At 44.9% G+C, this 144,179-nt stretch overlaps 1 protein-coding gene across 5 annotated transcripts; it reads right to left on the bottom strand.

The window, feature by feature from the left end:
• Positions 1–68,714: 68,714 nt before the first annotated feature.
• CLCN4 (Cl-/H+ antiporter 4) lies at positions 68,715–142,724 on the bottom strand. 5 transcript variants are annotated; one of them, XM_055437994.2, is made up of 14 exons: positions 142,520–142,723; positions 142,284–142,372; positions 140,895–141,147; positions 108,772–108,926; positions 105,364–105,463; positions 99,387–99,574; positions 96,490–96,612; positions 90,066–90,272; positions 89,885–89,965; positions 87,947–88,492; positions 86,333–86,519; positions 84,829–85,227; positions 78,044–78,260; positions 68,715–69,292 (listed from the first exon to the last, which is right to left on the bottom strand). In XM_055437994.2, exons 4-14 carry the CDS (start codon positions 108,913–108,915, stop codon positions 69,202–69,204), a joined length of 2,283 nt encoding a protein of 760 aa, XP_055293969.1. In that variant the 5' UTR covers positions 108,916–108,926; positions 140,895–141,147; positions 142,284–142,372; positions 142,520–142,723; the 3' UTR covers positions 68,715–69,201. The 5 variants fall into 5 exon arrangements, with proteins under 5 accessions (XP_055293969.1, XP_055293970.1, XP_055293972.1 ...); XM_055437995.2 differs by having other exon boundaries at positions 140,895–141,022; XM_055437997.2 differs by lacking the exon at positions 140,895–141,147 and having other exon boundaries at positions 142,520–142,724.
• Positions 142,725–144,179: the final 1,455 nt, after the last annotated feature.

Below are 144,179 nucleotides of genomic sequence, written 5' to 3'. Positions count from 1 at the left end.
CCAAACAAAAGAGGAAGAGATAGGGAACCTACCTGTTAAAGAATTCCAAATATTGATAGTGAAAATGATCAAAAATCTTGAAAACAAACTGGAGTTACAGATAAATAACCTGGAGACAAGGACTGAGAAGATGCAAGAAAGGTTTCACAAGGATCTAGAAGAAATAAAAAAGAGTCAATATACAATGAATAATGCAATAGATGAGATCAAAAACACTCTGGAGGGAACCAACAGTAGAATAACCGAGGCAGAAGATAGAACAAGTGAGTGAGAAGATAGAATGGTAGAAATAAATGAGACAGAGAGGAAAAAAGAAAAACAAACTAAAAGAAATGAAGACAATCTCAGAGACCTCTGGGACAATGTTAAACGCCCCAACATCCGAATCATAGGAGTCCCAGAAGAAGAAGACAAAAAGAAAGACCATAAGAAAATACTTGAGGAGATAAGAGTTGAAAACTTCCCTAAAATGGGGAAGGAAATAATCACCCAAGTCCAAGAATCCCAGAGAGTCCCAAACAGGATAAACCCAAGGCGAAATACCCCAAGACACATATTAATCAAATCAACAAAGATCAAACACAGAGAACAAATATTAAAAGCAGCAAGGGAAAAGCAACAAATAACACACAAGGGGTTCACCATAAGGATAACAGCTGATCTTTCAATAGAAACTCTTCAGGCTAGGAGGGAATGGCAGGGCATACTTAAAGTGATGAAAGAATATAACCTACAGCCCAGATTACTGTACCCAGCAAGGATCTCATTCAAATATGAAGGAGAAATCAAAAGCTTTACAGACAAGCAAAAGCTGAGAGAATTCAGCATCACCAAACCAGCTCTCCAACAAATGCTAAAGGACATTCTCTAGACAGGAAACACAGAAAAAGGGTATAAACTCAAACCCAAAACAATAAAGTAAATGGCAACGGGATGATCAGTTCAGTTCAGTTCAGTTCAGTCGCTCAGTCGTGTCCGACTCTCCGCGACCCCATGAATCACAGCACGCCAGGCCTCCCTGTCCATCACCAACTCCCGGAGTACACTCAAACTCATGTCCAGAGAGTCGGTGATGCCATCCAGCCATCTCATTCTCTGTCGTCCCCTTCTCCTCCCGCCCCCAACCTTTCCCAGCATCAGAGTCTTTTCCAGTGAGTCAACTCATCGCATGAGGTGGCCAAAGTATTGCAGTTTCAGCTTTAGCATCAGTCCCTCCAATGAAGATCCAGGATTGATCTCCTTTAGAATGGACTGGTTGGATCTCCTTGCAGTATAAGGGACTCTCAAGAGTCTTCTCCAACACCACAGTTCAAAAGCACCGATTCTTCGGCGATCAGCTTTCTTCACAGTCCAACTCTCACATCCATACATGACCACGGGAAAAACCATTGCCTTGACTAGACGGACCTTGGTTGGCAAAGTAATGTCTCTGCTTTTTAATATACTATCAAGGTTGGTCATAACTTTCCTTCCAAGGAGCAAGCGTCTTTTAATTTCATGGCTGCAATCAGCATCTGCAGTGATTTTGGAGCCCAAAAAAACAAAGTCTGACAATGTAAATGGGTTGAATGCCCCAACCAAAAGACAAAGGCTGGCTGGATGGATACAAAAACAATACCCCTATATATGTTGTCTACAAGAGACCCACCTCAAAATGAGGGACACATACAGACTAAAAGTGAAGGGCTGGAAAAAGATATTCCACACAAATAGAGACCAAAAGAAAGCAGGAGTAGCAATACTCATATCAGATAAAACAGATTTTAAGACAAAGGCTGTGAAAAGAGACAAAGAAGGACAGTACATAATGATCAAAGGATCAATCCAAGAAGATATAACAATTATAAATATATATGCACCCAACATAGGAGCACCACAATATGTAAGACAAATGCTAACAAGTATGAAAGGGGAAATTAACAATAACACAATAATAGTGGGAGACTTTAATACCCCACTCACACCTATGGATAGATCACCTAAACAGAAAATTAACAAGGAAACACAAACGTTAAATGATACAATAGACCAGTTAGACCTAATGGATTATTTATAGGACATTTCTCCCCAAAACAATGAATTTTCACCTTCTTCTCAAGTGCAAATGGAACTTTCTCCAGGATAGATCATAAATATAGCCTTGGTAAATTCAAAAAAATTGAAATCATTCCAAGCATCTTTTCTGACCACAATGCAGTAAGACTAGATCTCAATTACAGGAGAAAAACTATTAAAATTTCCAACATATGGAGGCTGAACAACATGCTGATGAATAACCAACAAATCATAGAAGAAATCAAAATATGCATAGAAAGGAATGAAAATGAAAACACAACAACCCAAAACCTGTGGGACACTGTAAAAGCAGTGCTAAGGGGAAGGTTCGCAGCAATACAGGCATACCTCAAGAAACAAGAAAAATGTCAACTAAATAACCTAACTCTAAGTCAAGTGGGCCTTAGAGAGCACCACTACAAACAAAGCTAGTGGTGGTGATGGAATTCCAATTGAGCTATTTCAAATCCTGAAAGATGATGCTGTGAAAGTGCTGCACTCAATATGCCAGCAAATTTGGAAAACTCACCAGTGGCCACAGGACTGGAAAAGATCAGTCTTCATTCCAATCCCAAAGAAAGGCAATGCCAAAGAATGCTCAAACTACCACACAATTGCACTCATCTCACACGCTAGTAAAGTCATGCTCAAAATTCTCCAAGCTAGGCTTCAGCAATATGTGAATCGTGAAATTCCAGATGTTCAAGCAGGTTTTAGAAAAGGCAGAGGCACCACAGATCAAATTGCCAACATCCGCTGGATTATGGAGAAAGCAAGAGAGTTCCAGAAAAACATCTATTTCTGCTTCATTGACTATGCCAAGGCCTTTGACTGTGTGGATCACAATAAACTGTGGAACATTCTGAAAGAGATGGGAATACCAGACCACCTGACCTGCCTCTTGAGAAACCTGTATGCAGGTCAGGAAGCAACAGTCAGAACTGGACATGGAACAACAGACTGGTCCCAAATAGGAAAAGGAGTACGTCAAGGTTGTATATTGTCACCCTGCTTATTTAACTTATATGCAGAGTACATCATGAGGAACGCTGGGCTGGAAGAAGCACAAGCTGGAATCAAGATTGCTGGGAGAAATATCAATAACCTCAGATATGCAGATGACACCACCCTTATGGCAGAAAGTGAAGAGGAACTCAAAGGCCTGTTGATGAAAGTGAAAGAGGAGAGTGAAAAGGTTGGCTTGAAGCTTAACATTCAGAAAACGAAGATCATGGCATCTGGTCCCTTCACTTCTTGGGAAATGGATGGGGAAACAGTCGAAACAGTGTCAGACTTTATTTATTTGGGCTCCAAAATCACTGCGGATGCTGATTGCAGCCATGAAATTAAAAGACGCTTACTCCTTGGAAGGAAAGTTATGACCAGCCTAGATAGCATATTAAAAAGCAGAAACATTACTTTGCCAACCAAGGTCTGTCTAGTCAAGGCTATGGTTTTTCCCGTGATCATGTATGGATGTGAGAGTTGGACTGTGAAGAAAGCTGATCGCCGAAGAATTGATGCTTTTGAACTGTGGTGCTGGAGAAGACTCTTGAGAGTCCCTTGGACTGCAAGGAGATCCAACCAGTACCTTCTAGAGGAGATCAATCCTGGGTGTTCATTGGAAGGACTTATGCTAAGGCTGAAACTCCAATACTTTGGCCACCTCATGCGACGAGTTGACTCACTGGAAAAGACTCTGATGCTGGGAGGGATTGGGGGTAGTAGGAGACGGGGACGACAGAGAATGAGGTGGCTGGATGGCATCACCGACTCGATGGACATGAGTTTGAGTGAACTCCGGGAGTTGGTGATGGACAGGGAGGCCTGGCGTGCTGTGGTTCATGGGGTCGCTAAGAGTTGGACACGACTGAGCGACTGAACTTAACTTACCTTAACTTACACCTAAAGAAACTAGAAAAGGAAGAAATGAAGAACCCCAGGGTCAGTAGAAGGAAAGAAATCTTAAAAATTAGGGCAGAAATAAATGCAAAAGAAACAAAAGAGACCATAGCAAAAATCAACAAAGCCAAAAGCTTGTTCTTTGAGAGGGTAAATAAAATTGACAAACCACTAGCCAGACTCATCAGGAAACAAAGGGAGAAAAAACAAATCAATAAAATTAGAAATGAAAAGGGATAGATCACAACAGACAACACAGAAATACAAAGGATCATGAGACTGCTATCAGCAATTATATGCCAATAAAATGGACAACTTGGAAGAAATAGACAAATTCTTAGAAAAGTACAACTTTCCAAAACTGAACCAGGAAGAAAATAGAAAATCTGAAAAGACCCATCACAATCACGGAACTAGAGGAAGTGATCAGAAATCTTCCACCAAACAAAAGCCCAGGTCCAGACGGCTTCACAGCTGAATTCTACCAAAAATTTAGAGAAGAGCTAATACCTATCCTACTCAAACTCTCCCAGAAAATTGCAGAGGAAGGTAAACTTCCAAACTCATTCTATGAGGCCACCATCACCCTAATACCAAAACCTGACAAAGATGCCACCAAAAAAGAGAACTACAGGCCAATATCACTGATGAACATAGATGCAAAAATCCTTAACAAAATTCTAGCCATCAGAATCCAACAACACATTAAAAAGATCATACATCATGACCAAGTGGGCTTTATTCCAGGGATGCAAGGATTCTTCGATATCCACAAATCAATCAATGTAATACACCACATTAACAAAATGAAAAATAAAAACCACATGATTATCTCAGTAGATGCAGAGAAAGTCTTTGACAAAATTCAACATCCATGTATGATAAAAACCCTCCAGAAGGCGGGAATAGAAGGAACATTCCTCAACATAATAAAAGCTATCTATGACAAACCCACAGCAAACATTATCCTCAATGGTGAAAAATTGAAAGCGTTTCCCCTAAAGTCGGGAACAAGACAAGGGTGCCCACTCTCACCCTACTATTCAACATAGTTTTGGAAGTTTTGGCCAGAGCAATCAGAGCAGAAAAAGACATAAAAGGAATCCAAATTAGAAAAGAAGAAGTAAAACTCTCACTGTTTGCAGATGACATGATCCTCTACACAGAAAACCCTAAAGACTCTATCAGAAAATTACTAGAACTAATCAATGAATATAGTAAAGTTGCAGGATATAAAATCAACACACAGAAATCCCTTGCATTCCTATACACTAATAATGAGAAAATATAGAAATTAAGGAAACAGTTCCATTCACTGTTGCAACGAAAAGAATAAAACACTTAGGAATATATCTACCTAAAGAAACAAAAGACCTATATATAGAAAACTATAAAACACTGGTGAAAGAAATCAGAGAGGACACTAACAGATGGAGAAATATACCATGTTCATGGATTGGAAGAATAAATATTGTGAAAATGAATATATAACCCAAAGTAATTTATAAGTTCAATGCAATCCCTATCAAGTTACCAACGGTATTTTTCACAGGGCTAGAACAAATAATTTCACAATTTGTATGGAAATACAAAAAACCTCGAATAGCCAAAGCAATCTTGAGAAAGAAGAATGGAATTGGGGGAATCAACCTGCCGGACTTCAGGCTCTACCACAAAGCTACAGTCATCAAGACAGTATGGTACTGGCATAAAGACAGAAATATAGATCAATGGAATGAAGTAGAAAGCCCAGAGATAAATCCATGCACCTATGGACACCTTATCTTTGACAAGGGAGGCAAGAATATTCAATGGAGAAAAGATAATCTCTTTAACAATTGGTGCTGGGAAAACTGGTCAACCACTTGTAAAAGAATGAAACTAGAACAATCCCTAATACCATACACAAAAATAAACTCAAAATGGATTAAAGATCTAAATGTAAGACTAGAAACTATAAAACTCCTAGAAGAGAACATAGGCAAAACACTCTCTGACATAAATCACAGCAGGATCCTCCATGACCCACCTCCCAGAATATTGGAAATAAAAGCAAAAATAAACAAATGGTACCAAATTAAAATTAAAAGCTTCTGCACAGCAAAGGAAACTATAAGCAAGGTGAAAAGACAGCCTTCAGAATGGGATAAAATAATAGCAAATGAAGCAACTGATAAAGGATTAATCTCCAAAATATATAAGCAACTCCTGTAGCTCAATTCCAGAAAAATAAATGACCCAATCAAAAAATGGGCCAAAGAACTAAACAGACATTTCTCCAAAGAAGACGTACAGATGGCTAACAAGGACATGAAAAGATGCTCAACATCACTGATTATCAGAGAAATGCAAATCAAAACCACAATGAGATACCATCTCACGCCAGTCAGAATGGCTGCTGTCCAAAAGTCTACAAGCAATAAATGCTGGAGAGGGTGTGGAGAAAAGGGAAACCTCTTTGGTGGGAATGCAAACTAGTACAACCACTATGGAGAACAGTGTGGAGATTCCTTAAAATACTGGAAATAGAACTGCCATACAACGCAGCAATCGCACTCCTGGGCATACACACTGAGGAAACTAGAATTGAAAGAGACATATGTACTCCAATGTTCATCGCAGTGCTGTTTATAGTAGCCAGGACATGGAAGCAAGCTAGATGTCCATCTGCAGACGAATGGACAAGAAAGCTGTAGTACATATACACAATGGAGTATTACTCAGCCATTAAAAAGAATACATCTGAATCAGTTCTAATGAAGTGGATGAAACTGGAGCCTATTATACAGAGTGAAGTAAGCCAGAAAGAAAAACTCCAATACAGTATACTAATACATATATATGGAATTTAGAAAGATGATAACGATAACCCTGTATACGAGACAGCAAAAGAGACACAGATGTATAGAACAGTCTTTTGGACTCTGTGGGAGAGGGCAAGGGTGGGATGATTTGGGAGAATGGCATTGAAACATGTATATTATCATATGTGAAACGAATCGCCAGTCCAGCTTCAATGCATGATACAGGATGCTCGGGGCTGGTATACTAGGATGAACCAGAGGGATGGGATGGGGAGGGAGGTGGGAGGGGGGTTCAAGATGGGGAACACATGTACACCCGGGGCAGATTCATGTCAATGTATGGCAAAACCACTACAATAATGTAAAGTAATAAGCCTCCAATTAAAATAAATAAATTAAAAAAAAACTAAAACCAAGAAGTAATTTAAGCAATGTTGCAAAACAGACAGTTGATACATAAAGTTCAATTAAATGCTTTTCTCTATGGTAACATAGACAATTGAAAATCCAAATGAAAAAATAATAGCAATAACATTGAAGTTTGAAAAACTTAAGAATCTGACAAAATATATAAAATGCTACAATGCAAAAGAATTGGACAAAATATTTAAACAGGAAATTCACTATATAGGGATATACAGATGGCAACTAAGCACCCACAGCACAAGAAGATGATGGCTGTAATGAGAGAACAGACATGAACATGTGTGATGAGGATGTGAAAAAATTTGAACTTTCATTCACTGCTTATGGGAATACTAAATGGTACACCCTGGTGGAAAACACTTTGGAAGTTCCTTTAAAAAATTAAAGATTGGGTTACCATGTCACCCAGCGATCCCACTTATAGGTTTATACCAACAAGAATGAACAAAATAAATAATGTTTACCCAAAGACATGCACGTGAAAGTTCATAGCAGTCTTATTTCTAATAGTCAAAAAGTTGAGATCAACAACATGGCGGAGGAGTAGGTAGACATGGAATACATCTCTCTCCACGGGTACAGGAGGAATACACATTCAGACACAGAAGTGCTTGCAGAACACCAGCTGAGAGCAGACAGGAGTACCTGACCAGAGAAAAAGAATATATGGAAACACTCAAAACTCAGTAGGATGAAGGAACTAGGGGGGAAAACAGGAGTGTTAGTAGGACTGGACCTGCCCTTGGTTGGTGGGAGAACTGAAGTAGGTGTCCGATCCCCACATGGGGGCAACTGTCTGGATCAGAGGAGAAACATTTAGGCTGAGAGTAACAGTTGATCTGTGGCAGCCTAAATGCAATGAGAATCAGACAGTCCTTGCCACACCATACACACCCCAGAGAGGGATGCAGGTCCCCTAGAAGGTGCAGCAGCTGTGAGCTGGGAACATAGGGATTGTGGAGCAATCCCAGGCTGAGGGCTGCTGTTGACTGTAGAGAGATGGACCGAGGGGATGTGAAGGAAGAGCTTGTCATGGGATATGCCTGTGGAGGTAAGCCAGGCAGCCATGCAAGCAAGGCAATACTGCTGAGTCACATGTAAGTGGTGCAGCCATCACCATAGCCTCTCTCACCCAACACGCCAGCATCAGCAGCCGAACAATAGAGAGGCTGGCCCATCAAGTGCCTGACTCACTGAACTACAGAGCAGCACTCCACCCATTGTGCTCCTTTAAGTGACTGATGAACCAATCTACAGAGTAGGAGTCCATCCAGGGGGACCCCTCTGTGTGCCTGATGTGCCAAACAAGAGAGAAGGACTCCAGGCAAGGGAGTCCTCAAAGTTACTGAAAGGGAAGAGCTATGGAGAAAGACTAGCCAAAGAGGCCTCCTGATCACCAGCTACAAGAGGCTGGAAAACAGACTCTGATTGGGCCATAACTCCTGCAGCAGAGGCAATCCGTGTCCCTGCACACTTGGCGCCACCAGGGTCCCCACAAGCCAAGCAACTTTGCCACCTTCATGCTCAACTCTCACTGGGGCAGAGCTGCCACAGGCAAAAATAGTCTTGCCTCTATGCGCGCAGGGTCACCTTGATAGTGTCTGACTGTTTGTGACCCTCTAGACTGTGGCCTGCCAGACTTCTCTGTCAGGGAAGGGGGTTCTCCAGGCAAGAATACTGGAGCATATTGGTCAATACTGGTTGCCATACCCTTCTAGAGCACTATATTTCCTGCTGCCCTAGCCACCAACTTCCCTGAGCACCTGGTACACCCAGAACCTCTGTGACCCAAGCAGCTGCACCACCTCCACACCTGGCCCTCACAGGGGCAAACCCAAGTCCTCCACGGCAGCCTCAGGAGCAAACCCCACTGGATGACCCATATGCAAAGATGGAAATAAAACCACAATTGAAACCCAGGGACAGTGTGGCTAAGGAAGAGGACCCAAAACCTTCCTACCAGCTGTACAAGCTGCAGATTAAATCCAGACAAACAACTAGGCAGACTCTCTGTCTGTGGAATATGTAAAAGGTCATTGAGAGCTCCCACAAAAGAAAACGCACTAGTTCTGACAGCTATGGACATTGGAGGCAAGAACACACAGTGTTGGAGGGCATCCTAGGAAGTTGAGATGGACTATGACTCCCAGTAAGGGAAAGGACACTGACAGCAGTGACTCAAGAAAAATATATAGTATTCTTATATTTTGACTTGTTCTGTAGTTTCCTTTGGATTTTTTTTTCTCTTCTTCTTTTTCTTTTTTTCCCCCTCTGTTGTATTTGTCGATTTTATTAGCACTATGAAATCTAATTTCACCCATGAAATGAGAAAAACAACTCGAGTCTTTCTCCTAAACTTGGGCATCAAAAAAGAGCAGTCAGGACCATGCAAGTCTTGCTTCCCAATATTCTTGGGCTTCCCTGGTGGCTCAGCTGGTAAATTATCTGTCTTCAATGCAGGAGACCTGGGTTAGATCCCTAGGTTGGGAAGATCCCCTTAGGAAGTGAAAGGCTCCCCACACCAGTATTAAGGCCAGGAGAATTCCATGGAATGTATAGTCCATGGGGACGCAAAAAGTCAGACATTGCTGACCGAATTTCACTTCACTTTTATGAAATCTACTTAAGCTTTTGAGGTTTTTTTTTTTTTTAAATCATACCTCTAATTGTTTTTATAAACCTCTGCCTCTATGTTGGACTTTTGCAGTTCTGTGGAGTTTTTTTCTTTTTCTCTTTTTTAATTTAAAATTTTCAAACTTAAAAAAAAAATAATTAATTAAAATTTTCAAACTTTTTATTTTTCTACATTATTCCTTCATTTGCTTTTCCTACTGTTCTTCCCCACTTGCAGTTAATCTTTAATGTATATAAATCTTCTTTATCTACCTCTATTTAACTTTGCATATCTATTCTTTTTTTCTTTTCTTTCTTTCCTTTCCTCTCACCATATTTGTTAGTTTTCATTGCTTTATTCCCCACTTGGCACCTTCTTTAGTTTTCTTTTCCAGTTTGTGCTTTAGTTAGTTTTGTTCTTAACTGGTAGATATCATTTTTGTTTTCCTTTGTTCACCAGGTCAATCTATTGTACTTTATTTTTGTTGGACTGTTTTGATTTTGCTTATGGGTGTATATGTGTATATTCCATTATTTTAATTATTATTTGCCTGACATTGTAACTGGCATTTGTCTGGGGTTCATCTTTGGTAGCTTTTGGATATTTGTTTTAATCTAACTTACTGCCATAACAAACCACCTGTGGAAGCTCTGTTGCTGGCCAGAGATCCAGCTCTGACCCTTTGGAGTGGGACCACTGACTCCAAGACCCTTGACAACCAGAGAACTCCTAACCCTAGGGAGTATCAAACAGTGAGAACACACACAAAGGAAACCACTTGAATACAAGACTCAGCATCACTCAACCACCAGTAGCACCCACTGCAGGACACCTCATCCAAACAACTAAAAGACAAAAGTACAAATCCAATAATCACCAGATAGGATTACCACCTCACTCAGCCCTGTACAGCAGAAGGAAAAAAAAAAAAAACTCAGCACAAATTTCACCCAATTCAAAGCTTACACAAACCACTGGACCAACCTTAGGAGGGAAGAAACCAAATGGAAGAAAGAACTGAACTTTGAAGCCTGGGCAAAGGAAACCTCAAACACAATAAGTTTTTAGAAAAATAATGAAAAGGCAGAGAAATGCTGCACAAATGAAATAACAAACTAGAAACACGGAGGTCCAAATAAATGAAGAGGAAAGAGGCAAACTGCCTGAAAAAGAATTCAGAATAATGATAGTAAAGATGATAAAAAAAAAACCTTGAAAACAGAATGTAGAAAATGCAAGACTCAATTAACAAAGACCTAGAAGAATTAAACAATAAACATAGAGAGACAAACAACACAATTACTGAAATTAAAAATACTTTAGAAGGAATCAACAGCAGAATATCTGAAGCAGAAGAACAGATCCGTGAATTGGAAGATAAAATGGTGGAAACAACTGCTGAAGGGCAGAATAAAGTAAAAAGAATGAAAACAACTGAGGATAGTCCCAGAGACCTCTGGGACAATATTAAATGCACCAATATTCAAATTATAGGGGTCCCAGAAGAAGAGAGAAAAAGAAAGGGTATGAGAAAATTATTGAAGAGATTATAGTTGAAAATTTCACCAACATGGAAAAGGAAATAGTTAATCAAGTCCAACAGGTGCAAAGAGCCCCATACGGGATAAACCAAGGAGAAACACATGAAGACATGTACTAATCAAACTAATAAAGATTTTTTAAAAACTACTAAACTTAACTTCTAAGTCCAGGAAAATTATCCTTCACAAATAAAGGAGAAGTTATATTCTCATATGAACAAAAAATTAGAGAATTCATTCTCAGCAGATATCTGGTCTGTAAGAAATGTTAAAAGTAGTTATTTACACAGAGTAAAATGATATTAAAGAGAAGCTATGAGTTAAGAAAGAAAGAATGTCATAAAAAAAGAAATAAATGAAGGCAAAATGAAGATTTTTGCTTATTATCAATTAGCAAAAGATAAATGCTTGTTTGGGCTTCTCCATCTTTACTTTGCACTGATTACGAATATTCATAATTAAAGTGGGTTTCTTGTACACAACATATATTTTGGCACAGTGGTAAAGAATCCACCTCAAATGAAGGAGCCGTAGCAGACATGAGTTCTATCTCTGGGTCAGGAAGATCCCCTGCAGGAGAGCATAGCAATCCACTCCAGTATTTTTGCCTGGAGAATCCCCATGGAAAGAGGAGCCATGTCAGCTTACAGTTCATGGGGTGGCAAACTGCTGGACATGACTGAGCAACTAAACATCAACAGACACACATTCCTAACAGAAACTCTTAAGATACTAGAAATAGATAAGAAAATTCTCAGCCTAAACAAAGCAAAACAAGAAGCCTAGACAGTAGAGCTGAATTATAAAAACCTAGACACTAGAGCTAAATTATAAAAAGTTTTAGGCAACAAAATGTCTCCCAACAGTAGTGTAAACAGTGTGTTCCACACAGAGAGGAGTAGTTTTTAATACCCACTCAATAGAAACTTTCCAGTTACTAGTTTAGTTTCTAGTAAACTAGTTTCTAGTTCATAAATTAAAGGAAATAATAAATGTCCAGAAAATAAACATAGTATAAAAACTCTTGATCATTTCATATCTAATTATGAATGTAAATGTGTAAGGGAATTTTTAAGAAAAAATTCTTAAATTTCTGTTCTGTTAAAGTTCTGAAAGTCCTAGCTACATCAATTAGAGAAGAAAAAGAAATAAAAGGAATCCAGATCAGAAAAGAAGAAGTAAAGCTCTCAGAGTTTTAACAGATGACATGATACTGTATAGAAAACCCTAAAGATACTATCAGAGAATTACTAGAGCTAATCAGTGAATTTAGCAAAGTCACAAGATACAAAACCAATATACAGAAATCATTTGCATTCCTATATACTAACAATGAAAAATCAGAAAGAGAAATGAAGGAATCAATCCCATTCACCATTGCAACAAAAAGAATTAAATATCTAGGAATAAACTTACTTAAGGAGACAAAAGAACTGTACACAGAAAACTATAAAACACTGATGAAAGAAATAAAAGATGATATAAACAGAGGGAGAGATAGTCCATGTTCCTAGGTAGGAAGAATCAATATTGTGAAAATGACTATACTACCAAATGTGATCTACAGATTCAACGCGATCCCTATCAAATTACCAATGGCATTTTTCACAGAACTAGAACAACAAAAAATCACAATTCATATGGAAACACAGAAGACCCTGAATAGCCAAAGCAGTCCTGAGAAAAAAGAATGGAGCTGGAGGCATCAATTTTCCTGACTTCAGATTATACTACAAAGCTACAGTCATCAAGACAGTATGGTACTGGCACAAAAACAGAAATACAGACCAATGGAACAAGATAGAAAGCCCAGAAATAAACCCATGTACCTATGGGTACCTTCTTTTTGACAAACGAGGCAAGAATATAAATTGGGACAGAGACAGCCTGTTCAATAAATGGTTCTGGGAAAACTGGACAGCTACATGTAAAAGAATGAAATTAGAACACTTCCTAACACCACACACAAAGATCAACTCAAAATGGATTAAAGACCTAAGTAAGACCAGAAACTATAATACTCTTAGAGGAAAACATAGGCAGAAACTCGATGACATGAATCAAGGCAAGATCCTCTATGACCCACCTCCTAGAGTAATGGAAATAAAAACAAAACTAAACAAGTGGGACCTGAATAAACTTAAAAGCTTTTGCACAGCAAAGGAAACTATAAGCAAGGTGAAAAGACAACCCTCAGAATGAGGAAAATAATAGCAAATGAAACAACTCACAAAGGATTAATTTCCAAACTATACAAGCAGCTCATACACCCCAATGTCAGAAAAAGAAACAACCCAATCAAAAAGTGGGGAAAAAACTTAAACAGACATTTCTCCAAAGAAGAAATACAGGTGGATAATAAACACATGAAAAGATGCTCAACATCACTCATTATTCCGTTCAGTTCAGTTCATGTTGCTCAGTCATGTCCGATTCTTTGCGACCCCATGAACCACAGCACGCCAGGCCTCCCTGTCCATCACCAACTCCCGGAGTTCACTCAAACTCACATCCATCGAGTCGGTGATGCCATCCAGCCATCTCATTCTCTGTAGTTCCCTTCTCCTCCCGCCCCCAATCCATCCCAGCGTCAGAGTCTTTTCCAGTGAGTCAACTTGTCGCATGAAGTGGCCAAAGTATTGGAGTTTCAGCTTTAGCATCAGTCCCTCCAATGAACACCCAGGACTGATCTCCTTTAGAATGGACTGGTTGGATCTCCTTGCAGTCCAAGGGACTCTCAAGAGTCTTCTGCAACACCACAGTTCAAAAGCATCAATTCTTCGGTGATCAGCTTTCTTCACAGTCCAACTCTCACATCCATACATGACCACGGGAAAAACCATAGCCTTGACTAGACGGACCTTGGTTGGCAAAGTAATGTCTCTGCTTTTTAATATACTATCTAGGTTGGTCATAACTTTCCTTCCAAGGAGTAAGCGTCTTTTAATTTCATGGCTGCAATCAGCATCTGCAGTGATTTTGGAGCTCAAAAAAATGAAGTCTGACACGGTTTCCACTGTTTCCCCATCTATTTCCCAAGAAGTGAAGGGACCAGATGCCATGATCTTAGTTTTCTGAATGTTGAGCTTCAAGCCAACCTTTTCCCTCTCCTCTTTCACTTTCATCAAGAGGCTTTTGAGTTCCTCTTCACTTTCTGCCATAAGGGTGGTGTCATCTGCATATCTGAGGTTATTGATTCCAGCTTGTGCTTCTTCCAGCCCAGAATTCCTCATGATATACTCTGCATATAAGTTAAATAAGCAGGGTGACAATATACAACCTTGACGTACTCCTTTTCCTATTTGGAACCAGTCTGTTGTTCCATGTCCAGTTCTAACTGTTGCTTCCTGACCTGCATACAGGTTTCTCAAGAGGCATGTCAGGTGGTCTGGAATCCCCATCTCTTTCAGAATTTTCCAGTTTATTGTGATCCACACAGTCAAAGGCTTTGGCATAGTCAATGAAGCAGAAATAGATGTTTTTCTGGAACTCTTTTGCTTTCTCCATGATCCAGCGGATGTTGGCAATTTGATCTCTGGTGCCTCTGCCTTTTCTAAAACCTGTTTGAACATCTGGGAGTTCACAGTTCACATATTGCTGAAGCCTAGCTTGGAGAACTTTTGAGCATGACTTTACTAGCGTGTGAGATGAGTGCAATTGTGTGGTAGTTTGAGCATTCTTTGGCATTGCCTTTCTTTGGGATTGGAATGAAAACTGACCTTTTCCAGTCCTGTGGCCACTGCTGAGTTTTCCAAATTTGCTGGCATATTGAGTGCAGCACTTTCACAGCATCATCTTTCAGGATTTGAAATAGCTCAATTGGAATTCCATCACCTCCACTAGCTTTGTTCATAGTGATGCTCTCTAAGGCCCACTTGACTTCACATTCCAAGATGTCTGGCTCCAGGTGAGTGATCATGCCATCGTGATTGTATACCCTTAGGAAATCAAAATTGAAAAAGACACAGTACCCCATGTTCATTGCAGCACTATTTACAATAGCTAGAACATGGAAGCAACCTAGATATCCATCGACAGATCAATGGATAAAGAAGTTGTGGTACATATATACAATGGAATATTACTCAGCCATAAAACAGAACACATTTCAGTCAGTTCTGATGAGGTGGATGAACCTAGAGCCTATTGTACAGAGTGAAGTAAGTCTGAAAAAGAAAGATAAATATCGTATTCTAATGCACATATACGGAATCTAGAAAAATGGTACTGAAGAATTTACTTACAAGGCAGCAATGGAGAAACACACATAGAGAATAGACTTATGGATATGGGGAGAAGGGAGGAGATAGTGAGATGTATGGAAAGAGTTAACATGGAAACTTACAATACCATATGTAAAATAGATAGCCAACGGGAGTTTGCTGTATGGCTCAGGAAACTCAAACAGGGGCTCTGTATCAACCTAGAGGGGTGGGATGGGGTGGGAGATGGGAGAGAGGTTCAAAAGGGAGGGGATATATGTATACCAAGATAGTCACGATAACGTGATCACTGACCTAGAGCCAGACATCTTGGAATGTGAAGTCAACTGGGCCTTAGAAAGCATCACTACTAACAAAGCTAGTGGAGGTGATGGAATTCCAGTTGAGCTATTTCAAGACACTACCCTTATGGCAGAAAGTGAAGAGGAACTCAAAAGCCTCTTGATGAAAGTGAAAGAGGAGAGTGAAAAGGTTGGCTTGAAGCTCAACATTCAGAAAACAAAGATCACGGCATCTGGTCCCATCACTTCATGGGAAATAGATGGAAAAACAGTGGAAACAGTGTCAGACTTTATTTTTTTGGGCTCCAAAATCACTGCAGATGCTGATTGCAGCCATGAAATTAAAAGACGCTTGCTCTTTGGAAGGAAAGTTATGACCAACCTTGATAGTATATTAAAAAGCAGAGACATTACTTTGCCAACCAAGGTCCGTCTAGTCAAGGCAATGGTTTTTCCCATGGTCATGTATGGATGTGAGAGTTGGACTGTGAAGAAAGCTGGTCGCCGAAGAATTGATGCTTTTGAACTGTGGTGTTGGAGAAGACTCTTGAGAGTCCCTTGGACTGCAAGGAGATCCAACCAGTCCATTCTAAAGGAGATCAATCCTGGATGTTCATTGGAGGGACTGATGCTAAGGCTGAAACTCCAATACTTTGGCCACCTCATGCGACGAGTTGACTCACTGGAAAAGACTCTGATGCTGGGAAAGGTTGGGGGCGGGAGGAGAAGGGGACGACAGAGAATGAGATGGCTGGATGGCATCACCGACTCTGTGGACATGAGTTTGAGTGTACTCCAGGAGTTGGTGATGGACAGGGAGGCCTGGCGTGCTGTAATTCATGGGGTCGAGGAGAGTCGGACACGACTGAGCGACTGAACTGAACTGAACTGAATTGATGGCTGATTCATGCTGAGGTTTGATAGAAAACAACAAAATTCTGTAAAGCAATTATCTTTCAATAAAAAAATATATATTTTAAATAAAGGTAGAAAAAGACACTCAGGTCAGAGGCAGTATCATGGGCCAAAGAATGCACTGGCTTGAGCAAGCAGCAACAAGTTGAGGTAAAAGGATGCTGGGAGATGGGGCTGAACAGCTAATTAAAAGCCATGCCATGAAGGCATCCAAATTCCTTGAACTTTTCATTAAATGTTGTGTGGGTGATGAGGACCCATAGGCAAGTTTTCAATATGTGAGTGTCATCAAATGCGCATTTGAGGCTGGTGGCTCTGGTGTCAGTTTGGGTATCGATTAATGTGGAGTTGGCTGTCACCAGGAGAGCCGTGAGAGGCAGTTCAGACAAGACATGATGAGAGTCTGAAGAAATAGCAGACAGAGAGAAGGCCACATGTTTGGGAGAGATTTAGGTGATAGAATCTGTGGGTCTTGGCAGCCAACTGGCAGAGGGAAAAAAATCAGTGTGGACTCCTGAATCTCTAGCTAGGGTCATGGAGTTTCTATGACCAGGAAAGACAGAAGGAAGAGCAGGTTTAAAGGAGAAGGGGGTGAGCGCAGTGAGGAAGGTGCACAGCTTGTAATCCCTGGGAGTGGAGAGATCCAGGAGAGAGCATTCTAGAATGAAAAGCCCAGCCCTCAGGAGAAAGATCTGGCATTGGCATTCCCCTAAAACCATGGGGAATGCCAATATTTCCAGGGTGCTGAGGAAGACAGGGCAGACAAGGTACCAAGAAGGGTTTATTAGAGAAAAAGAAGCAAAATGCCAGAGAGTTGAAAAACACTCTCAAGAGGAAGTGAAAGTCACTGTCATGTCCAATTCTTTGGGACCCCATGGACTATACAGTCCTGGAATTCTCCAGGCCAGAATACTGGAGTGGGTAGCCTTTCCCTTCTCCAGCAAATCTTCCCAATCCAGGGATCGAGCCCAGGTCTCCCACATTGCAGGCAGATTCTTTACCAGCTGAGCTACAAGCAGAGTCCAGTAAAGAAGATGAAAAGAGTAATGCTGAATCCAGAACCTTCTGGAATCTTCTGTGGACTGAAGGTATCATACGGAAAACAGGAAGATCAAGAAGAAAAATGCCCCATTTATCAAAAGTAATAATCATTAAAATGCTTGTAAAATTCATATGTTGCAGCATCCTACTCTGTACACAGTTGAGAGGTTTAACATAACTCTCTGCTGCTGCTAAGTCACTTCAGTCGTGTCCGACTCTATGTGACCCCATAGACGGAAGCCCACCAGGCTCCCCCGTCCCTGGGATTCCTAGGTGGGTGTAAAATTTACATAAAGACCTTTTTATGCAGATGGGAAAGACTTTAAAAGCAGGGTCAGTAAATCTTTTCACCAATGGACAAGATAATAAATATATTCAGATTTACAGGCCTGTCTGTCACAACTACTCTGCCACAGTAGCAGGACAATAGCCATGAAGGACATGAATACAAATGAGCACAGCTCTGCTCCAATAAAACTTTATTTAAAAAAAAAAACAGGCAGTGGGCCAGAATTGCCCTGAGGATCATAATCTGAGGACTTCTCATCCATAGTAATATTTTTACAGACCTTCCCCCTCTTCACAACCAGGTGCCAAAAAGGAGGGAAGTGAACAAACCAAAGCCAGAAGAGCGCAACTTTTCACAGCAACTATAGACTGATGCCCAGAACATTCCAGGGCATTCTGTCAACCCTGTAACCATCAAAGACTCTAGTCAATGTTCCTGGGAACTGAGAGGTGTTTGCTTCTGGCAGAGACAAGTTCTGCCTTATCAGCATACTTATGACATGCTGTGCCTACAAATTAAAACACTTAGAATTTTTCCCCCAAGTTCCAACCATATGCAGATATCATTGTTTTGTTTCTTTCCACTACTTCTGTTTTAAGTCACTTTCAATAGTTTGTGTAAAACTGCAACTATTCTAATTTGATTGTAGACATGTATGTTTTCTTTTTTTTCCCCAGACACAGTGATTTGTATATATAATATTGAAAAACAAGGCATTTGAAGTTTTAAGAGGAAAAGTAAAAGTGTTAGTCACTCAGTCATGTCTGACTCTTTGTGACCCTATGGACTGTAGCCGGCCAGGTTCATCTGTCCATGGGATTCTCCAGGCAAGAATACTGGAGTGGGTTGCCATTTCCTCCTCCAGGGGATCTTTCTGATCCAGGCATTGAACCTGGGTCTCCTACATTGCAGGCAGATTCTTTACTGTCTGAGCCACTGGGGAAGCTCTTAAGATGGAAACTCCTCAGTTCAGTTCAGTTCAGTCACTCAGTCGTGTCCAACTCTTTGAGACCCCATGGACTGCAGCACGCCAGCCTTCCCTGTCCATCACCAACTCCCAGAGCTTGCTCAAACTCATGTCCATCAAGTCAGTGATGCCATCCAACCATCTCATCCTCTGTCATCCCCTTCCTCAGCAAATTCTTAAGTGAACAATGAAAGTTTGAAACTCAGTTAAATTACTAGAAACATTTTTAGACATTTTAGAAATATTAGAAGAATTTTGGTATTTTCTAAGTGTGTGTGTCAGCCTCTGGCAGTGATTCATTGAGGTTTTGGCTAGTCATCCAATGCATGCAGTGAATTTCATCAGTGTTCTGCTTACAGTACAATTGCTCTCTGTATCTCCTTGAAAGGTACAGTCAGCTGACTTGCCTAGGCCAATAAAATGTGAGCAAATGTGATATGTCACTTTCAGGCAGAAGATTTCAGAACCATAGATAGCTCTGTTCCTCGGCCACAGTAACCAGCAAATTTCACATGGCCAGTGTTCTTTCAGCCTGGGTATTAAACACTTATCTGGGGGACACTCATTTTTTCTGAGTATACCTTAATTTAAAACCCTCATCTGAACAGCAGTTCCTGCAACCCAGGGGTTTGGCCATTTTCTCTGGAAATGCCCAGAAAGTACCTATTTTCAGCTTTGTAGTCCATTACAACCCTACCACCCTGTAGCAGGGAAGTATGGCTGTTGTTTAGTCACTCAGTCGTGTCTAACTCTTTTGACCCCCATGGAGTATAGCCCAGCAGGCTCCTCTGCACATGGAATTCTCCAGGCAAGAATACTGGAATGGGTTGCCATTTCCTCCTTCAGGAGGTCTTCCCAGCTCAGGGATCAAACCCCCAGTCCCCTGTATTGGCAGGCGGATTCTTTACCACTGAGCCACCAGGGAAGCCCTAGCAAGGAAGTACCCATAGTCAGTAAAAACATAAATGAATGGGTCAATAAAACCCTATTTATAAAAACAAGTAGCAGACAGATTCGACCTGCAGTAGTAGTTTGCCAAAGATCTAAGCTAATGATCTAAGTAACTCGGTCTTAGAGTCTAGATGTATTTCTTCCCAATAGGGGAAGGGCAGCTAGACACTCCAAGGAAGGAGGTAATCATAACTGAGAGGAAAAATCTACTTAATCTTATGTTTCTCAACTGCTGCAGGAAAAGCCAGAAATAAAGGACCAGAGAATCCACTGGACTCAAAGCTGAGCACAAATGGAAGGGCAGAAATTGCTACAGAATTAAGTACTTGGGGTATAAGGAATTTGCTATACAATCATGTACACTCCTGTGTTAATTCAAAATTCCCCATAATAAAAAGTGAATGGGGGAAGGGATAGTTAGGGAGTTTGGGGATACATGTACACATGGCTGTATTTAAAATGGATACCCAACAAGGTCATACTATACAGCACAGGGAACTCTGCTCAATGTTACGTGGCAGCCTGGATGGGAGGGCAGTTTGAGGGAGAATGGACACATGTACATGTATGGCTGAGTCCCTTCCCTGTTCATCTGAAACTATCACAATGTTGTTTGCTAATTGGCTATACCCCAACACAGAAAGTTTTTTAAAATAGTGAAGGGGTGTGAGGAGCAAAGAGAAAGAGGAGGAGGAAGAAGAAATCTCTAGTATTTCATGTAAGTGTTTCGGAAGATGATTTCTGGGAATTAGTATAATTCATGGCTTTGTATTTGGCAAAATTCACACAAAAAGAACATTATGGCTGTAATCACAGTCAGTATTTTATCTTTGAAATAGCATGCCTATTTTTTTTTAATGATTTCTCTAGTCCCTGAGAAACTGTAAGGGCTCAGCTGGCCCCTTACTCTATATGACATTTTTATGACAATTAAAATATCACCCCAAGGAGAGTCTTTCATTCCATTGTCAGATTTTATTGGACTAACATAAGCTAACAAAGCAGGATAAAATTATACAGCTAATATTATATTTAAAACATCAAATTATTACATTTAATGTTATTCCAAGGAAAAACACTGGCCTCTGGTGTTAACCAAACAAAATTAATCACACAGATGTTTAATATCTGTGTGATATTATAATTCTTCCTTAAGTTTCTTTGTTTGGACCACACTTAACAAAATTCATCCTCTCAAACATAATGAGACTTTTAACATCAACTAAAAATTATCTGATGTTATTTTGTCAGTTCCTTGCAGTAGTTGTATGGAAATTCACTCAAATCTTTCCAAAGAAAAACTGTCTTTTCTGGGGGTGGGGTGGGGGAGAATACAACTTTCTCTCTTTTCCTTCCCTTCTTGGGCTTTGAACTGCAGACTCATACAGACTTGAGTTCAAACCACCACCCCAGCACTTGTATGTCTTGGGCCAAATTGCCTAAGCTTTTTAAGTGTCAGTTTCCTCATTTGCTAAAAATGAATACATATATAAATGCCAAAGATTAATCTCTATAAAGCTTTTAGCATGGTGGTTGATCCAAAGAAAATATTCAAGAATTGCTAGCTCTTTTCCCCTCTCTGGGATTCCCAGGTGGGCGCTAGTGGTAAAGAACGCACCTGCCAGTGCAGGAGATGCAAGAGACATGGGTTCAATCCCTGGGTCAGGAAGATCCCCTGGAGGAGGGCATGACAACCCACTCTAGTATTCTTGCCTGGAGAATCCCCATGGACAGAGGAGCCTGCAAGGTTATAGTCCCTGGGGTCACAAAGATCTGGACGTGACTGAAGCAACTTTGCACAATGCAATCTGGAACCACATTTTCCTAAAAAGTCCCTGCCCCCTTGATCTAGTTCAATTACTTATCAGTCCTATTTGGCTGAAGAGCCCGAGCTTAGCCCCAAATGATCCCATGTCCCATGCAGCCTAAAGTGCATACAATCTAGCTGAGCTGTACAACCAACAGGAGAGCTTTTAAATTACAATTTCCCTGATCCACCTGGGTTGTCAGCCTCAAGGACAGCACCCTGGAATCTACATTTTTAACCAAGACTCCAGGCAGCTCTTCGCCCAGTGGCCTGGAATCATCCATACATCTTGCTTGGTTGTCACCCATACGGCAGGGCTTAGGGTCAATGTCAAGATCCATTTCCTCACCCACAATCCCTGGGTACTCCTCACAGCTCTTCAATATCCAAACTTCAACTTTTCATAACCCAAACTCAAGAAATGCAAGAAAAATATGAGAACCACACCCAACAATGTTTTTGTAAACAACTGCTTTCAATGTTATCCTAGGCTAATGTCATGCTCTCTTGCCAGTGGTATTTTCAGATGTAGGGCAGACTATAAAGACAACGTAAACTGGAAAAAACAAAACAATCCACCAGCACAGCTCTCCAATAGGCATTGATATTGAGCATGGTGGCCACTGACATTACAGGCTTCAGTGTTCTGATGCTGCTGCTGCTAAGTTGCTTCAGTCGTGTCCAATTCTGTGCGACCCCATAGACGGCAGCCCACCAGGCTCCCCCGCCCCTGGGATTCTCCAAGAAAGAACACTGAAGTGGGTTGCCATTTCCTTCTCCAATGCATGAAAGTGAAAAGTGAAAGTGAAGTCGCTCAGTTGTGTCCGACTCTTCGCAACCCCATGGACCACAGCCTACCAGGCTCCTCTGTCCATGGGATTTTCCAGGCAAGAGTACTGGAGTGGGTCACCAGTGCCTTCTCTGTCAGTGTTCTAGTCATATTTTATTAATTCTCTTTAATTATCAACTTTTCTCTAGCCATTCCTCCTGAATAAATGCCATCTCTAGGTGATGATTCTTCAAGCCATGTGAGTTTTAATTTTTGCTTTTCATAAAGTCACATTGTCCCAAGCAGACACACCAGCAAGAGAAATAATTTTACTGCTTCTTCTAACCAGTGGGGTTAGGGAAGGTCTAAGTAGCTTTTCCAAGGGCAAAGAGCTATGGGGGAAGGTGGGGAGAGGAGGCACCCCAGATGTAAGGCTCTTAGCCCACCTCCTTCCTTCCACTCAGCCACGGTGCAAAACTGTAAAGTTGGCAACCTTGACTTTGCTTTCCTTTTCATTGATCCAGCTTCAAGAGCTAAACATTCTAAAACATTTGTACTAGATTGGGGTAGCGAGATTCTCAGAGACCAAAGAGTTTTCAGGGTACCCATTTTAAGGGCTTCCCTGGTGACTCAGACAGTAAAAAGTCTACCTGCAACATGGGAGACCTAGATTCAATCCCTGGGTTGGGAAGATCCCCTGGAGGAGGGCATGGCAGCCCACTCCAGTAATCTTGCCTGGAGAATTCCCATGGACAGAGGAGCCTGGTGGGCTACAGTCCATAAGGTCAAAAAGAGTTGGACACAACTGAGCAACTAAGCACAGCACAGCACACTGAATGTTTATGAAAGAAAGGGAGATAGGGAGGAAAGAGGGAGAAGGGGAAACAAGGAAAATGAAAGGAAGGAAAGAAAATCCTCTGTTGCTGGTGATAACAGAGCAACCAGAGATATCCCCCAGCAGGACAGCACCCCATGGTCCATCTGAGCACTCTCAGACAGTTTGAAATAGCCATCTCCAACTTTGGTCCCACTCCTTCAACTGGACTCATGTGCAAGGTTCACTACTAACAAGCTAATAGTCTTCAGGGTTTCTTCTCATTAAAATCATGTTTCATCCAGAATTGAAAAAGACACGTGGACCCCAATGTTCATTGCAGCACTGTTTACAATAGCCAGGACATAGAAGCAACCTAGATGCCCATCAGTAGATGAATGGATGAGAAAGCTGTGGTACATATACACAATGGAATATTACTCAGCCATTAAAAAGAATGCATTTTAATCAGTTCTAATGAGGTGGATGAAACTGGAGCCTATTATACAGAGTGAAGTAAGTTGGAAAGAAAAACACCAATACAGTATACTAATGCATAGATATGGAATTTAGAAAGATGGTAACGATGACCCTATATGCCAGACAGCAAAAGAGACACAGATGTAAAGAACAGACTTTTGGACTCTGTGGGAGAAGAAGAGTGTGGGACAATTTGAGAAAGTAGCATTGAAACATGTATATTATATGTGAAACGAATCGCCAATCCAGGTTCGATGCATAAGACAGAGTGCTCAGGGCTGGTGCACTGGGATGACCCTGAGGGATGGGATGGGGAGGGAGGAGGGAGGGGGGTTCAGGATGGGGAACACATGTACACCTGGGGCGGATTCATGTCAATGTATGCAAAACCACTACAATATTGTAAAGTAATTAGCCTCCAATTAAAATAAATAAATTAATTTTTAAATAGTGTTTCATGAAGGAAAAAGAAATGACATGAAACCTGAATAGATGTATGTATACTTTGGTGCCTTTAGCAAATAAACCACACACGCCCATTTTGCTTATAAGGAATTCATATGAGCAATTCACACTATCTTAAGTTTTCTCTTTTCATGTTGCTAAACATTGGTAATTTTGGTATCATCAGTCAAGGCCCTATTTTCACAGATGACTAACACAGTGGAATCCTTTTCTTACCTAAGAGAGGCCTGTCACATAGGACGGTCACTGGACTGGAAAGAAGGTGATTCAACCTGGTTCCAACTTGGCCACAAACCTGCAGAAATGCAACAGCACGCCCAAAGCCACTGGTGTCCTTCCTGTGAAATGAGTAAAGAACTGCTCATGCTGAGCCTGGTCCTTGGACCAGCAAAATCAGCATCACCTGGAAGCTGGTTAGAAACTCATGCAAAACCTCAGGCTCCTCAGCCTGGACCCGCTGGGTCAGTATCAGATTTTAACAAGACTCGCGAGATTTGAATACACGCAGAAGGTGGTGAGGCCCAGGTGTGGGCAGCTTCTGTGGGTGCAAGGCCTCTTCCCGTGGGGCCCTCCTCCCTGGTTCTTAGCACTCAACATTGGCATCATCTGGGGACCTTTTACAATTCTGATGCCCAAACCAGTTAGATGCGAATCTTCGACAGTGCAGGCCAAGCAAAGGCGCTGTGGAAGTCTCTCCCGGTGATTCCTGTCTGCAGACCAGGTTGACAGTCTGGGTCTAAATAGTCCACCTGGGCTTGGGCACCCTTGTAGCTCATTCTCTCCTGTAATTTACTGTGCCTGCTTTTTCAGTCCTGGAGAGGAACAGCAGAACTCCATCGCTTTGGTTCTGACCGTTCTCTCTGGCACAACTGGCTAGAGGGAGATGACAATGGCAGCTGCCCTAGGGTTCTGGCATTCACTTTAGGCATCTGGGTTCTGGTTTAGGGGCAGCCAACCGATATCTATCACAAAAGTGCCGAGAATGGAACCCTCCCCCACACCCAGTAACAATGCCTATTTATTAAGCACTCTGGGTTCAGAGCACTAGAGACTATAAAGAGGTGAAATGATCACACATTCTTGCTTATTTCTATGCACCCACTCCCTTTCTGGAACTCAAAAGAGACCAGCAGGAGCTGGAAAGGGGAGAGAGAGACGTCCCAACCAGACCAAAATGCAGGCCATCCTTGGAGGTGCCCGGGGAACATCACTGATGACTAGGACCTGGAGTTGGGTGACAAGACCTCTTCAAGTAGTTTTTACAGTGCCTTTTGGTTCAGCACCACATCCCCCTTTCACAATCTCAAGGTCCTGAATTAATGAGCTCCATTATGGATTGTTATGTGCAGACCACAGTGTGGCAGGCAGAGTCATAGCCCCCAAAGATGTCTACACCCTAACCCCTGAAACCCGAGAGGGTGTTACCTTAAATGGCAAAGGGGATTTTGCAGATGTGATATACTTAAGGGTCTTGAGATGGGGAGATTAGACAGGATTATCCAGATGGGCCCATGGAATCACTAGAGTCCTTTCAACAGGAAAGCAGAAGAGGCAGAGGAGGGGACATGCTGAGAGGAGCAGATCTTGGAGTCCTGCCATGGCTGGCGGGAAAGGAGCCAATGAACCAAAATAGCCAAAAAGGCAATGACGGGATTCTCCTTCAGACCTTCCAGCAGAGACCAGCCCTGCCCACACCTTGATTTTAGCCCCTTTTGAACCCACATAACAATGAGATAAAGAATTTGGGTTGCTTCACATAGCTCAGTTTGTACTGATTTGTTACAGCAGCCATAGGGAACTAATAATACCTACCAGGAATAAAAGCAGCCTTCTTACTGAGGTCAAGATGCCCCAGCCCACAGCAGGCAACACTAGGTTCCTGGCCATGACAGACTCCCATGTTAGGAACATGTCCCTTGGGATGGGCTTCCCAGGTGGCTCAGGAGTAAAGAATCCGCCTGCAAAGTAGGAGATGAGGGTTCAATCCCTGGGTCAGGAATATCCCCTGGGGAAGGAAATTGCAACCCACTCAAGTTTTCTTACCTGGAGAATTCCATGGACAGAGGAGCCTAGTTGGCTACAGTCTACAGGGTCGCAAAGAGTTGGACACAACTGAGAGACTAAGCAACAACAAAAACACGTGTTAGGATGGGCTGCCGGTGACACACAGACCAGGGTCCCAGGGCCTGGAGAGGCTCTCCCCAAGAGAACACCCTCTATCCTGACCCTTTCTCCCCACCCCACCACCAACCATTACCCCCGATCTCTATAACTAATAACTGCCCCTGGCAAAAGAGGTCAGGTTTCCCAAGCTGAACATTCAAAATAGTTTAAGAAAAACAGGGGCTTCCCTGGTACCTCAGTGGTAAAGAATATGCCTGCCAATGCAGGAGACACAGGTTTGATCCCTGATCCTGAAAGATCTCAAATGCTACAGGGCAACTAAGCCTGTGCACCACACCTACTAAGCCTGTGCTCTAAAGCCCAAGAATCACGACTAATACAGCCTATATGCCTAGAGTCTGTGCTTCACAAGAGAAGCGACTGCAATGAGAAGCTTGCACACCACAACTAGAGAAAGCCCATGCAACAACAAAGACTCTGCACAGCCAAAAATAAAGAAAGAAAATAATTTTTAAAAAAAAGAAAGAAAAACACTATTACTTTACCATGAAACCCTTTGTGGTAGAACAAGGAAAATACTCATCAAGGACGTAAGGAGAACACAACACCAGGGAAAGCAGATGTTGGGGTTCTGGTTCCCCTTGGTGGCCCGTGTTCAAATCCCTTCAGGTCCGTGAAAGTGAAGTCACTCAGTCATGTCCAACTCTTTGCAACCCCATGGACTGTAGCCTACCAGCATCCTCCATGCATAGGATTTTCCAGGCAAGAATACTGGAGCAGGTTGCCATTTTCTTCTCCAAGAGATCTTCCCAATCCAGGGATTGAACCCAGGTCTCCCGCATTGTAGGCAGATGCTTTACCATCTGACCTATCAGGGAAGCTCAGGTCCTTGAGCCAATGGTAAAATCTAGAGAACCAGAATATTTCTGTTGCCCATTAGTCAGAGTTGGAGCTTAATGGGGAACAGAAGTTAAACAGAATCTGAGCCAAGTTGACCAAGTGATAGGGCTTCCCATGTGGCACTAGCGGTAAAGAACCCACCTGCCAATGCAGGAGACATAAGAGACAGGGATTCGATCCCCGGGTGGGAAAGATCCCCTGGAGAAGGAAATGGCAACCCACTCCAGTATTCTTGCCTGGGGAATTCCATGGACAGAGGAGCCTGGCAGGCTACAGTCGGTGGGGTCACAAAGACATGACTAAAGCAACTTAGCACACATGCATGCAGAAGCAACTTAGCATGCATGCACACTCGACTAGTGGGAAGCCCAGTGGAACCTCAGCTGCACCTGTGTTTAGTTCTTCCAAATCCTGCGTGTACGCTCAGCCATGAGCTAAATACTAACTGTACTCCCAGCCCATGGTAAGAGGGGCATGGAAGGCTCCAGTCTTCCTTCCAGAGCAACAAAGGCAATTATGAGCAACACCACGAGCCCAGGCAAATTTGATTGGAAGCACTGATGAAGATATGAAAGATGGCAATTTCTACTCATCTCCACGAACCTCTTGCACTGTGAAGGGGAAAAAGAGAAACGGGTCACGGCAAGTTGGATGGTGACTCCAATTGAGGCTGCTGTTCTAGATGCAGTTTCTTTACTGAGAAAACTCAAATTCCTACAGCAGCACCTTCATGTAGCTGCTGACTACATCTTAGACTATCAGGGAACCCTAGACATGGCTCCCTGTGGCATGTTCCAGCCTGTTGTCTGTCTAAGGGACACAGCTGCAATACCAGCGAGCACACCAGGAACTGCTCTTCATACTTTCTTAAAGATCCAAGTTATGATCTAGGGTCATTTCCTTCCAGCCTGAAGAATTACTGTTAGTATTTCTCATAGTGCAGGGCTGCTAGCAATGAATTTGATCAGTTCTGAAAACCTTTCCAGTTCTCCTTCATTTGTGAACCTGAGACCCCTGAATAATTTTTTTTTTGTCATTGTAGTTATTTCCACTACAATCAGTACCAACTTGTGTTGCCTTAAATAAATTTCAGTCCTTAAAAGAGAGTAAACAGACTTAAAGGACAGACTTGTGGCTGCCAGGGGCAAGGGACTGGGGGAGGGATGGATTGGGAGTTTGGGGTTCAGTTCAGTTCAGTCGCTCAGTTGTGTCCGACTCTTTGTGACCCCATCGTCTGCAGCACGCCAGGTCTCCCTGTCCATCATCAACTCCCAGAGTTTACCCAAACTCATGTCCATCAAGTCAGTGATGCCATCCCACCATCTCATCATCTGTCGTCCCCTTCTCCTCCTGCCCTCAATCCCTCCCAGCATCAGGGTCTTTTCCAATGAGTCAGCTCTTCGCATCAGGTGGCCAAAGGATTGGCGTTTCAGCTTCAACATCAGTCCTTCCAATGAACACCCAGGACTGATCTCCTTTAAGATGGACTGGTTGGATCTCCTTGCAGTCCAAGGGACTCTCAAGAGTCTTCTCCAACACCACAGTTCAAAAGCATCAATTCTTCAGCACTCAACTTTCTTTATAGTAAAACTCTCACATCCATACATGACCACTGGAAAAACCACAGCCTTGACTAGATGGATCTTTGTTGGCAAAGTAATGTCTCTGCTTTTTAATATGCTCTCTAGGTTGGTCATAACTTTCCTTCCAAGGAACAAGCATCTTTTAATTTCATAGCTGCAATCACCATCTGCAGTGATTTTGGAGCCCTCCCCCCAAAAAATAAAGTTAGCCACTGTTTCCCCATCTATTTCCCATGAAGTGATGGGACCAGATGCCATGATCTTAGTTTTCTGAATGTTGAGCTTTAAGCCAACATTTTCACTCTCTTCTTTCACCAAGAGGCTCTTTAGTTCTTCTTCACTTTCTGCCATAAGGGTGGTCTCATCTGCATATCTGAGGTTATTGATATTTCTCCCGGCAATCTTGATTCCAGCCTGCGCTTCTTTCAGCCCACCGTTTCTCATGATGTATTCTGCATATAAGTTAAATAAGTAGGGTGACAATATACAGCCTTGACGTATTCCTTTCCCTATTTGGAACCAGTCTGTTGTTCCACGTCCAGTTCTAACTGTTGCTTCCTGACCTGCACACGGATTTCTCAGGACGCAGGCCAGGTGGTCTGGTATTCCCATCTCTTTCAGAATTTTCCACAGTTTATTGTGATCCACACAGTCAAAGTCTTTGGCATAATCAATAAAGCAGAAATAGATGTTTTTCTGGAACTCTCTTGCTTTTTCAATGATCCAGTGGATGTTGGCAATTTGATCTCTGGTTCCTCTGCCTTTTCTAAAACCAGCTGGAACATCTGGAAGGTCATGGTTCACGTACTGCTGAAGCCTGGCTTGGAGAATCTTGATCATTACTTCACTAGCTTTGCTGGAGCAGGCGTGAAGAGAAACCCCACATCCAAGGTAAGAGAAACCCCAGTAAGACGGTAGGTACTGAGAGAGGGCAGCAGAGGGCAGACAGACTGAAACCACAATCACAGAAAACTAGCCAATCTGATCACACGGACCACAGCCTTGTCTAACTCAAGGAAACTAAGCCATGCCGTGTAGGGCCACCCAAGATGGACGGGTCATGGTGGAGAGGTCTGACAAAATGTGGTCCACTGGGGAAGAGAATGGCAAACCACTTCAGTAGTCTTGCTTTGAGAACCCCTTGAACAGTTTGGGACTAGCAGAGGCAAACTATTATATATAGGATGGATAAACAACAAGGTGCTACTATATAGCATGGGGAACTATGCTCAATATCCTGTGACAAACCATAATGGAAAAGAATATGAAAAAGAATGTATAGGGATTTCCCTGGTGGTCCAGTGGCTAAGACTCTGTGCTCTCAATGCCGGGGCCCTGGGTTTGATTCCTGGTTGGGGAACTAGATACCGCATGACACAACTAAAGATCCCGGGTGGCACAACTAAGACCCGGTGAAGCCAAATAAATAAAAATAAATCTTTTTCTTTTAAAAAGAATATGATATGTATAACTGAGTCACTTTGCTGAATAGCAGAAATTAATACTATGAACACTTCAAGGTTTTAAAAGTGAGTCGAAGAAATATTTAATAAATACAAATTCAGGTAGGACAGGGACATAGCACAAATCTGACCCTTGTAGAAAATGACTGGTGTTTGGGAAACACATTCTCATCAGTCAAGTGTTCCGAATGAAGGAATCGTGGTATCCGGGGGCAGAAACTGTGAGCAATGCCTGCAAAGTTCCAGACAAGTTGACTGTCTAGTCTAGGTGATCCCACAAAGGTACAGGTCTAGAAACCAGAACCATAGAAGTGATGAGCTCTCAAAAGACACAGCCAATCCTTTTGCTTTATGGAGGAAAAATTGTTTTAAGTGACTTATCCAAAGTCACCAAGTTAGCAATTACTGGTGTTAAAACCGGGGCCTCCTGCCAGTTCGCCCCTGGCCATCTCCTCTCAAGAGCCCATCCTTTCAGCTCCTGTTTAGCCTTCTAGACAAAGACTTGCTACATCTCCATTTGTCTGAGAGACACAGCTAGCAAACCAACTCCCCCACTAGGTGAGTGAGGGAGCCAGCATGTCCAATGTTTGTACAGGGTTATAACATTAAGGAAGCAGGAAGTGAAAAGATATGTGCATGGTTTGTGAGTTCATAAGATTCATCAGCCCAAGAACAATGACTAGCTTTGAAACAATGAGCTTATAGATTACATTCGTCCAGAGAAAATCACTTTTAACAAGGATGACCTAAGAATCGTGTACATAGATTTCTTTCATTTTTTTAACGTGTCTGAGTTTTTTAATGTCACATTTGTCAGTTTTTGATGATTCATTTCTTATGGCAACTATAGGCCAAAAAAAAAAAGAAGAGGAAATCCATTTACAGGATAGATTTTCATGTACTCTAAGGGTCAAAACAAACTCCATTGATGAGAGACCTGTGAACTCAACATCATTAAATATTTTCATCTCTGAAGCTGAGACCCAAACAGTGACCTGGGACACAGCCTACAGAGAAAGAAAGACCTTTTCAGTGGTGAATGGCTGTGCCCAGCTCAGTTCAGGGAGAGCCAGGCTGGAATGACCTTTTCTATATTGAGAAGGTCAGGCAGTCTCAGTCAGGCAACCTGCAGCTTATCATGAATAAATTGTGTCAAACAGATAATGCATTCCAAGCTCGTGCCTGCCTGAGGAATACATCAGCCTCCACAGCTGCTGGTAGAAGATGTTAATATTTCTTCCATTTTAGAGGCGGCATCGTGATGAGCAGAACACACTCATTAGACATGGTCAGAAACCAACAGATGCTAACATGTATCACTTGGCAGCTGTCCATACCAGGAACTCGATGGTGCTATTTCCCATAAGTAAAAGAATGGGGCATTTAGTCCCTGGCAAGTGAGAACCTATTACACGGAATTTATGAAATGATAATTCTGTACATCACAAGGATATGATGACTCATTATTTTCCTACTGAGGAAGAAAGCAAGTTCTTCCTTCTTTGTGGTTTCCACTGAGCATATTTTTGATTGCGAGATCAACCAAGGAGGCTGTTGTCCTTTTTATCACCTACAGACATATCTCACTTTACGCAACATGTAGAGTCCAGAAAAACTGTGGATGTCTTACATTGCTGAATATAGAGGCATGTTTTTCTTAACTGTAGTTGATTTACAATATTGTGTTAGTTTCAGGTGTACAGCAAAGTGATTCAGTTATACAAATATATATACTCTTTTTTCAGTCTTTTTCCTTGTAAGTTATTATAAAATATTGAGTATAATTCCCTGTGCTATACAGTAGGTCTTTATGGGTTACCTATTCTATTTTTTTTTATTTTCTGGCTGTGCTGCACAGCATCCAGGACCTTAACTCCCTAACCAGGGATTGAACTGATGCCCCCTGCAATGGGAGCATGGAGCCTTAGCCACTGGACCACCAGGGAAGTCCCAGTTATCTATTTTATAATACAGTAGTGTGTTTATGTTAATCCCAAACTCCTAATTTATCCCTCCCTGCTCCCTTTCCTCTCTGGTAACCATAAGTTTTTTCTATGCCAGCGAGTCTATTTCTGTTTTGTAAATAAATTCATTTGCATCATTTTTTTAAGATTTCACATATAAGTGATATCATCAGATATTTGTCTTTCTCTGTCTGACTTACTTCACTTAGTATGATAATCTCTAGGTTTATCCATGTTGCTGCAAATGGCATTATTTCATTCTTTTCATAGCTGAATAGTATTCCATTATATATATATATATATATATATATCATATACACATATATATATACCATACATACTATATATATATGTATGTACATATATATACATCTTCTTTATTCATCTGTGGATGGACATTTAGGTTGCTTCCATGTCTTTGCTACTGTAAATGGTGCTGCAATGAACATACACGCATCTTTTCAAATTAGTTTTCTCCAGATATATGGAGGCATATATTAAACCCTCAATGAGAGTGAACATCTTGAATGACACTGGTGCTGAGTGATTGTCTACTTCATTGCCAAGTCCTTGTTCTTTCACATGGCTCACAGTAATGTTTCAGAGATGGCTCCTATTTTTCACAGGCAGCTTCAAACTTTTTAGAAGGCAGAATGAAAAACTGAATAAAGGCATTCATTCATTCATTTTTGATCCCATAGAGAAATGAAGATTCTTCACAAAAACATGACAAGTCACAACCAATTTTTTTAGTTATACAATTTTTAAAACTTTTCTATAGTAAACATTGTGCTATCTGAGCATGTAGAAGGGTAGAGGTTGGTAAAAAAAAAAAACCTTCCAATTAACTGGGCATTAAAATTCCCTGTGTGTGTTTGCAAAGAACTAGGATGATCTCCAGAGGGTTTGGGGTCTGGGGCAAGTCACAGGAGATAATTGAGTCCTCTAGTACTGAAATATATTTCCTCAGGCAAAATTGGGTTAAAATGAACTTCAAAGCTTCCTCAGATCAAGAGAAACCAGAGCTTAAGAGTCAGGATCAGAAGGAGATAAAATTGTGATTAAAATAAAAGAAGTCATCACAAGGTAGGAAAAATCACAAAGGGCAGGATACAGTTATTTGTTTGCAAATGATTATTATGCTTCTCATTATTGTGCCAGAGGACAGGGACTTCACAAGGAAATGGAAGCTACTGCACATTTCAAAAATATCACAAAATAACCATGGCTATGGACATGCATGTGCGAGATGAATGATCTGTAATTAAGCGCAAAAAAGCCTGGGGGCTCCCAGAGGGCTTCACGGGTCTAAGCATGCAAATCTTATTTTTAAAATAGTCGTATCCTTAAAAAAGATAAAAATGTACCTATGAATGTATGTAGATTAATATATACACTTCTGATGCTGTGAGTTACAAAATCCTTGGGCAAATCTGAGTTCAGATTCGTTATTCTGAAGTCCCACTTGGTTCTCCTCAGAGTCCTTGAATCATATATGAGCAGCTCCTCTTAAAAAATATCATGTATCCACTTTTCTGTCCTGTGTTTACAACCATTTCAGGTTCTTAGTTATGGGAGAGAAAACCAAGGTAAAGGGCATTGTGAATCTCATGACCACATCATTACATGATGATAATCAGGTTACTCACCTTTGTACCTGGGACTGGAGATAGGACATTAGGCAGGTGGCTTCTTCCAGCTGCATCAGGAGACAGTTTTTTTTTTTTCCTGAAGCAGAATTCTGTAGGTATGAAAACAGTCCACTGGTGGATTTCAAAGGTGGCAAGTATATTTCCTAACAAGAAATGCAACTATAAATTCCCCTGAACTGATTGAGGTTTGAATAACTAAATTCTAAAAAACACATACAGGTCATAAACACCAAGATAACAGAGATATTTTACTTGAAAATGTACCACCAGTCCCCTGAACAGTGCCTGATACACTGGGGAAGTGCAGCACATGGGTGGGTAGGCAGATGGACAGATAGGTAGATGGATTGATGGATGGATGGAAGGAAGCAAGGAAATTCTGAGTATAGCACCCTGGGTCCTTGTAGAAGTTCCAATCAGCTCTCTAAGAAATAGTGGGCTTTCCAGGTGGCGCAGTAGTAAAGAATCCACCTGCCAATGCAGGAGACATAAGAGATGTGAGTTTGATCCCTGGGGCAACCCACTCCAGTATTTTTGCCGGAAAATTTCCATGGACAGAGGGAGGCTGGCAGGCTACAGTCCATGGGGTCACAAAGAGTTGGACATGACTGACCACACAGCACATACAAACAAAATAGTAGCTGGAAGTTATCACACAACTCTATAGTATATTCTTTGGAGCTTGTGGAAAATATCTATTTAACAGTATTAAAATGGATACAGCTCTCTTTCCATAGCATGGCTCATCTCATCTCGGGTAAACCTTTTATTATCTTCATAAAGTCCAGGTTAAAGAATCCCTCTTCCTTTGTTGTAAATCCATATATAAATTGAACAAGCTCTCCCTGGCTATTAAAGTCAAGATAACTATACCCAAGCATGGGGAAAAACAGGTGAGCAACAGCCCTTGCGTATTTTATCTCCATCAGGTTTATTTCTTCCCAGATGTGCTCCATTTCACATCTGCTTTTCCTAGTTCAGGGCGATCTCTGCTGTTATTTGTCCCTAGAGGTCAATGCCCTGTCTACAGTGAGTGCTAAATCATGACTCTAGAAAAGGACCCTGAGAGCAGTAAAGAGTGTTTCAAATGCAACTTGATTGATCTTTACCCTCATATAGTGCTTTCTGGTCTAATGATAAGGAATTTTTCTTCTCCTATTGAGTGGCAACTGAATTCTTTTTTTGCAACAGTGGAATATTTATTGATTTACTGCAAACATCTAGATGCACTGAAGCTTTCTACACTTAGACACTTCCTTTGACCTTTGGGTGAGACATGAGGGGTAAGGCAAATGCTCATCCTCATCACATTCTTATCCTCTGAAAGGATGAGGCCCCCTCCAAGCCCAGCATTAACTCAGTCAATAAACATTTGAAGCCTGCAACCTTGCAGAAGCACTATTCTTTGCCCAGACGATGATCACCCCTGAAAAAGCTCATGGCCTAAGATAGGGAACAGAGAGGTACATGAGAATTACTTTCATTTAAAAACCTTCCATTGAAGAAATATTTGTCAAGGCTCAAGTATGAGTATGGAAAAGTGGCTACTGTATGCCTCTGACCATGACAGCCTTTCTCAGACCTCTTTGAAAGCCATGTTCCCACCTTCATGGCTTAAAAATGAAAATCCAATGGGAGACTTCACAAGTTTTTCCTTAACCAGTCAGAACCTTACATGTAGAGTCCCTCCTGTTCCAGTTATCTGCCGCTGTGTAACAAGCCACTTCAAACTTCGTGGCTTAAACTAGCAATTTTTGCACAAATCTGAGCTGACTTGATATCTCTAATTACCTCAATAACCTCAGATATGCAGATGACACCACCCTTATGGCAGAAAGTGAAGAGGAACTACAAAGCCTCTTGATGAAAGTGAAAGAGGAGAGTGAAAAGGTTGGTTTGAAGTTCAACATTCAGAAAACAAAGATCATGGCATCTGGTCCCATCACTTCATGGGAAATAGATGGAGAAACAGTGGAAGCAGTGTCAGACTTTATTTTGGGGGGCTCCAAAATCACTGCAGATGCTGATTGCAGCCAGGAAATTAAAAGACGCTTACTCCTTGGAAGGAAAGTTATGACCAACCTAGACAGTATATTAAAAAGCAGAGACATTACTTTGCCAACTAAGGTCCGTCTAGTCAAGGCTATGTTTTTTCCCGTGGTCATGTATGGATGTGAGAGTTGGACTGTGAAGAAAGCTGATCGCTGAAGAATTGATGCTTTTGAACTGTGGTGCTGGAGAAGACTCTTGAGAGTCCCTTGGACTGCAAGGAGATCCAACCAGTCCATTCTAGAGGAGATCAATCCTGGGTGTTCATTGGAAGGACTGTTGCTAAAGCTGAAACTACAATACTTTGGCCACCTCATGCGACGAGTTGACTCACTGGAAAAGACTCTGATGCTGGGAAGGATTGGGGGTGGAAGGAGACGGGGACGACAGAGAATGAGATGGATGGATGACATCACCGACTCGAAGGACATGAGTTTGAGTGAACTCCGGGAGCTGGTGATGAACAGGGAGGCCTGGCGTGCTGTGATTCATGGGGTCGCAAAGAGTCGGACATGACTGAGCGACTGAACTGAACTGAACTGAGCTGACTGGGCTCAGCTGGTGGTTCTTCTGGCCTTGGCTGGAGTCTCTTACTCAGCTGTATTCAGCAAGATCTGAGTTAGCTGGGTCACAAAGCCTTTACTCACATTTGGTGCTTTAACTGGCTCTCCACATGGTTGCCTTGGGCTTGCTCACAGTATGGTGGGGGGGGGGGCGGTTCTCAGGATAGTCAAATTTCTCAAATGGCAGCTGGTTTCCCAAAGGGTGGATATTAAAGCTGCCATTCCTTTTAAGGCTGGGACTCAGAACTCCTAGAATGTCATATCCTTGACATTCCATTGGGCAAAGCAAGTCACAATGTCACAGTTCAGATACCAGGGAAGGGAAATAGACTCCATCCTTGGTGGGTGGAACAGCACGTGTGTATAGGGAGGATGGGAATTGATGGTGCCCATCTTTGGAGAGCTTCTTCCCCACTTATTCAGAGGAAATAAATCCACCCTTTTACCTAAGGCTGGGAAGTTACACCACTGACAGTAAATTTCAGTACTACGTGACAGGTGATATCAGAGAGGTAAAATGTTTTCAGGACAGAGGAAGTAATCAACAGTGATTTGGAAGGACGCACCTGGAAATTCTTCATAAAGGTAGAAACCCTCCGTGGTACTCCTCCAACCCTTGCACTTTAGCAGAGGAGTTTAGGGAAACTAAAGGGCTGCATACAGTGAACATTTCTTAGGGAAGAATAAACTGTGACTGGTCTGTATTGTATTAATACAAGAGGTTTGCATTAGTCAGGTAGGCTAATTACCACAGTGAACAACTCCCAGATCTTGGTGGTCTCACATTAATTTAAAGGTTTCTTTCTCAGGCACATCATAGCTCAGTACAGCCCAACAGGCAGGCTTTGCTCCACACAGTTATTCTAGGACCCAAGTTCCTTCCATCTAATGGTGCTAACATCCCTGGGGATCTTAAAGCCTCCCATTAGAAGCTCTGTGTTAGATCATCCCTCAGGGAAAGAGAAAGCATAGGAAATAACAAGGAAACTAGATGGGCCAGGCCCAGAGATGGCTTACAACACTGCATCTAACTCCAAGGAAATCTGGGAAATGCTGTCAAGTTTATGCCTTAGAAAGAAAGTAAAACAGTTTGGAGATCAACTAGTCAAACTCTGCCACAATCTCTTACTCACCCATCCCTCCCTTTATAAATTGTACATAACTCCCATTATTGGGGAAAAAATGCTGAATTTGTATTTAATGCCTATTAGCCATTTGAAAAGACTGATATGTGATATAATTATAACCCTAACCTAAGCAGTGTTCTTCTAAAGATCTTTAACACTCTAAACTCTGGAAGATATGAGAGAAACTCCATTTCCTTTCCCAATGTCAACTGAGATAAAGGTCAAAAGAATAAATGTAAGGAGGTCCAACAAGTTTCTGATTTTCTATGATTATTAGTTTGCTCTATTTTTGAAACATCTAATTTCTGGCCACTCTTGATGGTGGGTGTGTGGGTGTTACCAGTATCCTAACCCATGCAGTGTCTGCCTATCAGACAGTCAATTCTAGCCCAGTACCTAAAGAATGAAAGACTGAAGATAAGGGACATGAATACAGAAAGCTAAGGCAAAAGCATGATTTTCCACAGTCCCCTCCATCCCTGCCCCAACAGAGACACTCCTCAACACTACTTTCATACCAACTCTGATCCTTCTTATAAATACTTAATATCCCTGAAGAAGCAATGTTCTGCACAGACAAGCTACATAGGGCTCCTGGGTAGTTTGAAAGAAGACATTATTTGAGTAGAAAACTTGCGTTTGTATTTGCCAGTTCATTTTTGTTTACTTGTTTACTTTGAGTCCTAAAGGAGTTTAACTAGAAGGTTTTTCCACCTAACCTCTTGTGATTCTTCAGATACCTGAGGTTGAGATCACCATACTTCAAATATATTTATGATCAATTCACAGACAATACCATGTGTATTTTTATAAGAAGGTGGAAATGAAGTTTAGTCAGTATAGGATTGGCTGTGCTGCAGTAATAAATATTTCAAAGACTTAGCACAACGTAACCTTACTTCTCACTTATGTGAAGTCCAGAGCAAGTTGGCCAGAGCTCACTTCCATGTGGTGACACAGGTATCCAAGTTTCCTCCATGCTTCCCATCATAATCTGTGAATTCCATGGTTGCCATGCTTGGGAAAGAGAGGGATGTGGCACTTACGGGCCAACTCTTCATTCCCTTGGCCCATAAGTGACACATGGCTTTTTCATACCCAGTTCACTCACTAGAAGTTGTCAGATGGCCCCCTTTTCACAAAAGCCTGAGAAATATTGGGGAGCACATTGTAACTTTGATGACTAACCATCTTTGCCATATAAGAGGAATAAAGTTAGTTCTGAAAAGTTAAACATATTTTGGATGCAATTAAGAATCAGGAACATGTGTATAAATGGGTGACTGAAGAGTCTGGGAGATATCCAGAGCTCCATGAAGATCCTGAGGCCCTGGAAAAGCACTGGCTAATCTGGAGATTAAAAGGCATTGGTGCTTCCAGTCACTGGCAGTATGTCAATTTTTCCTTCACCTGGGAAAAGAAGAGATACCTAAAATTGATGCTTTTGTCAATAAGGCAAGGTGCTACCAGACTCTTGTTTCAACCCCAAATATAATTTAGACATGCTGCAAAAAGAGAAGAGAACTGCAGATACAAGTATAAATTCCTGAGCTAGAACTTCCTCTTCCAAAGTTGGGACTTGCTATCTTAATGATCCTATGAGAGAAAATCTTCCAACAAGAAGAGTAAATCGTAAGCATAAAACATCAGTTCTCATCATTTCTGCCCCAAGATGAAATCAAGTCACTAGGAATGGCTCCATTTGTCCCATCCACAATCTTGGGACGAGCACACCCAGCTCCGACATTTGAAAGATAAAGAAACTTGCACTGATATGAGGCTAAAACACCACATGTGGTTAATATATGATTATTACTTGATACTGTCATAGAAAAAAGAGAAAAACACTTCTTTTTCTTTGCTTACCTCTTTCTGTTTTGAAATGTCCATCCAAACACTTTCAAAAACCATTGAGCTAATTAGGACTAGTAAGAGTTTGCCCCTGATCCCAGTAAGATCAGAATTATACCAGCCTCAACTTGGAGAGGCAAGTCGAGAAAGTGATTGTAAACTATTCCACTGTGTTATATTCTTTTTACATGGGTTGGATCACAGAAAAAGCAAGAAAATTCTAGAAAAACATCTACTTCTGCTTTATTGACTACACCAAAGCCTTTGACTGTGTAGATCACAACAAACTGTGGAAAATTCTGAAAGAGATGGGAATACCAGACCACCTGACCTGCCTCCTGAGAAATCTGTATGCAAGTCAAGAAGCAACAGTTAGAACTGGATATGGAACAACAGACTGGTTCTAAATTGGGAAACGAGTACATCAAGGCTATATATTGTCACCTAGCTTATTTAACTTATATGCAGAGTACATCATGTGGAATGCCAGGCTGGATGAAGCACAAGCTGGAATCAAGATTGCCAGGAGAAATATCAATAACCTCAGATACGCAGATGACACCACCCTTACTGGCAGAAAGCAAAAAGGAACTGAAGAGCCTCTTGATGAAAGCGAAAGAGGAGAATGAAAAAACTGGCTTAAAACTCAACATTCAAAAAGCTAAAATCATGGCATCCGATCCCATCATTTCATGGCAAATAGAAACAATGGAAACAGTGAAAGACTTTATTTTCTTGGGCTCCAAAATCACTGCAGATGGTGACTGTAGCCATGAAATTAAAAGACACTTGCTCCTTGGAAGAAAAGCTATGATCAAACTAGACAGCATATTAAAAATCAGAGACATTACTTTGCCAACAAAAGTCTGTATAGTCAAAGCTATGCTTTTTCCAGTAGTCACGTATGGATGTGAAAGATGGACTATTAAGAAAGCTGAGGGCCAAAGAATTCATGCTTTTGAACTGCTGTGTTGGAGAAGACTCTTGAGAGTCCCTTGGACTGCAAGGAGATCCAACCAGTCCTTCCTGAAGGAAATCAGTCCTGAATATTCATTGGAAGGACTGATGCTGAAGCGGAAACTCCAATACTTAGGCCATCTGATGCATAAGAGCTGACTCACTGGAAAAGACCCTGATGCTGGGAAAGATTGAAAAGAATATTGCAGGATAAGAAAGGGACCACAGAGGATGAGATGGTTGGATGGCATCACCAACTCAACAGGCGTGAGTTTGAGCAAGTTTCAGAACTTGGACAGGGAAGCCTGGCGTGCTGCAGTCCATGGGGTTGCAAAGAATCAGACAGGACTAAGCAACTGAACTGAATCGTACTGATATTCTTTTTAAAGAAAGGCTATTTTTTTTAAGGTTAGATGGTACTAGTCTAACTGTAGACTAGAAAAATGTGTATGTTTGCATGTGTGCTAAGTTGCTTCAGTCGTGTCCAAATCTTTGAGACCCTATGGACTGTCAGGATCCTCTTCTCCAGGCAAGAATACTGGAGTCGGTTGCTATGCCCTCCTCCAGGGAATCTTCCCAACCCAGGGATCAAATCCACACCTATTACATCTCCTGCACAGGCAGGTGGGTTCTTTACCACTAGCACCACCTAACAGAAGCAAAATATAGTAATGTTTATCCACGAGAGAAGAGGGCACTGAATATGACAAATGCAAATGCTCTCATTCTTAGAAATAAATACTAGGGAGAGAGTTGAGTGGTTTAACAGAATCACCACGACCTGGATAGAGTAGCCTTGACAATCCACTAGCCTTGATCCTAACTCCTTGTCATCCACCCAGTCTTCTGATTTCTAAGCCAACTCCCCACATGTCTGGATACCAGGACAGAAGGCATCAGGAAGGCTGGCACAGATGCCCCAGCCCAGCACCCATTAGAGCAGACATTCGTGTTCTATGTTATCTCAGTCTCTCAGGTGATTGGCTCAGTTCAGTTCAGTTCAGTCACTCAGTCATGTCCAACTCTCTGTGACCCCATGAATCACAGCACACCAGGCCTCCCTGTCCATCACCAACTCCCGGAGTTCACCCAAACTCATGTCCATAGAGTCGGTGATGCCATCCACCCATCTCATTCTATGTTGTCCCCTTCTCCTCCTGCCCCCAACCTTTCCCAGCATCAGAGTCTTTTCCAGTGAGTCAACTCATCGCATGAGGTGGCCAAAGTATTGGAGTTTCAGCTTGAGCATCAGTCCCTCTAATGAATACCCAGGATTGATCTCCTCTAGAAGGTACTGGTTGGATCTCCTTGCAGTCCAAGGGACTCTCAAGAGTCTTCTCCAACACCACAGTTCAAAAGCATCAATTCTTCGGTGATCAGCCTTCTTCATAGTCCAACTCTCACATCCATACATGACCACGGGAAAAACCATAGCCTTGACTAGACAGACCTTGGTTGGCAAAGTAATGTCTCTGCTTTTTAATATGCTCTCTAGGTTGGTCATAACTTTCCTTCCAAGGAGTAAGCGTCTTTTAATTTCCTGGCTGCAATCAGCATCTGGAGTGATTGGAGCCCCCAAAAATAAAATCTGACACTGCTTCCACTGTTTCCCCATCTATTTCCCACGAAGTGATGGGACCAGATGCCATGATCTTTGTTTTCTGAATGTTGAGCTTCAAGCCAACCTTTTCACTCTCCTCTTTCACTTTCATCAAGAGGCTTTGTAGTTCCTCTTCCCTTTCTGCCATAAGGGTGGTGTCATCTGCATATCTGAGGTTATTGATATTTCTCCCAGCAATCTTGATTCTAGCTTGTGCTTCTTCCAGCCCAGCGTTCCTCATGATGTACTCTGCATAGAAGTTAAATAAGCAAGGTGACAATATACAGCCTTGACGTACTCCTTTTCCTATTTGGAACCAGTCTGTTGTTCCATGTACAGTTCTGACTGTTACTTCCTGACCTGCATACAGGTTTCTCAAGAGGCAGGTCAGGTGGTCTGGGATTCCCATCTCTTTCAGAATTTTCCACAGTTTATTGTGATCCACACAGTCAAAGGCTTTGGCATAGTCAATGAAGCAGAAATAGATGGTTTTCTGGAACTCTCTTGCTTTCTCCATGATCCAGCAGATGTTGGCAATTTGATCTCTGGTGCCTCTGCCTTTTCTAAAACCTGCTTGAACATCTGGTAGTTCACAGTTCACATATTGCTGAAGCCTGGCTTGGAGAATTTTGAGCACGACTTTAAATTGACTTTTGAGTGCAATTGTGCGGTAGTTTGAGCATTCTTTAGCATTGTGATTGGCTAGCTTGAATCAATTCCCAAGAGCTCAATATCACTGATGACATTGATAAGATAGACTTTCTGTCCTTGAAAACCCAGAACATGGTGAGCCCCTGCGCTGCCTAAGCTGTCAGTCCATCAGCTCATGCCATCTCTCTCCTGGCCTTGGCCACACCAGTCATAACACCTTCCTGGATGTATTCACAGACACTTGGTACAATGAAGTCACTCACCTCAGTTATAGTTTATGATTTGACAGGAATAGACACAAAAAGACCCCGATTCTCAACTACAAAGTAGCAGTTATATAACCCTTTGCTTGTTAAATTTACCCAGCTACAGACACACCTGTAATAGCATTTGCCTTCAATTTGCCCGTTGAGGCCATGGGAAGTTTCAGGACACTGCCACTGACTCGCACTGGGTTTCCACGCTGAAGGTTCCACAGAAAACCACTATTATTTGTATTCACATCAAATCTCAGTAATTACAAGTCAGATGGGTGAAGCACAGCTTCTATTTTGTTCCCTCGAATGCAGGTCATGAGAAGTCACTATGGGAATGTATTATGATTCTCAGCCATTCAGAAAAAAAAAAGGATTTTGATCATTTTTGTTTACCTGCCAGTGAAAATAGCAGCGACTGCAGCTGCATTTTTTCAGACCATATGACTTGGAATTCATGCCTTTTAGTTGGCTGGCTTCCAATGGCCATTTATAGACCCATAATATTACGTGCCACCTTTCCATAAAATTCACTCCTGCTTTTTAATCCCAAGGCCATTGATGTGCAAACTAGGTATCTGAAGACACATTAGACAGAGTGGTCTCAGAGAACTGATGACACTCAAGTCCAGGGTAATACCCTGTTTCCTGACTCTTCCCTTGACCTTGGATTTCCAGTTTAGCAAGACTAAAGCCAACCCCAAACAAAAGAACCCCAACCCTTTCCATACTGTGCCTCCTGGCAGAAGGCAACTCACATGGAAGATTCTCAATGGAATTTGTGTGGTCTCACCTCAGGTTCTACCCAGGGTCAGTGCCTCCATGAGAAGTGGCTGTGGCTTCACAGGCTGCCCCAAAGAATGTGGGTGGGCAGGCCATCTCCTTGCTCTCCGTGTTCATCACCCCGCCCTGATGGAGGCCATGGCCTCATCGAAGTAAAGTCTACACCCTGCCGTTGGTGGACCACCCAAAGCTATAGGCATAGCTTTCAAATCCAGGTCTGCCTTGTATTTCCAGGGCAAGTGTCAGAGAGGGACATAGGTCACCTTGGAAGTGGTTTTGCTTGTATATTTTTTAACAGTATTATTTTTATTTGCCTTGGTGGTGGAGGGTGGTATCTTTTTTTTTTTTTTGGTGGTGCTGAGTCTTCACTGCTTTGTGCGTGCTTTCTCTAGTTGTGGCAAGCAGGAACTACTTTATAACTACAGTGCGTATGCTTCTAGTGGTGGCTTCTCTTGTTACACAGCATGGGCTCAGTAGATATGGTGCACGGGCTTAGCTGCCCCTTGGTATGCAGGATCTTTCCAGACGAGGGATTGAACCCATGTCCCCTGCATTGGTAGGCCGACTCCTAACCATTGGACCACCAGGGAAGTCCTTGGAAGTGGTTTTGAAAAGAAGCACAAATGAGGTGGTGATCGGAAGCCTTTTGTTGTACCCACTCAAAGTTTAAGGTTCTCGCCTCTCTCCCCTCCTCCTCCTTCAAGGTCTTTCATCCCTTTAAAGAACATTGATTGCTTCTTCATCTGCCCATGTGCCAGCTGAGTTCTCTAGGAAGTAGGCACCAAGACGGATTTAGACATGCAAAAGATGTATTGGAGAGGAATGTCTGAAGGAAAAATGGGAGGAGCAGGGATGGGGCAGAAGAAGATGCCAGACTATGATGCTGACCTGACAATGTCTCCATCAATCTGACAGTGAGCTCCAGAGCAAAAACCACCCTTAGAGGAGCCAGTATTGGGAAGAAATGGCTAGGGTCTTTGTAGCACCGCCTTGTTCAGGCCTTGGCCAGGGACTGTCCTTGGAAGAGCATGACCCTGGCTCCAAAGTGGAGGCAGTCGGCCAAACAGACTCTGCAACTCATCACCAGCTTTTTCCTGAAGCTGGAAGAAAGATCTGGGCAGCACAACTCCATGTCTACCAGAGCCAGCTACCCCTCCCCTGGGACCCAGCCCCACGCCCAACTCCACGTCATTCCAGCAAGGCAACGAGTTGAGACCCTTTGCTTTCTTGATCACAGGGATGAGCACATGCCCCACGGAAGGACGATCAGAATCAGTTTTTGAACATTAGGCAGAAGGCAGCAAGGGTCTCTTTTTCTCTGCAGGGATGAACTCTTAAGGACCATGGCAGCTTACTGCTTCTGGGGGGCATCTTGTCACCATGAGGATAAGCCTATTGGAGGATCTGGCAGAAGCAAACACCATCAAGAGATGGCACAAGGAACAGGGAGGTGGAGACACACTGATGTGAGGGAGACACCTGTCTGAGCCACTTCCAATCCTCTTGGCCTCTGCCCTTACTCCAGCCACTGCTACCGAGATCAGTTTTATGCAGGCTGTGCCCAGCATCATGAAGACAGAATCTGTTATATGTGCCACCCTCAGACTTCCCTGTGGCTGCACTGAGTTCACTTTCTCCCCAGAGGCTTCTTTCTGGTGGGACACCTGTGAGTGTGGGAGCTGCTCAGCACTCCCATGTACCACCCATCAATGTGAGAGGAGTCAACACCCATGGGCCATGCTTGATGAATTCAGGAGAGAGCCAATGAATCCATGCCTCCCTCTTCTGTCTCCGGGAAGGACAGTCCTGAGATGCCCTGGAAGGCTCTCCTGAAGATCCCACAACTTAAGCGCCAGTTTCCCATCCTGCCAGGCATCTTTTGCATCTTTTGCTGCCTTCCCTTTCCAATGCTGCTCCCAAATAGACCACTTGGACACAAGCCTTTGTCTTAGGTTCTTTAATGGAGGAACCTAGATAACAGTATGGGAGCACCAGGATCCAGCTATTCCTGAAACCACTCCCTTGGACTTCTCAATTCCTTGAGTTAATAAAATTATAGTTTCTTTTTTCTTTTTCTTTCTTTGTTGTGTGTGGGGGTTTAAGCTAGTTCGAGTTGAGTCTTTGTGATTTGCAATAAAAAAGAATTCAGTCCCACAACCCTATTTTCTTCTAAGTCGCTTATCACCCCCATTATAGCACCACCACGTCCATCTTCCCAGTACTCTCCATATTCCCAGTCAGTTCCAGGAAGACAAAGCATCATCACTGACTCCTTCTCATTCATCTCCTCCCACTTACGAGCAGATGTCAAACCTTGCAAGCTTTTGTGTTCTGCATCTAAAGTGTCTCTTATAGACAGCACCTTAAGCCTGAAGTGCCTGGGAGACCTCAGCTGCACCCGATCGGGAAGGTAGAGAAGTCAATCTGTAGTACCTGAGAAGGTCAAGGCCAGACATTAGTGTTCAGTTCAGTTCAGTCGCTCAGTCGTGTCCAACTCTCTGCGACCCCATGAACCGCAGCATGCCAGGCCTCCCTGTCCATCACCAACTCCCAGAGTCCACCCAAACCCATGTCCATTGAGTTGGTGATGCCATCCAACTATCTCATCCTCTATCGTCCCCTTCTCCTCCTGCCCTCAATCTTTCCCAGCATCAGGGTCTTTTCCAATGAGTCAGCTCTTCGCATCAGGTGGCCAAAGGATTGGCATTTCAGCTTCAACATCAGTCCTTCCAATGAACACTCAGGACTGATCTCCTTTAGGATGGACTGGTTGGATCTCCTTGCAGTTCAAGGGACTCACAAGAGTCTTCTCCAACACCACAGTTCAAAAGCATCAATTCCTCGGTGCTCAGCTTTCTTCACAGTCCAACTCTCACATCCATGCATGACCACTGGAAAAACCATAGCCTTGACTAGATGGACCTTTGTTGGCAAAGTAATGTCTCTGCTTTTTAATATGCTCTCTACGTTGGTCATAACTTTCCTTCCAAGGAACAAGCATCTTTTAATTTCATGGCTGCAATCACCATCTGCAGTGATTTTGGAGCCCAGAAAAATAAAGTCAGCCACTGTTTCCACTAGTGAGGGATGATCAAAACCAAAAGCCTGGATGAGGTTGTTGAAACATCTTGACCAAGGGGAGGATCGAGGTGGGAGCCTACAAGCCCATATTTACAGACTGGAAGAGAACACTGTTCACTGTTGTTCTCCCCAACATTACAGGTATGTTACACAGGCCCAGAGCAAAGCTCAGCAGCAGAATTTCAGGCGCTGCAGTAGATAAAGAAGGACCTAGGAGGCAGCAGAGCCCTCACTGAGGGCCCCCTTCCTCTCAGATGGGCTCCATTCATCTGGGGCATCACAAGGATGAGGAGGTGAAAACGAGTCTCCATCTTCAGCCACATCTCTGAGTATCGAGGCTCCCTCCAAGATAGCTCCCTTGTCAGCACTGATCAGATCACAGAAGATGATTGACTAGGGCAGAGGTGTAGTTTGGAGGGCAGAGAACCAATTTATGCCCTCTTTTCCAGGCTCAAATCTTTCACTTGTTATCTTTGATTTCTCAATTTTCTATTAAAAAAAAATAGAAAATTTTTTTTTGGTTGCTGATCATGGCCAAGCAGCAGGCCTGAAATTTACTTAGTTCTGAATTTGTGCACAATTGAGGACCCAGTAAAGGTCCCCAGGCTTTGCAATCATGCTCAAACTGCATCAAAGGGGAATTGAAGAGGGGCTGGGGAGACAGCTGACATTCCAGAAACCTGACTGAACTCGGCTTAGAGAGGCTTGGGAAGTGTGTGTTAGAATGACGATACAGTATGAGGTTAGCTGAGTAAAATGGGAGGTGACAACTGATTGTTGAGACAGCATCTTAATGAAGTTTCTAAGGGAGGAAAGGACACTTGCTGACAGACTAGTTGCTACTATGATAGCAGACAATTTTCTGGGGCCTTGAATAGGAAGGCGTTTTGTCTTAACCAATGCACCCATATTGCAAATGACAGATGGCTGGTGCATGCAGCACACGCTTCATAATGACATTTACAACCTCAGATGGCAGAATTCTCTGCTCTTTCTTTCCAAACATACTGCTTCTAACATGTGCCTTTGAGGACTATCCAGTAAAAGACAAGATAAATTAATCAGTCACCATTCCTAAAACATTAGTTGCCCAAACTAAACTATTGGGTTGCCCCAAAAGTTCATTTGGGTTTTCCCATAACAGCTTATGGAAAAACCTAAATGAACTTTTTGGCCAACCCAATACCTATCACAAGATGAAATAGAACCTGACCCCTAGCGCCTGCATTTTTTCCAGAAATATTTACTCCAACAAGATAACTGGGGGATTAGAAAGAGAAGAGAGGTTAAATGTCAAAAGGCAAAAACATTCCATTCACCGCCCTGATACTGGGGGTCTCCCGGGTCGCACACTTGTTTGCAAAGGGAGGCTTTGCATCTCCTGTCTTCCTGAGCCTCCTAGCGTTATCTTTAAAAACCCGAGGACTGGCTTAGCGCAGGGGTGTCAGATGGGCCTCACTGCTCTCAACATCATGAACTTGCGAATGAGGTAAGCAGTTGGTCAAGCCAAAGAAGAGTCCTGCCATCTGACAGAAAAGTATCTGCCATAAGGTCAAACCAGGGACTGGCCAAGTATGGCCCTCGGACCCAATCCATCCCCCGCCCCCCCCACACACACTCATTCACTCTGCCTGTGCTGTGTGGGCTGCGGATGTGGCTGGAGCAGGCTGACAGCTGAGAACCTGGAGACCGGCCAGGGCATCGCCTGCTACCCCTACCCCCTCCTCTACACCCAGCACCTGACTCTGGGTCCATGCTGGTCACCACTTACACACTGGGGCCACAGCTACGGGTAACTACTGGGCAGTGAGCAGCCCGGGCCTCCAGGCAGGAGTCTGGGTTAAGATGACTCAGATGTCCAGGAGAGAGGAGTGTGTTGGGACCTGGGGGTCCCCGAGGCAGAGAATGAAACTGATTAGGGGGCATGCCCCTCTCCCCACAACCAGGTCCTGCTCCAGCCAGCATTGGACCCCAAGGCAACGGCAGACCACTCAGCCACTGGAGGGCTCCAGCAGAAGGCAACTGGACATGAACTCGCCCAGCAGCCAAGACCAGCCAGCTGGGCTGATGGAGGGGGTATGGCAGAACTCTCTCTCTCTTGCTTTATGAGAACTTCCAGAAGAGGCTCCGCTTTGCCCCCTGACCTGCAAATCAGGAAGATTTATTATTCCCTTACAGAGAAAGGTTGAGACCACTGACACAGATTTCCATAAAATGTCTTCTCCGAAAGCTAAATCATGACAGTGAGGAGGGGGCTGGAGAGGGGGAAGCCTTGGGTGCCTACACTGGGAAATGAGAGGTTCTTCATAGGTGTTCAGCAGAGAGGCACAAACCAGATTATGTCTACACCAGAATACACACACTTCTGAGCAATGCATTACTTTCTTACCTTTCCTGTCATTTGCATACCAAAATGGCAAGCCACTCTAGTATTCTTGCCTGCAAAATCCCATGGACAGAGTAGCCTGGCAGGCTACAGTCCATGGGGCCACAAAGAGTCAGACACGACTGAGCAAGTAACACTTGGTTCTCATGGGTATTTGACAGCCATCTGCTGGGCATGAGTGGCCTCCACCCATTGGAAATGAACTGGGCGGTGACAGCTGGCATCTGATCACATAGCCTGGTTGAGTCACACCACACATGACAGCTGTCGAAGGATGGGGTACACGCTGAAAGGTATTCTCTGCCACAAGTAAACTTCTCACTCATGACAGAGTGAGGCTTCTCAGCCTCTCTGTGGTGGGGGCTGTCCTGTGCACTGTAGCCTGGTTCTCAGTTTCCCCAGCCTCTACTCCTGTCGTGGGTTGAACCATGCCCCCTTAAAACCTATGTCCAAGTCCACACCCCCAGCACCTGGGACTGGGACTGTGTTGGGCAATAGGGCCTTTGCAGATGTTAAGTTAAGGCTCTTGAGATAAGATCATCCTGGATTTAGGGTGGGCCTGAAATCCAATGACGAGTGTCCTTATGAGAGAAAGGAAAGGGGGATTTGAGGCACAGAGATATAGAGGGGAAGGCCCTAGGAAGCTGGAGTAGGGACTGCAGTGATGTGGCCACCTGAGCCTGGGACAGAGGCCTGAACGGAAGTCTCTCTCAGTCTCCAGAAAGGACCAATGCTGTAGACATCTTTTGGACTCCTGGCATCCAGAAATGTGAGACAGGACATTTCTATTCTTTTAAGCCACCTGGTTTGTGGGAGTTTGATACAGCAGCATCAGGAAATGAATATAACTTATTAGAGGCCAGTAGCAGCGTCCTTCAGTTGTGACAATCAAAACTACCTCCCGGAACTTCCCTTGGTGGTCTGGCAGTTAAGACTTCACCTTCCAATGCCAGGGGTGCAAGTTCAATCCCTGGTCAGGGAGCTAAGATCCCCCACACCTCATGACCAAAAAAAATAAAAAAAAAACAGAAGCAATATTGTACCAAATTCAATAAAGACTAAAAAATGAAATGGAAAAAAAAATACTTCCCAGTTGTCTCCTGAGGAACAAAACTGCCCCTGGTTGAGACCCACTGTGTTAGCATGACACATTCTAGAATCGAAAGGGATGGGATCATGCCATCTAAAAGGAAGGGATTCCTGAGTCCATAAACGCTACTCAGGCATCGTACACACAGTGACCAGGTAGAGACCACCAACATGCCAGGCAAATGCAGACAGCTGGATGGAAAGACTGGAGATGCAGAATGAGCAGCACAGTGCTTCTTCTGTGGCTCAGACATTCTCTGTGAATCACCACTGGACTCAAGCAAGAATATTTTTTAACCCATTTTTGATCACAAAACATTAAGAGACCTGGAACCTTCACTTTTTGGCGAGGTGGAAGGTGAAATTCAGCATCCATCAAACCCCAGGAGCCCCCTCCCTTCACAAAAACACATCTCCTGGAGCCAGTGAAACAGTTCCCAAAGGGCTGCCCTGACTGACTCGTGGCCTGTTCCACCACTAGCTAAGGTGAGATGCTGACTTCTCTATTGCCAAGAACAAACTCAAGCCATTTCCAAAAAAGAGGGTGACATACAGTATCAGTGCTGGTTAGAAGTGTGGGCTTTGGGTTCTGCCACACGCTAGTCAAATGAGTTACCCAGAGCCCCGCATCCTCGTCTGTACAGTCTGTGCAAGTGGGGGCGGCCATAGGGGACTCAACTCAGATTGAGTTGTCAAAAACATAATGATCTTAAAAAGTGCTCAACCTGAAGCTTGATGGGTCAAGTGTTAAGGAAATACTTGTGATTATTAATTAGAAAGACGCCCATTCCTGAATCAGCCAACCAGTTTGGTGAGAACATAAAAGTTACTGTTGCTTGGAAGACCATACAAGAGGCTCAGAGCTGCAAAAAAAAAAAAAAAAAAAAACTGGATTCCAAGCAGCCACAGTGTTTGGGCAGAGAATTTTCAATTATCTGGATGAGGAATTATCCACAAATAGTTCAGGTAATCAAAAGCAGCAGTTAATCCAGAAACACCTGGACGACAATCAGCAGCCACCATCCCCAGGCAATTCCCCTCCCGGCAATGGCTAACTTACCTGCGTGCAAGGTCCGGGGCTCTGCTCTGAGAAGCCCCAGCCCGATGAGTGATAGCAGATCTAAGACACACCAAACCTGACCTTGATTTCATCACAGTTAACCCACAAAGCAGATTCTGAAAAATAACTGAAAATAGATGGCTCAACATCACAATTATGTTGGATTCCCAAAGGCGATTTAAGAATACATAATTTTTTTAAAACTTGACTATATGGGTATATTGGCCTTGCAGGTGGCTCAGTGGTAAAGAGTCTGCCTGCCAATGCAGGAGGCACAGGTTTGATCTCCGGATCAAGAAGATCCCTGGAATAAGGAAATGGCAACTCACTCCAGTATTCTTGCCAGGGAAATCCCACGGACAGAGGAGACTCGTGGGCTACAGTCCACGGGGTCGCAAAGGGTGAGACATGACTGAGCAACTGAGTGCATGTGGGTATATTAGTTTCCTCCTGGTGTCATAACAAATTATCACAAACAGAGCAACATGAGCATATTATCTTATAGTTCTATACAGCAGAAGTCCACATGGGTCTTATGGTATTCCTTATATTTTCAACCTTATAAGGGCTGCCCACATTCCTTGGCTCCTGGTCATGCATAACTCTAATCTGCTTCCATCATGTATCACCCTCTCTGACTGTGACATTCCTGTCTCCCTCTTATAAGAGCCTTTACGAGCCCACTCAGAAAATCCAGGATCATCTCTGCATCTCAAGGTCCTTAAATGAATCACACCTGTAAAGTCCTTTTTCCCATAGAGGGTAAAAAATAATGATAGGTTCTAGGGACTACAACGGAGAAGGCAATGGCACCCCACTCCAATACTCGTGCCTGGAAAATCCCATGGATGGAGGAGCCTGGTGTGCTGCAGTCCATAGGGTCGCAACTGAGCAACTTCACTTTCACTTTTCACTTTCATGCATTGGAGAAGGAAACAGCAACCCACTCCAGTGTTCTTGCCTGGAGAATCCCAGGGACAGTGGAGCCTGGTGGGCTGCCGTCTATGGGGTCACACAGAGTCGGACAGGACTGAAGCAACTTAGCAGCAGCAGCAGGGACTACAATGTGGACGTATTTGGGGGACAATTGTTGTATCTACCAGAGTGCAGAAATTCTAATAACATACACATCTAATCTGAGATGACTACAATTATGGTAGATCGTAAGAGAACTCTCTAGTTCTGTCATTTTTAAGAGTGTGATTCAAATCATTCTTTTGATCATTCTTGTTATACATGAAAGCACTGAAGGGACTGAATGCATACAGAGGTCAGGGTGCATATATGATCAAAGTCATGGTCAAGGGCAGCCAAAAGAAAACACACGAAGTCTAGGCAGAGAGATCAAAATAAGGGAGTTGGCTCACCACTGATAAAGCAAAAAGTAAAGAGATTCTCAGGGGCCAGCTGGGGAAAGAACAGAGGCAAGCCGGCTATCCGGAGAGGTTACAGGCATCCTGGACATGTCGATGACCAGAGAGAGCTGACAGATACCCCAGTCCTTGTCCCTTTGCAGTGAGAGTTCTGGGGTGTGTGGTCTGCACTGTCACTCACGTCTCCAGCTGCCCACAGAGGCAACTTGCTGGATAACACACCCTTCGCTGGCCGCCTGTCCCTCACCTCTTCCTGCTCTTTTATGCTGGTTCCCAGCATCACCTTCCAAATAAATGACTTGTCCTTGAATCCTTATCCTGGGATCTGCTGGTGAGAGAATCCAGACTGAGCCCCCTCTGTCCTGGCATCAGCCTCCCTCACAGGAGCGCAAGGCAAACGACACTTTCCTGGGTGCCTGTCATTATCCAGTGCTTGAGTGACAGCGGAATTGTGCTTCAGAAGACAGCCCTGGGCCAGGTGGACCAGTGACAACCAGATAAAGTGGGGAGGGAGGGTGCAACAAAAGACCTGAAAGTTCTACAGAGACCCAAGACATCAAAATATAGCTCTTATCTCAAATATCTCAAATACCCCTATTTCAAAAGGTTTCCCTGGTGGCTCAGGAGGTAAAGAATCTGCCTGCAATGCAGGAGGCCTGGGTTCAATCCCTGGGTCACCAAGATCCTCTGGAGGAGGAATGGCAACCCACTCCAGTATTCTTGCCTGGAGAATCCCATAGACAGAGGAGCCTGGTGGGCTACAGTCCATGGGGTCACAAAGAATTGGACACAACTGAGCAACTAAACAACTGGGCTCAGCTTCCACACTTTCAGGATGTCTCCTCTGTTGAGTTATTCAAAGCTGACCTTGATTCACAACCACACACACTTTCTAAGTCATACACATACACAACGCGCTATGTTATGAGGTTCTGAATGAGATAAAGAAGAAAAAGATATATCCCCAGTCAGTTGTGTTCTGATAAATGTTCTCCAAAGGAGCCCCACTGCCAAAAAATGGCTAGCTTGTGGTACCAGCCAATCTCTGGTGTGTAATTTTCCCACCATGGTGGATTTCAAGCTAGGAATGTGACATCAACCTGCTGGCAAAACTCCCACAAATTAAACCATGGTTCTTGTGAGTGGTACAAGCTGACTTTATCACATCACTGCCCTCTCTTCTAGGAATTTATAACTGTAATAACTGCATAGTTCAGGTGGACTATTTGCCTTATCAGAGTGACCCCAAAATGGAAAATGATTGAATACAACAGAGCTTTGTTTCTTAGTCATGTGCCAGTGCTGGGCCAGTAAACAGGGAGCTGGGAGTTCTCTTCCATGGTCATTCAATAGCTTCCAAGGTCATCCCAGGTCATTTCTATTCCACCCCAGCAGAGTAGAAACCTGCAGAGGATTGCACATGGGACATTTTTCTGGACGTCACTTCTGCCCACATCCCATTGGCTAGAACTAGTACATGGCCACATCTAACTGCAAAGGATGCTGGGAAATGTGGTCTAAGCTGTGTGCCCAGAAGATAATATGGATTTAATGGGCATCAGCTGTCTCTGCCACAATCATATTTTTAGCATTCATGTGTCAGATACTATGCTCAACAAGTTTATATGGATAGAAATGGACTAACATCTTTTACAGTTGAGAACTGAAACTTTCAGGCACTGGCTTTTGTCTTTGGGTAAGCCTTAAGTAGGAATGGATTCTTCCAGGAACAAGATGGGGCCCTATGAACAACCTTTGTGGTCACGCCAGGAGGGACATGCAGATATCTGCCAACACAGCTGTGCACCGAGAGCTACGACATGGGGTCCAAGCAATTTGTTAATAATATGCACAGTATCATCTATGCACAGTATCTCTTCTTAAAAACTATAAATTGGTATACTTATTCCTTCAGTATCATTCCCCAACATTTTGTCTCAGCCTCCTTGAATCCCCAAAAAAGCAACCAGGGTGCAAACAGTGTCAGGATTTGCCCACAAACTCAACAGTCTCCCTGTGGGAGCATGTGTGCTGGTGAATTTAAGCCATGCTGAATGTCACGGCTGAAAACCACTTCAGGAACCATTTATCTAAAGATGACAATGCTCTATTTACAGGTCTATTTTTATTACCCTTCAGACACGGTTATGAGACATGTCTTTTGGATAATTTTTCTACTGCTGTTTAGTTGTTCGGTCGTGTCCGACTCTTTGTGACCCCACGGACTGTAGCCTGCCAGGCTCCTCTATCCATGGAATTCTCAAAGTAAGAATACTGGAGTGGGTAGCCATCCCCTTCTCCAGGGGATCTTCCCGATCCAGCAATCGAACCCAGGTCCCCTGCATTGCAGGCAGATTCTTCACTGTCTGAGCTACCAGGGAAACCCAATTTTTCTACTAAGTAAAGAGAATTACTTCAAGTTCTTAAATGTAAAAGAGAGAAGATCTATTAACCAAATCCAGAAATACTGAAATTTAATCTCTTTTTTATTCTCTCTTAACACTGAACACCAAAAGAACTTTCCAGTCACTAGGGCATTTTTCCCTTTGATGTGACATGTTCAGTAAAGCCATGGGCATGGATTTCCTGAGCTGTTGGTCTCTGCAGAATTTAGAACTTGCCACGCTTCTTTGTAGGTTGAGTTTGATCAAAGATACACCAGGGCACAGAGTCTTCAGACTGCACTTTCAGAATCATTCTTTTCAAGTTCACGATCTCTCAACCCAGCAGCCCTTCTCAGGCCATGAAACACCAAGCCAATTACCATTTTCTTTTGACATGGAGTGTTTTATGTGACATTTTACACAATGACAGATGGGTCTCTTCTGGGGAAATGCTCTGTGTCTTTAGAAAACTCTGCCAGGATCATTTTCTTGATTTATTCTAAAAGGTCACAAGTAAGGAATAGGTTTTCAGCACTTATCTGTTCTTCAAAAACACATAATGGTTATCATCAATATACAAAATACTAGAAGTGACACTGAAGAAAGATCTTGGAGACATCACTCCTTGACCTTGAGAAACTCACAGATTTGACCAAGAAAGCTAATCTCAGTTTTTCACCTTCAGAACTCCCACTTTCAGAATCAATACTATATGTGTATTAGTTCTGGGCTGAAAAATCAAACAAAATCACAAGTGATTGCATCTGCTTCTAGATACTGTACTTTGGAACTTAAAACTAAGGTACCCCATAAAGCGAGGCCTGCTCTTATTAACTTTTAGGGTCCAACTTGAATGTCAAAGTGCAGACTTGAAACCATCATGAGCTCACACGGTCCCACCCATCCTGGAAACAGCATATGCACTGCAGTTTCATTCTCTAGGTCCAGTAATTGCAAAAGCAAAACCCAAATCAGATGATGTGATTTCACCCAACAACAGCCCTCTCTCGGAGTCTGTAATCACTGTTTATACTTTCCCATGTCAGTCTGCGGGAATCCCCCTCTCTCTGCTTTTCTTCTCCCGTTGGCAGCTGGTTCTGTGAACGTTTGGTTGAAACAAACATTCTTTCCCGGGCATGAACGTCTGTCTCCTTGATCTGGGGCATCAGCGCATAGCCCTGAATTCCGTATGTCTTGGTGAGGTTTTTCAGATCAGGAATGGTGATGCTTTGGAGAGGGGGAGGCTCCGAGAGGGACAGGGTGATGCTGGACTCTTCACCCCACCCCCACCCCGTGCCACACCAAGGTGTCCCTTCCCCTTCATAAGCCTTGACTGACGATGCCTCTCCATTTTGGAGCTCGCGTAACAATATGACTTCTGGGGCCTTTGAAGTCCCAGCTGCAGGAGCCAAAGAACTGGAGTGATTAGGGGACAGCCCTCTCCAGGAAGGGTGTGGCTGCACAATGCAAAACGCAATTCAAAAGGACCACCTGGCCTGAAATGGAAGCAAGGAATGCGACTCTGGCTCCGAGGAGAGGTGGGCTCATTGCAATCACGCAAGAATGCTCATCTCCACAAAGTGCTTGATTCAGAAAAACCCCAAAACTTAAAAAAAAAAAGGAAACAAGCAAAACACCCTCTGACTTGCCAGCACGTTCAAGGAATGCAAGGATTCTTGCAGACACCTTCAGGGTCGCTCACAGTAACATTAACTTAGCAGAGGCTCCACCCAGAACAACAGTGAGACCTTTTTTTGCTTTTCACCGTCCTGGTGTTTTCCTAGTTCCCCAAACACCCATAGATTCTTACTTTTTACATCCCTTCTCATACTCATTTTGCCTGGCCACACCCTCGGGTAATTTCCCAGAGGCAGTGCCTGTTCCCAGGTGGCACAAGTGGTAAAGAACCCGTCTGCCAATGCAGGAGACATAAGAGACACTGGTTTAATCCCTGGATTAGGAAGATCCCCTGGAGGAGAATGTGGCAACCCACTTCAGTATTCTTGCCTGGAGAATCCCACAGACACAGTAGCTGGGCATTCTACGGTCCATAGCATCGTGAAGAGTCAGACACGACTGAAGCAACTTAGCATGCACACACGCAGTGCCTGTTCGGGGGATGGGGGAGTGGGTGTGTGGGAGTGGGGGATGAGGGGGCGTGTGTGCGTTCTGGTTTTACCATCTTACCTCCATCATAACTCGCCCAGCACTTTGACCAGAGGATCTAAAGTTTGACCTGCATCTGAATCAGCTGTTAAAACTCAGATGGCTGGGTTCTGTCCGCAGACTTTCCAATTCTCTAGGTCCAGTCTTGGGCATAAAATTTGCATTTCTAACAAACTGCTGGAGGATCATGATGTTGTTGGTCCAGGGACTACACTCTGAGAATCACTGGGTTAGACTAACCAGTTCAACTCAAAGACTGAGTTAAAGTGAGTCATCATATTGAGGGAAAAGTTCCTGGGCTGAAAGTCAACAAGAAGAACCAAGTCTGAGCTCTAGTCAGACCACCAATGAGCTTGGCCAACTTGGGCAGGACTCTGCAATCTTGACCGCACTACAGAATACCTGGCAGCCATTTATCAAGTTAATGCCAAGATGGACTGAATCAGAACCTTGGGGTGATTTCCGTGTGCTTTGACCTCTCCACGCCTCAGCTTTGTCTTCTAAACAATAGGGATAGTAATTTGTACACCATAGAACCACTGAGGGGAAAAACACAAATATTAAAACCCCTTCTTAGATATACAGATGGCCCAAAGGCACATGAAAAGATCCTCAACTTTGCCAATTATTAGCGAAATGCAAATCAAAACTACCATCAGGTACCACTTTACATGGGTCAGAATGGCCATCATCAAAAAATCTATAAACAATAAATGCTGGAGAGGATGTGGAGAAAAGAGAACCCTTCTGCATTGTTGGTGGGAATGTAAGTTGGTGCCATCACTATGGAGAACAGTACGGAAGTTCCTCAGAAAACCAAAAACAGAATTACCATATGATCCAGCAATCCCATTCCTGAGCATAAACCCAGACAAAACTCTAACCCAAAAGAGATACATGCGCCCTTATGTTCATAGAAGCATAATTTACAATAGCCAAGACATGGAAACAACGTAAATGTCCATCAACAGAACAATGGATAAAGAAGATGTGGTACATATACACAACAGAATATTATTCGGTCATAAAAAATGAAATATAGCCATTTGCAGCAACATGGATAAACCTAGAGATGATCATACTAAGTGAAGTTAAGTCAGAAAGAGAAAGACAAATATCATATGATATCATTTGTATGTGGACTCTAAAATAAAACACAAACACACACAAATGAACTTATCTATAAAACAGAAACAGACTCACAGAACTAGAGAACAGACTTGTGACTGCAAAGGATAAGGGGGGCGGGTACAGGAGGGATGGACTGGAAGTTTGGAATTGGTGGGTGCAAACTATTATGTATAGCATGGATAAACAATAAGGTCCTACTGCATAGCATGTGGAGCTACACTCAATATCCTGTGATAAATCATAATGCAAAAAAATCTGAAAAAGAATGTATATATGTATAACTGAATCACTGGTGTACAGCAGAAATTAATGCAATATTGTAAAACAACTATGTGTTTCCCTCATAGCTCAGTCGGTAAAGAATCTGCCTGCAATGCAGGAGACCTGGGTTAGATTCCTGGGTCATGAAAATCCCTTGGAGAAGGAATAGCAACCTACTACAGCATTCTTGCCTGGAGAATCCATGGACAGAGGAGACTGGCAGGCTACAGTCCATGGGGTCGCAAGAGTCAGACACGACTTAGTGACTAAACCACCACTAAATTAACTATACTTCAATAAAATTAACTCTTAAAAATTAAAAAAAAATGTATACTTTCATAAGTGACAAAGCACCAGTCAAATGCTAGCTGCTAAATTTCCCTTGCAGAAAACATTTCAATTTTAACTGAGCTTACCAATACCTCTATTAATATCTAAGTCAGAACAGATATCTCTGGCAGAAGTTAATCTCTTGGAGAAACTTGGAGGAGAGAAAAGCTTTTCAACACATTCATCTTGCTCCACCAACACACAGGCCTCTCCTTGCTTCCGTTTTGAAAACATGTCTATGCTTTCCACCCATTGCAAGGAAGAAAGTTCAGTTACTCTTGGTGGGTCTCCAGTGGTTTGGTGACCCTAATTAACTCTAAGCCAGGAGTTGGCCAACTTTTTCTGTAAAGGGCCAAATAGTAAATCTTTGAGGCTTTTCAGGCTATGCAGTCTCTGCTGCCAACTACTGAACTCTACCTTTGTGGCTTGAGAGCAGCCACAGACAATTCGCAATGCATGGGCATGGCTGTGAGCCAATAAAACTTTATTTACAAAGACAGGTGGCAGGCTGGAGCTGGCCGGTGGGCTGCAGTTTGCCAACCATCTCTCTAAACTTCCAATAAAGGCACAAAAAAGTTCAAGTTAGCAGCTCGGTATCTTTCTAACAAAATGTCATGAGCAAAAAGCTGTTTTCTATCCATGCACATACAGGCGCATGTGTGTGTGTGGAGAAAGTGGGAGATATCTGGGAAAGGAGGACAGGGAAAAGGACAGAACTGGCTGAAAGTCAAGTCACTTGCTTCAAAATCACCGCCTGGTATGAGCTGTGTGCCCAGGTAAGGTGACTATAGCCTTCGTCGGTGGCCCATGTTAGGTACTTTGAAACCAACAAAGACTTACTGTACAGCACAGGAAGCTCAATATTCTGTGATAACCATATGAGAAAAAAATCTGAAAAAGAATGGATATATGCATATGTATAACCGAATCACTTTGCTGTACATCTGAAAGTAACACAACATTGTTAATTCAACTATACTCCAATAAAACACTTTTAAAAACTTAAAAAAAGCAGAAGTCCCTCTCCCATTCATCTGTGTTTTCTGCTTAAAGTGTCAGGGGGGCACACTTCCCAAGCCACCAGGCACAGCAACGCCTGTCCCCAGACCTTGGACTCCCCACTCCGTCCTTGCCTGACACAAGGCACTTCCCCCTACTCCCCCTATCCCAGCTTTATGAAAAACTCACCTAACCACCACCAAACATGGTCCCTTTGTCTGGGCTTCATAAATGTCAATGCTCACTTCTGCAGAATTCAATTGTAGGGAGGCGGGGGGTAGGATTTGCTCCCCCCACCAACACACACACCTTGGCAGTGTCCAGAGAGATTTGAGGTTGTCCCAAGCAGGGCGATGGCTGCTACTGACACCTAGTGGGTAGAGGCCAGGGATGCAGTCAATTTCCAGCGCATGGGCCCGCCCCAAGAATGCTGCAGCCCCCAAGGCCACTAGCATTGCGGCTGAGAAACCCTCGGGGCGGTGGTGACTGGAAAAGTCTGGGGACTGAGAAATGGGATTCAGGGACCTCACGCCAAGTTTCTCTCCACCACGTTTCTCTGGACAGGCTCCTTCAGTGCCTCAGTCACTGAAGCCACCGCCGTTTCTTCCTCTGGAAGTGAGGGAATTTTGGAGAACTGTGGATCTCAGAGCTGGAAGTGAACTCATGAGACCCGTCACCTAGGGCTGTTGTTGTTTATAGTCGCTAAGTCATGTCCGACTCTGTGACCCTATGGACCGTAGCCCACCAGACTCCTCTGTCCATGGGATTTCCCAGGCAAGAACATTGGAGTGGGAAGCACTTCTCAAACTTGACTCTGCACACAAATCCCTGAGGATCTTGTTCAAATGCTGATCTGACTCAGTAGACCTGGGCGGGACTTGGAACTCATTTCTAACCAGCTGTGGGAATCCACACTCAGCTAATCCCTAGATATCTTACAGGTTATGAAGCATAAGGAAATGTCCCTGCCTCACAGAAAATGTGCTTAAAGTTCATTAAAGGGGCCTCACTTCTTCCAGGTTACTCACACAGAAATTCTGAAAAGAAACTAAAAAACAGACACTCCTGATGCCATAGTTGCACCTCTCCAAGACTAGTCTTTGGAACCCCATGGGACGGAACTTTCCAGTTTAGTTAAGCATAGAATCCACTCTTTTCCTTGGGCACCCAGCAGAAATACTGAATCTTGGAAATACTTGGGGAAGAGAAACCCCACCACACGCAGACCTGTTCTCTCAGACCCCCTACTCCATGGAGCAGGGCTTCCCAGGTGGCACCAGTGGAAAGAACCTGCCTGCCGATGCTAAAGATATGTAAAAGGTGTGGGTTCGATCCCTGGGTCGGGAAGATCCCCTGAAGGAAGGCATGGCAACCCACTCCAGTACTCTTCCCTGGAGAATCCCATGGACAGAGGAACCTGGCAAGCTACTGTTCACTTGGTCATAGAGTCAGACATGACTGAAGTGACTTAGCACTCCACAAAGCAGAAACTCGGCACTGGGCAACTCCCTGGAGAGAGTTCCTCGGTGATCATGTAAACCACCCACAGCCAGTCCTAGAAAGGCTTAGGTCTTTCTGGGGACAGACAGAAGTTTGAGAAATGTCAGAGAAAAGAAATCATTGGAAGGGAGTTAGCACCAATTTCCACTTGGTTCAGAATCCCCAGCAGGACACAAGTGGGGGAGCCCTGGGAGTGAGCCTGAGGCATGAAATGAACATGGAGCCACGCAGAAGGAAGGAAGGGAGGGAGGGAAGATGTTCTACTTGCAGCAGTATCACCGGGACTCAACCTGTCAGGCAGCCTGCGGACTGAAAATTTACGTGTGTGTTTTCAATTTCTCTGACAGAATCTGTTTGGATTGAGGATGGCTGTTTAATCTTTGAAATATGTGTTCCATCACAAACACTGGAATCACACAGAAATTGCTCCCTTCGTTCTGGGAGCCAAACCCTGACCAAAGGGGTTTGGAAATCCCCACAAGGTGCTCTTTGGTTATTGCTCATTCAGAAAGAAAAAGCCGTTTCTGTAATGAAATGCAGTGCTGAGGAACTGCCAGAAATAGATGCTCCCTACCTGCTTTCCCAGATGGTAGCTTCTTTCTAGCCAATTAACTACCAATGAACTGGGGAAGCGCTGTAACAACAGGCACACCAGGCTCCCCTGCACTCAGCCAGAGCGTGGAGTCCTGGGAGGACGTGAAACTTTCTGCTCGTCTTGACCCACAAAAGCCCAGAAATAAGCCTGCCTGACCCAGCCACTTTATTTGCAAGGCTATTCTGCTTAGCTTGAGCTAGAATTAAAACTGGTGGGTTGCCACCTTTCAGACAACTCCTGTTAGTTCATTCTCCCCCCTCTGGCTTCTAACTACTTAATGTTGAAGGAAGTGCTTCCCAGGTGGCTCAGTGGTAAAGAACATGCCTGGTAATACAGGAAATGCGGGTTCAATCCCTGGGTCGGGAAGATGCCGTGGAGGAGGAAATGGCAACCCACTCCAGTATTCTTGCCTGGGAAATCCCATGGACAGAGGAGCCTGGTAGGCTATAGTCACCAAGAGTTGGATGTGACTGAGCACGCACATTGAAGGGAAATAGCCAGAACCTATAAAAGGCTGCTCTTAATGAGTTTTACTAATGAGACTTCTTTCTATATTAATACCATGCCACAGTCAGGTTTCTCTGTCTGCAAGAGTAGTGCATATAGGGTATTACACTGTCTGAAAATAAGTAAGTTAAACAGTCTTGTGTTTCAAGAACTCTTGCTCCAAATCTGAGGCTAATTAATAGTTCAGCATCTATATGAATTTATGCCTTTCTGCTCAAAAGTCATTATAAAATAGAATATACATATGGATAACTGAATCACTTTGCTGTACATGTGAAACTAACACAACATTGTAAACCAACTATACTGCAAATAAAAAGTCAATAGAAAGTCATAGAGAAATGGAATTTCCCATCAAGTGGTTTCTTTCCTAATACCTAATAATTTCCCATTAATCTGGAGTCAGTGAGGGTTTTTTTTTTTAACATTCCTTAAGAGATCTGAGATTTTGGTTCTTTTGTTTGCTTTGTTTCATTTTTGTTTTGGGAGTGGGGGGAATGACTGAAAGAGCTGGTGGGAAAGGCAATTGGTTAGTTCAACTTTCGTTTACTTTTAGCAGTCTCATAATTAAAATGTCTTATGTCTGTTAACCACACAAAATTAAAGTAACTTCCAGTTAAAGTTACTGGTAGGACTGCATAACATGAAAAGGCTATAACATTTACTATTTGTATGGTCTATTCCAGGCCAAGTGCTTTACATGGATTAACTCTCACCACCACATCTCTAGTGAAGAGCACTGGCCCACTCTACAGTAATGGGGAAACCCAGACTCAGAGAGGTATGATTCTTTAACAATGTCACACACCCAAAAAGCTGCAGAGCTGGAATTCAAGGGCAGTTCTACAGGCATCTAAGTCAGCATGACTCCCTAAAAACTCAATGTTGAAATTCTGTTAGAATGTTGGTTCTTTTTGCTCTTTGGACACAACTAGACCACAGAAATTTCCAGGCATGGCTTTAATACCACAGATATGCCAATGGCTTGACATCCATCTCCAACTCTAATGATTCTCCTGAACTCTGGACTGGAATGTCCAACAGGTATCTCCAGTGTAGCACTTCCAAAATGGAGCTCTTCACCTCCACTAGCCCACCACAGTAGATGGCGACTTAGCTGTACCATTTCATATCCATCCCACCATAAATCTGCTGGTTCTGCCTTGGACATACATCCGGAATTCAAGAACCTCTCTAGGACAAGCCTCCATCCCAGTTCACCTATCTGCGATAGCTTCTGGTCTTGCTATAGAACAGCCAGAGTGGTTTGTGTACCAGCAAAATTCAATCATATCCTTCCTCTGAATTCTGTATCTTTCCCTGGGCTTCCATGATGGAGAAGCATCTCCTTGGTCTCCTCCCCCACAGGAAAAACAAAACCAACTTTAAAACTTCCACTGCCTCCCCAGGCACCATACCCTGCAGCTACTCACTGCTGGTGGCCTTCGAAATCACCCCTGGCCTGCTTTAACGAAGGACAGTTGTTTGTGTGGGCCACCCTGCTGAGGATGATCCTCCTAAGCTGTCCCTGTCGGAAGAGGCTCCCCTCACTGCCTCTTCCAGGTCAAAGATACATGAGCATTCTTGGTGCTTTTTTTTTTTTCAAATTTTCTGTAAAGTTGACCATTTCAAAATACAAAACTGGTCAGGAAGGCTGGAATTCAAACCCACCAGGCTAAGAACAAGGGATTTAAAAGCTGAGCCAAGCTCAAGTCCCAATCTCGCATGACAATCTTAAGAGTGGATCTTTAACCTTGCCAGGTACTTCCACAATCACCAGAATCAGGTTTCGAAGGTTCCCCGGGGTAGCAACAGGCTGGGATATCACGGCCTCTCTTCCATTTTACATGCTGCTTGAGGACTCCATGATCATTTCATTTTAAAAAACCCTCCTACGCTGTTCATGGGACTGTAAACTGATACAACCACTATGGAGAACAGTATGGAGGTACCTTAAAAAGCTAAAAATTGAACATATATGATCTAGCAATCCCACTTCTGAGCATATATCCAGAGAAAAACATACTTCAAAAAGATACATGCACCTCAATGTTCACTGCAACACAATTTATAATAGCCAGGACATGAAAGCAACCTAAACGTCCACTGACAGAGAAATGGATAAAGAAAATGTAAAGAAGATGGAATGGCTAAAGAAATAATACAATGGAATAGTACGCAGCCATAAAAAAGAATGAAATAATGCCATTTACAACAACACAGATAGACCTAAACATTGTTGTACTGACCAAAGTCAGTTAGACAGAAGAGAAATATATGGTATCACGTATACCTGGAATCTAATTTTAAAAAAGATACAAATGAACATACTTACAAAACAGAAACAGACTCAGATTTCGAAAACAAATTTATAGTTACCATAGGGGAAAGGTGAGGGAAGGGATAAATTAGGAGTTTGGGATTACGCTATACACACACTAATATATATAAAGGAGATAACCAACAAGGACCTTCTGTTTAGCACAGGGAACTCATGTACTCAACACTCTGTCATAATCTACATGGGCAAAGAATCTAAAAAAGAATGAACATATGTATAACTGAACCACTTTGCTGTATACCTGAAACCAACACAACACTGTCAATCAATTATACTCTAATAAAACTTTAAAAAATAAAACAAAAAGTTTCTTTAAAAATACAGAGTTCAAACATACAATGTTTAGTAATTTGCCAATGTTTACACGGAGTGTTACAATAAATTTTTTTAAAAAACCCACATTGCTATGTCATCATTCCAACACCAAACGTGAATATATTTCTTGCCCAGCACAACTAGGACAGTGAATAAATAGTTAGACCCACGTCAGTGAAGATGGAGTCTGGTTCATGTTCCCCAGTGTAGACAGGGACATGTTCCCCCCTCATGTCAACCAGTTCAAAGGTTAGAAGCAGAGTCTGATAAAACACTGCCCACGTGAAATGAAAAAGAAGACATAATATTACAATTACTTGAAATTCAATAGTCCTCCTCCTTGAGTTTCTCACCTTTTCCAGCTCAGCATCGGAATAATGAATACAATGAATGCTGAACAGATTTCGCATGTGTTGATAATTTAAAGGAACCAGTTTTCACCTAAGTGAAACAAACTGCTGGGAATATTTTTCAGTTTCTGTGACTTATTAGGGCCAAACAAACAAAAAAAAACCTATTGACATGTCCTCTCCCTTATCAAGTCATCGAGAAATTTCAAATAGATAACTATGAGATTGCCACAGCAAACACTGTGGCAAATTTGCTTCTAGCACACTTGCCTTTCCGTAAAAGCCACATGCACATGGGCATTCCCAGGGGATGTGCTGAAAAACACAAGAAATCCACATGTCACATTCAGGATGCTCTTTATTTTCCATCTGTCCTTCTACAACACATTCTCTCAGTGATAGAAAAAGACAGCAAGAAGTAGGTCAATGTGCCTCATTATGGAACTCCTTTTCCATTACATATTTATATTTTATTCACATAAAAAAATCTACTCAGAGAGAACCTAGAAAGTTCTACAAATGTCTACAAACTTTGGTTCTAGAAAAAGAAACAAAAACAGTATTCAACTCCAGTCAGAGTTCCAGATTTACTCATCTCATTCACCATATCACCAGGTAAAGTGGACGAAGTTCTACATGCAGATACAGCGCACACCTTCAGAATCCCCATCCGCATGCAACAAAGGGCCCAGCGGTATGTTCCCTGCAAGTCTGTTTGAGGCCAGGGTCAGTGGCTAGTCAGGGCTCCAGGGGAGGCAGGCAATTGGCTCTGGCAGAGGTGCTACAAGCCCCCCACCCCAGTCCTGAGCTGGCTGTCCAATGCTGGCCCTCTGAGCCCCACGGCTGAATCTAAGCTAAGCACTGGGGGAGAGGACATGAGTCCATGGTTGACCTCGGCCCAGAGTCAACTCCCCTTTCCTCTCCTCTATCCAGGCCTCAGCTGGAAGAGGGGAAATTCTGTGGTTTTACTGACCTTTGGCTGTCTGTCCACTGTTTTGTGTTCCCTTCTGAAGCTCCATGTTTCAGCTAACAGGGTGTCCTGGATTATATAAATCCAGGCTATGACTAAAATTCTTTGAATAACCTATATGGGAGTAAGAGGGGAACTACATTTAGACTTTTGAGGACTGAAAGCCCAGGAGAATCCAGCCTCACTCGCACTGTTCCATGGAAACCTCAACAGCAACAAAACATTATGATCTGTCACTCAGTACATAGGTCCTGTGAGTGCGACCACAAATGTCATTCTCTTATAGAACCTAAGATTATATTCTACTACCACAGACTGCCCATTCCACACTGAAGTGGCTATCTGCTATTATTTGGAAGGAGGCCAGTTAATTACAGACACATTTTCCATACTTTTGTCAGCGGGATCTGACTTTAACTCCTTTACATTTTCAATCAGGTTAAACCCATCAGTATATTTTCTTGTATCTACAAGAAGTTTCACTGAAACCCTCTTATAGATGGGTTTCTCTCCAGAATAAACATTTTTATTAGGGCTAAGAAAGGATGGCTTCTGACTGGGAGTGCCAGGTCAAATCCAAGAGGGGAGGGGGCTGTAAGATCACAGGAGAGTGTTTGATGGGGTCAGCAAGACAGAGGGGGATGATGGCAGGAAGAACAATGACAAACACACAATGACAGCATCCAATAGAGTAGACACCATCCCCCTCCCAAGGGCCAACCCCCCTTCCTTATTCAGAGAATTTCAATCTCATTGAGTGCAACATGCCTATATAGCTAAACACTTCCTTCCCAGACTCATGTGCGCTGGGGGGCACCAGAATTTCAGCCAATGGAGGTAAGCCAATCATCTCTAGGAAAGCTCTGTGTTCCCCCCGCACACAATACACCTTGTCACCTGCCTCTTCATTCCTCTTCCACCTTAGAGAGCAGTTATCAGACCTGGCAAGTCAGTGATCATCTTGTGACTACGAGGCAGGAAGCCAACGGGTAAGGGGTAAGGATGTGGAAAAAACGTACCACAAGTCATCAAGGATACTGTGGAAACAGCCCTGACGGCCCACCTCCAGGTTTCTTAGTCCACTCTTCACTGTGTGTTTTCTATTATTTGCAGCCAAATGCACACCTGATACATCAAGAGCCAATGATGAGACTGAAAAGGATGAGGATGACTCAGGGAAAAGGAAAGAACAAAGACAAAAGGCAAAGGACAAGGGGCATCGATCTTACTGAGATCACCCAGTGGACCTAAGAAACATAGCTTAATTCCTCCCCACAGACACGACCGAAGTCCTGACTAAAAGAATAAATGGATCATTACGTTCAACTCAAAGATGCACAATGCTCAAATTGGCTGTCTCAAATTTAACTCTGTCCTCCTGTGCTCTGATTGCTAATATGAAAGTGTATGCTTACACATTAAAGCTGGATGTTTTGCATCCTACAGAGAGGAGAATGGAACAGATTTAGAATCAATTTAGTATTTCTCTTGCAACCCATTTGGAGGAATTCCCACTGAGAACTCATCTGCCTCACCCTCTCGGCAGCCGTATTTAATAAGATCTGAGAGGAAATATAAGCACTAACACTGGGTAGTCTGTTTTGACACTTGTATACGCTATTTGGAAATTCAAGTCACTATGGCAGCCGGCAGAATATAGGATGTGGCCCTTGGAAAGTGCTGGACTGATCAATATTTAAGAATGCACAGGCAACAGCAATAAATGAAGCAGATGCAATGGAGATGCAAATCAACGATGGGTATGTATACCCTAAAATAAGGACAAATCTCTTTCTGTGGCAGGAAACAGCGCAGCACTAAATGCTCCAACAATTCATCGTGCAGTCCCCAGATGCTGGTCTTGCATAGAGAAATGTTTTCTTCATACTCAACATAGCAGAAGACCCAATCTTGGTTCAGAAACTAAGGGATAAGCAACAAAACAGGCTGAGAACAGGAGCCAGCAATGGCTGGTCACAAGTGAACCCACTAGCATACTTGCAGCTTTCACTATGTTCACATTTAATTTATTTTTCTTTTCCAACAAAGTAAGTGCAAATATCTTTAGTCTGATTCAGTAACATAGCAGTCAAACCTCAGGAACCAATAAATAATGACACTGACATGCCAATACCCCTTGGCATTTCAGATTCAAAACTTTAGCAACACCAACCTGCCACATAAGGGGCAAATGCTTCATGACTCAGCAATTGTGTTCCAGATCCTTGTACAAACCACATCATTTACCCCCACCCGCATGCCCCCACAGTAGTTATTAAACTCACAACACAGCTTGAAACTCATAAGGGGTTAAAGTTATAAAATGCCTACTCATAGATGTATAATTTTTTAAGTATCATTCTTTTCCCCTTCCTTTCAAACAAAGCTTTTGTTTCCGCTGCTCCCAATGCATGACTGTTCATTAGCGTAACTATCATTTGTTTATTTCTTTCCAATGATACAGCTGTATTTTTCTCAAAGAAACTACCATCTTGTTTCTAATTAAACATGATGGATTCAGGGTCCTGGTTTGCCATCTGGGCCATATGTCTCAGAACATCCTTTTTCGTGATGATGCCAAGAAGTCTCCTGGAGAAGAAACAAAATAGAGAAAAAAGGTCAGCCTTGCAATATTGATTCACGCCTCTCTGATCCCCAGCGCCCTTCCCATCCAGGCACAGGGAGAGACCACATTTCCCAGCTATCCTTGCAGATGGGTGGGGCCAACTGAGAAAGCTCTGGCCAATGGCATGTGAGTGGAGGTGAGCGATGCCCCTCCCAAGTCACCTGCACATTTCCTCTCTCATCTGCCGGTTCCAGACAGAGGAGCCAGTAAAGGACTCTGAGGTCACAGAGGATGAATTGGGAGCCATCAGATTCAAAGACCTGGGCCCTGGGATGACTGTGTGGTGCAGAGCTCACACCTGCTGCAACTCATAGTGGATGTGAGTGACATGGGAGAAAAATTAACCTTTATTGTGTTTGGCCACTGATATTACAGCCTTGCTTATTACTGCAGTAAGCCTATGATGACTAATATGCTCACCCAATTTTTAAGAATATAATCAGTTAAAAAAGGCTTACAAAAGCCAATGTCGAAACTTGATCACACTGCAGAAATCCCAAGTGTAAGGCATTTTAAGTGTAAGAAGTTTTAAGTATGATATAACAATTGGTTCAATTTTAAATCTATCTTACTGGAAGGGTAAAGTTTGACATTCATGTCTGACCATTTATATAAATTACATCCTCTTCCAAACTTCCATGGCTGTCTCCTTACAAACACAATGCCACTTCCCAGAGCCCCTGGTACAGGGCCACCTCTACTGCAAACTGTCCAGCTCCTACTGTTTACAAACACAATGTGAACAGTGATCCTGGGCCATGAACACACACTTGCACAACTGTTCATGGCAGCCCTTGCCTCATTCTCGAGCTTATTAAATATTTAAATGAACATCTGTGGGGGGTCAAATCACACCCCCTGGGGAAAGTGAAAGGAGTGAAAGAAGGGGATGTACATAAGTTCTCCAGGGAAAAGAAGTTCCACTGCAAACTTAACTTGCAAAATTCTGCTCACCTCATCTCCACCATCCCCAAGAAGAGGAGAACAGAGAAGGATGGCAGTCTCACCCTGGAATATTGTATGGCTATTAAAGTGAAAGGTTTCTGGGGCTTCCCTGGTGGTCCAGTGATTAAGACTCTGCTTCCAGTGCAGGGGGTGCAGGTTCAATCCCTGGTTGAGGAACTAAGATCCCATAAGCCACACAAGGTGCAGCCAAAAAAGAGAAAAGATTGTTTAAAAATGACAGGTTTCTCCTATCTGTGAAAAATGATGATATACCAAAAAATATGAAAACAAAACTGTACTACACTGTCATTTATTTAATTAAAGCCAAAGTATCAAACTCATCTCTTACCAACAGGAAGCGAACATGAGGACGGGGGGCGCAAGTACTCATAGCAGTATTGCAGTAAGGTATAGCTGGTGAGATGGACCATGGTCAGTGGAACTGTAAGGTCAGAATTCTGACTTCTTTGTCCATGACCACGCTGGACCTTAACCTTGAAAAAGCAACTGATTTCTCGTGTTAGTTTCCCCATCTATCACACCCCGGGGCAGAGAGGGACTTCTTTCCCTCCATCTCACTGGAACATCTTCAAGAGAGAGGCAAAGAGCAAGAAGGGCCTTTAAAAGCATGATACACAGAGGCTTCCCTCGTGGCTCAGTGGTAGAGAATCTGCCTGCCAATGCAAAAGACATGGGTTCGATCCCTGGTCCGGGAGGTTCCCACATATGCCACAACTACTGAGCCTGTGCTCTGGAGCCAGGGAACCACAACCGCTGAGCCCATGTGCCACAACCAGTGAAGTCTGCACACCTAAACCCCGTGCTCCACAACAAGAGAAGCCACTGCAATGAGAAGCCCACACACAGCAAGGAAGAGGAGCCCCCACTCACTGCAACTAGAGAAAAGCCTGTGCAGCAACAAAGACCCAGCATAGCCAAAAACTAAATAAATAAGGTTTTTAAAAAAGCGTACTATCAATGTATGGCAAAACCACTACAATATTATAAAGTAATTAGCTTCCAATTAAAATAAATAAATTTATATTTAAAAAATAAATAAATAAAAAGCATACTAAACTAATCACAAATAGAACGCCCAGAGGATCTAATATAGTTTTCATACGTGAAAAGGAATAGTAGTAACTCTCTTCCTTCTTCTCAGTAAGACCAATACGGAATACAAGGTAAAGAGAAAACGAGCAGATATGACTGTGTGACTAAGTCAAATTCGCTTTTCCTAGTTTTCTATTAACTGCAAAAAATGAAGATAACTGGAAATTAGCCAGCAGTTTACCTCTAAACAAGACAGTAATAAGTTTTATAATAATCACATTTATAACATATTGCTTGAAGTGTTTAAAAGAACAAGCCACATTAAATTTTAGTGAATGTTTAATATTTATACATTGTCAATAGAGAAAGTAAATAATTGACTATGAAACTTTAGAAATATTACAGGTAAAATGCTGAAAGTGTTTTTTTAAAAAAAACACGCTGAACAAAAAGAATAATGGCAACACAGATGACAAAACTGAAAGAAAGCACAACTAAAGAAATTGTCTCAAAAACTGGAGAAAAAATGTAGCAAGCACAATAGAATTAGAAAATCAACATTTTGCAACCCCCAATGCAATCATTTATCAATGGATTCCAAAACCACTGGGTAAATGGTTGCTGGAAAACAGAAAATTCACATGGTCTCAAAGTATCCCTCCACAGATTACGTACAAAGAGAAAAATGTCCCCTTATAACAGAGGGCTCTGGCCATCACCACCTCATCCCAGTAGTCAAGTCAGAAAAGCTGACATTATGACATCATCGACATTGGAACATTGCCCAAAGCTACTTAAAAAAAAAAAATCAAACCATGAGGAAGCAATCAAACAAATTCACAATGTGGGACTACTGGTCTGAACTCTTAAAAACAAATCTAGGTCATAAATAACAAGGAAAAAAGACAGGAAGCTCTTCTAGATAGAGACTAAAGAAGCAAAACAAACCAATGCAATGTGTGAACGCTGAAGGAATTCTGGACTGAAATGATATGAACTAGATAGTGAATGATATACTTAATTACTATTAATTTTGCGTACAGCTCCATGGTTATGAAAAAGAATGTCCTTAGTCTTAGAAAATGTATGCTTCAAATATAACTGCCCAAACTTGGAAACACCAAAGACGTCCTTCAGTAGGTGAGTGAATCAACAAACTGGTCAATCCAGAAAATGAATATTACTCAGCACTACAAAGAACAAGCCATCAAGCCAGGGAAAGACACAGAGGAACCTGAAATGCACACCCCTCCCTCCCCTACACACTGTGTGACTCCAACTCTATGACGTTCTGGAAAAGGCAAACCGATGGAGACAGTGGAAGGGTCAGTGGATACCAGAGGCTGAGGGGAGGAAGGGATGGACAGACAGAGCACAGAGGGTGTTTAGGGTTGTGAAACTATTCCTGACGATACTACAATGGTGGATACATGTCATTATGAATTTACCCAAACCCACAGGCTGCACAACACCAAGAGTGAACCCTAAAGTAAATGATTACTGTTGTTTAGTCACTCAGTCGTGTCTGACTCTTTTTGTGACCCCATGAACGGTAGCCCGCCAGGCTCCTCTGAATACTGGAGTAGGTTGCCATTTCCTCCTCCAAGAGGATCTTCCCAACCCTGGGATCGAAGCTGCATCTCCTACATTGGCAGGTGGATTCTTTACCACTGAGCCACCAGGGAGATGGATCATAGTTAATAATAACATCTCAATACTGGCTCATTGAGGGCAACAAATATAAACCATAAACGTAAGATGTTAACAGGAAGGGAAACAGAGAGGACCAGAGAGGGAACTCTGTACTTTCTGCTCAATTATTTTGTAACTCTGAATGGCTCAGAAAATACAGTCTGTTAATTCAAGAAGACAAAATTCTTAGGAGGGAAGAAAGTGGTTGTCTGAATGGAAGGGTCAGGGGTGGTAAAGGAGGACAGAGCTAAGAATCATTGTTCCTTCCAACTGTGTAGGGGTTTCCTAGTGACTCAGATGGTAAAGAATCTGCCTGCGATGTGGGAGACCCAGGTTCTATCCCTGGGTTAGGAAGATCCCCTGAAGAAAGGAATGGCTACCCACTTAATATTCTTGAGCTTCCCTGACGGTTCAGACATTAAAAAAAATCTGCCTACAACACAAGAGACCCAGGTTCAATCCCTGGGTCAGAAAGACACCCTGGAGAAGGAAATGGCAATCCACTCCAGTATTCTTGCCTGGAGAATCCCATGGACAGAGGAGCCTGGTGGGCTATAGTCCATGGGGTTGCAAAGAGTCAGACACAACCGAGCGACTAACACTTTCTTCCTTCCAGCTATTTGGAGCCACTTGACTTTAACTATTTTTATAGATCAGTGACTAAACATTTCTAAAATTTATAAAAACACAGTAAAATTGAAGATGCCCCATAAAACAAGATGCTATTATCCTAAATCTGCCAAGGTGAGTCTGAATTCTGACGGAGTCAGCTTGCGCTGCCATATGAAAGTACCACCGACTAGGTGACTTAACAACAGAAATGTATGTTTCTCCTGGTTCTGGAGGCTGCGAAGGCCAATATCAAGGTGGTGGCCAGTTTTGTTTCTCCTGGGTGTGTAGACGGTCACCTTTTTGCTGTGTCCTCACACGGCCTGTTTCTCTATGCAGGCATCACTAGTAAGGACATCAGTCCCATCTGATTAGGGATGGGACTTTTATGACCTCATTTAACCTTAACTCCCTCCTTAAAGTGGGCTTCCCTGGTGGCTCAGTGGTAAAGAATCCACCTGCCAACGCAGGAGATGCAGGTTCGATCCCTGTGTCAGGAAGAGCCCCCGGAGGAGGAAATAGCAACCCACTCCTGTATTCTTGCCTGGCAAATGCCACAGACAGAGGAGTCTGGCAATGAGGTTGCAAAGAGTCATACACGACTGAGTGATTCAGCATGCATACACACACCTCCTTATAGACACTGTCTCCAAAGACAGTCATATTGGAGGGTGGAGCTTCAGTGTATGAATTTGGGGATTGGGGGCACAAAATTTAGTCCATAACAGCTCTTCAACTCCCTTTAAAATGAAAAACGAATAGTCAGAAGGCAAGCAGCTTATGCCTACAAGGTGAGATTGTGGCCACCAATCAGCAGACAGTCATTCAGCTTAAAAGTCGCTTCAGTCCTTTCGGACATTTGTATTTGAAAGCCTGGCTCAGGACACCACCCTCCAGAACACCTGGAGAACATAACTCAAACTGGATGATACCCATGTTCCTTGGTGGCTGACAAGCTCCTTGATTTTCTTTTTTTGTAACACTTTTTGAGCCTCCTCCAGTTCTCCCTCACATAGAAGCTCAGTAAGATGCTGAGGAAACCAATATTGCTTCAAAAAAAGACTTGGTAGCATCTGCAAAGTGACAAGAACTTAACTGTAACACACACAGGCACCCTTCCCATATCTATAAAGCCTGGGTTTTGTTTCCTTACATCCATCCTTAAGACAGCATCAAAACACTAGGCATCTGCAGTCCTGAGCCCTGTCTTAAAGCTTGGTAACTATAATGTCTGAACGTCAAGCTGGTTGTAACGGTTCTGGGGAAATATGGATTCAGGAACTGCCTTGGGTTCAGGTATAAATTGCGCCCTGGCCTGCAAAAGTAATTCAGTTCAGTCCAGTTCAGTCACTCAGTCACGTCTGACTCTTTGCGACCCCATGGACTGCAGCATGCCAGGGTTCCCTGTCCATCACCAACTCCCAGAGCTTGCTCAAACTCATGTCCATTGAGTCAGTGATGTTATTCAAATATCAAAAAAGAAGAAAGATGAACAACCTCCCAGAAGGAGGCAGCGTTCATTCCAAGGGGGTTTGTTAGTGGTATGAAATGTCCTACTTCAGCTAAATCAAGTTTTTCAACGTCCAGCCTCTTTGGGTAGCAGTTCAAGTGAATCTGTGGAATGATAAACAGCCCATCTATGACCATGAACATAATTCAGATTAGAGCAGCGGGGCTCTTGTGAGAAGTCCACCCTGGTCAGGACCTCAAGGCCCACCTAGCATCTCCTCTGCTCCCTTTTTCTTTCTAGATCCGCTATGGGGAAAATCCCAAATTCACTCTTGGTCACTGGATGCTTCCAAGACTTCAACTTTACGAGGACAAAGACTTCTCTGGCTTCCGGTCTGATTTCATGATCACCGTAGAGCCCAGGCCCTGAGAAGTCCTTCAGACACTACACTAGTCAAGGGTACGAGCTGTGGGGCTCAGCCAAGAGCTGGGACGGTACATGGTGATGGAACAGATCAAAAACACGAGCTGGCTTGAGCCGGGCCTGCCCTGGCTCAAAGCCCGAGGAGATGAAAGGCCCCGCAAACAAGGATCTCCTGCCAGCGCTAACGTATCAGCATCTGTGTTTGTTTAAAATATGTACAGCGAGAGAGAGTGAGAGCGATTTTGTGTTCTCACAGAACATTCGGAGCCAATTTCAGCACCCAGATCTTCACAGGAAAACCTCATGGGGCTCCATGAGGTGTGAGCGGGCGTCAAGGGCAGAATTTCCTGCCAGAACTGAAAATTCCAATGATAACTGACATGAGATTATTATTTTAAAGGGAAAGAGAAACTGCTATACACTTGAGACGACACGGGTGATCGCGGTGGTATTTCTCCGAGCACTGGAAATTCAAGCACATCAGTGGGCTTCAGTCATTTATAAAGTGGGGACCTCGACCAGCGGTAGCCCCTGGGAGCTGGTTACAAGTACAGTTCTCGGGGCCCCTCCCAGATCAGAAGGATCAGTAACTGCAGGAGCGCCTGACACTCGGGGTTTAACCTGAAAGTTTACTCCTCTCAGATTCTGATGCCAGCTCAAGTTTGAGAACCACTGGGTGCCTTTAAAAACCACCAGTAGAGGGGAAGTCCTGGGCAGTACAGTGGTTAAGACTCTGCGCTTCCACTGCAGGGGGCCCAGGTTCAATCCCTGGTCTAGGAACTAAGATTCTGCAAGCTGCACAGCTGGACCAAAAAAAAAAGAACCCACCAGGAAAAATGACCTCTAGCCTCAAATGCTTATTCATCTGTTCACTATTGACTGCCCCTTCCTCAAGCACAAGACACTCAACAGCTGCAGTCAGAGCTAAGGAGGACACTCATCCCGTTGGCTAGGAGTTCTCTGGGTCAAGTGCCAATTCAGCCCCTTGCAGAGACCTGTGCTGCCCGCCATGAGCAGGGCGGCAGGAAGAAATCTTTGCAAGTGAGGGCTGCCTGCTGCGTGTGCTCAGTCGCTCAGTGGTGTCCGACTCTTTACGACCCCATGGACTGTAGCCTGCTGACAGAGGCTCCTCTGTCCATGGGGATTCTCCAGGCAAGAATCCTGGAGTGTGTTGCCATGTCCGCCTCCAGGGGATCTTCCCAACCTAGGAACTGAACCTGCATCTGCCTGCATCTCTTGTGTTGCAGGCAGATTCTTTACCCGCATGCCACCTGGGAAGCCCAAGTGAGGTGTGCTCTGTGGCTACGCCGGGCAGCCAGCCCAGGGGCGCTCAGCAGGAACAGGAGTGTCACTTGGGCCTGATGAGTCTTTGCTTTGATGGGGGCTGTGCTGTACGCTGGAGGGTGTTAAACAGCATCCTGGCCTCTACCCACTGGATGCCAGCAGTAGCATCTTCCCCCTCCACTTACGAAACCCCCAAATCTCTGCAGGGCCAATCACCCTGCTTGAGAACTGCTGGGGTAACCAGGAGTGAGGCAGCCCTGGAAACTGTGTCAGAGAGTAAAGGCCAAAACTGCTATTTCAGGTACCAATGTCTCCATAGCCCATACCCTACCTCCCACCCCCAGCCCATAAAGCAATCAACTAGGCAGAGAATCCCAGGTTCCAGACTACCTGAACCAAACCAATCCCTTCCTCCACCCAAGCTTCTGAGGCCGTGGCCTTCAGGGAGAGCCCCTGAGCCCAAGGCATGGCCCACAGGGCACTGCACCTCTCACACCATCATGAACCTTTGATCTCTACAGCACTGGTTTTCTGCTTCCTGATAACATGGTGCGAAAGCAATACTGCTGTGGTGGAGACTGAGCCACGAGCTACCAAAGCTCTTGGCTCTGCGATCACACTTGAAAATGTCAAGTCATTTTCAACAGGTTGGCGCATCAGGGAATGACTTGAGCACAATGTGCACCTCACGTTTGTGTATGGTGATTTGTCTATGAGAAAAGTCCAGGATGGAGCACCCAGCGGCATGGGAAAATCCAGCTGCAGCCCTCGCCATGCCTGCTTCCACAAGCCAATTGCACAGCTTTCTCAAGGTAAAGGGGCTGATATCCTTCTTCTCAACCACTGCATGTGTGAAAAATGTGCGACAGTTTTTATGAGATTCCCATCTCTCTTTCTTAGTGTGTCACCAACGGAGTGTTGGAGCATCGTGCGCCTCAAGCTATTTTTCTCATCAGCCCTGAGATTTTCCTTGCTCGTTTTAGCAGAACAGGGTGAACCTTCTCCAGGAACCTGGACCACTGTGGGGGCTGGGGTAGGGAGCCCCAGCCCCTCCCCACGGGCTCCTCCCTTTTAGACTCGAACTTCAGCCTTAGGGCAGAAGACAGCAGCCCCACTTGGAAGCCTGCCTCCAAGCCCGCTGGCATCTCCTCCTGCACTCGCCACAGCCTACTGACATCTCTTAGGAGGACTGGTCCCTGGTCCCCATCAGCCTCCCATGGGCCCTTCATCTTGTGCCCCCCAGGGTCCGGCTACTCACCCACTCCGGGTCACCAGGCACTGGCGGAGCCCCAGCTTCCGGAAGATGTCCACCACCGTCTCCATCGGGGTGTGGTCGGTGACCGTGAAAGGGCTGAGGTTCAGGACGCGCCGCAGCTTCAGGGGCTGTGGGCTGTTGGCCGGCAGCTCTGGGGGCTCCTCGGTGAAGTACATGACCGAGTCGCTTACGATGCCCTCCTGCCTCTGTCTGGCATTCTCTGGAATGGGCCAGCAGGACAGTGAGCTGCACCAGACTCCCGTGTGGAGTCCCTCTCCCCATTCCAGCCCAACCCACCCCACCCACAGCCATACACGACTCCCTCATCCCAACAAATGAGAATCCCACAGAGAAGGGGAGCAGAGGGCAAACTGTACACTCCTAATGAGGGGCTTCAGCCAAACAGTGGTGGAATTGGCATCTCTTTCTCTTAAGCTAACGCTGTGTGAGACTCCCCTGCTGTGTGTGACCTGATCATCCATTGCAAAGACTTGCAAGACGGGCCTGAGCAGGATGGCTCCTTCCTGGGAATGCACTGCCTTTGCCTGGATGCCAGGGCACCCCTGCTTTCCTAACACACCTCATCAGGAACTGAACTCTGACATGAAAAAAAACACCTAATGAGCTGCCCAATGACCTTAATACATTGCTTTGTTGTGTTTTCACAAACTAACTTATAATGAGCCCAAATGGCATTTATAAATCCTGAAAGGAACAAGAAACCAAGAGGACCATCCCAGGCTTACAGCCCAGAAACACAGCCTAATTCCAAATATAAGCCTTGGGACCAAAAAAATAGCCCTAGAAGAGCTGCATTCCCCACTCCTCCCACACCGCCAATCTTTTAGATTATCTCTCTTAAAAAAAAAAATGGGCTATTTTGTGGATTTCTCAAAGAAAGATAGTAAAACTGTTAACAATTAGCCTATTTCTATCTGTAGACAGGCCCATGTGAAAAAAAGCTGCAGAAAAAGTAGGGTAACAGGAATTCATTAGAAATACAGCTTTATGTGGTACTAGAAACCCAGGCTATTTTAAGTCACACATGAAATAAATCCATCGGTCTCCAGATATTTCTCCAAGGCGATTTTCCTTCTGTTGGAATTTTAATCTTTCTTTTTGTTCATGGGAAAAGGTTAGGGAAAAGGTACAGCAAGGCTTGCCTTAAAATGGATCCTGGTTTCTATAATACACTTTTTTTGCCTTCTCAAAGACGACTATTCACCTATATTGTTCTTTGAAAAATAAAAATTCTAACTGCTGGCTCTAAAGCCATTTATTGCCATAGAGTACTCTAATGGAAAACTGGCAGCATTCGGGGTCAGACTGAGTTTGAAAAGGGGTCTCTGTTTAAAAGGGGAACAGAGGGCCCGCTGGGCAAATGCCTGCACAGTATGTGCGTCAGATTCAATCGAATTACATCAAATGGAGTAGGATTCAACCCCAAATACCAGATGACACTGGTGCACAACGGGTTTGCAGATGTAGATGCCACACAGTACACACTGAACATTTCTCTCCTAAATCAAGACGGTTCTATCCTAAAACACTAAGGTGAGAAGCAACAGTCAACACACACTTACTACTCATTTTCATGAAAGTGAAAGCATTCGTTGGTCAGTCGTGTCCAACTCTTTGTGACCCCATGGAATGCAGCCCACCAGGCTCCTCTGTCCATGGGATTTCCCAGGCCAGAATACTGGAGTGGGTTATTTCCTTCTCCAGGGGATCTTCCTGACCCAGGGATCAAACTTGGATCTCCCGCATTGCAGGTAGATTTTTTATCATCTGAGTCACCAGGGAAGCTTACTCATTTTCATAGTCAGATTGATTTTCTCAAAGTCCCACATAACAGGAATTTCACCTGTTTCAACAGTCCAGTTGAACATCAGGTTTGGATCAAGCCACAAACCCCAATCAGGAACTGATCACATGGATTTGTTGAACCCCTCATAAAACCAAATACAACTCAGCCAACTGTGGATCCACTTGTTGAAATAAATAACAAGCTTCTATTGCCTCTGAATATACTGAAGCCCTGATTCTAACAGCACTGAGCTCTGTGATTTCTTGCTCAGCGCTGTGTTCCCAGTGCCTGGACAATGCCTAGGATACAGCAGACACAAAACAGATATTTGCCAAATGCACACATGAGTCAATCATTCAAAGTGAATGAATGAGTGAGTAGGTCTACGGACCATCAGTGCCCTTGGCTCTGCCTCCCACACACAACACAGGCTATCTCACAAAGGAGGCATTAGAAGGAAAGTCTTGAGCTCTCCTCTGCTGAACAAAAAGGCACCAGCTGGGTCAACAAAAAGGCACTTGCTAGCAGCAGTACGATCATCATACCGGGTTCACGGAGGGTAATGAGCAAAGTGTTGATGAAGTGAATTTCACAAACTGTCACAGGCCAAGAAATTTTAAAAGACTGAGATGGTTAGATAGCATCACTGACTCAATGGACATGAATGTGAGTAAACTCCAGGAAATAGTAGAGGACAGAGGAGCCTGGTGTGCTACAGACCATGGGGTTGCAGAGTCGGACATGGCTTAGTGACTCAACAAGTTACTACAATGGCTTCAGAGCAATGGTTCTCAACTGGGAGTAATTCTGCCTCCACCCTCAGGGTAGAGAGCAAGGATAATACTACAGTGCAAAGGTAAGCACCTCTCAACAATGATCCAGCCTCAATGTCAATGGTTGAGAAACTCTAATTTTATTTTTAGGGAGGTAATACTCTATCATCCTGTTCATTAAAAAATGCTTCCATGGATAAACGAGGTCCTACTATAGAGCACAGAGAACTATATTCAATACCCTGTGATAAACTATAATGGAAAAGCATATGAAAAAGAATGAATGTATATCTATGTATAACTGAATCACTTGGATGTATAGGAGAAAGTAACACAAGATGGTAAATCAACTATACTTCAATAAAAAATCAAAATTTAAAACAATTTTAATTTTAAAAAAGCTTAGGCAGATACCAGATATCGAAGGTTAAAAAAATAAAAGTTTCCATAAAACACACATAACTAACAAGACAGGTTAAAATGGAAAACTAGAAGCAACTATAGTGGTGGTCAGTACAAAGGTATTGTGGTTAAAAAAAAAAAAGTAAAAACTATTTAGAAGAAAAAGTAGATTATTTTGTGATAAGTTATAGCTTGTAAGGGCTTCCCAGGTTGCATCAACAGTAAAAAAAAAAAAAAAAGAAAACAACTGCTGCCTCAATGCAGGAGACATAGGAGACCTGGGTTCGATCCCTGGGTCAGAAGATCCCCTGGAGGAGGGCATAGAAACCCACTCCAGTATTCTTGCCTGGAGAATCCCAAGGACAGAGGAGCCTGGCGGGCTACAGTTCATGGGGTCACAAAGAGTTGGACACAACTGAAGGACTTAGCATGCATATAGCTTCTAAGGCATGGAGAAGTCCCTCTGCACGAATGTTTTCATTCCCAGCAGAAAGAAGCAGATGATACCACTGTTCCCCATGGCCTCTGCCATCATTAACAGCGCTCCCAGGAAGAAATCTCTTCAGGGACAAAGAGCTCACCCAACAGATCAGACACGTTTCTTGGTGCTCAGTTCTGGACAGAGAGCCCTTGTAAGCAAGCCTCTTCCATACGCTGGAGAATCATCATCAAATCACCCACCAGGCAAAAAAAAAAGAGAGTTCCCTTAATTCTGGCCCATGATTCTAACTTTCCATCCCTTTAATCATCTTTGTGGCTTCCCATGGAGTCCTCTCTGGGTCTGTCCTCACTTAACTGCAGAATTCAAGACTAGAAGAGCCTGAGCCTGCTGAATGCAGCAAGAGCCTCATCATTGCAAAGAGTGCCAAGAAGTAAAGTCCCATGCCCCAGGACCTCGCACAGGGCCATATACTGCCCTGTGTGTATGTGATGGTGAAGGGGGCCTCATGTACTAGCTACTCTCCAACAAAGATAGCAGCTATGGTTTGGCATTACAGAGATGGACTGGAAATACAACATTCCCAGCTTCATAGGAGCAACTTATATACTATTTTAAACATGACACATAAAAAAACAAAAATTGTTCTTTGCCTCATCTAGTGGGCTTCCTTGGTGCCTCAGTGATAAAGAACCCACCTGTCAATGAAGAGGAATAAGAGACTTGGGTTTGATCCCTGGGTCAGAAAGATCCCCTGGAGAAGGGCATGGTGCTCACTCCAGTATTTGTGCCTACAGAACTCCATGGACAGAGGAGCCTGGCAGGCTACAATCCATGGGGTCACAAAGAGTCGGACACAACTAAACTGACTTAGTATACAGGCACCAGTTTTTTCTTATCTTGGATCTATCTAAAATCTCTGCTCCTGAGTTCCCTGGAAGGGAAACTGGCTTGGGATCATTACTAGCTCAATTGTGTTCAAGCTCAGTCAAGTGAGACTCTCTGTGACCCCAAGGACTGTAGCCCACCAGGCTCCTCCGTCCAAGGGTATTCTCCAGACAAGAATACTAGAGTGGGTTGCCATATCCTCTTCCAGGGGATCTTCCTGACCCAGAGATTGAACCTGCATCTCCTGCATTGGCAGGCAGTTTCTTTACCACTGAGCCACCTGGGCAGCCCCTATAGCTCAATGCTCAGGTCCTATTTCTATATCCACAAAAGGGCATCTCATTCCACAAATACTCCACCAGGGTACTGGACTCTTCTGGAAGGAAAACAGCTTTTCTGACTGCTCACACCCAAAGACACCTTACCTTCCCAGAAACCATGTAAATAGCAGCTTTCATACTATTTTCCGTCTGATGGAAAGCATATAGGTACTATTTACACTGCGTGCTGCCTCTCCAAACACTTCAAACATAGCTTCTAGGAGAGCGCTCGGTTGGCAAGCTGAAATTTCTCCTCGAACTGGTTGATGACAATGACTGCTTCCCACTTGATTACAGTAATGGCTTTCAGCAAAATCAGTAAGGTGTCTCAGCAGGTGTGCCTGCAGCTTCACAACAGGTAATGGATTCTGTGACATTTATTACTTGAGTTTTTAAATTTCAACCTTTGTTTAAAAGATTTTAGGGACTGAATAAATTTTTTTAAAGGCTGCTGATTACATTAATTTAAAACAAACCCAACCTACTATAAAACTTTTTTTTAAAATTTCATTATTTATAAGGCTATAGTCATGCCTAAAGGCACCTACCTATTAAGTGACAGGACCTATAATAAAGAGAAAGCAAATGTGCTTTTGAGTCTAAAACATAAAATCAATTGTTGCTTTGGAAAGAGGTAAATATGTTTCAGCAACATGCTAAAATTAGACACTATAGCCTGCTTAAACTTTTTTTATAAAGCCGTTGATGAAGATACTTTAAAAGTATTTTAAAAGCTATTTAACATCGTGAAAAGGTTCTAGAAATTCAAACGGAGAGCCTGATAAATAGTTAACAGAGGGCGGGGATAAGCAAAGGTGTGTTCCCAGTGAGGTGCTCTGCCGTTGCACCTGGAAAAGTCCGAGGCAAACTTCACAAACGCTCTGGAAGTTCAATTATCAAGGGCACACGGGAGCTAGGCCATGGGCGCCCAGCACACTGTGAGACACAGGGGCATGCTGAGCGGGAGGGCATTCGTGTTGACCGCGCACTGAGGATATGTTCTGTGGCTCCCTTCTCCAGCCGCATCAGGAGGTCTGGCAGGACCACTGCAGGGACGAGGGGCGTGCTCCTCCCTGCCAGGGCCTTCACAGACTCACATCCAGGCCTGTCTTTGTAATCCTTCTGCCTCCTGCTCCCCTTTCAAGGTGCCCATCCATAGGTCGACAGGGGACCTCAGGCTTGAGCCGCCCTTCTCTGGGACATAACAGCTGCGCACCATTTCCTCTCTCCTCTCCCAAGTGAATAGCCTGCCCCTTGGCATAGCTCTCCCAGTTAGCCGGTGAGGAGGTAAAACATCCCACAGGACTGACTTGACCTGCTGGAACTGGACGTGACATCATGAAGGGACGTGAAGGGCTTGAGCGGTGTTGAGGGAGGTTTCTGAGGCAAAGAACTCAGCATCTAGGTCGGTGAGCCCCCTGGAAGTCCACGGGCACCGGCCCATTCACAAAAACCTCATCAGGGAGGGGGGATGGGGTTTCGCTGTTTCATTGAATGGGAACTAGATGAGGGATGGCGTCTTGCTAGGTGCCCTTCCCAGGAAGGGGGACGCCGTGATCGCACTCCTTACGGGCCACTGCTGCTGTCAGCCACTCTACTCCATTAGCCTCCCACAAGAGTTTGAATAAATTCAGGTCAGAGCTACAGGTACACAGCCCTCAAGTGTCGTAGTAAAGCTGCTCACTGATCGCTCCATTCAGAGTGTGCACTCTTAATGTACAGTAACGAGATATTGTTATTTTATGATCTTTTCATTAAAAGTTTGATCTAAAAAAACAGGGAGCTTGGGAGAAATGCAGGGTCTCAGGTGGCGCTAGTGGTAAAGAACCCACTTGCCAATGCAGGAGATATAACAGACGTGGGTTCGATATCTGGGTTGGGAAGATCCCCTGGAGAAGCGAAAGGCTACCCACTCTAGTATTCTGGCCTGGAGAATCCCATGGACAGAGGAACCTGGAAAGCTACAGTCCATGGGGTCGCAAAGAGTCGGACACAACCGAAGCAGTACCACCCCAGACCTCCTGCAGTCTGGCCAGATTCCCAGGTGAAATGAACAAGCCTTCAGCTTGGCCTGAAGCCCTCTGACCCTCATCCACCCTCTCCAATCTCTTGGAGAATTTGGGGCACATTTGTCCCTGGAGACTCCCTGCTTTACTCACTTATGGCAAGAATCAGCTCTCTTCTCTGGGCAAAGCCGATGAGGCGCTCTGAGTCCCTGGAGACAACCACAGGGAAGCCGTTGTAGTCAGTCTCCTTGATGAGTGTCTCCACATCCTCGACAGTCATGCTGTCCTGGGTAAGCACGGACAGGGGCGGTTCCCCCCGCCGTGGCCGCATAACATCAGTGGCCAGCGTGCGGTGGGTGAACTCATCCTTCACGTCCAGGAACGGGTACCCGTTCAAGTGGATGTGGGCCTCGTAGATGCCTTCCTTCCCAAAGGCATCAGCCACCCACTTGCTGGTCACGGCTGCTGCCATCAGGGGCACGATGTACTCGAGGCCTCCCGTCAATTCGAACATGATGACCACCAACGACACTGTCATCCTTGTAACGCCACCTGCAACACAAGAGAGGAAGGGAATCGCAGGACTCCACTCCACACCTGCAAGAGGACACGAACTGTGGAGACCGACGAGCCGGTTCCGTCCTCCTGGCCCTTGTTCTACAGGAATGGTCCTACACGTTGCCCATGCTCGGACCTCGGTAAACACAGCCTCGCATCAGCACAATAAGTCACATCTGGGTCTCTTCCGTGAGTGACAGCGAGCTGTCTATTCACCCACGACCACCTCTGCCTGCAATGTGGGAGACCCGGGTTCGATCCCACTGGTCAGGAAGATCCCCTGGAGAAGGAAATGGCAACCCACTCCAGTACCCTTGCCTGGAAAATCCCATGGATGGAGGAACCTGGTGGGCTACAGTCCACGGGGTCGCAAAGAGTCGGGCACGACTGATCGACTTCACTTTCACACCCTTTGCGTTTTGGTGAGTGGATCCTATATGGGCTCTGCAGGTTTCTGTCTCAGCACATGTGGCTCTTTTCCCGAACCCCTCAAGCTGGAAATGGTAGAGATTTATAAGGGCTATAGACAGCCCCGTCCCAAGTGGCTCAGTGGTAGAGAAACCACCTGCCAATGAAGGGGACATGGGTTCTATCCCTGGGTCAGGAAGATGGCCTGGAGAAGGAAATGGCAACCCACTCCAGTATTCTTGCCTGGAGAATCCCATGGACAGAGGAGCCTGGCGGGCTACAGTCCATGGGGTCCCAAAGAGTCAAGCACAACTGAGTGGTTAAATGATGACAAGCAACAGACAGGAGAGGCACCCACCCTTGTGTCCCTTGGTATTCAAAGGAAGAATCCAAACTAACTCCCGAGCTTGCAATGAGGAGCAACTGGAGCCGGGTCATTCTTCCTTCCCTGGGGTGGGACTGGGGAGGGCTGCCTACCCACTATTTTAGATGGTACAGTGGCAAGATGGCAGAGACGCCATCAGCCTGGATCCCTGGATGACTGAGCAGAGAAAAGCCCTGGGCTACTCACATTTCTCTCTCACACACACACCCACGCCCAAACACACACAATACCTAGGCAAGCTGCAGCCCCCACCATGGCATAGAGCTCTCTCTCACACACACACCCACGCCCAAACACACACAATACCTAGGCAAGCTGCAGCCCCCACCATGGCATAGAGCCCTGGGGTGACGCAGTCTGCACCGGGCCTGCACCAGTTCCTGAAGATGATCCAGTCATGGTGATGGTAAGCCAGCTGCTCCACACCGATTCCCACCATCCTGCCCGCCATGGCCCCCACAGCCATGCTGGGGATGAAGAGGCCGGACGGGATCTGCAGGGAGCACAAGAGAAAGATGCATGAGGGAAGCGGTCCCCATTCCCGCTGCCACACCCCCCAGGAAACTCGGCCTCCCTCAACAAGCTGGTATCTTCCTTCGGTCTTCAAAGGCAGGGCAACACTTCAAAATATGGGTCAACTGGGAAACCGTGGACCAGTGATCTACTGTGACTTGGAGAGAATACAATTTTACACTTTCATTTCCTCGCCTTCAAAAGCTGGCCTGGTTTGCCTGCTGTGGATTAAAGGATGATAAGCCCCACTGCAAATAACATTCAAAGTGTGCATCTGTCACTTGAGATACTCACCACTCTCTCCCCCCTCGGCCGTCATTCAGATCAGCTTTTAAAATTAAATGTCACGCCACAGCATGACAATGGAAAAGCAAGGCCTTCAACTGTTCACAGGTCAAATAAAGCAGCTAAAAACATCAGCGGACCTGCCTTGCATCTTCCAAAAACCTTGTCATGGACTTATTGCCCTCTTGAATATACAGCGCCCAAACACCTGTCAGAGAGACTATATAAACTGAAAGGCCTCAGTAATAGCACGTTTTGTATTTTGCTGTGTGAGAACACATGTTCATCTTTCTAGTCATCAGACACGTAGTACAGAACAGACTTGACTCTGTTCACAGAGACTGCATGTGGCTGCCGATTGTGACTGGTAGCTGCATTTATGAACCGCAACCCCTTCCTGGCCAATTGTCATGAATCTGAGGATGGAAGTGGGTCTTTAACCAAATTCAAGTGAAGTTTGGATCCTCTGGTGTAATTTCAAGAGTGTGTGACATTCCTGAGGAAATTATTCCTTGAACATCTCTTATCCCCACCCCCCTTCATCTAATCCCCCGTGACTTCAAAGCAGACTTCTCCCAGCAGGCACCAGAATGAAAATAAATCCCCCTGTATCACAGACAGTCACCTGTTTAATAATGTCCGTCCATCCTTGTTCTCAAGGCAAAAATTCAGGTTTGTGTTTGACCACTGCACCCAAGTACACAGCTTCTCTAGACTTTTTAAAAAAGAAACAATTCATAGAAATACCACAAAAACAACTGTGGTGGAACACAACTGGGTTCTGGAAGGTTCCCAGTGTTCTGCTCCTGGTCTCAGGTGCAGGTCACACAAGTATATTTTGTGAATATTCACCAAGCTGTACACGTCTCCATATGAATGATATACTCTGAGCCTTAGCTTCTTCACTTGTAAAATGGGGTTAAAAATCTCTACTCCAAAGGCTTAGTGTTTATCAAAAGCGTTGTTTTTTGTTGGTTGAAAGAATGTCAAATGTCTGATACCTGAGACCATTCAGCAAAGCTCAGCTCCCCCTTTCTCCTGGCATGATTGGATTCTGGGGTCCCATCTCCAGAAGGACAGGGTTGCCCCCCACCCCTGGCACCTTCCCTCCCCTTCACTGACCTTCATGCCAAAGGTGAATATGGTAATGATGATCTTGAAGATCAGCGCCAGGGCCAGCTGCCAGATGGCCGTGTAAACACCAACCCCAGCTGGCCGGTCGGGGATGTCATCCACAGGCCGCGTCATGTTGGGGTCGTTGATGTAGTCACACAGCTGGGAGGACTCAAGGGCCCCGCAATCATTGAAGAGCTCGGAAATGAGCTCGCTTGTGCTGCGGCGTGTGTAGGGGTTGGGGTAGGCAACGATGGCGGTGATGGCAGTCACCGCAATGACCTCCAACACCGGGTACTTCCCCAGCTTGGTGGTCTTGCGCCTCCGGCACCAGGCGATGTTGCAGCGGATGAAGAGGGTCCCCCACAAGCCCCCGAAGACCCCAAGCAGGATGAAGGGGAAGAGCTCAGCCATGTACCAAGGTGTGTGATACTCCACGTAGAAGAGGACGAGGCGGCTGTTCCCGAATGGATTGATGGATCGCAGCGTGAAGGCTGCCACCAGGGCCGCAAAAAAGGACCGCCACAGGGTCTTTAAGGGAAAGTAGTAGCTGACCTGTGACCAATAAGTGAAAAATAGGAGACTGGTAGACAAAAGAGCTGCCCCAGGGCCCCAGACCCACTGATCAGCAGCCCCCTGCCAGCATTTGCCATGAAAGTCACGCTCAAATCAAAGATGGGAGGAACTTACTTCCTCAATCAGTGGTGTAAATAAGGCCCAAACACACAAACAAAGATATTTTAAAGGACTCTGTCTAAAATTGGAACAGATACCATTTAAGGTGTAAACCAGTCCATTCTAAAGGAGATCAATCCTGGGTGTTCATTGGAAGGACTGATGCTAAAGCTGAAACTCCAATACTTTGGCCACCTCATGCGATGAGTTGACTCACTGGAAAAGACTCTGATGCTGGGAAAGGTTGGGGGCGGGAGGAGAAGGGGACAACAGAGGATGAGATGGCTGGATGGCATCACCGACTCTGTGGACATGAGTTTGAGTGAACTCCGGGAGTTGGTGATGGACAGGGAGGCCTGGCGTGCTGTGATTCATGGGGTCGCGGAGAGTCGGACACGACTGAGCGACTGAACTGAACTGAACTGAGCTATTTTATAAGAGAAATGAGAACACTGTATCAAAATTCTGTTTATGGCAGAGAGAGCCATAAACAGACCTAAAAGAAAATCGACCTCTGATTTGATTCTCCAGACAACAGATCCTAGGTTGAAACTCCTGGCTCAGCAGATGTATCTGGAGGGCAGATGAGTTAAGAATGGTTTTTACACTTTTAAAAGGTTCAGGGAGAAAAAGAATCTATATATATGTAACTGAATCATGGTGCTATACAGTAGACATTAACACAACACTGTAAATCAACTATACTTTTTGGGGAGAAAAGAATATTTTGAGACGTGAAATATTCAAAAGGAGGACAATATCTGGTGATGATGATAGAAAATTCAAACTTCAGCATTCATAAGGAAGGTCTTTTTGGAAGACAGCCAGGCGGCGCACGTGCGTGTGGCCTGCTGTACCCGCCAAGCTACAAGGGCCCAGATCAGTGGTTGGGACCAGGCGCTGAGACATGCAGAGCCTCAAGTATTTACTCTCTGGCTCTTGACATACAATGTGGGCTGAGCACTGGACTAGATCCATTCCGGTGGCAAAAAAATAAAAATTGTTTATTCATTGCATTGTTTATGGAAGAGACAGGAGCCTGCAAATCTCCACACACACCCCAAAATGACACCGGCAATTTTTAAAACAAGACTTAAAAAAAAAAGGTGTTTCATGGAGAACACTGTGGCTCCTTCATGAGCTGCAGGAATCTCTCAATCCTCCTTTGGATCCAGTCCTCAAGAGGTTGAGAAGAAAGCCCCCTGCCTTGCTGACCCACCATGTGTTCCTTGGTGCTCAGAACCATGGGGCCCCTGCACTGCCCAGGCTCACCTCTTCCAGACTGAAAAGCACACCCCCAATCGGAGCACCAAAGGCCACGGAGACCCCGGCGGCGGCCGCGGCTGACAGCACCTGTGAGGTAAAGAGCTCCCATCAGATCCAGGTCTTTCGGGAAAGTCAGCAGGTGCAGGTAAGCCCAGAGAGGGCAGGGCTTCACCCTGCGCATGCTCACCTCACGCCTTTTGCCCTCGTTCTTGCTGTACTTGGAGAAAAGGCTGCTGAAGAAGTTGCCGCAGCAACAGGCCACGTGCACCAGTGGCCCTTCTTTGCCGAGGCTCAGGCCTGAGGACACCACCAGCACCAGCGTGACAGTCTTGATCAGCAGGGTCCACTTGCCCAAGTAGCCCCTGATGATGAAGCCACTCAAGATGGTCTTTATCTGAAACACAGGACAGAGAAGGTGGGGGAGTGAGCCGCCTCAGTGCCTCTGCCAGGAAAAGAACACCTGCCTCCTCCAAGAAGCATCTTTCAAGCTGAGATTCACTAAATTGTACGGAACAGAGGCTGCTTCCATTGGTAATTTAGCTATAATTTTATATTAGAATTTATATTAATGCCTACTTTTATACATTAATGGAACCCCCGAGACAATTCACTGCATAGTAAATCTTAATAATTCTGAGAGTAATGAGACCATTCAAGGAATGAATAAGTAATTATCAGTCTAATTTTACGTATGGCCTTTTATCCTATGCAGGTAACCCTCTGTTGTGTTGAAAAGATACGTGTATCTATTTATTTTAACTGTTAATTTTTGACTACTGAAAGATGGCCAAGATAAAGAGACATCTGGCTAGCTTTGTTGCAAAGCAAATACAATAAAATATCAATGGAATTTTAGATAGGGGTTGGCTAACTATGGCCAGTGGGCCAAATCCAGACCACAGCCTATTTTCGTATGACCCACAAGCTTATATGCAGAGTACATCATGAGGAATGCTGGGCTGGAAGAAGCACAAGCTGGAATCAAGATTGCTGGGAGAAATATCAATAACCTCAGATATGCAGATGACACCACCCTTATGGCAGAAAATGAAGAGGAACTCAAAAGCCTCGTGATGAAAGTGAAAGAGGAGACTGAAAAGGTTGCCTTGAAGCTCAACATTCAGAAAAAGAAGATCATGGCATCTGGTCCCATCACTTCATGGGAAATAGATGGGGGAACAGTGGAAACAGTGTCAGACTTTATTTTTGGGGGCTCAAAAATCACTGCAGATGCTGATTGCAGCCAGGAAATTAAGACGCTTACTCCTTGGAAGGAAAGTTATGACCAACCTAGATAGTATATTAAAAAGCAGAGACATTACTTTGCCAACAAGGGTCCATCTAGTCAAGACTATGGTTTTTCCAGTGGTCATGTATGGATGTGAGAGTTGGACTGTGAAGAAAGCTGATCGCCAAAGAATTGATGCTTTTGAACTGTGGTGTTGGAGAAGACTCTTGAGAGTCCCCTGGACTGCAAGGAGATCCAACCAGTCCATTCTAAAGGAGATCAGTCCTGGGTGTTCATTTGAAGGACTGATGCTAAAGCTGAAACTCCAATACTTTGGCCACCTCATGCGATGAGTTGACTCACTGGGAAAGACTCTGATGCTGGGAGGGATTGGGGGCTGGAGGAGACGGGGACGACAGAGAATGAGATGGGTGGATGGCATCACCGACTCGATGGACATGAGCTTGAGTGAACTCCGGGAGTTGGTGATGGACAGGGAGGCCTGGCGTGCTGTGATTCACGGGGTCGCAAAGAGTCAGTCACGACTGAGTAACTGAACTGAACTGAACAGAACACAAGCTAAGATCTTTAAAACCTAAGCTTTTAATCTTTTTAAATGTAATATGTAAACAACGTAAAAGAGAGGGGAGAAGAGGATGCAATGGTGAGATGACATCACTGATTCAATGGACATGAATTTGAGTAAACTCTGGGAGACAGTGAAGGACAGGGAAGCCTGGCATGCTGAAGTCCATGGATTCACAGAGTCGAACATGACTTAGCTGTTAGTGAGAATAGTTCCTCAATATTGCCTCTTGACTCACAAAGCCTGGGCTTCCCAGGTGGCGCTAGTGGTAGAGAATCTACCTGCAATTTAGGAGATGCACGTTCGATCCCTGTGTGAGGAAGATCCTCTGGAGGAGGAAATGGCAACCCACTCCAGTACTCTTGCCTGAAAAATCCCATGGACAGAGGAGCCTGCCGGGCTACAGTCCATTGAGTCACAAAGAGCTGGACATGACTGAACATACACGCATGCACTGGATATAGAAGCATCACCAATGGATAAATAACATTTTATCTTCAACCTGTCCCGCAATTGGCTGAAATGAAGTGAATGTTTACTGCCTAGCTAGCAATTTACAAGCCTGTAATCAGAGATTCATTAGACAGAGTGAGCCAGCCCATGAAATTTGTGGTCAGCATCCATTTTCCCATTGTATAATGCATAATGGGACAATCAGCTCTTGTCACCATCAGGACGTTTATATAACATCAAAGTGCCTCCTAGTGGGCATTGCTCTGCCAAGAAATCAGTTTCTTGAATAGCTATCCCAGTCCTTCTCGAACTTGGTGCTCAACGGCATCCTCTGGGGAATTAGAAACCAAGGACTAATTAATCCCCTCCCCTGGAAATCTGATGTAATTGACCTGAGGTGTATCATGGGCACGGAAGGTTTACAGACTCCACAGGTGATTCTAAAAGGCAGTCCAGGTAGAGAAGCACTGTTCCCATCCTGAGAAGAGCAATACAAGTATTTCTAATTTCTCACTATTTAAGGGCAGTCCTGAAACACTCTTTGGCTTTTCATCACCTGTAATGTTAATACTGGAAATTTTACAATGGGTTTAAACGGACCATTTTCATCTCAGGAATTACTGAGAGAGATCTGTTTTTCTTAATTCAAAGAGAAAGACCAACAGTGAACAAGCATGTGGACATCTGTTCGAAAGAACTCACCAAGCTCCTTCCGAGAAAACACAAGCGAGGTCTTCTAGCTCTCTAATCAGATGAACTAGCCTTTAACTAAAGGCACACAAACTAGCAGTGGTTAAACTGGTCTTTAACTAGTGGTAGCGGGCCTATTTGAGCCTGTGCTCTGGGGAGCCCAGATCCCTTTATTTAAGGGATGTTTTATTATGCCTGCCACAATCCTGCCCTTTTGTATTGCCTAGAATAAAATTATCTATAATTTTTTGTCAGTTAGTTAATGTGGATTTGGACCCAAGGGTAAACTTGAAGAGCATGATACCATTTAGAAAATTACAAGCATCTAAATTACCTGAGCCATTGCCAGCCATGACATGTGGTGAACTGAACAATGTGAGAGGTATTTCATAATTCTCGAAAACGACTGAATAAAATTGTCATGATCAAATTAGGGATTAAAGGCGGCAAATTCGTTCCCAGTAGATGCCAAAATCTAATCACTGGCTTTCATTTGAATTAATAGAGACTGACTCAAGCAGGGCTTTAAGGCAATGTATTGCAGCACATTTGTGACTTGATGATGGTAACTTTAAAACCTCTGTGTTGTGTGCTGTGCTTAGTCGCTCAGTCGTGTCTGACTCTGGGATTCCACAGATTGTAGCCCACCTGGCTCCTCTGTCCATGGGATTCTCCAGGCAAGAATACTGGAGTGGGTTACCATTTCCTCCTCCAGGAGATCTTCCCAACCCAGGGATCGGGACCTGCATCTCCTGCATTGCAAGGTGGATTCTTAACCACTGGACCACTGCACCCCAGATCACCTCCTATGATGGGAAGTATATTTTCTAAAAAGCTCATTTAGTGTCTTTGCTGAAATGAAGATCAGCCCAGTATCTCAAACTGAGTGGAGTTGGTTGCGTAGTTAGTTGGGTTTTGACTGACAGGATGTTATTTGTACCCATGAATGATTTCTTTGCATTTACTTTTTATTCTGCTCCTTTCCTCCAAGAACTGGGGTTAAGTGTTAGGAATTTCCAGCTCTACTATAATAGCAATGAAAATCTGCTACTACTGAGTCATAATAACTCAACTTCAATTATAAAATCTCCATTGGGTTCCTGACACTTGAAAAGATTATTGTGAACTCTTATAAATAGAGACATGAATCTGTTACATATCATACACAGCTGAAAGCCTATTCATGTACCTACTATCATGTGCCCACTCCTAGGTTTAGGACAGAAGAGCAGGAACCTGTGAACACCTTGTGTTTGCTTTCCCAGTGGGTTCTTCCAATCTTTCCTTGCCTTTCCAGATAGCTTTAGTACATCTGGGTGTGACTGAACAGTATGCTTGTTTCATATGGGCTGTTTCAGAGACTCTACAGAAACAGAACCATACTTCACATATTCTTCTCTAACTTACTTCTTCCACTTGATATTACTTTTTTGAACTTTATTCACATCAATGTGTTCCATGCACTTTGTCACACAGAAAACAATGCTGAACTTGGTATTTGACTCATTTTGGGTTCAGCTGTAAATGAAGACGCCATCTGTGGATGAACACCAGGTCCACCAGACGCCCTCCCTGACAGAGTTCCCTGTCTATGAGCTGGGCCATGCATCTCTGGTTCTTGGAAGAGGAAGATGGTATCCCTGCTTGCAACACCTTTTATTGCTCCCTTCAATTTCCCACCAACTCCCCACTACCCATCTCCTTATTTTGACAGGCGGCTTGAGTCCAAAAGCGCCTGTTGCTGGGCACTGGGATCAGAAACTAAGATGCCAACAATAATCTGTTCTCTTTGTCTCAATATCCAATAAAATGCAGTCAGTTCTGCCTGGACACTTGTTTGGAAAGCACAAATTTGTTCCAATGTGATCCATGCATCAGGGCAGAACTTGAGCATGATGCCAATTTCGTGTCTGTTTCTGCACGATTTCCTCTGAGAGAAACACAAGGTGGAAAACTCCCAGCTTGCACGTGCACTAGGGCACTATTCACACATTCCATAACCATTTAACATATGTCAAACTGTGCTACTGGTTCTATGTGGTTCCCATGTTTTTTATGTGCCACCAATGAGGTTTCTGGGCACTGTGCCCCTAACTCCATCTTCCCAACAAGCTCTGTGGATTTGGTGATGCAGTTTCACATCGCCCTATGACTTGGCATGCATATGGTACATTAGGAACTTCCCAAGTGGCTCAGTGGAGACACAAGTTCAATCCCTGGGTAGGGAAGATCCCCTGGAGAAGGAAAAGGCAAACCCACTCCAGTATTCTGGCCTGGAGGGCTACAGTTCATGGGGTCACAGAGAGTCAGACACAACCGAGCACGCACACATAGTGCGTTACAGCAGCACCGGCTGTATGGAGGAAATATGACGATATTGCAGCTTATTTTTTAGGTTCCTCCAGCAACGTGTTAATGTAAACTATCCAAAATTCAGCATGAAATCGCCTTCTTAAAACATCTTTTCCTGGAAAAAGACAATGCTGAGCTTTCCTTTCAATGATCCTTTAATTACCCAAGCCCTTCCCATGAACCACCTGGACCAGCAGTGCTGTTGGTGGCGCTGCCAAAGAGTGTGGGTCTGCTGCCATGACCACTCACATCTTTATAAACTCAGCATCTCCACCGTCTATGGGAGCTGCTGAAGCACCAACTTGAAGGAGAATGCAACAGCAGTGATCAGAGTGATCATCTAAGAACTTTTAAAATGATTTCTGGCTCAAATCTGCACTGTCTGGGCTTTTCGGGAATTGGCTCAATTATGGTTTTTCGAACCCAGCAGATCCTCCGTGGTTTGAAGTTTGGTCCCGGGCATTCTTCCTGATCGATGAGGTCACTTCCCTCATGCTCTGGTTACCAGAAAGAGCTGAAAATATTTATAAGAACTCTCAACTCACATGGGTGCATTCACAGTGCATGTAGTGAACATGGAATTTACTTTTTAAAGATTGCTATTAGCCTCTCACAAACAGAGCAAAAATGTGGCAATGGAGTTTAATCAATAAACTTTCTGAACCCCGAACTTCACACTGCTGTCCTTTTTCACATCTTATCATCGAGGTACTTGTGTACGTGCATTCTCAGTTGCTCAGTTGTGTCCAACTCTTTGTGACCCCGTGGACTCTAGCCCGCCAGGTTCCTCTGCCCTTGGGATTCTCCAGACAAGAATACTGGAGTAGGTTGCCATGCCCTCCTCCAGGGGATCTTCCCTACCCAGGGATCGAACCTGAGTCTCCTGCATTGGCAGGCAGATCCTTCACCACTGCACCACCTCGGAAGTCTTAAATGCACTTGAGGATTACTATAGGACCGTGTCTGCACATGTGGTTAATGAACTCCGATTCCACAGACTTTTAGACTTCTGCCTGGTATGCAAAGACAAGAATTGAAGCATCTGAGAATAAACAGAGCATAAATCCTGAAGCCAGACAGCTGGGTTCAACACCCAGCTAACCAGCATAGTGACCTTGGGCAAGTTACTTAACCTCTCTGTACTTCACTTTCCCCAACCATCAAATGAAGAATAACAGTACCGACCTCATAGGTGCTCTGTGAGAACGAATGAGTGAACAGATGTCCAACGCCGGGAACCATGCTTAGCACCTAAGTGCCTGCTCTTCTAATAATTGGCACAAAAAGCCAGCCCCCACTCACCTCGGGTATACCAGAGCCACAGGCATATGGTGCAAATACTCGTACCAGGGAGACGGCCAGAAATGCAAACAGCAGTGCCCACAGGATGTACATTAGGTAATTCAGAATGTAAGCACTGGCACCCTAGGCAAGACACAGAACAAGAAAAGACACATGAGCCACTGCAGACCCAAGCAACACGCCTACCCATCTAGAATGAGAGAGGACCCTCTGACCCGACTGGGCAGCTTCTCGCCTGGTCCTGTGTCAACAAAGAGGCAGGTTAGTTTTATCAGCTGTTGCTATTGCTACAGCAGTTCACACAGACACAGCACCAGCTGCTTTTCTGGGAGCTGTGTACACACATCTTCCACCAGGTGACACCTCAGCAGTCCTGGAAACTGTGAAAGAGGCTTGGTTTGAATCGCTCTGTGCGCTCAAGTTAATAAAAGGCATGTAACAGAAAATTCTGCCTTCGAGCCCCCGGAAGGTTTGTTTGGTCTCGTCTGTGGTGGATCAGCCTCTTTGCTTTGGTGAAGGCCAAACCCATGCTGCGATTAAAACCAAAAAGGAAGTGTATGAATTGCTTTTAAACTTTTTATTTTGTATTGGGGTATAGCCTATTAACAACACTGTGACAGTTTCAGGTGGTCAGAGAAGGGACTCAGCCATACATATACATGTATCCATTCTCCCCTAAACTCCTGTCCTGTCCAGGGGGAACTGCATTTTAGAATACTGCTACTCAGATGTGGCCCCTGGACCGGCAGCATCACCTGGCATGGACTGGAAATGCAGTCTCAGACCCTGCTCCAATCTTCCAAGTAATCTGATGTGTGGGGAACACCTTCTGAACCAACAACACAGTCTGGGGTCTTTGAGGCTGAGGACCTGGTGTGCTGGGCAGAGACTACAATTCTCTAGGCCTCAGCTTCTTGCCACCACCTGGATCTCTCACATGATGAGAAGGAAAAGTCAGGGTGCCTCTAGGCCAGGCCACTGACACGGCCACACGTGTGCCTGTAAAACACAAAAACACACTCTAGGAGATAGCTTTAGCCTTACCAACCAGATATATTCACACCTGATGTGGTGAGAAATCAGGAATACATTTCACCCGGAGAAAAATGGACTTTTCTGAGACTAAAAATAACATCTCACCCTGGTTAACAGTAATTCTTTGAATCCAAGTATACGTCTTGGAGATGGTTGAGAAACTGGATGGCCATAGTTCCCCCCAAAGTGGGAGTGAAGAAACCAAACAGGGTGACCAGCCAATTCAGCCTGCCCACCTCCATCCATCCAAGTGAGAATCTATTTTTGGAAGTGATGGAGAGCACTGAGGATGTGTGAGATTTCAAGAGCCCCTCAATTTCTGAGATTTGACAGAATTCATTTTCAACTCCACTGAGAAAGGTTGAGCAAAATGGCAAAGTGCATTCTAGAAGTCTTCAACAGAGGTAAATCGATTGGACAAAGGAGAATGGGGGAGCGAGGAGGAGAATATGTATCTTCCAAGAACAGTTATATGGTGAACGGTCCTCACAGTACCCTAACGTGAATCCTGGCAACCTAGCTCCCTATCACCTGGGTTTCTGATCTGTCAATGACCCTTAGTCATTGTGGTAACCACTGAACTCAGTTAGAAATTAACCCTTTTCCTGGACAAAGATTTGTGCGGATCTGGAAGTCAGAGAGCCATGAAGGCAAGCGCCTGGTCTGTGCTTCACTGCTACAGCCCCTAGGCTGGGATATTCCCGTTACAGAGGGCCCACAAACATCCTCTCTGATGTGTTCCTAAGATGCATTGGAAGATGATAACTGTCTCCACAGGGAGACAGCACTTCTCATCTGCTAGGAGGGCTATGATCCAAACCAGGTTAACAACTGGGGTCAGTGAGGATATGGGAAAGCTGGAACCCACATACGCTGCTGCTGGAACGTAAAAAGGTGTAGCCACTTTGGAAGACTGGCAGCTCCTCAAAAGGTTAAATACAGGATTGCCATGTGACCCAGGAATTCCCCTCTAGGTATGGACCCCAAAGCAATGAAAACATATGTCCACACAAAAACCTGTAGATAAGCTTTCAAAGCAAATTCATTCATAAAAGCACAAAAGTGGAAGCAACACATGTTCCTCAGCTGTTGAGTGGAGAAATGACATGTGCTATGTGCAGACAATGGCATGTTATTTGGCCATGAAAAGGAATGAAGTCCCAATTTATGGTATGACACAAATGAACTTGGAAAACAGTATGCTAAGTGAATGAAGCCAGACACAAATGTCCATGGATTGTATATTCCATTTATAAGAAATGTCCAGTATAGGCAAATCTAGAAAGCAGATTAGTGGCTGCCCAGGGCTGACAGATTTGGGGGGAAATGGGGAGTGACTGCTGACAGGTACAAGGTTTCTTTGGGGGTGATAAAAATGTTCTAAAATTAGATCAGGGTGATGGTGGCACAAATGTGTGAATATTCTAAAAGAATATTAGAATATTCACGTTAATGAATACTAATTCATTAATTAATATTGATTACACAGATTAATGTATACACATAGAATATCCTCTGGAATATGAATTACATTCACTAAAGCCATTTTTTTAAAACAATATCTTTTCTCCTCAGTTAGAAGTAATAAAAATCAACCCTATTTCTTTCGCATGATCAAAAGACCACTCTCAGTAAGAAAAATAAAACCAAATACCAGGTTTTAAAAGCTACATACATTGTACACATGAAATAGTGGGGAAGGACTTTCCAATTGAAGATTGAACCCTAGAGCTAGAAAAAAAGCCAAGTGGGAAGTGGCACTCACATTAGCCACAGATGAAGGTCAGAGCAGAAGGTGAGTGCATGGACGTTCCCCAACACCAGCCAGGGGGCTCCCAGCCAGGACACACCCACACACTCACCTCCGACTGATTCACCAGCAGCTCCGACCACTTCTGCCACAGGGGACACTTGTCCCTGTCCTCAAACGTGGTCTCATTGGAAGTCCAGCAGCACTGCTCATGGCTATACCAGAAGGCGGACAGGCAGATGCCCTCTTTCAGGTCAGTCATCCAGTCGACAGCAAGATCGATGACCCCGGCCAGAGTGCCTGGAAGAAGCAGCAAGAGCCACTGAGATGGAAGCCGGCTGGACCTGGGCAGCATGGAGGGCAGGCAGAGATGCCCGCACCCCGGGCTGCTGCATGACCCAGAAGCCTCTTTCAACAGTCTTGAGGTCACCTGAGCATGTGGCAGGGCCCATGGTGTGGCAAAGGTGGCACCCAGCCCACTGAGACACAAAGGCCGATGATATACAGTCCTCGAGGGGCTTCGATCACACAGGAGGGAGAGACCTGCAGGGCAGAGTTCACTGCAACCCCCTGGGGCTTTCAGAACCCAGCCCTTCTAAGTTTTAGAACTAGGGTACCAACACCCAATAAAAGATGGAACCCCTCGGTGACTTCTGGGGCAGGATGCTGGAATCACAAACTTATCTCTCCAGAAAAGACAATTCAGACAAAATGGAGAGAAATCAGCTATGACAGCCTCATCATTTCAATCAGGTTTTACATCCATATGGAACCCAACTTGAAAAATGTCATTTATTAGAAGCTTCTGAATTTTTACATTTTGGTTGAAGGACTGAGGAGCAATTTAAGTAAATAACTACTCTAAAGGCCAATAGAAGTGGGATAAAATAGAGTGTGCAGTGGGCCACAGAAGGCCATCTTACTAGAGTAATCCACTCCAGTCCTCTGCGAAGGCAGAGAATACTCTCAAGCTACCAAAGTTTTCAAACTTTTACTAGTCTTTACTACAATATTATTTCCCTGCAAGTATCAACACCAAAGGCAGTCATACACCAACAAAACGTCCCCTGGCCCTGCCATTCTCCTGTTTCATCAGCAGTCACCCACTGTTCTTTCCAGAACTGCCCAAATCCTCAGCAGCACACAGGCTCTTTCCTCAGTCTCCGAGTTTCTCTCCAGGCTCCTCTCTCTCCACCACTAACCCCACATGCTGCCCAAGCCATGATCCTGAGCACACCAGGCCCTCCTCTCTGCACTACCTCAGACAGTGCTGTCCTCCCCCAACCGAGCAAGCTCCTATTTATCTTCCAGATCCTGGCATTTCCATCACCTCCTTCAGGAAGCCCTCCCTGATTTTCTAAGTCTGGGCTAAGTATATTTCCCAGGCATCCCACCATCCCCATACTTATCACATCCTGATATGACTATATTTACATATGTGTGTGCATACATACATACCGGAGAAGGCAATGGCAAGCCACTCCAGTACTCTTGCCTAGAAAATCCCATGGATGGAGGAGCCTGGTAGGCTGAAGTCCATGGGGTCGCTAAGGGTCGGACACGACTGAGCGACTTCACTTTCACTTTTCAGTTTCACACATTGGAGAAGGAAATGGCAACCCACTCCAGTGTTCTTGCCTGGAGAATCCCAGGGACGGGGGAGCCTGGTGGGCTTCCATCTATGGGGTCACACAGAGTCGGATACGACTGAAGTGACTTAGCAGCAGCAGCAGCAGCATACATACATACACACGCACACTCCGACTAGTCTATAAGTGGGGCAGGGAGACAGTCTCTTGTCTGGTGCATGTGCCACCGTGCGAATCAGGCCAGGCATCCAGACTCTGCGCCCCTGTAAGTGGGCAAGGGCCCCCAGCCTTGTCCACTGTTGTATGTATGTCAGGTGTACAGCTGGAACTATATATCAGGTTGAATGAATGAGAGTAACAAATGAATGAAAATCAGAAAACTCAGGTCCATCCATTCACTCAAGGGCTACTTACTGAGCACCTACTTACTATGGAAGTAAGCTCTACACCCTGGGGTACAGCACTGAACAAAGCAAACTCAGGTCCCTGCCTTCACGGAATCACACCTCATGCAGGGAGAGACACTAGACTAAATAAGTAAGCAAGGGGGTTCCCTTGTAGCTCAGTTGGTAAAGAATCTGCCTGCAGTGCAAGAGACACAGGTTCAATTCCTGGGTTGGGAAGATTCCCTGGAGAAGGAAATGACAACCCACTCCAGTATCCTTGCCTGGAAAATCCCATGGATAGAGAAGCCTGGAGGGCTACAGTCCATGAGGTCACAAGAGTTGGACATGACTTAGCGACTAAACCACCAAGTGAGGGGCTCTGACAACAGGTGTAATTGATGGAGAGAATACAGTGTGCTCCAGTGGCGGCCATCTCCCACAATGGTCCGGAGAACAGGTCCTCAAAAAGGTAAACCAAGGAATTCACCATCTGACCAAGGAATTCTACTACTCGGTGTCTGCCCACGAGAAATGAAAACATATATCCTCACAAAGATGTGGCCACAGATGTTCACAGCAGCATATTCACAAAAGCCAAAAAGTGGAAACAACCCGTACACCCGTCAACTGCTGAATGGAAGAACCAAATGCGGTCTACCTGGGATGGCAATAAAAAGGAATGAAGTGCGGACACATGTGACAGTGTGGATGAGCCTTGGCAACATTATGCTCAAATGAAGCAAGTCAGAAAGGATCACACATTATATGATTCCATTGTATGAAATGTCCAGAACAGGCAAATCTACAGAGATAGAAAGTAGATCAGCGGTTGTCTAACACTAAAAAAGAGGCTGAGGGCGCTGCAGCTGATAGCTAAAGGGTAGGGAGGTTCTTTGGGAGCTGGTGAAAATGTTCTAAAATCTGTCTTGGTGTTGGCTGCAAAACTCTGTGAACACGCTGCTGCTGCTAAGTCGCTTCTATCGTGTCCGGCTCTGTGCAACCCCATAGGCGGCAGCCCACCAGGCTCCTCCATCCCTGGGATTCTTCAGGCAAGAACACTGGAGTGGGTTGCCATTTCCTTCTCCAATGCATGAAAGTGAAAAGTGAAAGTGAAGTCGCTCAGTCATGTCTGACTCTGTGAGACCCCATGGACTGCAGCCCACCAGGCTCCTCTGGCCACGGAATTCTCTAGGCTAAAAACCACTTTAACAAGGTGAATTGTATGGTATGTGAGTTATAGCTCAATAAGGCTGTTACATACATACACACATACATACATAATGGTGGGCGAAGGGGATGAAGCTCCGAGAAACAGAAAGGTACTTTTAGAAAAGGTGACAAGAAAGATGACCGTCAAACGAAAACGTTGTGTGGAACAACAGCGACCCCCAGCGGTGGCTCTGGGTTAACGCCCCTCATAGGAGCCGCAGGTTGGGCCGCTCCATCTTAGGAGTCAGAATACAATACCCAGGCTGCCACTAAGTGGGTGATAGGCCAAGCAGTGGGACTCCTGGGTCTCACCACCATTAGACAGCTGGGGAACGGGAAGGCGAATGGGGCAGTTTTCTAGATTTCCCTTCCCATTACATCCAGATCATCAAGATCATCCATTTCTTGCCTCCCTCCTCTATTCATCTGCTGTGACACGTAACCAGTGGTACTCACACCTGGCTGCACATCAGCATCACAGGTGGAAGGGGCTTTACTCAATGCTAGGGCATCATTTCTGGAGTACTATTTAATTGCAATTTGGGCAGCAGTAGTTTTAAAACCCCAGGTGATCCCACCTAAAAGAAGTGAGGGGAATTGGATTGCCAGAGAAGCCAGGTTGTTGGTATCTGATGTGTTAAATACAGCCCAACTGGGCTCTTGGATCAGTTGAAAAATCTAGGCCAGAACATCTACTCAGATTCCTTAATTTCCCACGTCTATCTCTCATTTCCAGGAGCCAAAAATAACCCTGGGTAAAGTTTTATAAATCTATTCTAAACAAAGACATCAACATTCACAGCAAACTACTTCTTTTTTTTTCATTAGAGTATTATTATTTTTTTATTGGAGGCTAACTATTTTACAATATTATATTGGCTGGTTTTGCCACACATTGACATGAATCCGCCCCGGGTGTACATGAGCTCCCCCTCTCGAACCCCCCTCCCACCTCCCTCCTCCCCTTATCCTCCCTCTGGGTCATCCCGGCATAACAGCCCCGAGCATCCTGTAATATGCATCGACCCTGAACTGGTGATTCATTTCACATGTGATAATATACATGTTTCAATGCTATTCTCCCAAACCATCCCACCCTCACCCTCTCCCACAGAGTCCCAAAGACTGTTTTATACATCTGTGTCTCTTTTGCTGTCTCGTATACAGGGTTATCATTTGCATCTTTCTAAATTTCATATATATGCATTAGTATATTGTATTGGTGTTTTTCTTTTTGGCTTACTTCACTCTGTATAATAGGCTCTAGTTTCATCGACCTCATTAGAACTGGTTCAAATGCATTCTTTTTAATGGCTGAGTAATACTCCACTGTGTATATGTACCAAAGCTTTCTTATCCATTCGTCTGCAGATGGACATCTACATTGCTTCCATGTCCTGGCTATTATAAACAGTGCTGCGATGAACACTGCAGTACATGTCTCTTTCAATTCTGCTTTCCTTGGTGTGTATGCCCAGGAGTGCAATTGCTGGATCATACGGCAGTTCTATTTCCAGTTTTTTGAGGAATCTCCACACTGTTCTCCATAGTGGCTGTACTAGTTTGCATTCCCACCAACAGTGTAAGAGGGTTCCCTTCTCTCCACACCCTCTCCAGCATTTATTGCTTGTAGACTTTTGGATAGCAGCCATTCTGACTGGTGTGAAACGGTATCTCATTGTGGTTTTGATTTGCAGCAAACTACTTCTCCGCCTTCCTTTAAAGGTCTTCACATTAGCAGTCAAACAAAGGGGTGGCAAAATTTTGTAAATCTACAAACGGCTACCAATATCCGTGGGGATCAGAAGGGTAGGATGGGACAAATGGGAAGCTGCTGTGACTGGAGGGAGAGGACTGCCACTTTAGCACTTTTCTGGGCCCTTTATGACCCACCAGGCAGACAGAGTCCTTCCCTGGCAACCGAGCCCCTCCCACCACTGTAACAAATGACAGGCGGCCAGAAATCAGAGTCCTCCAATCACAAAATTTCAGTCTGTGCCCCATGGGAGTGCTGTCAGACAGCATGTGAAACACTGGACCCATATCACAGTCATTCTCTGATCAGTCCTATAACCCGTAACTATGATGTTACTACAGGCAGGGGATTTTCTTAAGGAAATCTCTTTAACTTGATCAGTTTTTTCCTCTTTGACATTAACCTTCACAACCTCCTAAGAGTAAGTAAATTTCAGGAAATGATTTCCATGGAGGGCTGGAGTGTTATTAAAAGGGGAGGCGTCCCCTCCAGATCCACATTCATTTGCTCTGAAAACACCGATGGGTCACAAACATGGTGTTGGGATTATAAAAACGAAGGACGCAGAGTCCCTGAGGGTCAGAACAACCCAAGGACTGGAGGTATCTCTCCCAGGCCTCTGTCAGGCCCTGCAGCATCTCGTGTTACTGGGAGCGTCTCTCGATGTCCATCCCAGAGCCTGACACTGTTAGTCAAGTTCATTCTCACAGGATGTTTTAGAGAGCAAAACGTTCCCATCCTATCTAGCCTGCTCCATAGCCAAGTCCTACAGAATGTGAAGTGTGTGCTTTTGGTCGCTCATTCGTGTCTGACTCTTTGTGACCCCACGGACTGTAGCCCAGCAGCTCCTCTGTCTGTGGGATTTTCCAGGCAAGAATACTGGAGTGGGTTGCCATTCCCTTCTCCAGGGGATCTTCCTGATCCAGGGATTGAACCCATGTGTCTTGCACTGGCCAGTAGATTCTTTACCACTGAACTACCAGGGAAGCACGGCTCTCTTGGTATCGCTCTCCAATGACTGTACCTGGTCCACCCATGCCTTGGGGTCTCCTTGCTTCACTGATGATAGATTGGTAAGTCATGTATTTTGCTCTTAGATATTTCAAGCCACAAACTCCCGGCATGAAGTGCAAGAGAAGCAACACGTACCTGCCAGCAGGCCAATGAGCAGCATGACTGCCCATCCCGACCAGGCATCCAGCAAACTCTTGATGAACTCCCATATGGACTCCTTGCTTTTGCTGGTTATCTAGAAATAAAAAGACATCAGAGCTGATGTGGATACACGTTCCAATTCAAACTTCCTTTTCTGCAACTGTTTCCTCAGGAAACAGGGTGACTGAGAAAACAAATGTAATTAAGCAACTAGATGGCCACGTAGGTGATTCTTTCAGTTTCCGAGCGTGATGGTCAAATGGGCTTTCTCGTTCACAGAGCTATGAAAATGACGATCTCTGAAGAATCAGAATCCCCAAAAATTCACTTAAGAAAACCTTACTAAGCATGACTGGATCTCTGATTATTCCAAAGTCATACTGAAGGGAGACATCACTTTGGTGTAAGCATTTTCAATACGAATCACTATCTCAGCTTATATCGTAAGGCCTGTTCACAAAAGACCCTCTTCAACAAAGATTTCATTTCCTTCTTTGGTTTTCCAGACTACATGTTAACAGCAAGAACATCCTAGTCAAACACATTTTATTCAACTGGTACATTCCAAGCATAAGGACACGTGTGTGGGTGTGTATGTGTGTGTTTACAGCTATGGACTTTTGGACATCTTTTTTCCAGAGTGTTTACCTTCTTTTTTATTGGTGTATAGTTGATTTACAATGATGTGTTAATTTCAGGTGTACCGCAAAGTGAGTCCGTTTTTTATATATCTTCTTTTTCAGATTCTTTTCCATTATAGGTTATTACAAGATATTAAATACAGTTCCCTACACTATACAGTATGACCTTGTTGTTATCTATTTTATATGTAGTAGTGTGTATCTGTCAATCCCAAACTTCTAATTTATCTTCTCCCTAGTTTCCCCTATGGTAACTGTAAGTTTGCTTTCTATGTCTGGGAATGTTTTTGTTTTGTAAATAAGTTCATTTGTATTAAACAAGTTCATTTGTATATTTTAGACTCCACATATAAGCGATATCATATTTGTCTTTCTCTGTCTGACTTACTTAGTATGATAATCTCTAGTGGAATCCATGTTGCTGCAAATGGCATTATTTCATTCATTTTTTATGGCTGGACAGGACTCCACTGTTTGTATATACCACATCTTCTTTATTCATTCCTCTATCAATGGACACTTAGGTTGCTTCCACGCCTTACATATAAACAGTTACGAGTTTTCTCTAATATGCCCAGGAGTGGGATTGTTGAATCGCATGTTAACTCTATTTTCAGTTTTTAAGGAGCCTCCATACTGTTCTCCATAGTGCTGTACCAACTGACCTTCCCACCAGTGGTCCAGGAAGGTTCCTTTTTCTCCACATTTATTATTCGTAGACTCTCTCTCTCCAGCATTTATTATTTGTGGACTTTTCGATGATGGCCATTCTGACCTGTATGAGGTGACAACTTATTGTGGTTTTAACCAACGGCAAGAACGCTGAATGAGGCAGCATGGACCACGCTTCCCAGGCAGATGGCTATGTCTACACACATAGGCGCCCCCTTTTCCCTCCCTGTGCTAACAGAATCCTACATCCCTGAGACCATCATTCCCCTACACCCTTAAGAGCAAGGGCCGGCAAACATTTCCTATAAAGAGACAGAAAGTCAACATTTTCAGCTTGGAAGGTCAGATGGTCTCAGTGGTAACTACTGGAGTCTGTGGCTGTCGCACAAAAAGCCATAAAGAGTGTGTGCACGCACAGGCGCAGCTGTGTGCCAAGGCAGTGGAACTTCTGGGAACAGGAGATGCGCTGGATTTGCCCAAGGGCCACAGTCCGTGACCCCTGTTCCGGACGGAAGGCTGCCCCCTCGCCTCCGTTTCTCCATGTCAGAGCCAATCGCCTGCATCAGTGTCCGTGGGACCTCACTCCCTACACATCTCTCAGCCTCCCTTCCCTGCCACTGTGTAACGTGATGTGACTTGACATCATTCTGGATGTGACAGCTCATTCAGACTCTCTGAAGCTGTTCTCGCCTTTGTGGCTGCTGCATCTCTGATCTGACCTCTTGGTGGAGGGCGCTCCATCCTCGCCACTCTCTCCCCCTTTCACTTGCAGCCACTCTGCTGGTTGCCCTCCTTCACCTAAGCATCCATCCCTGGTCCCCAGTCCCTCCCAACGGAACCCACTACTTCTAAAGCTTCAGCACCCACTCACACGCCAGGGACCCCTCACCCTCCACCACAATCCTGACCATGCCCTTGAATGGCACAGGGCTGTAGGCTGGACAAACAGCTCAAACTCACAGCAGCTGAAACACAACTCAGTGGCCTCCCCCTAAAATCTGCTGCTTGGGTTTTCTCCCATCTCGTCATCCAAGGCCTCACACCCTTCTGACCACAGCCAGGCCATCATCCTGACCCCAGTACTGCCGTCCATCCTGCCAATGGCTCCTGTGAAGGATCATGACCCCAAGCCTCTCTTCGTTGGCACTCTTGTCATATCTTCTTCCTCTTTCTCCTGAACTCATTTCCAAGCTTCCTGTTTACCCCCTGGTGGAACATCTCTCTTGTGGCCATCAAAAGGAAATGTCAACTCTTCCACTCAGTCATTCCCAGTGTGGCCCCATTGCCCATGCACCCAAACTCATCTCCGGTCCTCTCCTTCCTTGAATCTGCCACCAGACCGCAGAGCTCCTGAAACTGCCTAAATGTGCAGTCTTTCATGTTCCTGTGACCTAAAAAAGGGCAGCTCCTGATTAGGACCCTTTCCCCTTCCTCTGCCTAGCACACTCTTACTCATCCATCAACACTCCACTGAAACGCTGCTGCTGCTGAGTCGCTTCAGTCGTGTCCGACTCTGTGCGACCCCATAGACGGCAGCCTACCAGCTCCCCCGTCCCTGGGATTCTCCAGGCAAGAATACTGGAGTGGGTTACCCTCACTAAAAAGTCCCTCCTTCATGGTCCCTCCTAAATGATCCCACAGCACTTGATACACAACTTTATTGGAGTCCATTAAAATGCATCTTGATGCCAGCGAGACGCCAGGTGCTATAATATGTGCTTTCATACACACATAGCCTCATTTATCTATAGGTATAATTAACTTCATCCTTGCAAATGAGAAGACAAGGTCCAGAAATAGCACCCCAAAAGTGACCCAGCCTGACAGTGGCATGGCCAGGATGTACCCGATGTATCTGGTTCCAGAGCCCCCTCCTCGCCCTCCACACCACACCTTGGTATGACACAGCCTCACACCCAAAGCACCTGGTACTATAATTATCTGTTCACATCACTTCCTTCTCTTCTCTAGAACCTGCCTTAGAACATGATGCATGAATCCAAGTATTAGCTCAGTAACTATATGGTGAAAGCATGACTAAGCCCTCTGAAGGGATTCCACTCAATGTAGCTTTATGAACAGCACAGACCTTCCTGTGTCTGTCGGTGTCCCGTGATTTTTCCCTCAGCCAGTCGATGGTGTGGAAGTCCTCATATGTCCCCACATCAGGGAATGGCTCGTCGAGGAAATCCATCAGGTTTCCAGAACCACTGATCACTCCTGTATTGACCATGCTACTTACATCTGGAAGAGAAAAATCTGTGGTTAGAAATGAAAGCAGGGCATCTGCATAGTCCTGGAAGGACAATCTATGTGCTCTATTTTCTGGTACCAGAAAGACTGATTTCAGCATAAGTGGCTCTGCTGTGATGAATACAGTCTGTCTTAGTCAGCATCGACTGTTGTAACAAAAATACCACAGACTGGTTGGCTTATCAACAACATACATTTATTTCTCACAGTTTCAGAGGCTGGAAAGTCCAAGGTCAAAGCACTAACAGATTTATTGCCTGCTGACAGTCCACTTCCTAGTTCATGTGGTCATCTACTCATTGTGTCTTCATGTGATGGAGGTCTCTGGGTCTCTTTCATAAGGGTACTAATCCCATCCAGGAGGGCCCCATCTTCATGACCTCATCACCTTCTAAAGGTCCCTCCTCCTAATATTATCATACTGGGGATTAGATTTCAACACATCTTCCCTGGTGGCTCAAAGGGTAAAGCGTCTGCCGACAATGCGGGAGACCTGGGTTCAACCCCTGGGTCAGGAAGATCTCCTGGGGAAGGAAATGGTAACCCACTCCAGTACTCTTGCCTGGAACATCCCATGGATGGAGGATCCTGGTAGGCTACAGTCCATGGGGTCACAAAGAGTCAGACACGACTGAGAGACTTCACTTTCACTTTGGGAAACCCAAACATTAATTACTTATTATTTGAGGCAGTTATGTGCTATAAAGTCATCATGGCCACTGAATTAGTGAGTACTGAAGCATTGTCCCTAAGAGAATTATAAGGTTAGGTTACTTGAAGCCTTTAGTCACAACATCAATATATAACTTTATTTTGTGTTTCCATTTAAAGACACCTTATCAGATCCATATGGACTTCCCAGATGGCTCAGCAGTAAAGAATCCACCCACCAATACAGAAGATGTGGGTTCAGTTGAAAAGATACCCGAAAGAAGGAAATGGCAAATCACTGCAGTCTTCTTGCTTGGGAAATCCCATGGACAGAGGAGCCTGGTGAGCTACAGTCCACGGGGTTGCAAAAGAGTTACACACAACTTAGCAACTAAACAACAACAGCAAAAGTATCAACTATATATTGTTGACTCATTCAGATTGAACTCACAACCAACAGCACTGTCACTCATGCTGCAGGAAGCTTGTCTAACACACGCATTTTCTCCATAAGGCATAGCACAGCCTTCTCAGGCTCAGAAACACTACAGGCCCTCCTGCCCTGCATCTCAGGTACCAGTTTTAACAAAAAGGAACAAAAATGGGGAAAATATGGCACTAAACAAATTGTGAAAAGGACACTTGTTTCTGGTCTGGGAACTAAAACAAGATGGCCGAGCACCACCTTCTCCAACCTCAGCAAGGATCACGCGTTTCTGGCAGCTCACCACGTGCACTCTGCAAATGAGTGGGCAAGCACCACAAGTATTGATTGCTCTGGGGCTTACAAATACATTTTAGTGAGAAGGCAAATTCACAAATATGGAGCCAGTTATACTGACAGTCTACTACACACATTTCTGGAAAACCTCACGTTCTGCAAAAGCAGGACATCAAAATGAGAGAGTTGGTGGAGGGGAGGGGAAATAGGGTTGAGGCCTACCACTCAAAACCAAAGCACTGTAATCAAACCAGTAACCAGCTCCCCTAGGAGATCAAGTGGGCCATGCAGGCAGGCAGCCTCTGGGGCTGTAGTGTGGATAGCCAAGACCTACAAAGGTCTGTTGAGTCAAAGCTATGGTTTTTCCAATAGTTGTGTACGGATGTGAGTATATAGAATATATATAAAGAAGGCTGAATATCATATTCAGGCTGAATATAAAGAAGGCTGAATGCCAAAGAACTGATGCTTCTGAACTGTGATGTTGGAGAAGACTGTTGAGAGTCCCTTGGACAGCAAGGAGATCAAACTAGTCAATCCTAAAAGAAATTAACCCTGAGTATTCTGTGGAAGGACTGATGCTAAAGCTGAATCTCCAATACTGTGGCCACCTGATGCAAAGAATTGACTCATTGGAAAGACCCTGAAGTTGGGAAAGCTTGAGGGCAGGAGGAGAAGGGGACGACAGAGGATGAGATGGTTGGATGGCATCACTGACTCAATGGATATGACTTTAAGGAAACTTTGGGAGATGGTAAAGGACAAGAGTCCCTTGTACCGCCAGGAGATCCAACCAGTCCATTCTAAGGGAGATCAATCCTGGGTGTTCATTGGAAGGACTGATGCTAAAGCTGGAGCTGCAATACTTTGCCCACCTCATGCGACGAGCTGACTCACTGGAAAAGACTCTGATGCTGGGAAAGGTTGGCGGCGGGAGGAGAAGGGGACGACCAAGAGTGAGATGGCTGGATGGCATCACTGACTCTGTGGACATGAGTTTGAGTGAACTCCGGGATTTGGTGACGGACAGGGAGGCCTGGTGTGCTGTGATTCATGGGGTCACGGAGAGTCGGACACGACTGAGCGACTGAACTGAACTGAACTGAAAGGACAGGGAAGTCTGGTGTGCTGGAGTCCATGGGGCTGCAAAGAGTGGGACACGACTGAGTGACTGAAAAACACCACCACCAGTAGCAGAAATGGGAGAGTGAAAATGCTGGCAAGACTTAACTGGTGGACGAGTCATTCTATGGTCCGAATGTTTATGCCCCCATCCCAAATCCAAACGTTGAAACCCTAATCCCCAATGGATGGTATTAGAAGGTGGGATCTTTGGGAAGCGATTGGATGCTAAGGGCAGAGTCCTCATGAATGGGATTAGTGCTCATATAAAAGAGGTCCCAGGGAGCACGCTGGCCCCTTCCACCACATAAGGACACAAGAAATCTGTGACTGGGAGAAGAGCCCTCAGTCAACCATGTTGGCAGCCTGATCTCAGACTTCCAGCCTCCAGCACTGTGAGGAATAAATATCTGTTGTTTATAAGCCACCCAGCCTGTGGTATTTTGTTATAGCCGCCTGAATAGACTAAGACAAGCCAAGAGCCATGCCAGGCTGGAGGCACGCTGCCCTGGGCAAGCTGCCCTGAGTGCAGGCACTCACTTCTAATTTTCCTTAAAATCCAGTCAAAAGGGCGCCTGCTGCCAGGGCAGTAGCAAAGTTGCATGCTTCTTCCTCTCCTGCCTAAGATAACAATTCCACTCCCATTACTCTGGCTCCCCTCATTTGGAAAACAACTGCAAATAAACCGAGACATCTCCCACAGTTACACTGCCATTAGAACCTGATTTACAGATCACATAGGAACTCATTTGACCCAGAGAAAACACTCTGCAGCAGGACCAACGCTCACCCCCAGTTAGCGAAAAAAATCATACACTCTTACAAAGACAAGAGGTTGGAATAAGCACTAAATTAAAATTACTTTGGCAAAGAGGATGACAATGTGAATTATAAGGCGGAGACCACAAAAGTGCCAGAATAAGATGGTTAAAGAAGGGAAGGGTGGTTATTAAAATATTTGAGCACAGGCTTCTCTCACTGCTTTATGTACTTTTATATCTGGAGGACTCACCCATGACGTGACAAAACTGCATTGTGATCAAATTGAGAAGTCGCTACGGGCAAAGTGGAGTAATCACCCTACACACAGTAAAGTGGCCATAGTAACAGATTTATTGACTGCACAACTTAGCTGCTTTTAAAACTTTAGAAGTTTGAGGTTTGAGCCATGCCAAGCTGAAAATTATACCCACCAATGAGTGCCCAGTGAAGAAGTATACTGCGGAAGTCAGTAGCAACCAATAAGAAAAGGGAAGGCATAAAGTTAGAAAGCAAAGATTTCATTCTCACTTTTACAAAAACAAGATGGTAACAGCCTTGTATTATACGCGGTAAAGAAAATCTCTAATGGGAAAAAAGAAGGCGGCAGGCTTTTAAATCACCACAGGGAGCCCCTGTAAGAAAAACCTAACCAGCAGCAGAGCAAAGAACTGCAGGCACTTGGATGTTCTATTATAAAGAAGTTCATGTTACCTGAAACTTAACCAAATCTCTAAACAAGTAACAACTCCAGGGAATAACGGTTGAAACAAAAAGTCACTCTGGAGAACAACTGCAACTTTAAACTTTTTGATAGAGGATGACATGGTCGTGACAATCAGACATAATTGGTAAAGGAGAATAAATATGATCTAATCTGTAGATCTAACTGGGGGCCTTTTAGGGGACTCAGAAGGAGGTGGTGACTTTGCATAGTTCCCTGGCCAGGAATTGAACCCAGGCCCCAGCAGTGGAAGCACCAAGTCCTAACCACTGGTTGTTGTTGTTGTTCAGTTGCTGAGTCATATCCGACTCTTTTGCGACCCCATGGACTGCAGCACACCAGACCTCCCTGTCCATCACCAACTCTCGGAGCTTGCTCAAACTCAAGTCCATCGAGACAGTGATGCCATCCAACCATCTCATCCTCTGTCGCCCCCTTCTCCTCCTGCCCTCAGTCCTTCCCAGCATCAGGGTCTTTTCCAATGAGGCAGCTCTTCCCATCAGGTGGCCAAAGTACTGGAGTTTCAGCTTCAGCATCAGTCCTTCCAAGTGTTAGGTAGGTTAGGTAGGGAAAAGGAGTCCAAAATGGCGGTAGCCAAAAGACAAGGAAGGGAAAAGCCCGCAAAAATAGAACAAAGGAAGGTCCGAGGACCGGAGTGAGGACCTCAGGTAAAACAAACAACACTCCTGGTTGGCCCAATTTACATTGGGCAGGCCCAGGGGGAAAAAAGCATATAAAAAGAGGAGCCAAAGCTAGCTCCCTCTCTCTCTCCTGCGCGCTGGGCGCTCTTCTCTTCGCGTTTGTGGATTGACGTGCCCTCATGCCTTGAAGATGGATTTTCCTGCTGTCTTCTAAATAAAATAGAGCTGTAACACTGAGCTGTAACACTGATTTGTCTAAGAGCTATAACACGGTCCATTCGAGACCTGAGAGCTATAACACGGTCTGTCCAAGACCCGAGAGCTGTGACACGACTAGGGGGCTTTCAAGTCCGTCACTCCAAATCTTTGCTGTGACAAGACAAAGAACCAAGGAACATACACTCGCCTAACACAAGGAATATTCAGGACTGTTTTCCTTTAGGATGGACTGGTTGGACCTCCTTGCAGTCCAAGGGGCTCTCAAGAGTGTTTTCCAACACCGCAGTTCAAAAGCATCGATTCTTCAACACTCAGCTTTCTTTACAGTCCAACTCTTCATTTATACAGGACAACTGGAAAAACCATAGTTTTGACTAGATGGACCTTTGTTAGCAAAGTAATGTCTCTGCTTTTTAATATGCTGTCTGGTTGGTCATAGCTTTTCCTCCAAGGAGCAAGCGTCTTTTAATTTGATGGCTGCAGTCATCATCTGCAGTGATTTTGGAGCCAAGAAAAATAAAGTCTCTCACTGTTTCCATTGTTTCCCCATTAAGTGATAGGACCGTATGCCATGATCTTCGTTTTTTGAATGTTGAGTTTTAGGCCAGCTTTTTCACTCTTCTCTTTCACTTTCATCAGGAGGCTCTTTAGTTCTTTTTCAACTTCTGCCATAAGGGTGGTGTCATCTGCATATCTGAGGTTATTGATATTTCTCCCAGCAATCTTGATTCCAGCTTATGCTTCATCCAGCCCGGCATTTCTCATGATGTACTCTGCATATAAGTGAAATAAGCACAGTGACAATATAAAGCCTTGACGTACTCCTTTCCCAATTTGGGACCAGTCTGTTGTTCCATGTCCAGTTCTAACTGTTGCTTCTTGACCAGCATATAGATTTCTCAGGAGGCAGGTAAGGTGGTATGGTATTCCCATCTCTTTATTTTCCACAGTTCGTTGTGATCTACACAGTCAAAAGCTTTGGCATAGTCAATAAAGTAGAAATAGATGTTTTTCAGGAATTCTCTTGCTTTTTCAATGATCCAACGGATGTTAGCAATTTAATCTCTGGTTCCTCTGCCTTTTCTAAATCCAGGTTGAGTATTTGGGACTTTACAGTTCACGTAGTATTGAAGCCTGGCTTGAGGAATTTCGAGCATTACTTTGCTGGCGTGTAAGATGAGTGCAATTGTGCCGTGGTTGAACATTCTTTGGCACTGCCTTTCTTTGGGATTGGAATGAAAACTGACCTTTTCCAGTCCTGTGGCACTGATGAGTTTTCCAAATTTGCTGGCATATTGAGTGCAGCAATTTTTCTTATGGAAATGTCTTCTTAAGCTATGTTAATGAACTATGCATTTGTTTGAAAATTTGCCTTTCTTCAAGATTTATGTCAATTGTTTTATGGCCTGGGATGACTCACCTTGTGCTGATACCATCTCAAACTGCACGTTGTGGGTGAGGGGCCTGGTGCAGCTCTCTCAGCTTTGAGGCCTTTCTGCTAATTGCAGCTTGCTAATAGGTATATTTCTTTCCTAAAGAAAGGCAATGCCAAAGAATGCTCAAACTACCACACAATTGCACTCATCTCACACACTAGCAAAGTCATGCTCAAAATTCTGCAAGCCAGGCTTCAGCAATACGTGAACCATGAACTTCCAGATGTTCAAGCTGGTTTTAGAAAAGGCAGAGGAACCAGAGATCAAATTGCTAACATCCTCTGGATCATTGAAAAAGCAAGAGAGTTCCAGAAAAACATCTACTCCTGCTTTATTGACTATGCCAAAGCCTTTGACTGTGTGGATCACAACAAACTGTGGAAAATTCTGAAAGAGATGGGAATCCCAGACCACCTGACCTGCCTCTTGAGAAACCTGTATGCAGGTCAGGAAGCAACAGTTAGAACTGGACATGGAACAACAGACTATAGGAAAAGGAGTACATCAAGGCTGCATATTGTCACCCTGCTTATTTAATTTATATGCAGAGTGCATCATGAGGAACACTGGGCTGGAAGAAGCACAAGTTGGAATCAAGATTGCCAGGAGAAATATCAATAACCTCAGATATGCAGATGACACCACCCTTATGGCAGAAAGTGAAGAAGAACTAAAGAGCCTCTTGATGAAAGTGAAAAAGGAGAGTGAAAAAGTTGGCTTAAAGCTCAACATTTAGAAAATTAAGATTATGGCATTCGGTCCCATCACTTCATGGCAAATAGATGGGGAAACGGTGGAAACAGTGGCTGACTTTATTTTTCTGGGCTCCAAAATCACTGCAGATGGTGATTGCAACCATGAAATTAAAAAACACTTACCCCTTGGAAGGAAAGTTATGACCAACCTAGGCAGCATATTAAAAAGCAGAGACATTACTTTGCCAACAAAGGTTGGTCTAGTCAAGGCTATGATTCTTCCAGTAGTCATGTATGGATGTGAGAGTTGGACTATAAAGAAGGCTGAGCACCAAATAATTGATCCTTTTGAACTGTGGTGTTGGAGAAGACTCTTGAGAGTCCCTTTGACTGCAAGGAGATCCAACCAGTCCATGCTAAAGGAGATCAGTCCTGGGTGTTCATTGGAAAGACTGATGCTAAAGCTGAAACTCCAATACTTTGGCCACCTGATGCAAAGAGATGACTCATTTGAAAAGACCCTGATGCTGGGAAAGATTGAGGGCAGGGGGAGAAGGGGACGATAGAGGATGAGATGGTTGGATGGCATCACCGACTCAATGGACATGAGTTTGGGTAAACTCTGGGAGTTGGTGATGGACAGGGAGGCCTGGTGTGCTGTGGTCCATGGAGTCACAAAGAGTCGGACATGACTGAGCAACTGAACTGACTGCCTGACTGACTAATAGGTATATAACTCCTTGCTAAAACTAGCAAGGGGGCACTCTTTCTGTCCCCTCCTGATATCTGTGTCAGAAGCTTTCTCTCTCTCTTTTAAACTTTCAGTTCAGTTCGGTCGCTCAGTTGTGTCCGACTCTTTGCGACCCCATGGACCGCAGCACGCCAGGCTTCCCTGTCCATCACCAACTCCCGGAGCTTGCTCAAACTCATGTCCATGGAGTCAGTGATGCCATCCAACCATCTCATCCTCTGTCGTCCCCTTCTCCTCCTGCTTTCTATCTTTCCCAGCATCAGGTGAGTCATCTCTTCACATCAGGTGGCCAAAGTATTGGAGCTTCAGCTTCAACATCAGTCCTTCCAATGAATATTCAAGACTTATTTCCTCTAGGATTGACTGGATTGATATCCTTGCTGTCCAAGGGACTCCCAAGAGACTTCTCCAGCACCACAGTTCAGAATCTGTGGTTTTCTACACTTTAATAAAACTTTATTACACAAAAAGCTCTGAGCAATCAAGCCTCGTCACTGGTTCTGGATTGAATTCCTCTCCTCCGGAGGCCAAGAATCCCAGTGTTGTTCACGGTTCCTAGCAGCAACCTTTCAATACTTTAGAGAGAGAACTGCTGTAACATGCTGGTATATTTTCTTCACAGATATATTTTAAAAGAAATCAAAGTATCATATATCTGGCTTTTTAATTTCATGCTTTTCCCCTCTACATTTTGAATAATTACCACTGGAAAGGCACCATCGCATAGTGGTTAAAAACACAGGCTTTGAAACAGCACTGCCTTGGTTCAAATCTCAGTTCTGCCACTGAGTAGCTCTGTGACCTTAGGCTAGTTGCGTAATCTTACTGTGCCTTGGTCTACCCATCTGTGAATTTGGGGGCAGGGTAGGGGCCGTCTAACAGCATCTACCTCAGAATTTTGTTAGCACACTTAAAAAGCAGACATTTGTGAAGCACTTTACTCCTGATATAGGATTGCTACGGCATCACAACTCTTTGTCAAATGAAAAACCTGAAGTGTTTCATGAAAACACATTTCCTTACCACCCCGCACATTCCCTTGTTCCCACAGTTTATCTGATCCGTCCTTTGATTTCTGCAGCTGACAGAAGCAACCTGATGGATACCATTTCTGCTCAAGGAGATTAAGCAAAGTTAAACTGAACTTCTTGGGGAGCCTTGGTGATTTCTGTTTACCAAGAACCCATGAGGCCATTAAAACATGAACGCATGCCTGGCATTTTAAATATCTTTTCCTGAAAACTCTTCAAAGTCTTTACATTTATCAGAGACTATTTTCTTTCAAATGAAAGACATCTATTTTCGCTAAACAAGAAATCTGCATTAATCCCGTCTGGCTGTGTGACCTCCACTGATCTCTGCTGACCCTCACTGCCCTCCACTCAAAAACCAGAGTCCTGGGCTGGACTGTTCCTCAGGTGCTTTCCACTCCAGAGTGCATGTGCATGACACAGAGCCTGAAACTTACTACTAGCCCCTTTCACATGCGTGGGGACAAGCAAACATTTTTTAATTCCTCAAAACTTTTTGTCTCTGTACAGATATTGGTTAAGCCTAGGGGACTTTCCAGACATTTCAGAGCTATCTTCACCGCCAACTGTTCATATCAGTTATTACAGAGCAGAAAAGTATCTTTTAAAAAAACATACTCTTCCCTGTTGGCAAAATTAAAATGAGAGTGATAATCTCACATCCTCAAAAATTACAGTGATACATGTAATAGATAATTATTGCCCTTCACACTTATAAATGGGAATCTAGAAGTATAACGCACAAGAGATGACTAAACACACAGAAAAAGTGAGCCCTGGGTAAGTAGGGGGATCTTGGTAACCTGCAAGAAGCCGAGTCCGTGTTCCCCTCCTCAATGGAAATGCATGCGCACCAGTAGCTGCCGCAATCTAATTTCTCTCCAATCAGACCAGATGGAAAGAGCGATCAGGAAAGTGGGGTATGGGGCTGGGCATAATCACCGGGAAAGTCCAGAAAGCAAGTTATTTACAATCTTCTGATATGCCCTGGTTTTCGTAGAACTGCAGTTTTAGTAAACAGAAGCAGCAAATCTAATGTCCTCATTTTAGCTACATTCTGGAAACTGCTCTGCGCTGGCCTGGGGGCAGGTCTGGGTTCAGTTCAGTTCAGTGCAGTCGCTCAGTTGTGTCTGACTCTTTGTGACCCCATGAAAACAGCATGCCAGGCCTCCCTGTCCATCACCAACTCCTGGAGTTCACTCAAACTCATGTCCACAGAGTTGGTGATGCCATCCAGCCATCTCATTCTCTGACGTCCCCTTCTTCTCCTGCCCCCAATCCCTCCCAGCATCAGAGTCTTTTCCAGTGAGTCAACTCATCGCATGAGGTGGCCAAAGGATTGCAGTTTCAGCTTTAGCATCAGTCCTTCCAATGAACACCCAGGATTAGAATGGACTGGTTGGGTCTCCTTGCAGTACAAGGGACTCTCAAGAGTCTTCTCCAACACCACAGTTCAAAAGCATCAATTCTTTGGCGATCAGCTTTCTTCACAGTCCAACTCTCACATCCATACATGACCACGGGAAAAACCATAGCCTTGACTAGACAGACCTTTGTTGGCAAAGTAATGTCTCTGCTTCTTAATATACTATCAAGGTTGGTCATAACTTTCCTTCCAAGGAGTAAGCGTCTTTTAATTTCATGGCTGCAATCACTATCTGCAGTGACTTTGGAGCCCAAAAAAATAAAGTCTGACGCTGTTTCCACTGTTTTTCCATCTATTTCCCATGAAGTGATGGGACCAGATGCCATGACCTTCGTTTTCTGAATGTTGAGCTTCAAGCCAACCTTTTCAGTCTCCTCTTTCACTTTCATCAAGAGGCTCTTTAGTTCCTCTTCACTTTCTGCCATAAGGGTGGTGTCATCTGCATATCTGAGGTTATTGATATTTCTCCCAGCAATCTTGATTCCAGCTTGTGCTTCTTCCAGCCCAGCGTTCCTCATGATGTACTCTGCATATAAGTTAAATAAGCAAGGTGACAATATACAGCCTTGACGCACTCCTTTTCCTATTTGGAACCAGTCTGTTGTTCCATGTACAGTTCTGACTGTTGCTTCCTGACCTGCATACAGGTTTTTCAAGAGGGAGGTCAGGTGGTCTGGTATTCCCATCTCTTTCAGAATTTTCCAGTTTATTGTGATCCACACAGTCAAAGGCTTTGGCATAATCTGGATTACCCTGTGGAAAAGTCAGACCTTCCCCTGGTCAACCTTTGCATCACCTGTGTTTGGAAGAGGCACATAGAACAGCAGGCAAGCTGGCTGCCGTCTTGGAACCTTTTCCTTCTGGTTTAGAGATGCACAGGGAGTGATGATGATTGTTCTTTCTCTTATCATAATGTTTTCAAGCTTCATCCATATTGGACCATCACACTTCACGCCTTTTTATGGTTGAATAATATTCCATTGACTGTGTGGATCACAATAAACTGTGGAAAATTCTGAAAAAGATGGGAATACCAGACCACCTGACCTGCCTCTTGAGAAACCTGTATGCAGGTCAGGAAGCAACAGTTAGAACTGGACATGGAACAACAGACTGGTTCCAGATAGGGAAAGGAGTACGTCAAGGCTATATATTGTCACCTTGCTTATTTAACTTATATGCAGAGTACATCATGAGTAACGCTGGGCTGAAAGTAAGCACAAGCTGGAATCAAGATTGCCGGGAGAAATATCAATAACCTCAGATTTGCAGATGACACCACCCTTATGGCAGAAAGTGAAGAGGAACTAAAGAGCCTCTTGATGAAAGTGAAAGAGGAGAGTGAAAAAGTTGGCTTGAAGCTCAACATTCAGAAAATGAAGATCATGGCATCTGGTCCCATCACTTCATGGGAAATAGATGGGTAAACAGTGGAAACAGAGGCTGACTTTATTTTGGGGGGCTCCAAAGTCACTGCAGATAGTGATTGCAGCCATGAAATTAAAAGACGCTTACTCCTTGGAAGGAAAGTTATGACCAACCTAGATAGCATATTAAAAAGCAGAGACATTACTTTGCCATCAAAGGTCCATCTAGTCAAGGCTATGGTTTTTCCAGTGGCCATGTATGGATGTGAGAGTTGGACTGTGAAGAAAGCTGATCGCCAAAGAATTGATGCTTTTGAACTGTGGTGTTGGAGAAGACTCTTGAGAGTCCCTTGGACTGCAAGGAGATCCAACCAGTCCATTCTAAAGGAGATCAGTCCTGGGTGTTCATTGAAAGGACTAATGCTAAAGCTGAAACTGCAATACTTTGGCCACCTCATGCGACGAGTTGACTCACTGGAAAAGACTGATGCTGGGAGGGATTGGGGGCAGGAGAAGAAGGGGACGACAGAGGATGAGATGGCTGGATGGCATCACCAGCTCGATGGATATGAGTTTGAGTGAACTCCGGGAGTTGGTGATGGACAGGGAGGCTTGGTGTGCTGCGATTCATGGGGCTGAAAAGAGTTGGACACGACTGAGCAACTGAACTGAACTGAACTGAATATTCCATTTTGTGGCCAGACGACACTGTGTTAATCAATTCATCAGCTGATGGACATCTGGGCTGTTTGCACTTGGGGGCTATTGTGACTAATGCTGCTATGATCATTCATGCACACATGTATTTTTAGTTCGCTTGGGTAGACACCTAGGAGTACAATTACTGGGTGATATGGAAACTCTATGCTTAACTCTTTGAGGAGCTGCCACACTGAAACCACTTTTCTTAGTGAAGTCTTTTTTATTGAAATAAACATGTGTTTATAAAAAGGCAAAAATCCTAAGTATACACCTCCACAAATTTTCAGAAACTGAAATCCTCCACATAACTGGCATCCAGATCAAGAATAGAACATGACCAGACTCCAGAAGCTCCCTCATGGCCCCTTCCAGGCCCTCCTCCACTCCTAAAGGTATTCACTATCCTCATACCACAGAGTAATTTGGCCTGTTTTTGAATTTTATATAAATGGATTCTGTGGATTCTAGCTTCTTTTGTTCTATGTTATAAGATCTATCCATGTTGTTGAGTTTATCTAATTATCATTTGTTCATTCTCTGTGCTCTTCAACAGCAAATTTTCCCCATGAAGGGCCAGATAGCAAAGGTTTGGAGGTTTGTGGGCCACGTGGCTTCTGACAAAGACTACTCAACTCTGCCTCTGTAACAGAGAAGCAGCCAGAGAGACTACACAAATGAATGACTGGGACTGTGTGTCAATAAAACTTGATTCACGGACACTGAAGTTTGAATTTCATATAATCCTCACCTATCACAAAAAAATATTCTTTCAGTTTCTTTTGATCATTAAAAATGTAAAAACCATTCTGAGCTCATTCTTGGCTCAGGGGATGAGCTGGATTTGGTCCACGGGATGACGTACTTTGCCTCTTTCTGTTCTATGGTATTCGATGCTGGAGACAAACGCCAGTGAGTTTATTCATTCTCCTCTGGATGGACACTGGGCTGATTTCCCACTTGGAACCATTACACATGGTGGCTCCATCAATTACACATAACGCTGCCATCATTTTCCACGCACACCCCCTCCAAGAAGTTGCATAAAGCCCTTTCACCCCTCCCCTCCTGTCTCTGCCCAGCAGGGCCAGGTGCCATGAGACCCTGACAACGTTCTCCCAAGTCAGACCATGACAACTTATTTGCCTAATGGCTCTACTAGCTAATCCCCAGATGACTTGAGCAGGTGGAATGCAAAGTCATAACTCAGATTAAAAGTCTCCAGTTAACAAGGAAGGCTGGTTCACTTGAGGGGGAGTTCCAGAAGGTTCCTTTGGCAGCATGGGCATGGTAGAAACTGCTACCAAATTCTCCTCCCGGCCTCATAAACCCTTCTAGCAGTCCAGCTTCACCACCTTTCTTCTTCTCACAGTAATGTAACTGCCCTTCAGGGATTGGCAAGTGTTTCCTAAAAAGGGCCAGATGGGAACTCTTTCCAGCTCAGGGGGCCATACAAGCTCGGTCACAATTGCTCTAGTCGGCCCTTTGGTCACTGAAGCTCAAAGCAGCCCAGACAGAGCAGAAAGAAGGCATGTGCCCGGGTGCCCCGACATGTGACTTACAGAAACAGACAGCAAGCTGGGGGCTGGGGGCTGCCGGCCCTGCTTCACACAAGCACTCACAGGGCATCTGCTACCGGCCCGACCCCTAATCCAAGCTGTCAGAGTCACTGGCAGGCCTGAAAGCCTCACCTACCAACAGAAGCAGCAAAAGAAGCATCAAAATCCACTGGGAATGTACAAAGAGAAAGAGGTGCAGCCATCTCGCACAGGATTCTGGGAAGGAAGGATGAGGCCCCAGAGATGCAACCCCAGGACCTCACCAGTGACATTTCAACCTGAAAGCTTCAGGGAAACAAAAGGTAGTTACACACACACACACACACACGTTTCTATGACATCCTACATCACAGACGTTTCTCCAACTAATTAGCTATCCTGCTGCTGCTAAGTCACTTCAGTCGTGTCCAACTCTGTGCGACCCCACAGATGGCAGCCCACCAGGCTCCACCGTCCCTGGGATTCTCCAGGCAAGAACACTGGAGTGGGTTGCCATTTCCTTCTCCAATGTGTGAAAGTGAAAAGTGAAAGTGAAGTCGCTCAGTCATGTCCAACTCTTCGCTACCCCATGGACTGCAGCCCACCAGACTCCTCCATCCATGGGACTTTCCAGGCAAGAGTACTGGAGTGGGGTGAATTAGCTATCCTAATCAAGGCAAATTGGAAGTTGTCAAACAGGAGATGACAAGAGTGAATGTCAACATTCTCGGAATCAGTGAATTAAAATGGACTGGAATGGGTGAATTTAACTCAGATGACCATTATATCTACTACTGTGGGCAGGAATCCCTTAGAAGAAATGGAGTAGCCATCATGGTCAACAAAAGAGTCCGAAATGCAGTACTTGGATGTAATCTTAAAAATGACAGAATGATTTCTGTTACTTTCCAAGGCAAACCATCCAATATTACAGTAATCCAAGCCTATGCTCCAACCAGTATGCTGAAGAAGCCGAAGTTGAACGGTTCTACGAAGACCTACAAGATCTTTTAGAACTAACACACAAAAAAGATGTACTTTTCATTATAGGGGACTGGAATGCAAAAGTAGGAAGTCAAGAAACACCTGGAGTAACAGGCAAATTTGGCCTTGGAGCGTGAAATGAAGCAGGGCAAAGGCTAATAGAGTTTTGCCAAGAGAATGCACTGGTCATAGCAAACACCCTCTTCCTTCAACACAAGAGAAGACTCTACACATGGACATCACCAGATGGTCAACACCGAAATCAGATTGATTATATTCTTTGCAGCCAAAGATAGAGAAGCTGTATACAGTTAGCAAAAACAAGACCAGGAGCTGACTGTGGCTCAGATCATGAACTCCTTATTGCCAAATTCAGACTTAAATTGAAGAAAGTAGGGAAAACCACTAGACCATTCAGATATGACCTCAATCAAATCCCTTATGATTATACAGTGGAAGTCAGAAATAGATTTAAGGGACTAGATCTGATAGATAGAGTGCCTGATGAACTATGGACGGAGGTTCGTGACACTGTACAGGAGACAGGGACCAAGACCATCCCCATGGAAAAGAAATGCAAAAAGCAAAATGGCTGTCTGAGGAGGCCTTACAAATAGCTGTGAAAAGAAGAGAAGCGAAAAGCAAAGGAGAAAAGGAAAGATATAAGCATCTGAATGCAGAGTTCCAAAGAATAGCAAGGAGAGATAAGAAAGCCTTCCTTAGCGACCAATGCAAAGAAATAGAGGAAAACAACAGAATAGAAAAAACAAGAGATCTCTACAAGAAAATTAGAGATTCCAAGGGAATATTGCATGCAAAGATGGGCTCAATAAAGGACAGAAATGGTATGGAGCTAACAGAAGCAGGAGATATTAAGAAGAGGTGGCAAGAATACACAGAAGAACTGTACAAAAAAGATCATCATGACCGAGATAATCATGATGGTGTGATCACTCACCTGGAGCCAGACATCTTGGAATGTGAAGTCAAGTGGGCCTTAGCATCACTACGAACAAAGCTAGTGGAGGTGATGGAATTCCAGTTGAGCTATTTCAAACCTTGAAAGATGATGCTGTGAAAGTGCTGCACTCAATATGCCAGCAAATTTGGAAAACTCAGCAGTGGCCAGAGGACTGGAAAAGGTCAGACTTCATTCCAATCCCAAAGAAAGGCAATGCCAAAGAATGCTCAAACTACCTCACAATTGCACTCATCTCACACGCTAGTAAAGTCATGCTCAAAATTCTCCAAGCCAGGCTTCAGCAATATGTGAACCGTGAACTCCCAGATGTTCAAGCAGGTTTTAGAAAAGGCAGAGGAACCAGAGATCAAATTGTCAACATCTGCTGGATCATGGAGAAAGCAAGAGAGTTCCAGAAAAACATCTACTTCTGCTTCATTGACTATGCCAAAGCCTTTGACTGTGTGGATCACAATAAACTGTGGAAAACTCTGAAAGAGATGGGAATACCAGACCACCTGACCTCCCTCTTGAGAAACCTGTATGCAGGTCAGGAAGCAACAGCTAGAACTGGACATGGAACAACAGACTGGTTCCAAATAGGAAAAGGAGTATGTCAAGGTTGTATATTGTCACCCTGCTTATTTAACTTATATGCAGAGTACATCATGAGGAACGCTGGGCTGGAAGAAGCACAAGCTGGAATCAAGATTGCCGGGAGAAATATCAATAACCTCAGATATGCAGATGACACCACCCTTATGGCAGAAAGTGAAGAGGAACTCAAAAGCCTCTTGATGAAAGTGAAAGAGGAGAGTGAAAAGGTTGGCTTGAAGCTCAACATTCAGAAAACAAAGATCATGGCATCTGGTCCCATCACTTCATGGGAAATAGATGGAAAAACAGTGGAAACAGTGGCTGACTTTATTTTCTTGGGCTCCAAAATCACTGTGGATGCTGATTGCAGCCATGAAATTAAAAGATGCTTACTCCTTGGAAGGAAAGTTATGACCAACCTAGACAGCATATTAAAAAACAGAGACGTTACTTTGCCAACCAAGATCCGTCTAGTCAAGGCTATGTTTTTTCCAGTGGTCATGTATGGATGTGAGTGTTGGACTGAAGAAAGCTGATCACCAAAGAATTGATGCTTTTGAACTGTGGTGTTGGAGAAGACTCTTGAGAGTCCCTTGGACTACAAGGAGATCCAACCAGTCCATTCTAAAGGAGATCAATCCTGGGTGTTCATTGGAGGGACTGATGCTAAAGCTGAAACTCCAATACTTTGGCCACCTCATGTGAAGAACTGATTCACTGGAAAAGACTCTGATGCTGGGAGGGACTTTGGACAGGAGGAGACGGAGACGACAGAGAATGAGATGGCTGGATGGCATCACCAACTCTGTGGACGTGGGTTTGAGTGTATTCCGGGAGTTGGTGATGGACAGGGAGGCCTGGCGTGCTGTGATTCATGGGGTCGCCAAGAGTTGGACACGACTGAGCGACTGAACTGAACTAAACTAATGCTTCAAGACATTAGATGCACCTGGCATGTCAATGAAAATAAGGTCATGGCACCTCTCTGACAAAGTGGTCAAGGTCATCAGGGCTAAAGGTCACCCATATTCACAGGACACGGTGGAAAGGGAAGAACGCTGAGTTCAGAGTCAGACCTTGGATGGCAACTAGAAAAAAAAAAAAACTGCAAGAACACTGCAAGTCTTACAGATTTTCCAGAGGCTCCACCAACCAACCACAAGCAGCCTTTACAAAGTCGCTTTTCTTGCAACCTGCATGGATTACACCAGGCACTAACCTCGAGGCTGATGCCTGCCGGCCACTCTGAAGGCCACCAGCCTGAGCACCCCTGGGGTCAGAGAGGGTGTCATTGCAACACTGGGCCACCAGAGGGTGTTCTGCGAGCAGCCCTGCTCTCACCAGCAGATGAGTCTGCTGGGCGGGGCCTTCCTCCTCCTTTCTCCATGTGCTGCAACCAGGACCCTTCCCTGCCTCCCCTGCCATCCTTCCCTCAGCTTCCTTTAGCCCTAAGTCCTGCCTGAGGTCATGGGAACTCCTGTCTCCACAGCCCTCTGTCACCTTCAGTGGCTTCTCGGCTTCTGTTGTTGCTGTTGCTCAGTCACTCAGCCGTCTCCGACTCTCTGCGACCCCATGGACTGCAGCACGCCAGGCGTCCCTGTCCCTCACCATCTCCCAGAGTTGGCTCAAACTCACGTCCATTGACTCAGTAATCACCCTCTGACTCCAGTGCTTCCCTAAATGTGCTTGTAATGGGCAGCTCTCACAAGCCTGCTGATCAGAGTTGAGACCCGTTAGAATCTGCACTGTGATCTCATCTGTGAGTGCTCAGTCGCTCAGTCGGGTCCAATCCTTTGAGACCCCATGAACTGTAGCCCGCCAGATTTCCCTGTCCGTGGGATTTTCCCGGCAAGAATGCTGGAGTGAGTTGCCATTTCCTCCTCCAGTGATCCCATCTACAAGGAATCATATACATTATAAGTGGGGTGGAAGCATGGACGCTTCTTGTACAATCCATTAAGCCATATACTTAGTGTTACACACTTCGGGGAGTGTTTGCTATACTTTGCAATTTGAAAAAGTATCTGAAAATGTGACCTGCCCATCAGTAAATGAAGATTCTTAGGTGTGATTCCAATCTGTGGCTTTTGCAGAGGGCATCTATTCCTTCTTCCAGCGATGGCAGTGTCATTTTTCCTTGGAGCACAAGCCCTTCCCCACTCTTCATGGTCATGGAGTTTTGGGTCGAAAGGGACTATGGTGGGAAGGGAAGCTCCTGTTCAATGGGCAGCTACTCTGGGGCTGTCTAAATAACGCTTGCTTTCTTTTTTTAAAATAAGTTTTGTTTTGTTTTTTTCAATGCAGACAATCTTTAAGTCTGTATTGAATTTGTAACAGTGTTATTTCTGTATAATGTTCTGGGGTTTATTTATTTTTTAGATATTTTTTGATGTGGATCATTTTTAAAGTCTTTACTGAGTTTGTTATAATATTGTTCCCATGTTATGTTCAGGTTTTTTTTTTTTTTTTAGCTTCGAGGCATCTGGGATCTTAGCTCCCCACCAGGGATGGAACCCATACTCCCTACACTGGAAGGTGAAGTCTTAACCACTGGATCGCCAGGGAAGTCCTGCTCACTTTCTTTCGAAGCGCAGTAGTGTCCTGAGAAGAACAGAACGCTCTGAAACAGCTCTGTGACAGCCCTGTGGAAAGCGACCCGGGGGGAAGAAACTGAAGAGGGATTAGGGGGTTAGGACCCCGGGCCCTGCAGGCCAATGTGGGCACATCTTCGGCCAAGCGGAGTCCAGGTTGCTCACTTGAAAAAGGCTGAGCAGCCTCCAAGGGTGGCCTGGGGATGGGTCAGGAAAGGATGGCACGTGGCATTTGCCAGATAAGCTTGTTACTGAGTGGATGACGGCCCAGCCGAGCATTTAGCTTCACACAGGGGTGCACTCTCACCCCCTAAAATTGTCCCTCTGCCCATTTGGTACCAAAGCTTCCCCCACTCCCCGCCACATGGGCATGTGACCCAGGCTGGCCAATGACAGTCTCCAACCACCGCACACAGCCACTGACTGGGGGGTGAGCAAGGGAGCCACACAAAGTCACGTGCAGATGATGGGAAAAACCAGGTCCCTCCTTCGAAGGGAGTGGCTAATCTGGGAGCCGCCACCCTTAGGGCAGGTTTGCGGTTGCAGGAAGGAATGAGGCCAGGCAGCAGACACCAAAGATGGACAGACCAGTGGTTCCTGTCCCCAGGGGACACTGGGCACCTTTTGTCACGTTTGACAAGGTATGCCGGTGGCATCTAGTGTAAGATGCTGCTCAATATCCTACGATGTACAGGAGAGCCTCAATGTCAACAGCACTGAAGTGGAGAAATTCTTTGCCTTAATCCAAAAGTGGATCAAAGGAGCCTTATAGACACTTCCATGTGGGGCGAAAGAATCCACCTACAAAGCAGGAGACCCAGGTTTGATCCCTGGGTTGGGAAGATCCCCTGGAGTAGGAAATGGCAACCCACTCCAGTATTCTTGCCTAGAAAATTCCATGGACGAAGGGGCCTGGCGGACTACAGTCCATGAGGTTGCAAAGAGTTGGACATGACTGAGCAACCGAGCATTATGCGGCCACAAAAAGGAACAAATTTGAGTCAGTTCTAATGAGCTGAATAAACTGAGAGCCTGTTATACAGAGTGAAGTCAGAAAGAGAAAAACAAATATCATATATTAATGCGTGTACATGGAATCTAGAAAAATGGTACTGATGAACCTATTTGCAGGGCAGCAATGGAGACGCAGACACAGAGAACAGACTTGAGAACACAGTGGGGGAAGGAGAGGGTGGGACCAACTGACAGAGTGTCATGGAAACATATGCACTACCACATGTCAAATATATAGCTGGGGGGAATTTGCCGTATGACCCAGGGAGCTGAAACTGGGGTCAGTAACAACCTAGAGGGGTGTGATGGGGTGGAAGGTGGGAGGGAGGTTCAAGAGGGAGGAGACATATGTATACTTGTGTCTGATTCATGTTGATGTGTGGCAGAAACCTACACAACATTGTAAGGCAATTATCCTCCAATTAAAAATTTTAAAAAAAACTACATCCATCTAGACCGAGAGATGATCACACTAAGTGAAGAAAGTTAGAGAAGGACAAATATCATATGATATCACATATATGTGTAATCTTAAAAAATGATCCACTTGAACTTATTTACAAAACAGAAATATACCCACCCATTTGCTGTGTGACTCAAGAAACTCAAACCAGGGCTCTGTAATAACCTAGAAGGATGGGATGGGGCGGGAGGGAGGTTCAAGAGGGAGGGGACACATGGCTGATTCAAGTTGATGTCTGGCAGAAAACAACCCAATACTGTAAAGCAACTATCCTTCCATTTAAAATAAATAAATTTAATTATAAAAAAAGAAATAGACCCACAGAACACAAACTTATGATTACAAAAGGGGAAAAGGCTAGGGAGGGAGTTTGGGATTAAAATACACACACTACTATAAACAAAATAGATCAATAACAAGGATCTCCTCTATACCACAAGGAACTCTATGCAATCTCTTGTAATAACTTATAATGGAAAAGAATGTAGAAAAATGTGTATATATATATATATATATAAAACAATCACTTTGCTATACACCTGAAACTAACACAACACTGTAAATCAACTATATTTCAATACACACTTTTTCAAAAAAACAAATACTTTACATCCATCAAAAGACAGAAAACTCTGTCAAGCAGTGAGCTCAATGCTTTGGACATCACTGCAGAGGCAAACTCAAAAATACAAGAAAACTAGCTTATCTGTGCATAAACACACAATAAAAAGAATATGTAAACCATACTCAAGTCACTATCGTTTGGCGCAACATGAGTTTGGAAGGCATGGATTGCTTTCCCCTACCAGGCTCCAGGGGTTTCCTTAACTGCTCAATTCATCTCGATTTTTCCCTTATTGCTTTAAATCCAGGAAAAAAAACTGGGTTGACAAATACAAAGACACATCTCCTCCTCTGAGTAGCCGGCTGGCATTCTGGCTGACACCCGACCACAGGCGTGTGACCCAGAATCGCAGGAGCCCAAAGGGGCGGACTTTGGACCTATCACAGCAGGGGGGGATGGGACTGCAAGCTAGCAGTTCCTGTAGCCGCTCAACAAGCCAGACTGCTCTTCATGCTTCAAGACATGCTGTCCCTTCCAGCATGCGCCATTGGTGGCAGAGTCACTCCTGATGGATTTGGTGTGGATGAAGACTGCACTTGGGTATGAACACAGGAGGCAGAGTCCTCAGCATTTTTTGTAAAGCGATGTCTTGGTCACTTCCCCAACCACTCAAAGCTTTTTCCCTCCCCTCTCCATCTGACCTGAAACCCCACCAACTTCATTCAAATCCATTTGAGACGATGGAGTCTCACTTCTAAAATGTAGACACCTTTAGGACAGTGAGGGGCCACGCTTTGTCCGCCCTTCTAGCCAATTCTCCAGCCCCTGAGTGACGCCCCAGTCCTTTCCCTGGGCAGGGAGTGGGGATTACACAGAGAGGCACCAACAGTGACAGGAGCCCTCTGGTGGCCCAGGAGAAAAAAAGCTCAAAGCCACAGGAAGCCCAAACAGAGACACAAGTATTAACCTTTGTCAATTTCAAAGTGTTGCCTGGCGCTGGCAGAGTCAAGGGGGGTGACTTCCGCCTCCAGCTCCTGCTTCCCCCTGGGCCCCCGCCCAGCAGCCCCCTCTGCCATGGCACAGTTCCTGTGGCCCCAGGGCTCGTTGTCCCCTTTCAGAACACAGCCTGCGTGTGGGAAGGGTATAAGGCCAACTGCAAACGGCCTCCTCTGGGTGACACAATGGACTCAGTGTTCTCACACCCCCACCCCAGAGGGCAGGGAGAGGGCCTTGAGGTCTTGGCGTTTCCGGTGCCCAGGATCAAGGATGGAGAACGTCCCCAGGGCCTCATCCTTGTGTGCTCAGTCACTCAGCCGTGTCCAGCTCTCTGCGGCCCCATGGACTGTAGTCCACCAGGATCCTCTATCCATAGAATTCTCCAGGCAAGAATACTGGAATAATGTGCCATTTCCTCCCCCAGGGATCTTACAGACCCTGGGATCAAACCCATGTCTCTTTCATCTCCTGCACTGACAGGCAGGTTCTTTACCTCTAGTGCCACCTGGGAAATCCTCAATTAATTTATCATCCTCATGATAATTAACAACAATCCAGTAGAGCTCCCGGTCTAAGCACTTCACACGGATCAGTCACCAGGGCTCCTGACACTCTCTGAATTAAGTACCGTCAGCCTCAGGCCCATTTGACAGATTAGCAAACTGAGTTAGAAGAGGGGGTGAGGTCCCTGGCCCAAGTTCCCCAGATAGTGGGTGGAGAGCCAGATTCCCATCAGGGCCACAAGGGCCCTTCCTCTTGGGTCGTGGGAGGACCAAAGAAGTCTCGTCCCTCTCAGGAAGCAGGAGCTACCTGTTCCCACAGAGAAGGTCCTGTTCATCAAGCTTCTCATAAACTGTGCAGAAAGCATCAAAGCAAAGGCCTGCTGGGCTCTCCTCCATGCCCCCTGGGTGGACAAAGGCACGCATGCCCTGGGAAACACTGCTGGACTGGTTCATCAGGGCTACCCTGACGAGCCCCACAGACTGGGCAGCTCAAATGATTAAAACTTGACTCCCAGTTCCGGAGGCCAGAAGCCTGAGATCAAGGTGACAGTAGGATTGGTTTCCTGGGGGCTGGATCCAGCCCCAGCCTCTCTGCTTAGAGTGTTGATGGCCATCTTCTCCTGGTACACCTCGCATACTCTCCTCTCTGTGCCTGTCTATGCAGAAAGTTCCTCTTATAAAGACCCCAGTCGGGCTGGACCGAGACCGCCCTCAGGCCTCATTCTAACTCAATTACCTCTATAAAGACCCTATCTCGGCTTTCTCTGGTGACTCAGTGGTAAAGAGTGCACCTGCCAATGCAGGAGATACAGGTTCAATCCCTGGTCCGGGAAGATCCCACATGTTGCGGAGCAACTAAGCTCATGCGCTCCAACTACTGAGCCTGTGCTCTAGAGCCCGTGAGCTGCAACTACTGAAGCATGCACAGACTAGAGCCTCTCTGTTCCACCTCAAGAGAAGGCACACCTAGAGAGCAACCCCCATTCTCCACAACTAGAGAAAAGCCCAAGTAGCAATGAAGACCCAGCACAGCCAAAAATTAATAAACAGTTATTTAAAAAAAATTTAAAGACTCTCAATATTTTGGCTGCCTGATGCAAAGAACCAACTCACTGGAAAAGACCCAGATATTGGGAAAGATTGAGGGCAGGAGGAGAAGGGGGCGACAGAGGATGAGATGGTTGGATGCCGTCACTGATTCAATGGACATGAGTCTGAGTAGACTCCGGGAGTTGGTAATGGACAGGGAGGCCTGGTGCGCTGCAGACCATGGGGTCTCAAAGAATCAGACACGACTGAGCGACTGAACAACAAGAATAAAATCTCCAAATAAGGTTGGATTCTGAGGTAATAGGTGTTAGGAATTCAGATGCACTTTAAGACTCATGGTTTCAGCCCATAACAGCAGCTGAAGACAATGCTGGTAAGAAATCCCGGGCAGTACGGTTCCCTCTCCCAAGAGCTCTGCAAACCATCTTCCACTACAACAATCTAACTTTCTGCTTATGTGGGCTACACCCCTCAAGGATGAAAACAATGTCAGAGACACTCACAACCAGCACCTCCGTGAAGGATAAATGCAGGGAGTCCTCCAGCACAGCCTTGAGTTGTCCTCCCCAGTGTCCTAAGCGTTTCCCAGTGGGGTTGATGACCCTGGGGAGGGCTGAAACGTCAGTCGATTCCTATATTTTGGGCAAAGGGGGTGCTGGTGGGAGGCTGGACTGAGTTAAGAGGAAAAAGAACATGTCTGTAATCATTGGGGTGACCCCTCTCCTCCTAACCCAATCAGTGCCTCCAAGGGTTCCGGTGGACAGAAAAAGAAAATTTCACCCTGAGCTATATCACAACCCAGAAGGAAGGCTAAGATCCCGGAAGGAGGTAACCTCCACTCATTCGCCGGGATGTGGTTAAACAGTGCTGGGCAAGCACAAGGGAAGCAACGGCCGCCACAAGAAATGAGTCAGCAGGTCCCCAGCTACCAGGGCGAGGAGCAGACTTCCCGAGGGGACAAACGGAACATGGTATCTCGGTGAGGGTCCCTCTAGCCAAACCCCACAGCCATCCCAGCATTGGCGCTGCCGCTGGCGGGAGCAGCCTGACAGAATCCTCGAGGGTGGCGGGGGCTGAAGGACCCCCAGGAGCAGGAACAGTCACCACCAATGGGGAAGGCTCTCATCTCCAACTTCCATCAGTTCAACTGATGGCCACCTCCCAGCTCTCAGGGTCACACAAGGACCTGCACAAGAGCACTCGCTGAGAGGGGACCATGGATGACCTGGGTTGGCCAGCATGGGGGGTGGGGGACAGCACTCCAGGCAGAGAAGAGCCACCTCACAGGCGCTGGGCAGGTGCAGGGCTCAAGGGGCCTCAAGAAAGCTTGGGCGACTTCATCCACAACAGGAGGCCTAAAGGTGAGCCTTGCCAGTGTCACATGTGGAATGCAAGAGCTGTTTCCTCGTCTGTCCCTGTGTACCGCTGCCCAGACCTGGTGACACTGTCCTGAGAGGCTATGCAGGTGGCCTCCACCTTGAGGCACCATAGTTACAGGGTTACAGTGTGACCCGATCCACATGCTCCTGTGACAGCCAAGGCCTGCCTGCTGCTGAGCACGACATGGCTGCTCAATTAGTCAGGGGCATGGCCTTCCAAGGGCTTCCCAGGTGGCGCAGCAGTAAAGAACCAGCCTGCAACGCAGGAGACCCGGGGTCAATCCCTGCTCACAGAAGATCCCCTGGAGAAGGAAACGGCAACCCACTCCACTATTCTTGCCTGGAGAATCCCATGGATGGAGGAGCCTGGGGGGTTCTAGTCCATGGGGTCACAAAGAGTCAGGTATGACTGAGCATGCGTGCACGCACAGTCCTCTAGACTACAGCTCCCGTGGCCACCCAGCCTCCTCACCGGCCACCCGGCTTCCTCGTTCACCCACCTCTGACTGTTCTTACAGCAGCCAGAGCCAGGCCTTCGAACACAAGTCCTGATGTGTTCCTCTCCCACCCAAAAGCACTCCATGGCTTGTCACCACACTTAGTCACCCAGGGTTGGTTTCACTCCCTCTAAGTCCCTGCATGGTCCGCTCTGGCTACCCCTCCGAGCACTTGCCCCAGCACGCTTCTCTGGGTGGCTCTTCCCTGGACATGCCCACCTCACAGCTGTTCCCTCAGCCCTGAGCTCACCATCTCCTCAGTGTTCAAGTGGCTCCCCTTCAGTCCCTGGTCACATGTGAGCCCTCAGAGGGGCCTGGGTAACCGCCCTGTCTAACCAGGATTCTGAATCCACTGCTGCCCACCCTCTGCCTCTCACTGTATTTCACACGATCACACAACCTATCAAATCCAGTTATCTTCTCTTTCCTCTGCTTGAAGGTCCCTCCCACCCAGGCACGAACCTTGTCCGTTAGGTTCCACAGTAAACCCCAGGGCCTAGACTCGTCGGTTTCAACCAGTCTAGGGGCAATTTCACCCACCCCGGAACATTTGGCAATGTCTCAAATTCAGCTGTCACAAGTGGGGGTTGGGGCTGTGGTTGCAACCCCCATCAAGTAGGGGGAGGCCAGAAGATGCTGCTCAACATCCTTCAGGGTACAGGACAGCCCCCCACAGAGAGTCCTCCAGCCCCAAAGCCCATAGAGTCCAGGGTGAGGAGCCCTGTCCTAGACACACAGTAGGGACCCAACAAATACTGGCGGAACAAAGAAGTAAATGAGGGAGTGAATGAACAAAAGAACTTGGAGGCTCAAGTCTCATGTAAATGTCCCTGCAGTTCTCAGGGATATCAGTGGTCTTTTCTCAGGGGACTAATAGTTCCCTTAATTTTTCCTCTAATTTATATTTAATGAGTACTTACTCTGCCACAAGTTATATGCTAGGCTTACATTGGTGAGCAAAACACTCAACAGTTCCTGCGCTCACAGAGCTCAGAGTGCAGGAATGAACATTCTGGGGACTTTCCCGGAAGTCCAGTGGTTAAGACTCCACGCTCCCACTGCAAGGGGCTCAGGTTCAGTCCTTGGTCAGGAAACTAAGATCCCACATGCTACACGGCATGGCCAAAGAAAACACTCTGTTAGAGGTATCTTGGGACCTGGAGGGTTCCCCAACTGTGTTACGATCAGGCATGTGACCTTGGGCAAGTCACCTGACTTTTCTGGACATCTCTTGATCACATGTAAAATATAAGGGTTGCTTTGATCTTGAAGCTAAGTCCCAACATCTATACTCTGTGCATTTAATTAATCCTGAGTGAGTGAGCTGGAAGAAGCACAAGCTGGAATCAAGATTGCCGGGAGAAATATCAATAACCTCAGATATGCAGATGACACTACCCTTATGGCAGAAAGTGAAGAGGAACTCAAAGGCCTCTTGATGAAAGTGAAAGAGGAGAGTGAAAAGGTTGGCTTGAAGCTCAACATTCAGAAAATGAAGATCATGGCATCTGGTCCCATCACTTCATGGGAAATAGATGGAAAAACAGTGGAAACAGTGTCGACTTTATTTTTTTGGGCTCCAAAATCACTGCAGATGGTGACTGCAGCCATGAAATTAAAAGACGCTTACTCCTTGGAAGGAAAGTTATGACCAACCTAGATAGCATATTAAAAAGCAGAGACATTACTTTGCCAACCAAGGTCCGTCTAGTCAAGGCTATGGTTTTTCCCGTGGTCATGTATGGATGTGACAGTTGGACTGTGAAGAAAGCTGATCGCTGAAGAATTGATGCTTTTGAACTGTGGTGCTGGAGAAGACTCTTGAGAGCCCCTCGGACTGCAAGGAGATCCAACCAGTCCATTCTAAAGGAGATCGATCCTGGGTGTTCATTGGAAGGACTGATGCTAAAGCTGAAACTCCAATACTTTGGCCACCTCATGCGACGAGTTGACTCACTGGAAAAGACTCTGATGCTGGGAAGGATTGCGGGCGGGAGGAGAAGGGGACAACAGAGAATGAGATGGCTGGATGGCATCACCGACTCGATGGACATGAGTTTGAGTGAACTCCGGGAGTTGGTGATGGACAGGGAGGCCTGGCGTGCTGTGATTCATGGGGTCCTGGAGAGTCGGACATGACTGAGCGACTGAACTGAACTGAGTGAGTGAGTGAAGTCGCTCAGTCGTGTCCGACTCTTTGCAACCCCGTGGACTATAGCCCACCAGGCTCCTCCATCCATGGGATTCTCCAGGCAAGGATACTGGATTGGGTTGCCATTTCCTTCTCCAAGGGATCTTCTCAACCCAGGGATCGAACTCAGGTCTCCTGCACTGCAGGCAGACGCTTTAACGTCTGAGCCACCAGGGAAGCCCATAATTAATCCTAGAGAGGTCTTTTCCTCTTTGGCATTTTTACATGAGCATAATACCATGAGCACAGATTACAAAAGCTTGAGGAATTCACATGCCCATCAAAATGAGACTAGTTAAGTAAACTTTCATACCGTCCACACTCTGGAACTCAGCTGTAAGCGAGATGATGTAAAACAGCCTCCAAAGAATGAAGAGAAGCAACGTATACCAACTGCCTGCATTCTCTCTCTAAACGTACTTTCACAATAAAATGGAATGAATGAATCACTGCTACATGAAACAACATGGATGAATCTCACAATCATGCCCAGTGGCAGAAGCCAGATATAAAATTATAAAGATCACAGAACTTGAGGCATATGACGTTCAAGAACAGGCAAACGTAAACTGTGCTGACAGAAATCAGTATGGTGGTTGCCGAAGGATTTGGCTAAAAGAGGACAAGATGGAGCCCTCCGGGAGTACTGAGACTCCTGATTTGTCAAAATCAGCTGAATTAAGATCCATGCATTTCCCTCCATGCAAATTACATTCCAATGAAGAAAAAAGAGAAAGGAAAATGCTATACACATTCTACACATGGGTGTCTGCACAGACATTTTCAGAAACAATATATAAGACAGTTATTAGTGGTTGCCTTTGGAAGGTGATGAGGTCATGAAGGTGGAACCCTCATGATGGGACTAGTGCCCTTATAAGAAGAGACCTCATGTGTGGATCTGAGAGTTGAACCATACAGAAGGCTGAGCGCTGACGAATTGATGCTTTTGTGCTGGAGAAGACTCCTGAGAGTCCCTTGGACTGCAAGGAGATCAACCCTGAATATTCATGGGAAGAAATGATGCTAAAGTTGAAGCTTCAATATTTGGCCACCTGATGCAAAGAGCCAACTCACTGGAAAAGACCCTGATGCTGGGAAAGATTGAGGGCAGGAGGAGAAGAGGGTGACAGAGGATGAGATGGTTGGATGGCAACACCGACTCAATGGACATGATGTTAAGCAAACTTCGAGAGATAGTAAAGGACAGGGAAGCCTGGTGTGTTGCCGCTCATGGGGTTGCAACGAGTCAGACACGACTTAGCGACTGAACAACGACAACAAGACAAGACCAGAAAGCTGGCATGCTCTCTTCCCACCATGTGAGGACACAGGGAGAAGATAGCCCTCTGAGTACTGAAGAGATCCTTCACCAGAACCCAACCATGATCTCAGACTTCCAGCCTCTGGAACTATGAGAAATGAATGTCTGCTGTTGATAAGCCACCTAGTGTGTGGTACCCTGTCACAGCACCAGAGCTGCCTAGCATGGTGATTGTGTCTTATGTCTCATTTGATGGAGAATCTTCCTCCTATTTTCGTTTTCTTTCTCAGTATTGCCTGCGTGAAAAGACAGCACCTGATAGCCCATCCAGGGTGCCAAGCCATTCTGGGGACAAGGTTCCTGGGCAGCTGTGGGTGCCACCTGCAAAGAAAATGGCTGGAAGCAGACAAAGGAGGCTGTCTGGGCTCTGGCCTCTGCACACTGGGTCTTTCTCACTAAAGACCAGCTCTCTTCCCAGGAGAGCCATTTTTATGGGGCCGCGAAGAGGCAGAGAGAGCAAGCTGAGAGCAAGGGAATTGGAGGAGGGCCACACTGCAGTGCCAGGCCCCTGGAGAGACAAGGATGATTTTTCTAATCATTCCAAGCCTCCTCCCCCAACCCGCTGCACATGGCCCTCATCCTGCAATGCAACTGCCACACTCGATTCCTGTCTCCCAGGAGCTCCCAGCGTGCCAACCCTTTACCATCCATCCGAGCCCCTGAAAACTCACAGCAGCAGGACCAGCACAAACAGTAGCCCTATTTTATGGCTTCGGCAACAGCTCTGGGAGCGGAAGTGAGGCAGCAAAGCCACCTCTGCAAAGTGTCAGAGCCAGAGCTTCAGTGGTCAGTCCTGCACTGACGCTTAAAGGGCAAGACCGTGACCACCACCACCTTCGGGGGCCAGACGGGGGCTCTGGGGGCAGCTGGCGCTGGCCTCCTCCAGCCACACGTGCTGCCAGCATCTCCCCACCACAACGGGCGCCAGCACCCCCGTTATCTCCCTCTCTGCTTGTGACACCTCCACCCGGTCCTGCTGTTCCCACTTCTGCAGATAAGGATGGCGACTCGGCTACTCCAGTTCCAGACATGATGGTCTAGTGCTTGTGTTTTTTTCCTCTCTCCCTGACACTCTTCCTTCTGCCAAGCCAGCTTCCCGGCTACAACTGGCACACACACAGGCCTCCCCTTTCTGACAGAAGCTATTTCTGGAACCCCACAGCAGAAAAAAGCCTTCACACTGTGTTTCCCAATATATACAACATCATGAAAGGGAATCAGATCTCTGACCAAGGGCTCAGCATGAAATAACTCACAGGAAAATGAATTCTAGAATACTGGGGCTCAAAGAACATTGAGAGGCCATCTGAATCAACGATCTCAAGCAGGGGCAATGGAGCCCCACAATGGGACAATGGCAGGGTCTGAAGACATTTTTGGTTGTCACAGCTAGGGGCATCCAGTAGGTAGAGACCAGAGGTGCAGCTGAACAACCCCACAACAGATTTCTCCAGCCCCAAATGTTAACAGGGGGCTTCCCTGGTGGCTCAGCAGTAAAGAATCCACCTGCCAAGGCAGGAGACAGGGGTTCGATCTCTGGGTCGGAGGAGCCCCTGGAGAAGGAAATGGCAACCCACTCCAGTATTCTTGCCTGGAGAATCCCGTGGACAGAGAAGCCTGGCGGGCTATAACAGTCCATGGAGTTGCAAAGAGATGGACACGACTGAGCAACTAAACAACGACAAAATGACAATAGTGTCAAGACTGAGAAACCCTGATATAATACTCCTTGGTTACTTTGAGGACAAGAAAACTGAGGCCCAAAGGCACAAAGTGACTTGTCCCAAGTTGCACAGTCCCAAAGGCAGACGTGGAGCTTGGTCTCTGCTATTTATCATCTGCTCTGCTCTGTCTAGGGTTGGGCTAGGGGAGAAAGGAGCATGGGAACAAGAGGATCATAAAAGTCTTGTAGTCAACCTGAGCCAAATGAAGAAAACGGCAGTAAATTAATTACTAAATTACTGTAGCAAAACATCAGGGTGTCCAATCGCTGAAAGAAACGCCTTCTTCAATTATCAATTAAAACAGCATTGCTTTACTGGTCCTCCAACAATTGCTGGATGGGTCAAAGGACACATGGCGTGAGTTCCAGTACAATTTAGCAATATCACGGCTTCCCAGAGGGTCATGTTTTACAGATAAGATCAACCACATTCTCTTCCCAAGGGTACTGCATATATCCTGGCCTCATATGTGAGAGAGAAAGGAATGCAAACACAGGTGGGAAATCTCAAAAGTGCTCATTAAAATCCCATGCCCTGTCCTGTTAAAATTGAAGTCATCTGATTCCCCCTTCATCTGTCGCTGCATTATCAAGCCCCTTCCTCCAGCAAGCAAATTATTTACCAAGGGAATTAAAAAGAACACTGAAAAATCATAGTGTTTGGAGTTCAGCTCCACCCCCTTCTAAAGAGCATTTTGTTCTTAAGAGATATAAATGGTTTGCGTTCTCTTACACGCCTATTGGAAGCTTTATTTTATTGGATACTGTTAATTATTTTTAATCTATTTAAAACACCAGGAAACAAACATTTCTGACATATCCCCTTTAAACGCTACAACCCTGCAAAATAATGCAAAACAATTTCGACCGCACAGCTAGCTCTTCAATTGCTAACCAGTAAGTTTCCGTTCCATTTCAAGCAAAGCAGCTTTAGCTTTGAAAGAAATCAGGCTAAATACTGAGAACAAAACAAACCTCTGTAAGAAGAGTTAGTAAATGTGTCATTATTTAAGAATCACTCTGACAGTCGGTAAACAGTTAACAGTTCTCTCGGACAAGCCCCTCTCTCTCTTACAATGCATGTATTGTGATCATTCCTGATTTTTTTCCCCCTTCTGTGCAGGAGGCCGGGTCTTTCTGTCTGGCCCGAGGCCACTTTCCCGGGATGGATGGGCATGACAAGACCCAAGTCACGCGTGAGCCTACAACAGTCGCCCTCCACTCCCGCCCCCGCGCCCCCCTGATGCCTGATGCCTGCAGCAGCCCCAACAGCCAAAGACCCTACTTTCATTTTCTGGGGCGCCGACGCGCTGCAGGGGCCCCGCCTGCAGAGTCTCTTACCTGCAGTGCCGCATGGCGCAGGCCGGTAGCCCACCTGCACCGCATCCTAGAGCATCCTTTCTCCGGCGCGACGGCTGCGAGCGCGCTGACGTCACCGGGAGGCGGGGCCCACCCCGCCACGTGACGCCCTAGGGGCAGAGAGGGGAGGGTGGGAAGACCCTGGAAGTGAGGAGGGAGTGGCCGGGAAGCCCCGCTCAGGCCTCCGTTCTGGGCGGTTTGTTTGATGTGGGCAGCTGGCCTAGACTTGCACGAACTGTGGGAAACAAACGGCACACAGAATGGAAGACCAACATGATTCCAGGCTCCACGCAGGTAATAGGCTTTCAAAAGAGCTAGCAATAAGGGGATTAGTAATGAAAGGAAATGATTTAGTCTTTTATTTTTCAGTCTTCATCAAATGCCATGGAGAACTAAACAAATCTATTTTGTGCAAATTAAAATGACAGTTAAAATATAGAGTGCATATACATACTTTGCACAAAGGGTCCATGTTTCAAATCGTATATCAAAAGCATTAATCTGAAGTATATTCGTTGTGGCATATAACACTAATTGCACTAATAATTAATGCTTTCTATTACTCCATAACAATGCATGCCAATATTAATGTGGTTTTTTAAAAAAACTGTGCCATCGCATATTTAGACTTCTTACTTGAACATTTGATGATTTAAAATAAAGTGCTATTGCATGAACGTTGTACTTGTGTGCTTTCGTAAATCTTCTGGCAAAGAATTTAATCTCTAAGACATGAAAGTTAATTCACAGTAACTCATTATTTCACGTTTTCTAATTTTTATCACATTCTGCAGAAGTGAATCATCTCACTATTTCAGAAAATATGTACAATGTCAATATTTCTCATTCACAACTGAAACAGCCTTGCCTAGAAAGACTTAGAAAATTCCAACTGTGACCATTTCGTAAATTTGAAATGGCATATTTCAAACTTAAACTGTGAAAATATCAACTTTCTTGCCAAACTGCATAAACGTTTTCGAAATGTGAAAGGGCAAAAGCAGGAACTGTTTTTATTTGATTTCCAGCTTCATATAGTTTCTTGTCGTTTGGGTTTAAATGGCAATTTTAACATTCCCTTCGCTGGCGCCCCTGAAAGAGATGCGAAATAGATTGTTTCACAACGCAGGCCAGGGTTGCTTGCTATTTATTCCGGCATCTTTCGTGTCCTTCTATATTTAACCCTGGACTCTTTTACCACCATTGCCTCCGGATTAACCGAATTTCTGTTAAGAAGGTCCGTCTGTAATTTGGCCCTTGCCTCTCACAGCAATCGATTATTTTCAACTCGATTTTAAAAATCAACAAAGTGGCCACATGGTATTCTCGGGCCCTCCTCTCATCTGTTTTTCTGAGGGATAAGTAACTTACCTTCTGCTTTCAGCTTCGTGGGATGTAAAATTTAAATGCTACCGTAATCCCCTGCTCCAGTGGGTTGAGGGTCTGACAAGTTCATTTTCCTGCCAGAGGCAAATGTCGATTTCAGCCTCAGGGGCCCCGGGCCTGCCCCATCCCCAACACCCCCCAACTACCCCCCGCCGAGAGCCAGGCTGGGAGTGTCACGTGCTCCACCCAGCCACTCAACCCTACCCAGCCGGCTCGGTCACCTCGGAGGCTGGCCCTGCCCATCTCGTTCGCCTCGTACAGCCGGTGCCTTCGGGTCCAGAGAGAACTCCGCGTCCCCGACACGGGACGCGCTACCCGCTGGGACTGGGCTCCGTGGACGACAGTGATGGGCGTTTCAAGAATCAATGGAGGTGGGGCCGGGGATGATCTATATTATGCCCTCCGAGGTCTGAAATGACTTGCTTTGTGCTCCGGCTTAACGGAAATGACTAAAAGTAGAGGCACCTTCCTCGGCGTGGGGCCATGGGCGATTTTTTTTTTTTTTTTTTTGTCAGTAGGTTTCACCTTCTCTTCTCCGGGTGATTGCTCAAGTGTAAAAAACATTACAGCAAACAGGCGATTCAGGGCGCAGTAATTTGCAACAGAATGAGGTCACTTCCGACATCCTCCACCCCCACCTATGAAATTGTCCTTGAGGCAGAGGTTTACCAAAATAAAAACAAAAACAGAAAACAACACAACTAAAGCAAACAAACAAAAAATAGATACCATCCATAAAAATGTTAATTGATCAATCTTTCTGGTGGGCTCTTTAGCAATCCCTACCAAAAGCCTTGCAAATAAGTGCAGGCCCATACAGTGGGCTAGGAACTTGCTCCGGGGGACGGAGCGGGACGGGGAAGGAATGGAAAGAATTGTGAAAAACTGCTGCAATATTATTTATGACCTCAAAGCACCAGAAGCAAGTTAAGTGGCCAAAACCAGAGGGTGGGTTCAGTTGTAAGACATAGGTACAATGGAAGAATTAAAATAACCGGTAGTAGATATTTTTTGACCTGGAAAGACATCCACGGTCTATTAAATGAAGAAAAGCCACTTCCAAAGCGTTATGTGCTGAATGATGGAACGAATGTATGTCTGTAAGTGTTGAAGGGAAGCAAACTATGCCACCCCAAATATGTCACTTGGCATTTCAATTTTTAAACAGTCTGTGCAAAATAGACACTGACCTTCCTTGGTCCCCCTAAAAGCATGTGAAATCACCCTCCCTGTACCAGTGGATAAAAGAAATTCACCTCCTGGAAGGCTGTATAGACAAGCCTTGTTAACTTCACTAATTTGCTAGCTTACTGGGACCCTCTTGTTTCTCCATTTTGCCACATTGTTTCCCTGTCTAGAAGGTATAAAAGCTGCCTGCTTTGATGACTTCTTGGAGTCCCCTTCAGTAGGAAATTAAATTTATTTTTCTCCTGTTAATCCATTTTGTATCAATTTAATTATTAGACCAGTCAAAAAACTGGGAAGAAGAGAAAAGTTTTACATATGTTTTATATATGAACATAGAAAACAACTGGGAAGCACGTTCATTAAAGTATCACCCTTAGTATTTCACTCATTAGTGACATTAAGGGTTTTACTCCTTTTCCTCTTTTTGGCTTAGCTGGTTTTCTAATTTTCCTATGATTAACCTGTAATGCGTTTGTAACAAGAAATTGCTATTGCTTGGTTTTTTACAAGCACCATAGGAGACATGATTATGGAATATGTGTATGTTGCTACTTTTTGATGCATATTTCATTACTTGAAGATTATCAATTTTAACCTCAGGAGAGAACAGTTCCTAGTCATCTGAGTTTATTCTGCCCATAAAAATGTTTAGGAAAGAAGGTGGCAACTCGGAACTGGAATTACCCTTTCATC

Source organism: Moschus berezovskii, chromosome X, assembly GCF_049115385.1.
Source record: "Moschus berezovskii isolate FMDL1 chromosome X, NW_MosBer_1.0, whole genome shotgun sequence".
Lineage (NCBI taxonomy): Eukaryota > Metazoa > Chordata > Mammalia > Artiodactyla > Moschidae > Moschus > Moschus berezovskii.
This window is presented reverse-complemented; position numbering and strand designations above follow the sequence as displayed.

Bases quoted from the DNA above. Each gene is read 5' to 3' on its own strand.
- CLCN4 (XM_055437997.2), bottom strand. From the start codon at position 108,915: ATGGTCAATACAGGAGTGATCAGTGGTTCTGGAAACCTGATGGATTTC. The intron at 99,575-105,363 runs GTACGTGTTGCT...TGCTTCTTCCAG, and splicing joins GCTCATTGGCCTGCTGGCAG to GCACTCTGGCCGGGGTCATC. The intron at 89,966-90,065 runs GTGAGCATGCGC...TTTACCTCACAG, and splicing joins ACGAGGGCAAAAGGCGTGAG to GTGCTGTCAGCCGCGGCCGC.